This window comes from Pelecanus crispus, chromosome 9, assembly GCF_030463565.1.
Source record: "Pelecanus crispus isolate bPelCri1 chromosome 9, bPelCri1.pri, whole genome shotgun sequence".
Classification (NCBI taxonomy): Eukaryota; Metazoa; Chordata; class Aves; order Pelecaniformes; family Pelecanidae; genus Pelecanus; species Pelecanus crispus.
The window spans coordinates 18,575,008-18,714,574 of record NC_134651.1 but is presented as its reverse complement, the minus strand read 5'-3'; the positions used below and the strand labels follow the sequence as shown (position 1 = coordinate 18,714,574).

Genomic DNA, 139,567 nt, shown 5'->3' with positions numbered 1-139,567 from the left:
TTTGACCTCAGCAGTGAGAGCAATTAAGACGACAGTCCATTCAAGCGTTTTTCTCATGGACAGGCTGGCCTGGTCTAGGCACTGAGAAGGAAATCAGGCAAGCCCTGGCCAAAATCCTGTCACTCCTGAGGAATTTGCAAGAGTTGGTAGTGCTATATATGTTGTTTCCTGCTGTTGTTTAAGAACTGAAACTGCTTGACTAGAGAGGAACATTGGAACGTTTTTTTTCCTAGGCAGTCTGAAATACTCTTAAGGAAAGAATGCCACGTGCCACGAGTTGCAGAAGTGAGATTATCACACTTCAGCAAAGCATCCAAACACCACCACCTTGGAACTGTTTTATACATTTTAAAGAAGTAAAAGTTTGCTGACAATTTTCTCTATACCTTGCAATTTTACCATCTAAGAGGTAATCCACTGCTAAACTACTCGGACTTCTATTTAAACAATTTGTGTGACATTATGTGCAATCATTTATATGTTTAATGGGAATTGGTACACATACACTAGCAAGATTGCTATTTTTAAAGTACATAATTTGTATTGCGGCTTACACCCTGAAATCAAGACTTCAGATGCAGGTAAATCTTGTCTGATTTCTCACAGATATCAATGTAGTCCATTCACATAGGTCTGAGTGCACCACCAGTTCCTCCATTTTCTTTGCAAGCAATTGGTTTTACATGAAACATTATAATGAGAATGTAAAATCTTGGGTGCAGCCAAGACGGCCTTATAAAGACTTTTTTACTCTGAAGAATATTTTTGATACACAAGGAGCTGATGGGACTGTGAATTCCAAGTAGCTCAAATATATATATCTATCTTCTATCTATCTGGAAATTAGTACCTTCAATTACAGTACTAGTCACAGAAAAGGTGATTCTTTTTTTTAGTGGATGAACTGAAGTTGCCATAAGAAAACACCCTGTCAATTAAAAAAAAGGAGAGAGAAAGAAAGAAAAAATGAGTCCGTTTTTTCTCCAAATCTGTTATATTGTCTATAGATATCAAGACTGCTAGAGTATCAAATAGTCAAGTACAAATAATGTCTCTAAGTTGGGAGTATCTGCTATACAAATGACGGTTATGCATCTGATTTTCAAAACAATTTAAAATAGCCAATTTTAATTAAGATTTAGGGGAAATTCATAACCTAATCTTCCTTAAATTTGTTTCCTGTAATCTAAGAAGATGCTTGTATTTATTGTTGTTCAGTAATGCATTTCTTTCTTTTAAAGGATTACAACAGGTTTAATTTAATCCATATTATTGTATTGTTACTGAGAACGCATTTGTGACAAATACTTATAGCACTTGTGTCAGAAATCTTCATTAATACATATTAATGTGTATATGTGCACCTAAAACAATAATAAATGAACAACAGTAAATAAGCAGTAGACAAAGTCCAAGATTAAAAGTAACCTACATGTGAGTATAAAGCTTTTGCTTCTCAGTTATGTAGGTTGGAGTAAAAAAGAAGGTTGTAAAAACTTTGGGATGTACTTTGCTTTTGCAGTCAATACTGCTGTGTTCTTCAACTATTTGTTCCACCTCCCACAGCTGTTGGTAAACAGCTACTGATAAGAACAGCTCGGTTTGTCATGAGATGAAAGATGGTTATTTTTTGGTAGCAGGACTCCTAAGCTGATAGATACTCATTGCTTCAGTAGGTGCACTTATTTATAAGAATTCCAGTGATACAGAAGCAGTAATTAAGCTTTCCACAGAGATGTTCAGTATTGCTAAGATGATCTTTTAATGTGGATTGTGTAAAATAGTGAAAGAAGAGGGATGTATAGATCAGTCACTAAAACTATGAAAACTTCCTGACAAGAACAAATTTCTTTTCATATCTTTTAAAAAACCAGGAAAGTATATGATAGTTCCAAGACAGAATGCTGGAATAAAGACCTTCCTGCCTTATAATAGATTGTATATCTTAGGTTGATATTAAATAGTTTCCTCAGATGATAAACAGCATTTATTATGAAGGGGCTCTAGCAAAGTTGTAACTCCCAGGCCCATCAAGGGTGACAGTGATAAAATAGTTCGTGCTTGTGAATTTTGTTTTGTTTTGTTTAAAATGAATCATTTCCCACTATTCGGTGCTTCTAATGCATAGACTTAAGATTTGGAAACGAAGTAACTGTCCAGTAAAAGCTCACACACAATAGCTTGTAAAAGTAAACCCAGATTAGCCTTGGGCAAAATTAGTATTTTTCAAGCAAGCTTTAAGACAAAAGCACATTGCCCGTTTTTCTAACAGTGTTTTCTGTCTGTCTCAAAGACTGGTTTTTCTCTTAGCTTCATGATTCCAAGTACCTGGAAAAACAGGTTTTGCTGGCTATTTAAAGTGAGAGGCAGAGAGAGGATATATAGGAAGACTGTACCAAATATATTGGAGCATCGGGCTAAATGAAATCAAGCTGCTTCCTTCTTTATCTAGGTAAGCATTTGTTAGTGCTTATGAAGCACTAATAGTATTGTTGCACTTGTTTCCTGAGGCAGTAAATAACCTGAAGAAACCAAAATTAGAGAGTAAGACTACTGCTTAAAATAAACATCCTCATGATACTGTATGAGTTTCTGTATATGCTTAAAAAAAGATAATTAATATAATCAGATAAGGAAAATAAGGTAAATGTGACTATACTTCAGTAACCAGATGTAATTTATTTCAGATTTTTTCAGGGCAATATTTCATCTCTCCTTTTTAGTGGGAAGTTGCAGAACTTCCGCACTATACGCACGGAGCCATGTACCTCCATAAATGCTTTCTCTTCCTTCACATGAGAAGGGCTTTGAAGGAGAGTAAGGCAATCAAAATCCTCTGTTAGGTTTAAGGGGAATTCTAAATGATGTGGACAAAACTGCATTGATGACCATGGAGCGAGGGGAACGCTGCATTTCCTCATCTTCCTAAATTTACGGTCCTTGCATATAAACAACTTGGCTGATACGCTAAATATCCCAGCTGGCTGCGTTAATTAAGCACAAAGCATTTGCTGTAAAATGGACACACGAAAAATAACGTCGCAGTCAGGGAACGACGAAAGGAAGCCGGGGCGCTGGAAGCAGCCCGTGTTTCACAAGCCACAGGCAAATCTGATTACCAGGGATTATCAGAGCAAAATGGCGGCTGCGCCGTCCTGCCGCCGTCAGCGGGCCTCGCGCTGCGGCGCGGCTGGCGGGCGCCGCGGGCCACGCGCCGCCGGGAAGATGGCACCTGTCACGTCAGCCCGCGCCCGCGCACCCGGCGCGCCCTCCCGCTGAGCTCCTGCCGCTTGCGTCTGCCTCCCTGCTAGAGAAAACCCCAAAGACATGGGTTTAATCGCCAGGTAGCTCAAAAACAGTGAGTTATGCTACGTTCGAGCGTAAAATTGCGTAAGCGTTTCTGTTACTGCGAGGAGAAATCGTATTGCAGGTTAATACGCGTTGCTTCCTCGGCTAGAGATTTAATTTAGTCCGGAGTACAGTTATTACCCATAAACAGGAAGTGCCTTCAAGTTATCTGCAGCTGACGGGTTGCCAAATGTTTGATGTCTCAAGAGTCTCCGCGTTAAGACAGGCAAATACAGACTGACGTTAGCGTGCCGCATCAGGAGCTTGTATTGTGTGTAATTCGTGCAGGATTACGAGACAATCGCGTTTGAACGCCGCGGTAGCAGTTCACATTTAATGTAGTTGTAAAAGCCTTTATTTCGTATCTTGCTTTAATTAGAAAAGGGGACGGGGCTTCTACTGCGCGCGTCCAGCTCCACCGTGTGGGCGACCGGGCGAGCCGCCGCCCGCCTGCTCCTCGGGGAGGGTTAATTAAAAGTGCCCGGTTAATGAAAAGTTTCAGCAAGGACGTGGACAAAAGGATGAAACCTTTTGATATCGGAAAGAACCGGACATGCAGCGGGAGATCTATTTTTTTTGAAATTATTTTTAGAGCCAGATCAGTTACAGAGTGCCCTGTTGGAGAGACGGGGCTTGCTCTGGTTTTCCATAAGCCTGCTCTGAGCACTGATAAGGTTTTAAAGGCTTTTTTCCATGCGATGAGAAATGATCATAGAAAGTGTAAAGTAGGAAGTGAGAGAACGAGTTAGGGATGCTAATAATAGGAGAGAATTACAACTCTGAAAGAATGGTTCATCTGGTGGCTTCAGAGATCTGCTAATACTAACACAATATTCTCGTGCTAAATTCCACCCCCCCACACCCAGCTGTCTGAATTAAAAGCTAGAGGAAACAGTGCAAGGCTGGAAAAAATGATTTAAAGTCTATAATGCTTATGAGGCTCTAACAAATAGAAAAGGTAAGTATTCTATATTAATAGGGAAGGATGCAAGCAGCGAGAGTCTAAAAGAGAAAAAATATAGAAATAATGTCTAGCTATGTAGACCGGAGCACTAAGCTACATGCCACTGCAAGCTAGTAAACATAATTAGACATCATTAAAACTTCCCTGCGTGCCTGAGTTTGGAAGGAGACTGATGGGACCCTGGTCAAGGCAGCCCTGGGTAGCCATACAGCCCAGATGGGATTGGTGAAGTGATTCCATAAAAAACCGAGCTACCGTCATAAAAGTGATGGTTGGACAGTAGGTTTCCAGGTGGACAAGGATCAGGATAGTAGAGCTGGGGGGGATGTGGCGTGTCTGTACTTGGGTTTGTTTGGTTTTTGCTTTGTTTGTTCATGATGCCTAGCCCTATTTTTGCTCTAGAACAAAATAGTGCCCTTTGGGAGAGTTAGATACAGATGAATGTTCCTTCTCAGTTGGGGAAACACGCCGGAAACAAAACAGAGATAGCCTTCAAAGTATGTTAATAGAGTGGAATGGAACTGAGCATGAGTGAACATGTTTCCATAGTGTCATGTTGATAAGTACCAGAAAACACTAGCATCTTTAAAATCCCAGCAGGAATGCGTAGAATAAGAAAACAGAGAGAGAACTGTTATTACAGTTTATCAAGTATCTTGCTGGGGTTTTTTTTTATTTTGCCTGGGTACTAGCAACTGGCCCTAATGGGTTTTCTTTGTTGTTGTTGTTGATGCCACTAGCTTGTCTTTCAAATTGAGGCAACCAAAGTGGAATAAAATAATCTCTTCCCATATGTAATGGGGTACACTTGCCTGGCAGTGGATTTCAAAAGTTTAGCAAAAGTTAAAAACAATATTCCTATATTGCGGCAGTTCTTCTTTGGTAGTAAAAAATTTTGTATTCGTTATATTTTGTATTCATCAGCCAGTAAAACTTCCTGTGATCTCTTTGTTTACTTCAAAGTAATACTAAACAGTAGCTTCTTCCCTCTGCAGCGTCCATGTAGAGCTGGCTGCTCTAGTATTCATAATTAGCAGTGTCATCTGTGAGGTATAAGTAGTCAAATTTGTGTTTGGATGCATCAATCTCTGATCTTTCCATTAACTTCTAATATTTTCACTTCTCACTGTTGTCCTGGAGTGGTATTCTGTTAATGTCAGAAGAAGTAACATTATAGTTTAATCAACCTGCTGACTGTTACACTTAAGTTTCAGATTAATATTTAAATCTTATTTCTCAAAGTGATTCAACAACTTCCAATGACAGGTTAAGTCTGTTATTGTTTTCACGGAAGATCTGCAAATAGTAAGGTAACTCCCAATCAAAAATTCTCCTGTTCAGAAGCTAAAGTTATCTATAGGTGCACCAAAGACTATTAAGGTATACTACAAAGGTATCATTCAGATTCCTAAGAAACTATTTATGTCTGGATTGAGAGTAAAAAGTATCAAAATAACACACATATTTGTGTCAAAAAAAGGATGGCTTAGTAGGCTGAAGAGTTTTGTTGGCCTTTCATAGGTCAAATGATATTTACATGTGTTTTGGGCAACATTTATAAATAATACTTGAATTTCTTCCATAATTCTATAATAAAAATCATACAGAAGAATAGTAACATTCTAAATGGACTTTCCAGTGTTTTAATCGAAAATATTTAATAATAATACTACATCTGAAAAGTTTGATCTTTGTGTATCTTGGTTTCTGTGTATCTTAGAACATCCTTGGAAACTGAAGAGCAGGTTTTCCTTTTGCAGTATGAACTGCAAATGGAATGTAAAATATTTCTAAAATACTCCATTTATGTGTGTGCTAGGTAGAGCATTCAGATTTTATAGCATTTCAGAAACATTTTTCACAAATGCAAGAAGCAAGACAGGCAAAATAAAAGGCAGTAAAGAATCATTACACACATGAATACATGGGCTATTTGGGGAATGCATAGGTTGAGACAGAGAAGCAAGAAGTGTTGGCTCTGAAAATCAGTTTCCTCTGGAATTTTTCTGTGTAATTTTCCAGTGAGATATATAGCAGATAGTTTAGCACACAGCAAAAAAATTCAGTGTAGCAAACTATAGTTTCTGCTATCTACACAAGGAATCTAGTTTGGTGTTTTACTGAGCATACCAAATATCCAGGACTACAAAAACTGGCAATCTATGTACATGCAAGCAGAAATTGAAAATATTCACTTTTCTCCTTAGGAGGATAGATTTTGAAATAGCTAGTTGAATAATAAGACTTCTACTAAAACCAATTGGGTTTGTAGGCCTTGCTTATAATTGCCTCTTAGTATAGAAGTAGCAGTCTGATATATTTAGCAAACAGTATGTCAGATGATGTGTCTTTGGACTAAAACCAGCTGTTTCCAGTAAAGAAACAGAAAAAACACAGGCAAGTTCCTATGGGGCAGGTCACTGGGAGGTAGAGTTGACATAATTTATTTCCTATACTCAGGAAATAACTCTCTCAATAGCTCCTGTTGTGAAATGTTTTTGATGTCTGACAGTTGGTTTCTAATACCACATCACATGAGCAAGTCAGATGTAATCTCAGACATTGTCAATGAGAAAAAAGAATCAATTATGGGATAGTGGCTGCTTGTTTGAAGAAAAGTGTTCTTGTCAGTATTCTTTCTGTAGAAGACTCAATATGCAGTTGGCGGCCGGTCACGAGCGGTGTTCCCCAGGGCTCTGTTTTGGGGCCAGTCTTGTTTAACATCTTTATCAACGATCCAGATGAGGGGATTGAGTGCGCCCTCAGTAAGTCTGCAGATGACACCAAACTGGGTGGGAGTGTCAATCAGCTCGAGGGTAGGATGGCCCTGCAGAGGGACCTGGACAGGCTGGACCGATGGGCCAAGGCCAACTGTATGAGGTTCACCAAGGCCAAGTGCCAGGTCTTGCGCTTTGGTCACAACTCCATGCAGCACTACAAGCTTGGGGAAGAGTGGCTGGAAAGCTGCCTGGCCAAAAAGGACCTGGGGGTGTTGGTCGACAGCCAGCTGAACATGAGCCAGCAGTGTGCCCAGGTGGCCAAGAAGGCCAACAGCATCCTGGCTTGTATCAGGAATAGTGTGGCCAGCAGGAGCAGGGAGGTGATTGTCCCCCTGTACTCGGCGCTGGTGAGGCCGCACCTGGAATACTGTGTCCAGTTTTGGGCCCCTCAATACAAGAAGGACATTGAGGTGCTGGAGCGTGTTCAGAGAAGGGCAACAAAGCTGGTGAAGGGTCTGGAGCACAGGCCTTATGAGGAGCGGCTGAGGGAACTGGGGTTGTTTACCCTGGAGAAGAGGAGGCTGAGGGGAGACCTTATCGCTCTCTACAACTACCTGAAAGGAGGTTGTAGGGAGGTGGGTGTTGGTCTCTTCTCCCAAGTAGTTAGCGATAGGACAAGAGGAAATGGGCTCAAGCTGCGCCAGGGGAGGTTTAGACTGGAAATTAGGAGAAATTTCTTCATGGAAAGGGTGGTCAAGCATTGGAACAGGCTGCCCAGAGAGGTGGTGGAGTCCCCATCCCTGGAAGTGTTCAAAAAACAGGTAGACGTGGCACTTTGGGACATGGTTTAGTCTAGTCTACCCTTGATTGGTTTAGTGTGGACTTGGTAGTGTAGGTTAATGGTTGGACTGGATGATCTTAAAGGTCTTTTCCAACCTAAACGATTCTATGATTCTATGCTAGAAACTATCTACAATTATATATGGGTTTTCAGATACCAAACCAAAGCAGATAACCATACCTAACTTCTGTGAATTTCCAGTTATCATTCCAAATGAATAAATATCTCTTACTTTAAGCCAAATAAGTGTAATAAACAAACACATGATAAACTATGACTTTAAGATTTAAAGGCACAAAACAATGCATTTAGATTTACAGCTGCTGTGAGTGACCAGATAATCAAAATAATGCACATCCACATTTCTATCACAGTTATACTGATGAATCCATTTCTTGACATCCATGGCATATGTAAGCATCAGACATATTTTTTGTGAATCACAATTTTGATTTTTCTGAATTCAGTGCATTGAAAATTCTCGCCCATTAGAAGTTTTGGCCATTTGCATATACAATACCTTCCTGATAGAAACAGTGGCCATGCTGCAAAGTACAAATTTTACTTCCAAGTTGCATCCACAATGTACCAAATTATGATCTTTTTCATAGTATATTGTGTTTGTCTTCACAGTAAGGTTGTCATTGGTTTTTGTGTAATTTGATTTGCAGTGAAGTAGTTGGTGGATTTGTGATAAAGTGTCCAAAGTGTAACTAGATTAGCTAGAGCAAGGGTATGTCCCATATTACTTACTTTGTGGTAAAGACCCTGTTTTCAAGAAAGGATTACTGTCAAATAGCTTGGGTAAGAGAGCCAATGTGTTCTAAATGGCCATTGCTGTTTGCTTAGTGAATATGGGTCAAACCTTTATTTCACCATTTGGATCAAATTGGCATTTTTAATGCAAACTGTTTGAGGGTAAACGTCATCATAAAGATTTGCAAGCTTAACATTTAAGTTTCGAGCAGTAGATGGAATGTTTAGAAGGTATTCCTAACTTACTAGAGCACTACAGCATGGTACTATTTTAACCTATCTTACAAAATTTCTGTAAGTTGGTCATTTTCTTTAAGGTGCATTTTGATTCCACAGGTTGAAAGAAAAGGGTCTTAGTGATTGGTAAGTGCCAGTAGGACAACTATTTCTTCATGACTTGAAGACAGAAATGGGCAGTAGTAGTTGAAAACACTACTCCGAGATGGAAAAAAAGGAACAAACCTCATTGTATGGTACAGATCTGACTTTGAACAAAACAAAAAAATCATCTGGTTATATCAGAGATTTTCTCCAGATACATGCTGTCAAATTCATAAAATTTTTCAGTCTATTTTTCATTCATATTTTGCATCTTTTATCTCAATTAAATAAATCAGCATATTCACACAGTAACAGCCTGGCTTATCTAAACATTTTTTGTCAGCATTAAACCTCATTATTATAAACTGGCAGTTATTTAACGGTATTTACTATTGCAATTAAATCTTATTATTTGGTAGAAATTAAGAACAGACTCGAATTATAAAGTGTGAACACTGTAATTCTAAACTATAACTGAAGAAAAAAACATTCTATTACTCTCTACTTGTTTTACTCACTGAATTTATAAATTCAGTTACTTATAAATTTTCAGTCGTTTTAAAGTAAGTGTAAACTATCTAATAAAATTTAATCACTATTGGAAAAAATAATATTCTGTTTACATAAATAGTGTTACAGGTACTCCGCTGTTGTTTACAAAATTGTGTTGCTTGTGCATTCATTTGTTTATAAAGCCTTATCCTGCAACTGAAATTTTATTGCATGGGATCTCTGATCCCTGTTTTAAATATCAGCTCAATAAGGGGATCGAATGCAGTTGTGTTGTAAAGTCATTGTCTGACAAGCAGCCCCAGAAAACAAAGTCCTCAGTATCCACAGAACCACAGCAATTCAGCCTTCCCCATAACATCTACCAAATACCTCAACCACGTGCTGGGGGAATTACCTCAAGGGTTCAGTGCGTCATTCAGTGTGAACCTGAGCAGATGCACCCACTGGCACAACAGAAGGCTGGTGGCTGCGGTCCCCAGTGAAAGGCACGGGGTGGGCAACAGACCCCTGCGGGGACAGAGAAGATCCTCTGCCTCCTGCTGAGGAGCTGCTGGTGTTCCTGCATCCTTGATCTGTATGTACATGGATTACCTTCAGTATTGTTGGCGCGAGTGAACCTAAGATGACTTCAACCTGAAATGCTATGACAAAATTTTACTCTTTCTTAAAATGGAAAAGTTAATAAATAAAAAATATATAAAATAAATATAGAACTATAAACTTGATCTGTAACTGAAATGGATAAAAAATGCCTTCTAAATATATTTACATTCTTTTTTTTTTTTCTTGTAGATGACAGTCATGTCCCATTCAAAGGATCTCAAGGACGACTTCCACAGTGACACTGTACTTTCTATTTTAAATGAACAGCGCATTCGGGGTATTTTATGTGATGTCACCATAATTGTGGAAGATACCAAATTTAAAGCCCATAGTAATGTGCTGGCAGCTTCAAGCCTTTACTTTAAAAACATTTTTTGGAGTCGTACTATCTGTATTTCAGGTCATGTACTGGAGTTAGATGATCTCAAAGCTGAAGTGTTTACAGAAATACTGAATTACATCTACAGTTCCACAGTAGTTGTTAAGAGGCAGGAGACTGTAACGGACCTTGCAGCTGCAGGGAAGAAACTGGGAATATCATTTCTAGAAGATCTTACAGATGTTAATTTTTCAAGTTCTCCCTGCCCCTATGCATACTGTATTAATGAAAAAGGCACTGTCAAGGAGGAAAAACATGAAAAGAGACATGAAGACTCCGCTGTGACAAATGGACCACGAATTACAAATGCCTTCTCAATTTTTGAAACCGAGAACACTTTGTTTTCTCCACTTGATTTGAGGGCAAGCTTTAAAAAGGTATCTGAGACAATACAAGCACCCATCAGCCTCGATAGGAGCGATGTCTGCAAAGATGCTGAGCCAGCCAGTACACTGGCCGAACATTCCTATGCAGTTTCTTCTGGGGGAGATACTTTTCAAGGAACAGCTTTTCTTGAACAGGACAGCAGCCCTTCATACAAGATGGGTGAAGACCACTATGAAAATCTCCAAGCCACACCACTCATTCAGCCAGGAAAACAAGCATGTAGTACTCCTAAGACAGCCTTTAAGCCCCAGGGTCCTGGTTTGGCTATAGCAAAAGTACCGACCTCTACAGTAACCACTACAGAAGCCCAGCATGAAGCAGTTACTGATCAGACAATTATTTCCTTTCCAAAACCTCAGAATAAAGCAGGAGATTTCCATTTACCCAGAGAAGAGGAAAACAATTCTGCTAATGTCTCTGGATCCGCGGCAACTGTTGTTCCACCTGTTTACAACTGTAACTGTTGTGCAAAATCATTCAATGACAGGGTGTTACTCAGTACTCATCTTCAGCTCCATTCAGAGCATCAGGAAACTTTCATATGCAAATACTGCAGCAAACAGTTTGCAAATCTAAATATACTGGAAAGTCATGAACAAGTCTGCATGAGATCAAGTAGCTTACCAGTTCACAATGGAAATGAACAAAATTTTGCAGATAACTATACTGCTACGGATGGAAGGAATGGAAGTTCATATGCAAATGCAGAGCCTCTATTGTCTGAAAACAGCATTGCTGATTATTCTAATGCAAACTGCACTTTACCAGAAACAGATCATTTGGTTAAAGTTGTTGATGGGCAGATATTATATACGTGCATCGTTTGCAAGCGTAGTTATGTAACATTGTCTAGCCTTCGAAGACATGCAAATGTGCATTCATGGAGAAGAACATATCCTTGTCACTACTGCAATAAAGTATTCGCATTAGCTGAGTATCGCACCAGACATGAGATCTGGCACACTGGAGAAAGACGGTATCAGTGCATTTTCTGTTTGGAGACTTTTATGACTTACTACATACTAAAAAATCATCAGAAGTCTTTCCATGCAATTGACCATCGTCTCTCAGTAAATAAAAAGACAGCCAACGGAGGCTTAAAACCAAGTATGTACCCATACAAACTTTATCGACTTTTACCTATGAAATGCAGGCGACTACCTTATAAGTCCTACCGAAACTCTTCATATGAAAATGTTCAAACAAGTAGCCAAGTTAACGAAGCTGCTTCTACTAACTGTTTCATTCCAAGTTCTCTTAGCTCTGAGCTACCACCGCTGAATTTTCAAAGTAGTATAATAGCAAACAACAGAACTCTTACCTTGGATACATCTTCATGTAATGATACAGCAGCTTCCACGAATACTCAGAATTCTTCCTCTTGGGGAGTAGGTATCTTGAATTCTGACCTGCAAAGGGACTTTTTCACAGCCGAAAAAAGAGTTTCCACTGCTGCAAATGACTCTGGTTCTCAGGAATGTGATTCCTCAGTTGTGTCTTTAACTAATGTGAACGAAAATTCAACCTCTGTTATCAGTTACAGCAGTTCTGCACCCTCTGTTATAATGCACAGTAGCAGAGTTTCATCAGTAATAATGCACAGTAAAACAGTCACTTCTGTAGAAAACAGTAAGACAGAATCTTCAAATAATCTACCTAGTCAGTCTGTAAGTGATGATTGTAAATATGGGTCAGATAATTATGGGAAGTGCATTACAAAATCAAAAACTATTAAGGAGAAAAAGAAAACGCTGCTGTACAACAGAGCAGAAGCAACTGAGGATACGCAGCATGTCACAGGATCTGGAGGTTCATCTAGCAAAACAACAAATACTGTCCAAGAATCAAGTAAAACTGAAACGTATATTGCAAAGCCTGCCTTACCCGGAACATCTACTGACAGCAATGTTGCGCCTCTTTGTCAAATAACAGTAAAAATTGGTAATGAGGCTATTGTAAAAAGACATATATTAGGATCTAAGCTGTTTTGTAAAAGGGGCCGAAAATCTAAACACGAGTCCAAACAGGACAATCTAACTGAGGAATCAGAAATAGAGATAAAAGAAAGAAGCCCATCTAGGCTCTATAGCACAGAATGCCTGGAGCTCACAGAAATGTGTGATGATGTAAGTGACCAGGACTCCAGTGATAAACCCTGGAGACCCTATTATAATTATAAACCAAAAAAGAAATCCAAACAGCTAAGAAAAATGAAAAAGACCAAATGGAGGAAAAAGCACGGAAGCAAGAACACCATTATGGAAAGCCATAACACATGCAGTCGAGAGTATGCGCTCAGGAATGCTCCTGAGGAAAAGGCTGTCAGTCAAGAAGAGAACGCAGAAATGCCTAATCTTCATTGTGAGCTCTGTGAAAGAGATCAATCTTCCACTGCAGAAATTCAAGAACACGTACACTGGCATGTAGCTACTTCAAAGCCTTATATTTGTGAATTATGCCAAAAACAGTTTCAAAGTCCATCCACTTTAAAAATGCATATGAGGTGTCACACTGGGGAAAAGCCCTACACTTGCAAAACCTGTGGTAAATGTTTCTCAATTCCTGGAAATCTACAGAAACACGAACGTATTCACCTGGGTGTCAAAGACTTTGTCTGCCAATACTGTAATAAGGCATTCACTTTAAATGAAACACTCAAAATACATGAAAGAATTCATACTGGAGAAAAACGCTATCACTGTCAATTCTGCTTTCAGAGCTTCTTATATCTTTCTACTAAAAGGAACCATGAGCAAAGACATGTACGTGAGCATAATGGAAAAGGATATGCATGCTTTCAGTGCCCCAAAATTTGCAAGACAGCAGCTGCTCTGGGTATGCACCAGAAGAAACATCTATTCAAAAGCCCAGGTCCACAAGATAGAAAAGAACAGTTTTGCAATGAAAGCACTAAACTTCTGGAAAATCCACATTTCCTTGGCTCAGAAGGAAGTGAAGTAAAAAATATACAAAATGTAACTCCAGAAGTTATACTCTGAGTGACAGTTGTGCGAGAGAGAGGAAAAATGCAAAACTATGTATTGGAGAAAATACAGATGCATTGAATGGGGAAACGTCTCTACTCAAATGAGTATCATTTACTAAGATCAAATTTCTTCATCTAAACGTGTCAATATATGCAAAAGAGGGAAAAATAACTCAGAAAAGAAAAACTAGTATTTGCAATAATACAAACTTAATGTGAAAGACCCAAAATACTTTTGCCACAATAGACTTCTAACATATAGAGAGAGAGAATGAAAAAAAAGAAAAAAATATGACCAACCAAAACCCTTCTACTTAGCATTACAGGAAACTAGTCACCGAACTATTTTACAGTGCTGTTTTTAAGTCAGAAGCATTCTAGGCAAAATAAATAGGTAGGTTCACAGTGTACTCTGTAGAAGGAATTTTTGCTGCAGAAATGATATATTGCATTTTTTAACAGTAATGTGTTTATAAACAAAATAATTGTAATTTAGTGTATTCTAAAGTGAAGGTGGGAAATGTTTCATGAACTTGGGTATTGCTGAAGTACAGTTGAGTTCTGGCGTGCTTTTCTGTAACAACATTTACAAACATACTCAGTAGTTTAAACCTCTTTTCATGTTCAGTTTTGTAGTTACCATAATAACCGTTAAGTCTGAGTGCTTGTGTGGAAAGTATTCCAGATTTATGATGTCTCTGAGACACTTAATAAAGATTCAGTGGAACTCACGATAGCTAGTCTTCCAAACTGCATAAATCCCGATGTCAGTGGCCTGGTAGAGCTATTCAGGTGCATTTGTCTAAAGAAAATTGTCCTCTTGAAACAGCCTAGCTTGAAGAAATCCTGTATATAAACGTCCACCTCCTGGTGGGTGTGCAACTCCCGTCTTTCAGAAAGAACTGTTCTTCTCAGCAGAAGAAGAGGAGATTTAGACAGAGTCTTCCTCCTCATCCTGGAATAATGCCTGGACAACAAACAACAGAGCAGCTCCCCATAAATACTTTGATTTTGGGAGGAGTAGGTAAATACTGAGATTCTTGCTGCCATATATATCCCTGAGGCAGTCCCTACAGTATGAACAGGGATAGGGCCTGTTTGTGGGGTTCCCTGTCATCCCCATGCCTTAAATACAATATCTAACCTTTGTACATCCCGTCTCAGTGATCCCCCTAACCAAGCCAGCATCTCGCCCCAGGCACGCTTCGTCGCAGTGTCCCTTGGCCCGTCGCGGTGGGCCCAGAGCAGAGAGGTGGCTGGAGCGGGTTGCTGGAGGAAGAAGTGTTGGCCTTTCTGCCTCCCTCATCCTGCCACACTGAAAGGTTATGGTGAGCCTTACGGCTTCACAGGTTGCTCAGAATTGGGAGAATAGGCTTCTGAAAGACATCACCAAAATATTACAATTAGTATTATTTTGTGAAAATGTGATTAATTTTAACTGAGATTAATAGATTTTTAAAAAGTCAAAGAGGGTGTATGTGTACAAGTTGCAGTTTATATGATAGGGCTCTGTTGTATCTGCATTTTCAATCAGTCATGTACATTCATCTCTATGAAGTGTTAAAAAATTAAGTCAGGACAAAGGTTAGTGAACCTCAGCTTCATTCTACGTGCAAATATGGTACATGGTTTTTTTACTTACTTCGTCTTCTTGAATATTTTAAAAGAAACTATAGCTTGGGTACAATAAAACTACAATTGAAATGATAATACAGTATTGATTGAAGTAATAATATAGTCCACTTATTTATTCTATCATTGGTGAATGCTATGAACCCCTTGGGTACAATAAAACTACAAATGAAATGATAATACAGTATTGATTGAAGTAATAATATAGTCCACTTATTTATTCTATCATTGGTGAATGCTATGAACTCCTTGAGAAATTTTGGGTTCATGGCAGCTTTGGTTCCATTTAAATAAGGATAACAGAAGAGTAAATGCAGGAAAGTACGATGATGTTTCAAAGAAAGTACACAAAGATAACTTCTAAGTGGACTTGTATGATGATGATTATAGACCAAAGCAAATAAGGTAGAATATTTATAAATATAAAGATAATTTTACAAATATTTTATATAACTGTATAGTTCATAAGAAAAATATTGATAGCTTGTGTTAGGTTTGGGGGGGTTTGTATATTTTGATAAAAACACAATGACTTTGTAACTCTGTATATTCTCTACAGTTTATAGCAAAGCAGTTTTAAGATGGCAATGTCATGTTTATAGTTCAATTGTGGCACTTTTACTACAAATAACAAGTTGCAGTAATGAGTCAAGTATTAATGACCAAATTAGAATTAAAGCAAGCATAAGAGAAGGTAAATACTATACATTGTCAAAGACTGTAATTTGCTACATAATCGCATCTGTATTTTTGTTTAGAAGAAAATATTAAATGCAGATGTTAAGGATTGATAAAGAGTCTAATTTTATTTTTAGAAAGAGTGATTATAACTCTGTTTTTGCTTAATTAAAATAACATCTTCCTATTTTTTCTGTAAGTCTCTCAATTTTTTAAGTTATGTTAGTACTTACATAATCCGTAAGATCCAGAGATATGTATCTTCTAATAGTTACTTTGTTAGACGATTAAGCAACACAGTTACCAAACGTTCCCTTCGTTAAGGTCAGAGCAGTGAATCGAGAACACGCCAGAGCTCAAGAGAAGTGATCGTATCTCCTGGCATTGTACCATTAAGGGTGAATGCAATGCTGAGGTGAACAGAATCTACCTGCTCAGTATCTTAAAGGACTTGGAAGACAGGTGTGTTTAATACTTTGCAACATCTTAAGCATGGTTTCATGAGGAGCCGAAACTTTAAAAATTCTTTTCAATTCTGATAGTCACCTTGCAGTATAGATTGTGTATTTTACACACTGCATTTCAAATCTTTTGGGACTCCTGTCAAGAAACATAGTTCAGAATGCAAATACGTAACTGCATAAGGAAATATGAAGATACATACAAAACAGAAGATTATGCATATTCAAAGTACTTCCCCCCTCAGCTAGGTGTCACTAGTCTGTAACTTGCATTAAAAATTAAATTTAAGCTAAATTATGCAGGTCATTTTGGCATGGTCCTCAGGAGAGATCATAGAATCATAGAATCATCTAGGTTGGAAAAGACCTTTAAGATCATCCAGTCCAACCATTAACCTACACTACCAAGCCCACTCTAGACTAATCAAGGGTAGACCAGACTAAACCATATCCCGAAGTGCCACATCTACCCGTTTTTTAAACGCCTCCAGGGATGGTGACTCCACCACCTCTCTGGGCAGCCTGTTCCAATGCCTGACCACCCTTTCCGTAAAGAAATTTTTCCTAATTTCCAGTCTAAACCTCCCCTGGCGCAGCTTAAGCCCATTTCCTCTTGTCCTATCGCTAGCTACTTGGGAGAAGAGACCCACACCCACCTCCCTACAACCTCCTTTCAGGTAGTTGTAGAGAGCGATAAGGTCTCCCCTCAGCCTCCTCTTCTCCAGGCTAAACAACCCCAGTTCCCTCAGCCGCTCCTCATAAGGCCTGTGCTCCAGACCCTTCACCAGCCTTGTTGCCCTTCTCTGGACACGCTCCAGCACCTCAATGTCTTTCTTGTAGTGAGGGGCCCAAAACTGGACACAGTATTCCAGGTGCAGCCTCACCAGCGCCGAGTACAGGGGGACAATCACCTCCCTGCTCCTGCTGGCCACACTATTCCTGATACAAGCCAGGATGCTGTTGGCCTTCTTGGCCACCTGGGCACACTGCTGGCTCATGTTCAGCCGGCTATCTACTAACACCCCCAGGTCCTTTTCGGCCAGGCAGCTTTGATGTGACAGATGTGTAACTAAACAAAAAAATTTAGACGTTTGCTACATGTAACAAATATATTTTTCTCTATTTCAAATGCTAATTAAAAAGACAAGTGGATCATCCCAAACTTTGTGCATCTAAACAAAATGTTAGTCAATCCTCATTTATGATATACCCCAAATTAGAACAAATATACTGAATGATACGCTGTCTTCTGTGAAATGAGATAACATGACACAGCTAAACTACAGGGAGAAGTATATCAAGTAAGCCGGTTAAGTGTCATCATCACTTTTATTCGCTCTAAACTTCCTTAGTATAGCAGTTATCACTGACAATTCAACACCTTGGCTGACATAAGAGGTTATCTCACAAGAGCAAAGATACCCCTACTTGCATCGTCATTGTTAAATGAAGAAATCTCTTCCTTAAGTTTGCAATTGAGCTCATTACTGTTTGTCTTAACTATGTCCTTAGCTGAACAGACCTACCTGTCATATAGATGCTCCTAAAATGTAACTTAAAGAGAGGCCAAAAATGAACGTTATGCAATTGAAGCAATATTCCAAATATAGTATGTTAGATTAAAACCACTTTTAAAAAAAAATGGAGTGTCAGGACTTAGACAATGGCAAAACTAAAAGTTGCATTGATAATGTCAGCAGGAGGTCTGTGCTTCGAAGGAAGCTGATGCTAAGTTGAACAGTAAACTCCAACTGTAATCATAACTTTTGAGAGAGCATGGAAGAACTAGTGTCACTCAATCTAACTTTTAAAGTGTTGCAACCCACAGTTTAAGCACGTATCTTCATTCTGAGAGTGCTACCCGGCTACGTTTCTCAGATCAAAGCTCCAGCTCTGCCCAGGTTAGCCTCAGTTCACCAGCCACTGCTCAGACAGGGCAGCCAACCTAGATAGCCAACTGTAGATAACCAAAGCCTCGATTTGTACTATAGAGGAACCTCTCATTTCTAACAGGTTAAAATTCAGCTTATGCAAACTCGTGTCTTTGTGCAGATTTGGGTTTTGCATGCATACAAATACACCGGTTACTGGTGTGATCAAGCAGCTGATTCCCCACCGAGCCCCTGCCCGCTATCTTTAGACACGTACCTGTCCTCCCCCAACCACGACGTGGAGCGTGGGGATGAGGAAGGAACCTCGCCGCTGCCGAAGGTGCAGCAGGGGAGATGTTGGGTGCAGGAAAAGCTACCAAAGAATGAGGTGCAGCAGTGCCCGACTCATGATACGGCTCGGTGCCGCATCGTAATAATCACGGCAAGATTTGTGCGGGAGAAATAAAAAATGGTGAGAGCACTGTGGCAGAGGATTTCACTTAGAGACAAATGACAGATGCTAGCCTGAAACTTTCCAAAGTTCCCTTTGCTTTAACAGAAGGACAGACTGAAGAAGGCTTTCTAGGTGTGAAGTGAAGAATCCCAGTCCTCTACTGCTTTCTAGAACAGCTTTAGCCCACTGAACTACCTCTGGTTTAGGGTATGTCAGTCACTATAGGCTTTCAGCAGACTCTGCGCCTACAGGGCCCGGGGGCCGATGTACCCTCAGCCCGCACCCCACCAAACCGGACACGCCACCTGCAGCTGCCGGCTGGGTGGATTACGCAGACCTAAGAAAGGCGCCCGCCACCAGCGTGGGACTGGGGCTGACTCCAGACGTGAGCAAGATCACAGTTTCACATTAGGATCTGTATCTTCAAGAAACGTTGGCATAAAATGTGATGCAAAGGCCCTTTAGTTCTTGATGAAGGCGGGCTGCTGCTGCGCTTTATCTGTAGTCTACGAAGACCTTCGGGCGCCTTAGGGCTCCAGTGAGTGCAGCATCGCTCGCTGCAGCGCGCAGGCAGCGCTACACCTGCTTTCTCCGGCGGCCCTGGCAGCCGAACCATTTCCCACTTGGCTTATGGCACTCCTTACGTGGCCCAGCAGGCAAACGTAAACAAGTGACAGCAGAGGAAGGTTCAACAGAAGCCATCGCGTGCTTTTCACGGAGGCAGGCACTCGGCACACCAGAAATCAAAGCAACCAGCTCCGTCGCTCGTTTCAGCCGTTTAACGCCGCGGCTATGAATACGGTAAACGCAAGCGTTCAACGCGCCTCGCAGCCAGAGCCCCTCTGCCCCCGGAAGAGGCACACAAAGGAACAGGCCAGCCAGGGCCGGCTGCGGGAGCGGCCGAGGCCACCGGGCGCCGAGCGAAGCGGAGCCGGGACGGCGAGGCCCCCTCGGCAGCGGGGCCGCCGGGCGCTGCCCGTGCCGGGCCTGGGCGCGGGGCGCCGCCGCCGGCGCAGCAAGGGCGGAGCCGCCGCGCAAGGGCCTGCCGGGAGACGGGCGCCAGCGCGCCTGCGCCCCGCCGCCCCCCGCCCCGCGTGGGTCTCTGGTGCCCCCCGAGGGCGGCGGCCGCGGGGGCGGAGCGGCGGCGGCGGCGCGGGGCGGCTCGCGGGCGTGTGGCGGGGCCGGGCCGGGCCGGGCCGCTCCCTTCCCCCTGCGGCGCACTGCACTGCGCAGGCGGCGGCGATGGCGGCCGGGGACGGCGGCGACGAGGTGCGGGTGCTGCAGAACCTCCGGGGGAAGATCTGTAAGTGGGGCGCTGCGGCCGGGGCGGGCGGCGGTGCGGCTGGGCTGGGCTGGGCGGGCGCCCGGGGCCGCCGCGCTCAGGTGCCGGCTCCTGCCCGGGCTCCGCCGCGGGGCGGGCGGGCGGGCGCTCGCGCGGCGGCCGTTGAGGCCGCGGGAGCCGGGGGGCAGCGCCGCGCCGAGCCGAGCCGCGCCGAGCCTCGCGGGCAGCAGCGCCTCAGGCCGTGCCCCGCGGGGCGGGCGGCGAGGAGAGCCCCGCGGGGGCCCGGGCCGCGCCGCGGCGGGAGGGGGCTTTGTGGCGGGCGCCGGCGGCACGTGCTGGCGGGGGCGGGCGGGGCCGGGCCGGGCCGGGCCGGGCCGGGGTCTGCGCGGCGCCGGGGCCGGGGGGGATGCGACGGGGCCGTCGGAGCCCGCGGCGGCGGCGGGGAAGCATCCGCTGCCCCGAGGGTTTCCTCGAGTCGGCGGGCGAGCAGAAATGCCCCCGCCCGTCCAGACCTCGGGCATCGGAGTCTGTTTGTCAGGCAGAAATTGCGAAATTATTGATGTGCAGGAAGTTGGTGGTAGAGGGCCGTTCTGGAAACGGTCATTAATGCTTCTGTTTCTTTGTGTAGCGTGTGTGCGAGTGAGAGGGAGGCAGAGGGGGAGGCTGGTGACTTTATTTTGCTGGTTTAGGAAGTGCTGACTAAAAATACCTATACATTCAGTAACGTGGGAAACCAAAGGATGAGCTGGGGAGGAGGGGCCGGGGAGGAAAACAGATCGTGTGGTGCGGCTCGGGAGGACTTCAAAGCAAGTTGGAGAAACAGGATGTGCAGCGGCTTCCTGAAGGGGTATCAAAATACATTCATACAATTCAGATGCAACCCATTTATTTCCTTTCTCACACAGTCGATCGGCTTTTTTGAGAATGAAGCGAAACAAGTTGAATCGGGCATGGCGCTGGGATTGAGAAGCGGTTGTGAAAATCTTTTGAAGGATTAGGTTTGGTGGAGGAATGGAGCCGTGTTTACTTAAATAGCGTCATGCAGTATAGGCTTGAATACGTCTTCAGTAAATAAGACGACTAGGTCATGAAAATAGGAGACAACATGAAGTACAGCTGGAGGTACCCTCGCTCCGGTGTTACCGGTAGCGAGTGATCGCCTGTTGAGTAGACAAGGCTGAACGCATGCTTACTGAGATCTTATGTTGTTAGCGGTTATTGCAGAAATAATACATGTCAGCTTGCCTTTAAAAAAGAACGCTGTTAGTTTTTGGGGCTAAGGCATTAATTACTGAAGCTGACCGACTTACTGACACCATTCTGCTTCCTAACTTTTACCATAAGGTTTTTGTCAACATTGGACAACACAACGTTCAAGGATTTCTACATTTTCTGATACTTGAACCTGATAAAAGTTTGCCATTAAGCCTTAAAAGACAAAACCCAAAATATCTCAAGACTTATGTTGAAACTAGTTTTATTGTCCCATTTATGTGTTCTGGACTGAGCCTGCAGTTGTACCGTAACTTTGAACGTTCAGTTACCTGGTAAAAGTAATGGTAAAGCGAGGACTATGACCTGCTTCCTAGGGAACACATAAAAAGTTGGTTGCCAAAGATGGACCTGTAAGAACTGTACAAGCCCATTTGGAAAATGAGTGGAAGTAATAGCTGCAGTACAAGATGTGTCTTGAAACAGTGTGAAAATCACTTTGAAACCTACTTGTTTCTTCTAACAAAACAAAAACACTCTTTAAAAAAAAGAAGATATGAGCTAAATATGCTGTGGAAGCTTGCAAACCCTCAAATCCCTAGATGCTCTTTCGGCTTCTCTGCGCAGCTCATACTGGTTTATTTTCACTTCTTGCTAGTATTTTACTGATGTGTTTTTTAGGGGAAAACCCTCTGAATAAATAATAATAAACAAATGTTATAATGTAATCCCCCTTGGTCTGGAGGGATTAGCAGGAGCAGGCCTCACTTTGGAAAGTTGATGTTCATAGTCTATAAGAATTCCTGGTAACATCTTTCTTAGAGGTGGAATACATTTCAATGCCTAAGCTTTGTTGGCATTTAAACTACTACAAGACATGAGACTGCCTCATTAAAACTACCACGCTCTCTCAAATGAGTCGATGTCAGTTCTGTGTAATTCTGTATGTATAGAAAATGCCATCTGCAGTAAGTTCTTATTTATACTGTTGTTTTACAATACACAAATAGATGGTAAAATCTAACGTTAGTGATGGTATACAAGTCATCACAACAGATTTAGAATTGAGGCATATGCTTAAAGGTGGCTTAAGTAGCTATTGCATACCCAGCAGTGAAAAAACAGAGTAGGAACGCATTTGCAGTCCCTGGTACTCTCTCTGTTTTGTGGGATACCAGTGTTAGCAGCCAGTCTGCTGCCTCCAGTTTTCAAGTAAGAGGCAAGAGGAACTGGTCTTACCAGTTGAAGACCCCATAATATTTTTTGAAAATGTGATACTACACTTTAGCAGGTTTCCATCAGAAATCCACCGAAGGTCTGTCTTTTCTTTATGACAACTCTTTTGTATCAGTGCCTCTATTTTATGTACCATAGTAATGGCAAAAGTGCTTTACAAAGGTGCATATCAGGTAGTTTTAGGCATATATCATAGTGTGTTAAGCTTTAAAACTAGCTTCTGTTTTCATTTTATGGCACACAGTAGTACATTTTTAGGTGGTAAGTGATTTTAGTTGCTTTGATTTTCGGTGTGTTTACTGAAACCTGTCTTTGTGGAGCACTTCGAAAATGTCTCTATCGGCTCCCAGGGCTCATCTGACAAAATTCAGGACGCTTTTTTTTTTTTTTTTTTTTTAAGACTTCTTGCACTGAGTTGTTAACACTGCATGGTTATTTTGGATTATACTGCACTCCTGGAGTAGATTTAATTGTTGCTATATAATATGTTTAGTCCTGTGAAGTGAATACTTTGGAGTTTGTGTGCATAAACACCTTCTAAATTTCTTTGTTCCGGGTCCCTGTCGGAGGATGTGCAGTAATTGCGCACTTTCACTTGACAGGGGATATTGTGAATAGCGTTTATCTATCCCACCTCCTGCTTTTCCTTAGTTTCTGATGCACTGTTAACAATGAACAAGCTTTAACTTGATGTTTTCGTGTCATGTCTACATTTAACAAATGATGTGCGGGCAAGGGAGTTAGACAGAACTGTTGAATTTGGTAGGTTGCTCCATTGCTGTTATTGCGAACTCATAACATTAATGTGGAGAGTTTGAATTTATTAAATGTTGTACACCTGAATTCGTATTGTGCTAACACTTGAGGTTTTACTAGCATTGCAGCTTTTCCCTTTTGTTTAGGTTTGATCTAATCTTATTTTGAAGTGAGGTTTTTACTAGGTATTTATATAGAGAAACTAAACAGTATTTTCTAAATATTTTAAAATCCAACCCAATATGCATAATTGGCCAAAGTGTGGTGGTTGGTGTTTTGTTGGGTTTTTTGGTTTTTTTTTTTTTAAGTACCTTTATTATTTTTTGCTGTTTCCCAAAGTAGCTGAGTGGCAATGAAGAAAGTTAGTTTAAAAGTCAGGTAACTAATAGTAATTGTGAACTTCTACCTTTTCAAAATAAAAAGGTTGATGTTTATTATTTTAGTGATGCATTTCTTGGTTTCCTGATTGAATTAGGCTACTAAATGTATCATGTGAAAATAATTTCTGGTTTCAGTTAGTCCAGTGACTGAAACTGGTGAATTGATAACGGTCAATACAAAATAAGTAAGTCTGTTATTGCTGCTGTTTCAACACTTGCACGTTTTACCATTTGAACTGCAAGTTTAAATATCATGCTATATAGTTTTAAATGACAGCCTCTGTGAAGAGGCTTGAAATACAGTTCCACAATCTAAAATTGGTTTAATTTTTCCTCCCCAAAACAATTTTATTTGGTGTTTCTGACTAACCATTCATACTACCTACACTTTCTAAACAAACCTTTGGAAAACACTGGTGTACGTTTCCTCAATATACTTCTCTCACTTCTTACCTTTTGTCCTTTGCATGCTTTGAACAGTGAAACATATGCAGTCTTCAGAATTCAGAATTGCATATTTGATGAATGCACTGAAAATCTAAACATTCAAGCAGATATCCGGTGGTGGTGTTCATACTTGATTTTTTTTTTTTAATGCAACCATTATAGCCTTAGGTTTTTGAGGAAAAAGTAAGATTTAGTGTAATCAATCAAAGACTTGAAGTCTCCCACAATCACAGATAATAAGAGGTGTTTGGAAAGATGTGAAATCTCATGCTCTGTACTTCACCTGACAAGTGCTCTGAGGTTATTTTTAACCAGAACTGAGAATCAGCCCCTCTGCCTCCCAAAACTTCAATAAACTTGTCTGTGCCTTAAATCTAAACACTTGGGCTACCAAAGAAATTTTTTTCTCTCATTAGAAAATCAAAACTTCTATTTCTTCTATTCCCTTGGGTAGAAAGTTTATTTTAATACTGAAAGACTGCAGTATAGTACACATAAAAATTGTGAATTATATAGAAATATTCTATTTTTACTCCTTTAAGAAAACATGAAACTATAATAATTGCAATTTCCTTTCAAAGTCCACTGTACAGTGCCTTTACAGTGCCAATTAAGTAATGTTCTATCTTAAATATTTTATGTAAAAATAGGATGGTGAAGCTACAGAGTATTAACTAAAAGATAAAGATTGTTATCAGGCACAACTGACATACAGTTCATGCTTATTCTACAAACTACAATATTGGAAGTTCTCTGGGGATTACTAGCCTCTTTCATGAACTTATTTTCGTATTTTCTTTCATATGTTTTATTAAAATAGTTGGGTTTTTTTTTAAGGCAATGTTAATTCATTGATGCTTTTCTTGGTTCTTCTGCAATATCTCAGCTAAGGGTAATTTTGAGTTTAGTCTCTTTTTGGAGTCTAATGGCGTTAAAAACCGGTTCTGTTCACATCTCTCAATCTGTCAACATGAAGTGTGGTGTTTAAAAATAATATGTATACTTCCTCCTCTCCCACACCCGAGTTGATGAAAAGCTCATTGATGCTTATGAGAGCACAAGTTTTAACTGTGGAAGTTACTTAAGTGTCTGTTCATGCTTTCCATCAGTGTACATACCCCTGACTTGGAAAACATCATGTGTCAATCTGTTCCTGTTAAACTGTCATGTTCTCTGCTCAGATACAGTTGTGGTAGGCTTTCTAATGCCAGGCATTACTTAACTTTCAAGACTGTAATAATCTATTTAACAAAAAAAAGGCGGGGGGGGGGGGGGAAGAGGACAATTCTGATTTTGCATCCTGTCGGCATAGACAGTAAACCTTACTCCAGATACGCACTTCGTATCTGCAGTTTTTTAAAAAGAAATGTATGTATGGCACTTCAAATCTAGCTTAAAGCTATGGTCTTTGAAAGTGGAGGTTATATGTTATTCAGACGTGATAAGTAATTAAAACTCAATACTTTGATGTAGTTTTCATCCTATTACCTTTTAATACCTTATAGAAATGTGGAATCAATATTATCTGAACTTTAATTGGGAGAGGTATTTCCAGTAGCAGGTAAGGATGAATGCTGCTGTAGAATGTCCTGGTTAAGACCTAATGCAGAATACTATTCTGGTTGCCTGTGTTAAAGATAACAAAGTGGAACAGAGACAGAGGTTGGTACTCACTGATTAGGGGGGAGAGAAAAGCTTGTCTTGTTTCTTTTAGCAGAATAAAAGGTGAAAAGGGTCTGTTTGCTTCTTCAAAGACATTCAGAGGGGAAGGAAACATCCGGGGGGGAAATAACTGTTTAAGCTAAAGGACGGTGTTGCCTTAAATAAATATAGATGTCTGCAGCATTCTGATTTTCGAAGAGCTTTCCTATTTGAGCATTGGGAACTGGTTTTAGCTGTAACTACTTAGAAGTAACCATTTCTGAAAAGGGCCGCCTGATGCCCAGCGTGTGATATTGCAGTGGCCTAGACTCAACATGCAGCAAATCTTTGTATTCCTGTGTTGACAACTTCCTTTTCTGCTTGTTCTTATCCATGTTGCATTTAGTTAGTAGGTGATTTTCTGCCCTCTACTAGACCAGACAGTTAGGAAAAAATAAACAGTACTCATAGCTGAACCTTTGAAAATATATCGGTCAACTTAAAATCAGCTGTTCATTGTGGAAAATGAAATCAGGATTTGATGGGTAAGTTCTTATTAATCAGCTTCCTTTAGCCAAAATATTTGCAGAGAAAATACCAAGTGAACAATAGCTCACCAGATCATGTCTTGGTCTTGTGACCTAATGCCATATCACCTCAGGCTGCAAGCTTCTCAGATTTAGCAAGCTACGCAGGGTCAAGCCCGAGATGAGACCTCTCAAGGGAAAGTGCAGGTGCTGCAGGAAGCGGCGTTCTGAGTCAGCGTGCTGGCCTCTTCCTGTCGGCTCTCATTCCACGTGAAGCTGGATGCGGCAATTTCTGTACGCTGTTGGATCTTACAAATTGAAAATGAATATGGAAATGCACGCTAACTGAATGGAAAAGTAAATTCTGGACACACATTAAAACTGTAAAATTCTCGTGCCTAATATTTTGTGGGGTGTTCCCCCTCAATATTTACAGTCATTTTTTTATTTACAGATGACGCCAAACACTTAGTACCCAACAAAATGAGAGACTTTTTCTGTACCATAAACTTGGACCAAGAAGAAGTTTTTCGTACACAGGTAGTTGAAAAATCTTTAAGGTAAGCTTAATTTTTAAATGGAGATGATAACCAAGACTGCCTCAGTTCGGACTAAAACCACAATATGTGTCAATGTGTGTGTGCTTTTGCTTGTACCGCTTTAAAATGAGAGCTGACTTGTGGCAACTACTCAGAAAGGTTACAGCGATGTGTAAATCATGAGAGTAGTTGAAAGAAGACAGAATTGAGGCTTGTGAGTAGTACAGTCCTTTTAAAATGAAGCATGCTAAAACGTATCTCACTATTACTTTATTCTGTTCCATTGGGCAGCATAACATTCTTTTTCTTGCCAGGTTGTTTTCAAGGGAAAGAAATCTGCTTGATACTTGCTCTTCATGTCATTTCCTACTTCTGACATGCAGTTGGTCTGTATTGGTGGAATTCTGCTTTTAGCGTCTGTCTTGTAAAACCTGTTTCCAGAATGAAGGAACCGGAACTTTTCCATGTATAAGGGTTTTGTGTGCTGTGGGATGTCCCCCTGAATAGGCCTCATTCTCTCCTGAAATTCTTGTTTTGGGAACTATAAGCTGTACTCACACAGAATGGCTTGCTTTGCCTCCCTGAGCAGCGCTTAGCTGTAGATTCTGCTACTTAGAGCCTTAAAAACAGTGAAACAAAAAAGTGGTGATAGCCTAGCTGCAGTAGTGTAGGTGCCTTTATGTCTCAAAACTCTTTAAGTTCACTGATGATCCATACTGAAGCATCGTTGCAGCTGCATTGTTCAGAATATCTGGGTGACAGTTTCAGTTATCTGGGGGAGACATTAAACCTTCCTCTTAAAACCCAGAAAGCCTGTTCAAACTCTTGAAAGTTTTCCTAATTCTTGTTGTTTCCAGTAGTTTCATTGTTAGTGTTTGTTCTTTGAGCTCTCTCTCTAGATGTTTCCAGGTGAGGAACAGCATACTGCTCATATGGCAAATGTAAATAGGAAATTTTACTTTTTCAAAACATGGTTTTAAAGCCTCCTTATGCTTCTGTATGAGAAGCAAACACCACATACATGCAATCAGGAACAAATGTTTTGCTCATACTCCTGATCTGTAACTACTGTAGTCAGATCCAGAAAACTTACAGAATTTAACTGGCTGTAATTGAGATTGATTATCAAAGCAAACCCAACTGAGTAATCCTTCAGAGAAAAATGTTAGAGACTATATGAAGCAGAAACTTAAAATTTCCCCTTCAAATAGACAGTAGTTTGAGTAAAAGGGAACCCAACATATCTTATAAAAAGAAAGACTTTGCTGACCCATTTTTGCCATATTAATAATTGAAACCCCAGAAGTTACTACTATGCTTAGAAACAAGACCCGTTACGTTTAATGTTTATGCAGACATATTTATTATGTTCTGTTTAAGAATTATTATCTTTATATACTTTAATCACCTGATAATAAAAGTATTAATTGCATAGTAAAACATTTAATAAAATACATCACCTTAGAGCCATCGACATTTTTTAAAATAATACTGAAGTTTTAACTGAAACTTGATTAAATGAAAACAATGCCATTAGTACTTTACAGAGGAAAGGAAGAAAAATCTCACTGTAACAAAACAACAAGGGGGGTGTGTGTGTCTCAAGTGACACCCCCCCTCCTCCCCCTCAAATGGAGAATTTTTCAGGTGATATGAAATTAATATTTCTAAGTTGAGAACGCTTTGTTAGGAGTTAGCAGTCAGTGTTCTGAATCACTCTTTGCCCATAGGTGCCTTTCTGTCTCCACTGACTATGTAAGGAACTCCTTCATCCTCTGTATTATGGCTGCATTGTTAGATTCACAGCATGAGTAGGGTTCCATACAAACTGATGAAATGTAATAAAATAAGTCGTCCTCTACTAGCGGCAGCCAGAGTTGGATGCTTACACTTGATTAGTAGCATGTATGCAGTTATGAAGGCTGACACTTGTTCCAGAAACTTAATTATACCATTTTGTCGCTTATTACTGTGTTAAACTAGAATACCTTGCTAACCTAAAGGTACTGGAAGGGAAGATGAAAGCTCTGATCTCTTACTAGTCTGAAAACTTTATAAATTGCTTTTCAGTGAGGTGTAGTACAGTATAATTTTAGTCATAAATACAACTTTGAATTTAATTGTTTTGTCTCATATTATTTGCTTGCTTTTTCTTACACATGTAATTCACAGGCTGTTTTTGTCACCGTATTCAGGGTTGTAAATTTATACTATAGCTATAATCTAAATTGTATTCTATGAATACCCGCTAGTTAAACATCTGTGGAAGTAATTGTCGCTAGAATTAAAATTATCTTTGACTACAGTGACTGAAAACTAATGAAGAAATGTATTTTTAAAATGTTCAAATAGGTTTGGGCTTCCACCAGCACTGGGACTATTGTTAGAGTGCAGATGTGAAGCAAATGACTTTTCAAAGTTAGAAAAACGTGAATTAATACTGAAGTGAAAGAAGGATATTTTGACTAATGACTCAAGAAATATTTCCTGACACGGTATGGGATTTCTGCGGGTTGTGAAGAAAGAAATTTTTTTTCCCTTGGAAAGTTTACAGAACATCCATAAGCCGCCTCAAATATCTGTGGTCAAATATGAGGAATTGGGGAGGGGCTGCAGTATGTGTGTGTTGCATTTATTTTTTTATTATTATTATTATTTAATCTAAATTTGGTTTCTTTTTTTAAAACTGAACTTTGTGTGCATGCAAGGTTATAGAAAAAATTAATTCTCTTGTTGATATAACTGTTGCTTTTATCAAATGACAGATCTAGGGGCATTAGTCAGTTTCCGTCACAGAACTACCAGTTTAATGTAACAAGGAAGGGAAGAGCAAAGGAGTATGTCACACATTTAAATTTAATCTCCTGTATTACTGTAATGCAGTTCTTCCTGTATGACAGTCTGGTCTTCCTTTGAATTAGCACTATCTTCTAATCCGTCACAGTCTTTAAAGTTCTTGCATCAAAGTCACAAATGAAAGTACTAAATTGACTGAATCCCTGAGGAACAGGTTGAGTAAGTTCTCCATTTTAATTATTCCTTATTGGTATAACCTATTGTACTCCTTCAGCCAGCTCTGTATCCACCTAAGAATTTCTTTACTAATCCTTTGTATTCTCCATCTTAAATTTTTCCTCTGTGCCTCATATGTTGCTAAAGAATAATCCACAACTGATTCATAAGGCAGTGGTGTGAATCTAGGTAAGGAAAAATGTATCAACATGAATAAAACGATGCATTACCTTCTATTTATGTTCATACTATTGACCTGCTCTTTCTTGCCAAATCTGAGACTTGAACGTAACGTTGAGGTAAAAATAATGATTGTTAGTGGCTGATCGTTCGTGGGCGGGGGGGCGGAGTATAGTTGTGAAGTGTGCTCTCTTTTGCCGTAGGATATGGCTGCTAAATAGGCTTGTGGAAGTCTCTGCTAATAGTCTCCATCCCAGACTAATTATCTGATTATAATTGGATGCATAGAGTTATATAGACCCAGCAAGAATAGGGACTTAACACTCAGTGATACGCAGTTGTTGATGTACATTGTAGTCTAGTGTTCCTCTTAGGATATCTGACTGAAGGTGAGTTAGTAGCAGAGTTTCCCTTGATACCAGTGCTGGCTAGTTCACCCACTGTTCACTCTTTCTGCCGTACCATCTCTTTCTTTGTACTGGTGCAACTATTATTTGTGTAACTATTAGGGGAGCACTGTCACACAATTGACCTAAGTTTAAAATAAGCCTTTGTTTAACCTTTTTTGGTCTGAGTTATTGTGTCAATACAATTAAAATGAGCAGTGAAGGAAATTGAGGCTGCTTAGGGCTGCACTGCTGCTAAAGGTAATGCTCATGAATTTATACCTTTAGTAGTGGTGCTGACAAAAAGAACCCAGCCCTCAAAATCAAAGTTGAATTTGTTTGCTTTGAAATTTAAGAAAGAAAAAAAAAAAAGCAGGGAGCTGAAAAACCACAAACACATTTTTCAACTGAGAATTCTTAAATTATTTCTCAGTATAGCGCAAAGGCTAATACTGATTTGTCTGCTTTGAAGCCTATGGGAAAAGGTCTGTGTGTGAACAAAAAGGAACATTTTTCACTCGTGAAATTCCTCATAATGAATTCCTGCAGTTAAAGCTCTTGTTTCTAAAAATCAGTTCTAGAAGTTTGCAATACTGATTTTTCACCTGTGTTCTTTCCCACTTTTTAAGTTAGTTATCAGCTCTTCTCTTATTTTTAACTTACTTAATGAACCATTGGTCCTTAAGCATTTGGTGTTTCTTCTGTAATTATTTTGGAGGGAAGAGAGTAGGGATGATATCCTATTCTTCCTAGTATCCTTTTGGGTAGGTAATAATACAAACTGATTGTTCCAAACATAAGCATATTTGTATTAGTTTAATAAAATATTGTAACAATACAGTGTCAGAAAGGTACTGGGAAACAAAAAAAACCCCTTTGTTTCTGGGTTTGGTATAACTGGCATCACAGTACTTTTCTATAGAGAGAAAGCAGAGGCTAAAATTAGTTTCATGAAGATGAAAAACTTTCCCTGGTGATGTTAATATATTGTAGTTGAAAGTATTTTAAGTCTTTAAGAATCCAGTAGTTCCAAAATAGCAGGGTTTGTTTGTGGATACACGTGATTTTCAGAATTCACAACTTGCAGTGACACAAGTAACATTGTAGTTTTGTTCAGTCTTTTCAAAATACAGTGTTCTGACTACTGGCTATGATTGCATCAATAAGTACTCCTTAAATTTAATGGAAGTATAAATTCCTTGAGTGAAGATAGCAACACGTTGTGTGAAATATGTCTAACATAGAGGAACCCAGAGTCTTTTTATGTAGAGGGCTGTGCAAATGGCAGTTAAGTTGGACAAACTGTAAACGTTACATTGGACTACATTAGATGTAGAAATGTGACCATTTCAGCTTGTGGGAGAACATGTGTATTTGAGATTAACATTTCTCTCTTTCACTGGTCTGTTTTAGGGATGCTAATGTTTATGGTTTCTTGTTCCAGATCTGAATCTTTGAGCATCAAATCTGACGCGGAAGTTAGAGCTAAACAAATGTCAGTTAGTGCAGTAATTAATAAATTCTGGTTTAATGTAATTTAATTGCGTACTGAATGAAAAAAGAGAAACAAAACTTGTGAGTTTCTCGGGAAGTCGTTTGGGGTGGGTAGAGAACCAACTAGAATAATTTCAAGACAGAAAAATAGAATAGAAATTGCAGAGGAGACAACACTTTCTGTGTGTGCACTCTAATTTTTTTGCAGTGTTATTGTATGTTCTTGTAATGAAATGGTTGTGGATGCTTTGATAGATAAGTATAGTGCTAAAGGCCCAAGGTCTGGGACTGCAGTAAAAATGTAACGTTTTAATGTTTGTCTTCCTGTATAAATTACATAAAGTGTTTTTCTATTTTAACTTTCAGTCTTTCTTTTCAGCCCTTATTTTGGGGAAGAGTTTTACTTTGAGATTCCAAGAACATTCCAGTGGTTGTCTTTCTACATTTACGATAAAAGTGTTTTACAAAAAGACCTGCGTATAGGTAGGTTCTGGCATACTGTCTACATCCTGCATAACATTTGGTTATTTTCACTATCACTATCTGTAGTATTAAGGATATAATTATTGAAGTGATGCATTTTTCAAAACACAATGTATAGTGCACTTAAACTAAATCTTCCTTTAAAGTTTGAAAAGCAGGATTTTGTTTCCTTGCTTTATTCTATTATACTAAAATATGGGGTTTTTTTTAAGCTAATAGGACATTTTATAGTCTTATAATTATAGTCTCAATAAATTTTTTTAAAGTCTTTGTTTTTTCTCCTCTTCCATTTCATTGGAATGTTTGAATAACTGTCACTACCTGTAGATCTTTAAAGAATGAATTCTGGAATAATTCCACAGTAATTGCAATTGTGAAATAGTTCTTAAAACTATTTATAGATAATGTTTTTTGTCTGTCAGTGCAACCTGTAACTTAGTGACTTATAAAGCATTTTGCAGCAACTTACCTAGCTTAGCTGAAAAATTATAGGAGGTGGATCCCACTCCCCCTCCCGCATAATGGCTCTATTGCAGCTGCTATTTGGATATAGTTGCTATAAAGCTCTAACAGTCTGCTGTGAAAAAAGCCTTCATATTACTTGAATTGAGGAAGGAAATAGTTTGCACCAGGATGCCAGATAATTTGGTATAATAACAACTTTCCAAATAGCAATCAGAGGAGTAAAAAGCATCTACCTTCAGTTTCCTATTTAAACATTCTTCAACACCGTTACTGTTCTCTCAAATCTTTATTACGTTATTTCCAGCCACAAGTGTGTTCTTTATTTTACCTAACCTTGTTAGTAGTGATATCCAAGATAACACATTGTAATTAACTTAATTTGGCTTTATATAACCTATTTTTCTGCTTTACTTATGCTTCATGTTCCTTGTTTCCATAAGCTTTTCATACACCATCATAAGCTTAAAAAAAGTAAGAGAGAGTTTAAACAAAAATCAAACTTCAAATCTATTTAAATATTAGTCCTATTCAGATGAAAGTGATATTTATCCTTATGTCCCCCTGTTCCCCTCCCCCAGGAAAGGTGTCAATCAAAAAAGAAGATTTATGCAACTACACAGGAAAAGAGAACTGGTTTATGCTTCAACCTGTTGATTCTAATTCAGAGGTTCAGGTAACTTATTAAATTGCACACTTATATTTTTAAAATTAAATATAGGTAAGTGTATGTCATAGTAGAAGTTTATATTGAGCTGTAGCAGACAGTAGCAGACAGAGGTTAGCATCTGTCTAATTCTTGTGAGACAGTTGTGTCTTTCAGCTTGATTAGAGAATAATGCATATTCTACACTTCTAAACTGGCTGTATTGTTCCTCATGATACTTAAAACTGGCAGAAGACTTATAATCAGAATTGTTTAGGTTGGAAAAGACCTTTAAGATCATCCAGTCCAACCATTAACCTAACATTACCAAGTCCACCACTAAACCAATTCAGGGTAGAGTAGCAATTTTGTGTTTCCTGGCTTGGTGGCTGGACTATTTATACTGAAAGTAAAAACTAGGAATCATTAAGGTTGGAAAGGATCTCTAAGATCTTCAGTCCAACATCAACCCAACACCACCATGCCCACTAAACCATGTCCCAGGGTGCCATGTCTACCCGTTTTGTGAACACTTCCAGGGATGGTGACTCCACCACCTCTCTGGGCAGCCTGTTCCAATGCTTGACTACCCTTTCCGTGAAGAAATTTTTCCTAATATCCAATCTAAACCTCCCCTGGCGCAGCTTGAGCCCATTTCCTCTTGCCCCATCACTAGTTACGTGGGAGAAGAGACCAACGCCCACCTCCCTACAACCTCCTTTCAGGTAGTTGTAGAGAGCGATAAGGTCACCCCTCAGCCTCCTCTTCTCCAGGCTAAACAACCCCAGTTCCCTCAGCCGCTCCTCATAAGGCCTGTGCTCCAGACCCTTCACCAGCTTTGTTGCCCTTCTCCGGACACGCTCCAGCAGCTCAGTGTCTTTCTTGTAGTGAGGGGCCCAAAACTGGACACAGTATTCCAGGTGCGGCCTCACCAGCGCCGAGTACAGGGGGACAATCACCTCCCTGCTCCTGCTGGCCACACTATTCCTGATCCAAGCCAGGATGCTGTTGGCCTTCTTGGCCACCTGGGCACACTGCTGGCTCATGTTCAGCTGGCTGTTGACCAACACCCCCAGGTCCTTTTTGGCCAGGCAGCTTTCCAGCCACTCTTCCCCAAGCTTGTAGTGCTGCATGGAGTTGTGACCAAAGTGCAAGACCTGGCACTTGGCCTTGGTGAACCTCATACAGTTGGCCTTGGCCCATCGGTCCAGCCTGTCCAGGTCCCTCTGCAGGGCCATCCTACCCTCGAGCTGATTGACACTCCCACCCAGTTTGGTGTCATCTGCAGACTTACTGAGGGCGCACTCAATCCCCTCATCTGGATCGTTGATAAAGATGTTAAACAAGACTGGCCCCAAAACAGAGCCCTGGGGAACACCACTCGTGACTGGTCGCCAGCTGGATTTAGCTCCATTCACCACAACTCTCGGGGCTCGGCCACCCGCCAGTTTTTTACCCAGCGAAGAGTACGCCCGTCCAAGCCATGAGCTGCCAGCTTCCTTAGGAGCATGCTGTGGGAGATGGTGTCAAAGGCTTTACTTAAAGCAACTGTTTGGGAAATGTCTTAACAGTATTTTCATGTCTAAAATCTTTGCGAGAGGAGCTATGTACTTGAGACAGGTGAATGATTTAGAAAACTACTGAATCTTTTTTTTTTAGTCAGTTTTGGTGTTATCTGAAATGATGACTGATTATGTGACATGAAATGGTTAAAAGTCTCCAAAACTGGAGGTACCTGTGCTGTGCTCATTTATTTTGAAATACTTTCTGCATTCAGTATCAAATAACTTGCACTTCACAGTTGTATTTTGGTCTGTGGTTCAAGTTCTTCCAACAGGATTGTTCTAGTAATATGTAAAAATGAGATGGCTCTAGAAGTTGTAGCAACTCTCTTCCTGGTTTGAGGAAGAAAGAACAGTATTCTTGAAAAATCTCTTAACCTTGTTGCTGTGATAAACAACTCTAGTATATTTTAATAGTTTTTTCAGATTTGCCTGAGGGAAAAAGTCTTGGACTTGGCAGTGTTTGTATTTTGCTAGTAACTTGAAAGTCCCTCTGTGTAGGGAGAATCCTGTCTACTTTTACAAGAGGTGAATGTGCACAGAATTCTCAAAAAATAAAGACATGTTATTTTCCAGGATTAATCATTTATGAGCCATAAGTTTAGCATGCAGCTGTTGGGTATATAGGAGGGCATGTGATTGCTTTACCTGAAGGTGCATTTTCAAAATACCTGAATACCATTTTCTCTTATCTGCTGAAAATCAGTCCTCATTCAGTTAGGATAGAATATAATAGAAGAGTTCAGTTGGAAGGCACCTACAGGTCATCTAGATCATTCTTTTTCCAATTCTTCCATCTAATCACTCTGAATATTCTAGAAAGTCCTTTCCAGATATAAACTGAAATGCAATTTCTGCCTTGACTTAAATATTGTCATGCTTGCTATGTTTTTTTTTCTCAGTCATAAAAATGTAGTGAATGAAAGATTACTTTTTGTCATAATACTACATGACTAACTATGAAAATTCAATTATAATATTCCATTAATAGAACTTAGCAATTTCTTACATATAGGGAAAAAAAGTTTTTAATTTTCCATGTCTTTGTAGCTTACAGTGGGCTGGAAGCTCTTATTGATACTTTTCTATGGCTGGGACATGTGTAAAGCACTCTCCTGCATGACGCTTCCATTAAAGAATAGCCTTTTTGTCTAAGGTGTGCTCCTCCTCATGTTAATCTTACCTTGAGTTAGGGCATTTGGGTAGGTTTCTCCTCTGTCCTGCTTCCTTTTTCCATGAAACTTGTAAGAGCAGAGCTGAGACCAGTTCCCATCTGCCAGATTTGGCTGAAATCTCATTGGTTTGGATGTGCCATACGGTACTGAAATGTATTCCTAGGAGATTCCTAAGATTATTGGTGCGACATGGCTGAAAATTGCAGGCTTTCACATAGTGTATGTGCAGAAAAAGTGCACGGATGTTTATAAAGCTAGGTAACAGTCTGGGGAAAAAATTGTTTTCAGATGTGCTCTTCTCCTTATGGCACCATATGTGTAGGTGACATTTTTTCCTCTAGTTCCCTCCAGGTGAGTATTTTCCAGAATTCATGATGGGTGCAAGGCAATAGGATGGCTTAGAACTACTTCATGTTCCTTGGCTATATGCAGGACACGTTGAAGTTTGCTTGGTTGGGGTTTTTGGTTTTGGGGTTTTTTTTCCCCTTAAATCTTCATTTGTTTCAAGAAAACTGTGCTTTCTGTGTGCCAGTGATCTATTTTTCATACAGGCTAACTTTGGTATAACGAGCAGCCTGTATATCAGGTACATTAGTGGTGGAGGTGCATACTGAATATTGTGGTATACAGCTCGTAGATATACAAAATCCATACCAAGTCATAAGTGCTTTGGCACTGGCTGTTGTCTTCTTTACTAATAAGCATGTCTTGGATCTTTTTTTTCTTCACAGTTCGTCAGTTCTTATAGTCTGTATGGGAAATGGTCAGCTCCACCTTGGTAGGACAAATAAAAGTATCGCTGGAAGACATTCGAGTTCGTTAATAACTCTAACAGTTTCTAGAAAGGCTTAGGAGTATATTAAATGTAACATTTTGTCTTTTGTGGAATTACCAAGAATTAAACTTGCTGATTCCTACAAAATAAAACTGAATTGGGGAAGTGGGGAAATAAACAGACTAGTCATTTTCTAAAACCACCTTACTTGTAATAAATTTAGGACTTCTCTAGGGTCACAATCCACTACTAATGCGGAAGCTATTTTCTGTTCTGGTTCCACAGCTCTGTACGTACAGGTAATCTGAAGTGGAGGTGATTGAAAGTTCAGCAGAGCAAAAGCACTATGTGCTTGAGTTAATTTAAGTTTTTGGTGAAAGAAAGGTGATAGGTATTTCCTTTCAGGTGCTTATGGGAGAAGAGTGGCCTCTCCCCAGCCGCTGAAAGTGTGTAAAAATTACTTTGATTTTTTAGAAAGCATCTGCTCTGTGTTTTGATCTTAGCTGTTTTTTTTGTTTTGCTGCTGGTTACAATAATGAATGGATATTCATCTTGTTTTCTTAAAACTTTTTTCTTTGTCCACTAGTTCTTGAAAAGTAGACATGGATGTGGGAATACTGAGCAAATAAAGTAGCATTTGAAAAGTGAGTGGAATACACCATATTTAACTGCAGCTAGCGCAAACTTGTTTATACACACACATATATATATTTAAAAAAAAATCCTGACATTTTCTAAAATGCAGATAGCCTCAGCATGCTAATAAAATTCTTAGGATTGCTTGCCTTCCCGCCCCACCCCCCTATTTTTATCTTAAATATTCATTTAGCTGGTTTGAAATGAGCTCATATTGTTAAACGTGCCCTTGATCTTTGTTATTCATAGCAAGAAACATTATTTGTAGAGATTTGATCTATGCTGGCAAAATACATTGAGGTCAAAATCTTTCATGCACTTCTAAGGTTTTTGAAGGTAACTTTAACATTCGCTGTTCCCTTTCTTAAAATTGATAGGATTTATAATTATTGAAGTAATGTACTCCTAACAGATTCCCCTGGTGTTCGTGTAGAATGTGTAAATTTGGAAAAAATGGAGCTGGAGCCTCAAGCCAGCTTGTACATTCCTAGTAGCTCAAATCTCTAACCCTAGGAAAGAAGAAAGGTCTGGATAAAGTAAAACTCATGGGGTTATCAGAGTTGAACGGATATTCCTGGTACTGTGGAACTGTTGGCCATTACACAGCGCTAGGAGCTCAGTGTGGTAGACAGTAAGATGTAGTACGTTTCAGAAATGTGGTATATGTTTGCGCTATTTTAGAATGGGAAAGCTGGAAAAAAGCCGATGGAAGCTGATAGAACCTGTATCTGCTATGTAGAGATGTTTTTGTAGTAAGCACGCAGAATTAACAATTTGGGCGGTACTAAATGTGGGAATACTATGTAGTTTGTGGAGTATTCTAGAGCCCCGGTTTTACGTTCCATATGCCACAAGGACTTCAGTTTACCAAAGATGCTTCTGAGTGAATAATCTGGGTTATTTTACGTTCTTTTTTTTTTAAAGTTCTTTAACTTTTGGATTAGAATCTTTTTTCTTCTACTTAGGTGTTGACATAGTGTGTATGGCATAAAGATGATCTTTCTTGTTCTTACAAACTCAATGGTTCAGTTGTGATACTGAACAACCTGATCTGAGCAACCTGATCTGGTTAAAGCTGTCCCTGCTCACTGCAGGGGGGTTGGGCTAGATGATCTCTAAGGGTCCCTTCCAACCCAAAGCATTCTATGATACTTCTTCCATTGAAGTGGGGGAAGCGGAAGGAGGAGGACAGAGAGTTCAAGAGAAATACTGTAATCTAGAGTTTCTGACGTTGAGGGAGGAACTGGAAAATAAGTTAGCATTTCTAACTCTGTTTAAGCCCCACCACCCCCCTCAATAACTTTCCCAAGTCCAGACTACACTTCAGACGAAAGAGTATGCATCTCTTCCTCTTGCATTCAAAGGAGAGAAAGTTTTATGAAGGAAACTAACACTCTGAAAAGTTACTTTGTGGTACACTTGGAACAGTAATGTGATACTGTGTATGGAATGTGGGCATGGTATATGAGTGCCTGTTGGCATAAATATTTAAAATACAGTTTCCACTTAAGAGTTTTAGAAAACTTGAAATCATGTATTTATTATAGATACTTGTAATATTTCATAATCTGGAAATGACCAAAATATCAAAACTGTGGGGAGAAAAAAACCTTAAAATACAGTGTTAAAATGCAGTAGCAATGCTAAAAACAAAACTGTATAACTAAATAGTTTTTGTAGTTCTGTTCTGAAGTTTAGATTGGTGATTTGGACACTCTGGTTTTGGCTCCTTTGTTACTATGTGAATCTTGCCATATAATCAACAGCTCCATTGTCCTCTAGTCAGTGTCTGAAAATTGATTGTTAATCCATTCGTAAAGTTAAAATGGTACCTACCTGCCTTTGCAAAACCATGAGATCTACAGATATAAAGTGCGTTCACATGAAGTGTGCCGCTCATTTATTGTATAAGAATGGCTGATTTCTCTTTATGTTTTGAACTAAAACTAGTCTGTACAACCGTGTTTAAAACAGAGTTGCATATCATGTCAAAAGTTCTGATATAGATCTGCACATCAGCCACTGTAGGAAACCATCGCACTGCTCTCAACAAAGAAAACAACAAAAATGTACCCGAAACTCTCCATACATGTCAGAGAAACATTTACTTAGAGCCATGTTACTGTAGCCATCATGGTGCTGAGTTTTGAACAAACTACATCTACAGATAGATCTCAGGAGCAGTAAATTTTCTATTTTACTCCTACTGATCAGTGTAGAACACAATTGGTGGTGGGTTTTTTGGTTTTTTAAAAGCAAAAAGATGATGTTCAGGCCATTCACAAGGTCTGCCTACTAAAACTAGTTAAATCAGCTATTACAATAAATACTACTAATGTTGTCTTTTCATTTGTCATTCAAAAACTTTGCCTTGTAAGGCTGTTGGTATGCTTCTCATTATCCTGGTTTTATCCTGTGAATCTATTTTTGTAATTGAGTTTCTCTGCTTGACAAATACTTTCTTAATGTACCTGTGTTCCAATCCACGTAGTAACAGTTTGCAAAACACTTGGCAAGCATCCCAAAATAGTTACCTTTAAAACTTCCTTATAAAGGAAACTTCACTTCTCCTCCCATGTGACGTACAGAGAGAGGAACACAGCCCTTGCCCCAGGGGATTTACAATAAAAACATTTCAGTGCTATGTCAAAACATAAGCGCTATAGAAATGTGTTCAAGGTCAGCTAAGGGTTTTGATTCCATTTTAGTGTTGCACAAGAAAACTGTAGTTCAAATTATAGCTTGCTTCCTTTGCCACACTTTAAAATTGCCTTCCAGGTCCCTTCCCTAAGAATCATAATTGTGGACAGACCAGTGTCGTCTGATGTTCCATTTAGCAAATAGACAAATTCCAAGAATACTAAGGAGAACATGGTTTGGAGGAAAGACTGTGTCAGTGTCTGGTTATCTCAGATGTGAAAGCCAGCACAAATAGCCAGGCACTGAAAGGAGTTGCAGTATTCTTCAGGCGGTAGGTGTTTGGAGCAAGGTTATAGCACCAAATTTTGGTCATCCCAAGAAAGTTGCATATCATCGTTTGTGGTTTTTGGAGCCTTTTGTTGAGATGGTAGAGTATAGGCTGGCCCTTGTTGAGTTCTGAAGTTAATCCATGCTGTGCCATTGCTTACAGGTTCTTTTTCTTAATACATCCTACCATATCAGAAAAAGAAAAGGAGGAAGCCAGGTTTAGCAATTATTGCCACCTTTTCCTCTCCTTTGTTGTGTTTAGTGTTCAATGAGTACATCAGCAGACTTCATGAGATAGTTGAAAGCTGCACTGGGATGCATAATAAATTTCTAAATTATCATCAGTCTGGTGGGATGGACAGGATTTCACAGCTGGATATTAAATGTTGCTGGTTATGGCTACTGCATACTATTCTACTTTTCTAAATATACCTAACTGCCTTCAGAGTCCCAAGGTCATTTTAGAACTTTCTCCTGAAATGCTTATAAATTCACTGTTTGTTCAAGGGTTCATCCCATGCTTAGGACAAAAAAGCTGAAAGGGACTTTTGCTCTTGGTAATTCCTCATGCTGGAAGAAATATTTTTTTATGTATCTTAAATATGTGGAGACTTGACCAATTCATGTGCTGTCTGCAGCTGAGGATAATGTTTCTCTTTATCATTGTCTCTCAAAGTTCAAATACATACATCATAATTCCACTTGCAGGATATGTGCTTTAGAATAGATATTTGCTTGAAGTGGGTATATTGTATATATTGCTTCTAACTGTAAACTATATTGTTGTTCTAATTACTACTTTGAAAACAAAGGCTTCTAAAACTATTTGTGTTTCTCTCTTGTTTTTTCAGGGAAAAGTTCACCTTGAATTAAAACTGAACGAACTGATAACAGATAATGGATCTGTGTGCCAGCAACTAGTAGTACAGTAAGAAAATTTGTTAATCCTTGATTATTTAGTTGTTTGTTAGAACATTATGGGATTTGTCTCTCTTAATACTGAATGTCTGCACATCCTGGTACCAATAACATTTTTCTTTTTATTTGACTTACTTGGAGCCTACCTCGTTTAGGGAATTCCTGCAGGAGTTCTTCACAACTGCTTGTCTCTGTTGCTCCCATAGCACTCACTTTTATTAGGACTCAGCATGGCTATCTGGTAGCATTAGTTCAGTGTCTTCTAATCCCAATTGAATTGGGTCTAGGAATGCCAACTGCAGCTGACAGCCAGAACTTGCAGTACTGCTGTTACTGACAGAATTGAGGTGCTAGTGGTCGTGTTGGGAACAGTGTGAAACTTTTTCAGTAGTAATATTTTGGTTTGGTATGTGAAAATTGACTTTTAGTTTTGCTGCAGAATTACTTTCTCATGGTTAAGCATCACAAGGAATGTTTACTTTTTTAAAAAAACAAACCAAACAAAAAAAACCCCAGGAGTTGCTGTTTTGGAGCAGCATAACGTTGCCATGTTTCAGTAAAATTTCTTAGCAACAACTTAAGGGGTTTTCACTACCAAACTTAATTTTGACTCCAAAGTGTAAAGACATTACAGCATGTCAAATAGCCTAATAGAAACAATAAATTTTTGGTATATGTTACTTCAAAAAAGGCAAATTTCACCAATATTAAAGAAAAAGCACAGAATGAAACGTATTGGAAGATATCAACTAGTCTGTACTCTTATATTGTTACTCTTAGAGATGTGTTTGATAATGATCCTATGTGATGGCTTTGGGAGTCTGAATATACAGGTTACAGATGTTAGTCACAGAAGACCAAAATTCCACATGTACTAGTCATTCTGTTTCTTTTTATTCATTATTAAGCAATACATTTAAGGCCAGAAAATTGGTAAGAAGCTAATGCAAATACAGCTGTAGAAAATGTTTTGGCATTTTCAAAAAATGTTTGTCTGATAAGGGCATACTACAAGATACTGGTCTCTCTAGAAACTAATCCTGTCCTTTATTTTGGAAGAAATCTGACAGCCTTCTGTTACTTGCCTCTGGGAGACTGTTTCTTTTCATAGAAAAGACCAGTGGAAACCAATGGCTTCAAGAGACTCAGTGAGATTGACAGCGTTCTCTTGTGACTCTTCTTAACATTCTCAGCATGAGTAAGGCTCAGGAGAACAAGCTGGTCTTACTGCAGTTTTTTTTTATTTTTAGTGCTTCAGAAAGCAATAAAGGCTTTTCTGCTCTTGTCTCCTAACCGGTTGTGGGATAGGCCATGTGAAGAAAAGGGTATAGACAAGGGGATTATAAAGACTAAGGGAAAATTAAGATTAAAAACTCAAAATGCACTAAGATTCCTTAATTTTGCTTTCCAACATTGTTCATTAACTTATAATTTATTATATGTTTATTATATTAATTTATTCAGAGAGTGACAGGCTTTGAGTTTTTTAAAATATTCTCTTAAGAATTTAGTATGAAAGAATGGGTTGTATTGCGAAACTGAGGGGAGGAAATGGTGTGTGGTCTTCCATTTGTCTCAGTGACTTCATGTTCAGATCAGCTTCAGGGAACAGGGGGAGACCGTTACACTGTCAATTTTGCTAATGTAATTTTCATTAGGAAGTTTAAATTATGTTCTTTCTGTCTTAGTCAACTATCTAAACCAAGATGAGTAGTTTCATTGGAGCAAGACCTAGCAAAAAAAAGTCTTTGCTTTTCTGTTACTTGGTATGAAAAGGGAAGCTAGTTCTGTGATAGAACTAAGCTAGCGAAACTGGTAATGCTTTAGTGTCTATTGTAGGCTGATAATTCAGGTAAGATACGGAAACTTGCTGTACATCGATGTATATTTATAACTTAAAGATAATTCTGAATGTGCTTCTACTTGTATGGTGGGTGGCAGCTTGGTTGATTGGGAGTCCTGTTGCTCTTATTTTTGTATGCCACTTGCAGCACAAGGCAGAATTAGAACAGCTTTTCCGCCATGGACTATTCACCACCAAAAGCTCTCTAGAGCTTTATGACTTTGTGTTTTATTCCCAGCTTAACTTTCTGATAGATACAATTTTTTTAATTTAATTTTTTATATATTGATGCACTTTGGTCTTATTTTTTTAATTTTTATTTTTAAAATGTGTTTGGATTTTTACTATGATGAAGAAGAGTTGCTTTAGAAAGTTACTGTTGCAGATTGCAGTTTTGAGTGGGAAGTGGGTTACTCACTGTGCCCTCTCTTAGGATCTCTTTATGACGGAGATAAATGATCAAAAGGAAGCCAGGGTTCTCTCGTGGTTGCTGTACTCACCCACTCACTGACATGTGGGAGAGGACTGTGCGTTAAACACTGCAGTATTACATCAGGACTTTTGTCTTCGTCTGCGATTATGAAATGCATTAGAGTTCCTTAAACTAAAAATGTTTAGTAGTATTTTATCATATATGCTGATAGACTTGAAATAATAGGCTGTATAAGTAATATATTGTACATAAATGTATTTTTGGATGTACATGTGAGAGTGTGAGAAATAAGAAGTCTCTCACTGGATATAGTATTATAGAAATGGATGTGAGGGCATTTTTGAGACTCTTTTGATGTTAAAGCATGAGGAACTTAATTTCACATGTATTTTCTGTAATAGAAAATTTCAACTCTTTAAAAGTCTGCTTATTTTGTAAATTTCTGAGGATAATTAGTCAGTGATGCGCTTATTGCTATGTTTTGTTAGTCACCAGTCCCTGAGAAGTCCTTGTATTAGTAACTCCTTTAGAAAAGCTGCAAGATAGGAAGTAGCAGAGTGTGGTTGAGTAAAAAAAAGACAAAGAGTGGGCATATACGTGGATTTCTGCCCCTGCCTCTTCTCAATCTGTCCAAAACTGGAAGAGCATTGGCCAAAGAAAAAAAAAAACATGGAAAAAATAATTCTTAAAATACAGGCTATAATACTTGCCTTTCAGAGCCATGTTTTACTTCATGTCCAAATTAATGGTCTCTCAATGTAATGAGGCAGGGAAGCTGTTAGACCTTCACCAGTTACATTTTTTGGAGGATAAGAGAATCCTAGATAGTTGTGCTGGCTTCTGTGCATAGGTAAGTTTGTAATGGATTTCCACCATGTGTTCCCTGAGAGTCTAGAAGTTCTATGAAGATGAAAAATAGTAGCTAGAACTTTCACAACATAAGATTAAAGATGTGTTAAGAGCACAGACAATAGCAAGTAATTCAAGGGTGGTGATTGTGAGCATTATCTGGAGTCTCCCATCACCTTTTTGTTTGTGGATGAACCAAAGTGATAGGATTAGACTTCACTAGGAGATGGATTCATATTATTTTGGTTCTGTAGACATGGTTGTAGAACCTTTTTTTGCTTGTCTTCTAGATGGGTTTTATGATGAGGATTTATTTAAAAACTGAAGGTAATTCCTGTAGGAAGCAGTTTTTGAAAGTTAAGGATTTGGACAACGGAGAGCTGCTGCTGCTCTTAGCCTCTTACAGCTAATGTGGGAGGGAGGAAGGCAGGCTTCATTTCTTATGCTAGTATGTATACGAAACCCATCTTTTCCAAACAAGTAGTTGGGAAAAGAACGTGATTTTAGAAAGGTAAATGTTGCTGTGTATGATGAAGAGATGGTCAGTTGTCATATAATGAAACCAGGACTGCAATTCCTCATGTTTCTTTCTTTTTGTGCTCTATCCCCCTGCGTGCCCCATTCTGTTTCAGTTTTTAATTTAGATTGTCTATTCCCCAACTTTATCCTTCTCCAAGCTTACTTCCCTTACATAAATATTAATATGTTGCAAACTATGTTTGTATCAGCAAAGCTGTGGATAACAGTCAAAAAAACCCCTCAGTTCTTAAAAACTGGAAGTTTCCTTCTTTTGCTCAAGTTGTCAAAAAGTGGTCACGTACAAGATATACCACAACTGACTGATCTGGTCTTACTTGATGCTGGGGGGCACAGGAGGAAATGGTGGCCAGCTTTCTTAAGGTGGGACTTTCTGAAGGCAGCTAGGGCTTTCAGGTTGTATAAGGATTCTAAAAACATGATATTGAAATGCACTTTTCCTTGGAGAAAGTAAAAGAAAGACTTGTAATTGCTTATCTTATATCAATGAAGCACACTTTTTTTTTAAATAAAAGCATAACGTTAATCTTCCTTTGGTGAAGGGCTATCTTAGAAACTACTTAGTGAGCTAAGCCCTGATTTTACACATAACTTTTGTATTAATTGGAAACTTGCTGTTAAATTTCATACAGATACACCCACAGACCGTTTCTGAATTAAAATTTTGTTTTGTCTACAATTCTAGTTGTTTCCTTTTCTAATGTGTGAATGAGGAGGGGAAAAAGATAATGCAATAGATTAACTGCTGACTCAGTGTGGGCTCTTTTTCAAAACCACAATAGCATGTATAGTAGCACATCTCAAAAATATATGCTTGCAGCTCTCCTTTCTGGGAGTCTGTAAAAACAAGTTTGCGTGACCATTGTTTGCATATTTGCTGCTGCTGAAGCGGATGATACTTGAACGGTTTCTTGCCAAATTAGGCTATTGGATGGTAGTACTTGCCTTCTCTGTGTTTGACATGACTTCAAACTGAAGGAAACAGTTTTATGTATTTACAGTGCAAATACTTGAAAGCCCAGAAATGGCTTATTACAGCTAGATTTTGTCGTCTTTTGCACTTTTCTGAATAAATTACATGCTATACCATCTTAAATTGACGTGTCAGTTTGTTACTGTCCTGTTTATCTGCTCACATGAAGTTGCTCTAGGGAACAGAACAGTTTTTAAGAAGTGTACAAATCGTAATGGCTGCAGTTATTTAGTTTTTGCACTTGGGAGGACTTCAGCTGATTTCAGTGGTGGAGGTAGAGTCCGTCAGTCATTGAGGGGGGTTTATTGTGGGCTGTGTCTTTTTAAGGACTTATTTCCATCTTAGAGCTGAACATATGCCAGTTGTATCTGAAAGGCTCATATTTCCTGTGTGAAACCCCTCTTGCAGAACAAACTACTGAGATGTGAAGCAAGAATTAATGTAAACTGAAAGATCTCTTACACTGTACTGTAACTGATCAGTAGTCTGAGAAAAGAACAAAAGTCCGTCTGTTAACTATTGCTTAGACTTTACATAAAGATGTAGTTTAAAGTATAAAAGGCTTTTAAGATTCTGTCTACTTCTTCAAACTCTATGCATTTAGCCTTTTGAATGAAAATTGCTTGTGCCAGCATAGACAGATGAAGCCATTTGTCAAAGCTGAAATGTTTACCATATGGTGCAAGTATATTTATTAGGGTTGTCAGAATAGGAATGTATATTTAGTGTTATTTACTTTCTTGATCGGCCAATGTGTTTGGGGTTTTTTTGTTGGTTTTGGTGTTTTGTTTGGGGGTTTTGGGGTTTTTTTTTTTTTGTTTGGTTGGTTTTTTCCCTCTGTTGTAGAAGATTGCAATTCTAGTGCTTTGCCTGATTCTTTGGGGAAGGGCAGTATTCCTGTGAGATTTGCTAGCTGGTAAACTTGTTGAGGTTGCTTTCCATTTCTGTTAAGTCTACTCTAATTGAGCCACTTGAAACATCTTCAAAAATTTTTAAACATGTTTACTGGAGGCTGTTTGTTTAGTAGCTTAAAACTATCTGCAATAATTCAGTCTTGTGTATTCAGTCCCTAGGGAGTGACAATCCAGTTTGATAGTGCTGAGTTGATTTAATGGCTTCCTACCCTTAATGGCTACTTGCTTTGCACTGCCTTTGGAGCTTGTGAGATCTTCTTCATGACTAGGTGAATTAAGGTTGCCTGACTGACTGAAAACCGGCTCGAAACCTAAATAGCTTTCTGGAAGGTTAGTAATCAGAATCACCATAGGTGATAGGTTCAAAGTAGGAGTATAAAAAGAAGGAGGAGGAGGCACCATTTCAGTGCAGTTCAGTTCATTTTGCTGTGCTGTCAGATAACGTGTCTAAAAGCAGACTCCAGGCAGTAACTGGGGAGTTAAGGGATGGTTATGACTGGCTAGCTTAGAGGGAGAGATGGAAGGGGAGGAGGTAAGATAAATTTGGAACAAATTCTTGAGCCTGTCGGGTCTGAAAAGGAAAGATTTGGGAATATTAGGAGTAGGTGGTCAGGGGGACTAGGATATTGTTTGTTTTTTGAGATGTTGGAACAGGGCAGGCTGGCTAAGCTGGGTAGACCTTACTTGCTGGCAACAGAACTGGGACTTGGGCAGGAGATGAAAAGGAAATTCTAGTGCTGCCTACACAGGGAGACTGACTGGAGCATGAAATCAGCTTGAAGTGACAGATCTATATGATGAATCCAGAGATTCTAGTTCTGCTGCAATGCTGTGTAGTTGTCAGTAAAATGTTTTTCAACTTGCAAGAAATCACAAACAAGCCTTCCTTTAGTTTGTGTATGTTGTGGTCAAGCTGTAAGAAGACAGGGGAGGCCTGAACAAGCTGTTTCTGTAACCCATGTAGGGCATTGTGATCGGTTTTGTTGATATGATAATATACAAGTTTTCCCACAGGATCATTATGTCAAGTATGCAGGCCATCCATACAGTGATCAGGGAAGGAGTGAGAAACTTTGTACATAGGGAAAGAAACTGCTTTCTGTAGGACTTACATCTGTTTGCCAGAGAAATCCAGGAGCTTGGTGAACATGACACAGGCTGTAGGAAGAGAAATTGTGGTGGTGGTGGTAAAATAGTTGAATTCTACCCAGAGAACTTTGACTTGATCCATCTGCTGTGTATTTCCTATGAGATTGAAATTGAGGTTAACTTATAGGTACATTCAGGACTCACGCCTGGAACCAAAAATCTCTGGGAGCTGCAGAGACAGTATGTTTAGTGCTACAAAATGCATAGTAGTCTGAAAGAATCAAGCCCTAGCTGCCTCCAATCAGATACCCCAAATGGCTGAAAAGTCTAGACAGCTTAATTTTGTCGCCACTCTGTCACGTATTTGTTGGAGGAGGAATCAATTAATGCTTATGAAACAACTGGATGTTTCAAGAACCCATTTAAATGGTGGGTTTGAAATCACTGTAGGGTTCATTGTGATTCAAAAATTATTGAAATGCTGAAGGCCATGTGCTTGAAAACTGGAAGAAAAATAACAAATGATTGTGCGGTGGTTCAGCACTAAATGTTCCCTGAACTGGCTAAGACAAAGGGACTTTTTGGGGGGGAAAAATACCATCTGGTTTATAATCGTGTATACTCCAAAGAGGGTGGAGTTTTGAGGCAGCACAGGAGTGTTAGTGTCTGTTGTTTCCTCACTTGTGAGTGTTTGAGTTTGCAATGCTTGTTACTCTTTTAACACTGTTTTTCTACAATACAGAAAGCATTTACTTAACAACAGTGTGTAGCTACTGTTGCTGCTATGTAACTTTAACTTGATCTGTACAACTTGCTATTCCACATTACAGTATTAGAACATTTACTTGATTATTTATATGAACTTAGAGCAGAAAAGTATTTTCTCCTTAAGTTACATAGGTTTTGGATTTTATTCAAACTGGCTAATTATGGCAACCAAAACTTACTTGCATTAATTTAGTTAAATTTCTGCAGTACATTATTTAAAAACAGATGATTTCAAAAAGAGAGAGCAGGAATATAACATTCAGATCTCATTTATGTCTGTCTTGTTTATGAAATTCTGTAATCTGCTGAACGTTTCTGGACTTAATAAATACTGTAGTGTGCATGGCTACATTAGAGCATCATTTTGCTAGGAAGTCTGGTTTCTGCTGCAAATTTACAAACTGTTTTGCTTTATTTTTGTTGTTCCAGCTGGTTTTAGTCAATACTCATATGTAGGCAGCATCTGAAGGTCAGTCAGCTTGCTGACCCAGCTCTGTTTCTAGTCGTGTTGCTGCTGTGGTGATTCAGAAAGATTGCAAGGCTTCAGAAGAGGTCCAGCAAATGTGTCTCTGTGCCCATGAGCATTACTTTCTAACCTTCCCATCCCTCTTGCATCAGGACTGGTGAACAGTGTGCCTATGTACCTGGTAAACACCAGCTTACAACTTACTGTATGATTTATGGAAGAAAACAGTATTTTTAAAAGGGTCATTTAATCCTGATCATGCACTATTGTGAAAAGGGTTTGCAAATAAACTTTAAACACTATTTCAAAGGTAGACTGATTTTTTCTGTGGCTGAATAGTATAGATGGAACCTAGACGTGCTAGGACTATATACTAATAGTTTTGGATGCTCAATTTTAAATAACATTTCAGGATATGACTTTGCATTTCTCAGCTTAGTCAACTCGGAATGTAGTTTAGCCAAAACAAAATATTTAAATCCATTTGAATGCCTTCCAAATGTAGTTGCTGCCATGTGGATGAGGCCAAATAGCTTTTTGTGGGCCTTGAGAAATCAAATTTAAAAGTTAATGAAGTCTGCAGTTTACCCTAACATAGCAGTTCATTTTACTTAGGATTTTGCCATGCATGTGTGATACTGGAATGTCTTTTATTGAAGCAATTCCAAGAATTCTGTTCTCACAGAGCCCCCCTCTAAGTTTGACTGTACACTTGAGTGTTACCTTGTATTACCATCCAGAAATCTGTAGTTACAATCTACTTCATGTACATACGTTATGTTGGATCAACAGACTTTAAAAAATCTTTTAGAAAAGAACGGACTGTTTGGGTTTTATTTTTTTTAAGTCAAAGACATTGCTTCACTGTGATCTGTTGACTGTCTTTTCCTTGTAGCATAAAGGAGTGCCATGGGTTGCCTCTTATAAATGGACAGAATTGTGATCCTTATGCAACAGTCTCTCTTGTGGGGCCTTCCAGGTAACATTTTAGTATGAAATTAATGAATTTAAAATGCTGCGATCTTAAACTGGAAAAGAAAGTCATAGGTTTTAAGCAAAATCTTTAAAATATAGAAATATCTCTAAAATGCTTTCTGCGTACATCACATCTTCCATTGTTACTGTACCGTCCCCTTCCCTACCATACTCTCAAGGTTGTGAAGGTGCTTGGTCTGTCTGAATGGCCTGCACTAGTGAAGAACCGCTTGTCACTCAGTTTGTTCATTCTTCTCAGGTTTTGTACTGGACTCTTGATATCTGCACTGTACTTCCTATTAATTTTTTTTGTCAAATCCTTGTAAGGGATGATACAGTCAATTGCTCACCCACCTTCCTCTGTTCCCTGATTTTCTTAATGCGTGAGTTTCTTGGCAGCAAATTTTTAGCAACTGGGAGGAAGCAAGAGAGTAGAGAGACCTTTCTAATGCCAGCACCTTCAGGATGCTAGTAAAAGTCCCCCCAGTTTCAATGCTTCCTTTTTTTTTGGATCAGTAATCCTGAATAACAGTTGGGGTTTTTCATTTAAGAAAAATCCCATATCACACACATTCGCTATCTGCAAGTCCCTGCTCAGTAACATCTAAAGTTAGCTAGGTTTCAGTTGTTTCTTTTTTGCAACATCAAGCTGAAGTCCATCTACTTTCTCTGGTACTGAAGAATTGCCACTGTGAGCATAGTACCAGAACATCTTCTAACAACCTTGCATGTTTTAAAGACTTTGGAATGATTGTCCCCAAGTAAGCTCTGAGTGAATGGGGCACTTTTTCCTCCTTTGTAATACATGATCACATTTTTTTAGGTTGGTTGGGGGTTTTTTGGTGGGTGGTTTTTTTTGTTTTGGTTTGGGTGGTTGTTTTTTCTTTTTTTTAAGAGGACTAGGGAGATTCGACCATCATACCTAGGAAGCATGGTCTTAATTGTCAAAGAAGGTAAACTGACATATATTTCCTATTTGAGCCCTGAGATACAGATGGAACTGGGTGAATGTTGGTTCCACACAGTATTTACCCTGTTGATATGGGAATATATGTGCAAATCTGACAGAACTTCCTGGTTAAGATTTTCCAATCTCATGCATGTGTGACTCATGTACCATGACTGGAATATTTATATGGCCAGCTCCTGAAAACAGTTAGTTGATGTCTAGGACAATTCTTCTCCCTTGTCTGTTTTTCCCCCACATTTTATATTTCTTTTAGAAATCATTTTTATACTATCATAGCCCTTTACTAACTAAATAAGACTGTATTCCTTTATAAAACATATAAAATTTTAAAAAAAAAAATCTATGTAAGACACAAGGAAGTGGGGAGCAATTGTTTTGTTTGACCCTATGATATTTAGCATCTAGCATTAGCAGTGATTCCTGCCAAAGGAGACATTCAGTGGCTTGGTGTAAGCCTCTGTCTGTGAAGAAGTAGTGGGTATTTCCCCAACAAAAGAGGGTGGGAGAAACAGAAATGGGCAGCTGAACAAGACGAGGAAAGTTGTGCTTGTAACCTGCAAGCAGTGGGAAGGAAATTGTCTGCAGACTTAAGTTTGAAGTGCTTTAGAAATTGTTGATACATTTTACTTTATATGTGTAAGTTATACTTGTTTGTGAAATGAAATAGAAACTTTGGGCTGGACAGATGCATGATTAACTAGCTACAGCACTTGAAATGTCAACTTTCCAAACCATATTGTGAAGATGAACTCATTTTATGTTAAGATTTTCTTCAATGATCAAAGTGATCTCTAAAATGACAAAAAAATGTTTTAACTTAAATGCATGGGTCCTTCTTGACAATAGAATGTCTTTAAAATTGTGTGTTTAAGTTGTCTATGGTAAAAATTTTACCACATTGGAACAGGAATGACCAAAAGAAGACCAAAGTAAAGAAGAAAACAAGCAATCCGCAGTTTAACGAAACATTTTATTTTGAGGTAACTTTTTTGTGTGATATTGTGCCTGTTTATCTACCTTATGCAACCCTTCAAATATTTTTAAGAAAGCTGCATAGCAGCATCTAACGCAGAAAGCTCTCTTCAAGCAAATTGAAGAGTTTTTACTAGCCTGTCAAATGTAAGTGAATGACAAATTTCTGGGGGCTGCCAGACAATAGTATTCCCCTTCAATTGCTGTGTGAAAAATTACTTCCTCACAAGCACATACGTGAAGGTAGTTCATTATCTTGCATCACTTTATGTAGCATCTGTTGCCATCAGGAGTTCTGAGAGAACTTTACCGTGTCCTGTGGAATTTAATTTAAATATTTTCAAGACCATTGAGCTAAAAAAAACCCCAGCTTATTTCTTTAATAAAACAATGTAGCAATTATACCCAATAAAGGCTAATTTTATTAATTTATTTTTAAAAGTGAACTTTTTTGTTACTTAAGATTTTATTTCAATTCTACATCAGTTACCCTACAATAACCAAATTATGAATTTGAATTTTCATCTGATTTGTCTCTGTAATAAAAACTACATTTGCATGTAAGCATACTATACTGTTCAGCTGAGAGTTGGAAGTAGTACAGCTATTATATGTACCTCAAATATGTTATAATTTACAGTGTTTATATAGATGGTCCTGCTGTGGGACTTCAGTGAGAAATTGTTCCATATTTACGTATAGGGTATCAATGTATGGCATGTGTTTCAGTTGACCTGCTCAAGATACTGAGTGTAATTTCTTAGGAAGTAAGATATTAGGATAAAAGTGTGATCCAAACCACTCCAATAACTTTGTGACTTAGATTTATCAGAGTTAAACTGAGAATGCAATCAGTCAAGAAATGAGGAAAATTAAAATAAGAGGTTACAATTGTGGTATAACTAAGGCAAGAAGAGTGGACTTCTTATTAGTTGTTTCCTTAAACATCTCAGAGCTAACTTTAATGCTTTCTTGAGGCTCATGCTGAAACCAAAGAAATTCTTGTCAGGTTCATGTCATACTTCCTTGTTTTTTCTAATAGTTCTATACTATAATTCCCGTAGATATCAGCTACCCCTCATCAGGCTCCACCATGAACCCTTCTTGACCCATTTTTCACCTGCTTTCTGTCAAAAGGCAGTTTGTCTGGTGAACTGAACTTTTTCCTTTTTAAGAGGAACAATAACTATTTACCAGTGTTAAAGAGGCAGGGTTTTCTTTGGTTCTTGACATCCATAATACAACAGTAAAAAGTGTGTTAATAGGAGGAATTTATTTGCAGGTAACCAGGTCCAGCAGTTACACCAAAAAGTCTCAGTTTCAGGTGGAAGAAGAAGATATTGAGAAGCTAGAAGTCAGGTAAGTTATGTAGATTAGAAAGTGATTTATTTTGTCATTAGTAAATCATAATATTTTATCATCAAGACAATAAAGAAAGATTTTATTTTAGTGTAACTCCAGAGAATTAGTGATCAGACTTGTAGAAAAGATCCTGCTAACATATAAAACCACTCAGATTTTTTAGTGTGTTTCTTACTGAAGATGAGGGGGTTTGTTTTTAAGTAAATGGTAGTATAGTGTATCTAGGAGCCTGAACTTGTTTCCTGTGCCTGTGAGTAAAGAAGTGTGAGGACCTCCTATCAATATATATTAGTCTGGGCAGAATATTGATAATAGAACTTGTACCAAAGGATAACAGCATACCTGATGCTAGTCTATGGTTTCAAATGTAGTTGACTGTTTTAATAAAAACAGAGGGAAAAGCCTCTTTTATGAGATTCTTACGGTCTCACATTGCTTCTTAGAGGAACATTCATGTTGTATTCTTTGCATTGGCAAGGAAAAGATGCTTCCAAGTATATTCCCCTTTTCTGCTCCTTTACCCTTACAGCAGCAGGTCTGTCTGTGTTTGTGCTAAGTAGTTAGAACAGTTGAGAGCCCCTGTACTCAGTTTTCTTTATTGTGCTCATGCACATGCATGCACCAAATCTGCTGAATGACAGAAAGGCTTCAAGGCTAGCATATGTTTCCTAATAGGCATCAGAAGAAGAATTTAGTAGTTTTAATAGCCATTATATAATTAACTTGGTACATGTATTTTTAACTGTCAGCTTCATGAATCTCTTAATTAGAATTCTGTATTTCATTATAGATGCAAATATATTTAGAAAAATAGTCATGCCCCAACAAATCTAGTATTAATTTTTTTTGTTCTTCTTAACAACTGCTGTCTGTCAGAAATGTCAGAGAGGTAAGAAGTAATAGAAAAAACCCAAGGTGCATGTCCAGAGTCTGTGATTCCTTTTGAGGTTGTAAGCATACGAGCTGCTGTTTGGAAAACAAGCGCATGTGTTGGTGTGGCATTGCAGTGTGCCAAATTTTAGCAATTAGATAGGGCTGTGTAAATATATTGGTTAAAAAGTTCACTTGAATTACCTGAGAAGAAATGTGCACAGTTTTGGGAGTGGAGACTGCTCAGAATATTTATATGTTGCCATTATCACTTTTATTTACTGATGCAAGGTCTGCGAGTCTAACTGTCACTGTTTGTTTCTTTACCTGTTCTTTATGGGTTAATAAGCCACTCGTTTGATTCTTCTTGATTTAATTAGAATGGAGTGAGATTTCTAACATTTCCTGCCTGCATGCATGTGGATTAGTGCTGTAAGGCAGTTACTGTTAACTTGAAGATTTTTGTTTCTCTCTGGGAGAGAAAAAAAATTAAGCAATGTTCTTATTTTCAGGGTTGACCTATGGAATAATGGAAATTTGGTACAAGACATCTTTCTAGGAGAAATTAAAGTTCCTGTGAAGGTGTTAAGAAATGATTCCTTTCAAGCATGGTGAGAAATGGTGGCTCAGAAGTGAATTTGCTTCTATCTTGCAGATCTTCCCTTGCAAAGGATATGTTTTATTCTAACTATCCATTAAAATATGTCTTCCTGTTCTAGTCTAGGTAAAACATCTTTCTAGAGAGTTTCCCTGCTCAGGAAATTAACCTTGCCAGAGGGTACATTTAGCTCTTCTCTTCCCCCAATCTGCTCACTCCCACAGAATAGTTCATGTGTTTGAGGGGAAAGTGCGGAGAGTGAAAAGGGAAGACTGAGCGTAACTATCTTGCAGTCAACTTGCTGTATTTTAGTGATCGGTGTATGCTTTTCAGCCTAACCAGCAAACCTGGAACTTCTCAGAATTGCATCACTTGTAATTAAATTCCTAACTCAGGCTTCCAGAATGACTGATGAAGAATTTATTTAAAAATAATCAGTAAGTATGGTGCCCCTGCCCTTGGGGAGGTTCAGAAAGCATCTTCTGGAACCAAACCAATGTAATTTCAGGGGAGCAGGCACAGAAGTTTAAAAGCTGGAAGTGTAAGGTATGAAGGGAATTCAGGAAAGACAGACCTCTGCTTATAACATGGCAGCAGCCTTTCTTCTGAAGTTCTTGCAAGCAGGAGCCAATCTCTAGCCTCTTTACTGTCCCAAATGCTTAGTGGCACAAGTGATGAGTACAATGGATTCGAATGCCTCAAAGTGTGTAGAATATTCTGCTTTTAATGCACCTTTCAGTACAGAGAAAAGAGTGGAGGAAGCCCTCGCATATCCACGTAGAAAACACATAGGAAGGAAGTGGGTAAATAGGAACAGGTCTTGGCCAGGAGCCATTATGGCTCTGCTCCACATACCTACCTCAGGCTCCAAGTGTCTTGGATGTGTCAGAGTTGAACTCTGATTTTTAGTCTTAGTGTTTGAATGTGATCCTAAACATAATCAATGTCTGTGCCAGTATTTTCAATTTTTTAGACAGTGTATTGCAGACACAGGCTTGTTCTGCCAGTGCTCTGAACTGATCAAAAGCTGCATGACCATATTAACATAATGACATGTCCCCGTTAACAGCTTGATAAGAGAAAGGTTATATTAGCATGGACTCATTACCAGTGTATTGTGTTCATATAGCTTTTTGAATTGGCCTCACTTATGTTCAGTTCACTTGAACCGTCGATAGAGAAGTTTGTGTCTGCTAATATACTTTGTAGGCACACCTTGTATTGAACATCCTCATACCCAATTATGATCTGCTTATCAAAAACAGTTCTGTGATTAGAAATAACTGATTTTTTTTATACTATTACTGATTTACATAAAATGTTTTTGAATACAGCTGAAGTACAGCAGCTAAAACAATGTCACTAGTACTAAATATTGGGAAAATAAGCCTGAGTCATGCTGTCAAGTAGAGGTTTTCCTTGTAAATCGGTTTTACTTTACATTAGCATGCCTTCATGGGCAATGCATCTGATTATTAAAAAAAAATCTGATCTCCTCATTGTAGAAGTACAAATATAAATTATTATAAAAGAATATTTGAAGATATGATTTCAGTTTGTCAGGCTGAATGTTGAAACTATACTGTGACAGTACTTAAAAGCTGTGAAAAGTTTTGTAGGGCTGCACCTCCTGTTGGAATACAGTTGAACTACAGCAAAAGCCACTGAAGATTTGCTCAGTATTTTTGTATTGAGAGTAGGAAAAAAGCAAAAAGATTTTTCCTTTAATCTTACTTGTTTCACAGGAATGCAGCCTGTTAATATTATATATTTTTACTGGTTTCAGACTAGACCATTTAAATTCTTGACACTAGCTGTTCCATCTGCAATGTCCAACACCCTAAATATAACCTAGATGTAAAATGAGCAGGTCCAACATAATTTCTAAATATTCCTGCTATCCCAGTTGAGCTACAAGAAGTATATCCTATTTAACTGTTTGGAAAGATATGAGAGAATAAACACGTTTCATTATGTGCTAAAGGTGCATCAAATGCTGCTTTTTTTTTTTTTTTTAATTGTGTCTCAAGGGTTTTTTTAATGTGAATTTTATTGCCAGTTTTCAGACTTAGTTTATGTATACTGAAATAATTAAATGTGATACTTTGCTTTATTGTAGAATTAGTCAAATTAATGAAATATGAATCTAATATTTTAGAATTGCACTGTTGCTTTCAGGTACTTACTTCAGCCAAGAGAAAATGGAAACAAGTCGTCTAAAACTGATGATTTGGGATCACTTAGATTAAATATCTGTTATACTGAAGACTGTGTACTTCCATCTGAATACTACACTTCTCTAAGAAACTTGCTGCTAAAGTCATCAGATGTTCAGGTAATTTTGTTGAAAACTTCTTTTAAGATGAAAATTTAAAATTAAAATTAAATTTTAAAATGAATTTTTAAATGAAAACTTAAAATTAATTAGGCAGTCCTGTATGGGACAAGGTGAATTATGCATATCTAGAGAACTTTTTTGTTCCTTTGCATGAATAACTTCTGTCACAACCAGATGAGCGGCTTGTAGAGCATTTACTTCTGCTCCAAACTACCAAGAGTTTCTTCTTATTTCAGAAGAACCAGCAGAGACAGTGAAATAACCTGTGCTGTTTGACTAGAAGAAATAAAAAACTTCCTTCCATTTGGTTGCTCTTTTCAACATTGTCTTTTCCCACTGGCTGCTATTGGCCCCCTGGATTTAGCGGTTTTCCGGGGCATTATTGGTGCTGAAGGGGCAGATAATCACCTTTATGAAAAATGGTCTGCTTCAGAATTGATTGCTAATTCCACTTCTTCTGAATTGCTTCTGTCTTCCCCAGTATGTTAATCAGCATGACTGGATTTCTCATGTGGAAAGAGGGAAGTGTGGTAGATGGTTAGCATGGCATTGAGACAGGAATCAAATTACAGTAACCAGGCTTTATATTCCTAGGTCTTTTATAGCCTTTCTTCACTTCAGTGCTGGTGAAGTACTGGCAGAGGAGAAGAAAGGTAAAGAGGAGGCAGATTGTGACTAAAATTTTTGCTAGCCCATATTCAAATACTACTTCACTGGAATTTAGGAAGAGCTGAGTATGTAGCTGGCAGCAGTCAGCAGCTGTCTTTTTTACTTAAATGCAATAACTTGATCAGCTTTTGTATTGAAATTCCCAACTGTAGAATGGTGACAGGCACTTTAGAAGTGTGAGAACTGTATTTTAATGATTATAGTTTTAAAAGTCCTGTAAAGATATATGACATTATAGTAAAGCAGTTGCTAACTGCCTCTTAACTTGGATTTGTGACAAAGCTGTACTCTAACACTTCAGGGAGAATGAGAAGGGTGAGTAGATGCTGAATTTCATTCTTAAATGTCAAATATAGAGTAGGTAATACCAATTTTCAATTTAAGTATTTCTGTAGAGTGGAAACTTGTAATTGCTATGTTATACAGCAAGTGCTGAAAGTTTCTTTTAAGAAGCTATGTCTATAGTCTTGTTAGATTTGATCTGTACTTTGCCAAACGCATGAAGAACATTTAACTACTTCACTCATGACTTCATATTTGCTTTCTCACAGCCAATTTCTGCATCTGCTGCCTACATACTGAGTGAAGTTTGTCGAGACAAGTATGATGCTGTTCTGCCTCTTGTACGATTATTGCTACACCACCATAAGCTAGTCCCATTTGTTGCTGCAGTGGCAGAACTAGATCTGAAGGACACCCAGTATGTATTTCACATTTAGCAATGTCATGCCTTTTGAAATTATTCTTAGAGTTTCAAAGGGCTTCATGATACAACATTGATAAGGAAGCATGTCGAATTTCTTTCTCTCATTATGTAAAACTGACTAAATACGTTCATCTTTTAATGCTAGTTTATGAATATTCATTAAAATCACATTGAAGCTGGGAGTCAAAATTAACGATTGTGTGCTATGTGGTAAAATTTTCTTGGAGCTAGTATACAGCTAAACATAGCAAGTTAGCAGTCTAGAGTTGTGTCTAAGAGCACATAGTTTTTATTTTAAAATGTCATCAGTTGGCCACTCTTCAGATTTTACTGGTCATTAGATTGGTACTTAACATTTTTAAAATTGCTGAGAACCTTATCCTGTTTCCTTTAGTATGCGGCTTAAATGAGGGGTACTCTTTTTCTGCCTTGTAAGTAAGTACGTGTCCTCCTGCATGCCTTGACAGTAGCAAGCACAGGAGTTTTTCCAAGTAGCAGTGTATGGCCTGTGAATTTGCAGCTCTGTGGTTAGGAGAGAAATGCAATAGACCTGAGTAGTGGCCACTGAGGTGCCGAGTCATGTCCTGTGGAGATGTGGAAGGGATTTTGTCACCACAGGATGGTTCAATTCAAAGCTGACTTATTCCAGATTTAAGTAAGGTGAGACAATTTAACTGTGTAGAAAGAGGTGACTCATGGAAAATAATTTCCTAAACTGCATTTTAGTACACACATTCCTTTCTGTTATAATTGAACTGTAACAAAGAAAGATTAAACTAAATCTCTCGGATTAGAAAGATTTACTTTGCACAGCTGGCTCTCAATTTTCTTCAACAGCTGTAATGAATAAAAAGCATAACCCTAGATTAAATATGTTTTGGTTAAAGTGTCTGAGTTTATCAGCGTAGTGTAGCAGTATGCTATTTTTGTAGCTGTAAGACTTTTTTCACCAGGACTGCTGGAGGAAGAATTGTGTATCAGTGAGGTACAAGTCTTCATTATTTTGGAGTTTTCTCCAATTGTTCTTTCTCACATTCAGCCCTGGATTATAACTTCCTTTGTCTAAAATTTCTTAGGCTTTTCCTTATGGTTTTATTTATGTTCCTGGTTTTGGTAATAGCTGTAATAATATTCTTGTTTATTTTCTTTCTGTTCCTGGGTGTCATTGCAAGCTGCATATCTAGGTTCTGGAATTCCTGACTTAAATATATGAAAAAGTGTTTTCAAAATATTAATTATTTAATAGCAAGATAAAGTATTAATTGGATTTTTGTAACTGAGCTTCTTATTTTTTTCCTGTTCAAATAAATACTTTTCTTACAGAGAAGCAAACACAGTCTTCAGAGGCAACTCATTAGCAACTCGCTGTGTAGATGAAATGATGAAGATAGTGGGGAAGCACTACCTAAAGGTTACTTTGAAACCTGTTATTGATGAGGTAGGTTATCCTACTGAAACTGTTTTCAGGACACTTAGCCCCCTGGGGTATCCTGTCTCTGATAAGCATTCTCCTTGCAGCTCCCTGTGTGGTAGTAATCTCTCAGTTGGGGGAATTTTAGAGGAAAGTCAAACTGAGCAGTAATTGGTTAAGTTTAGTGGGAAGAGCTGCTTTCTGGTTTTTATGTTCCAGATGCTTGAAAATAAAGTCAATGACAGTTGCTCCAGCCTCTAACACATTGCAGAGTTTACCCACATCATGCTTTATGTAATTGATCCATGTAAAAAGACCTACACAAAAGTGAGGGTGATTATTGCATGCTGTTATGGATCGTTAGAACCTATTTAGAGTTTTACCCCTAAATCTAGGACAGAATCTGGTTTTAAATAGGTGCATTTCCATGCTTTCGCTCTGAAAAATCAAACTCCTATTGTTTTGTTTTGTTTGTTTCAGATATGTGAGTCTCCTAAACCCTGTGAAATAGATCCCATCAAATTAAGAGAAGGGGATAATGTAGAAATTAATATGGTGAGTTTCCTAATGTTTTTCCTAATTTAAACTTTCTCAAAATCTGATAGAAAACCATTTTAAAAAGCAGCTATCTGCAATGGAAAATGAGTAACTTATGGTAGCAGTATAGTTCTCTGACAGTAAACAAAGGGAAAGTTGTATTTTCTTATCCCTGTTTATGAAAACAGCAAAGGAGAAGTCCAATGGAAAATGGAATGGTGAGGAGAAACTAAACAGAGGATTACAGTCTTCCTCACTGATTTATTGGGTGTTGTGGTTCCTGATGTTCTGTAGTCGGCATCTAGATGATGAAGTAGCGAATTAGGACTGCTTTAACACTTTTCATTGAAGTTTTGCTTGCTGCTTGCCTGTTACCAGAGGATGACATCTAAAACAATAGTAGCTGCAACAAACTAAATTAACATTCAGTAGGTATCCATGGGAAGTGCTCCTTCTTCATAACACAGTGTTACCAAATTACAAAAACAGGTTTTGATAGATAGTTGTATGTTGTTGGACACTGCTTATGTACTTTAATGTAAGTGAATATCATTAAACTATCTTTTTACTCTAGTAATCCCATATAAATATTATGAGGCTTTTAAAATATGTGCTGTACTAAAACACATACTTGAATAGTCAGGCAGTGTTTGGAAAAAAGAAATTGTAGTGCTATGTTTGTGTTTAGGAAAAAAACATAGAAATGCAATGGTTAATGGTCTGAAAAAATACCTGTTTTCATCATTGCAGGAAAATCTACGCTATTATGTAGACAAAGTATTCCGTGAAATTGTGCGGTCAAGTATAAGTTGTCCTACCCTAATGTGTGATGTATTTTATTCTTTGAGGCATCTGGCTGCCAAAAGATTTCCAAGTAAGTGTTCTCTAAAAACTTTTGAAAATGGTGTTCAGAGTAAAATACTTAACTTCTGCAGTTACCTTATGGGGGTTGTTAAAATTCTTGCCTTGTCCAAAGCTGTGCCTTGAACTTCTTACTTTGACAATCAGGCATTTGTTTTTCTGTCAGTCTGTAAGTTATAGTAAAGCCTTGTGGTCAATCAACAAGAATTTTGTATTTTCTGGTACAGAAATGTAGCAGGTCAGAAACACTGAAGACGGCAGCAAATAAGAAGCCACCAACAAAAATACGAGATACTAAAAGAAAAGCACAAGTAATACAGGAAGTGATTTAGTTGAAAGATAGGTAAAATTTGGAAGAGCTGATCTGTTTATTGCTTCTAAAGAAGCGAGATGTAAACTCAAAAATAAATTCCGTATTTACATCTTAACTATATGAACTGCAACTATGTTAACTATGACTAGCACATTCGTAACTTAAGTGTCCAGCTTTACTACTTACGGGTAGTTTTGGGGAAGGGGGATAATGTAAAATATTTAATGTGTTTGTAATGTGACCAGTATTAGAACAGTTTTATTCTTTCAGAGTGGTTTTAATATAGGAATAATGTGGTGGGTCTGAAATACTCTCATACTTCAGTCAATTAAAATCAATTAAAATTTGAAATGTATGTCATATAATAAGCTACAAAGGAGGAATGTACATCTCACAATCTGGAGCCTTTCTCTGATTCATGTTTGTCACTGGAACTGATGCCACAAATTCCTCTGGCTAAGACAATCCTTTCAGAATAGCTAACGTCCCAGACAGGTCAGATTGAAGTGGTCATTAGAGTAAGGATGTGATCCCACTATATTGCCGAGTATAAAGGTGTACATATGCCCAAAACATTAAATGAGAAAATCCTCATTTACGGCATCAAAATTATATAACACCATGGTTTTATGATACAACTCAGAATTGGAGTTGAAGTTGTTCATATGTGTTGAGTGCATTTGTTGTGCAGCACTAATGTATTTGAGCTGATCGGTGATTAGCTTCACAGGTGAGTAAACCTGATTAACCCTAGTGTTTAAAGACAAGGCAACTGCTACAGTATTTTCTCTCTTGGTTCAATGTGCATACAGCCGTACCTAATCAATGCTGTGTGTGTAAATGCTTGCAATAATCTCATCGTTCCTAGTAGTGGAGCTGATGAGCCAGTTTTATGAGAACAGAACTTCTTTTCAGAGAAATAAACCCTCCATTATAAGTACAACACTTCTTACCATGATCACCTTTCTCATTTCATGCACTTCATTGATTTTTCTATTCTGTTTTAAAATATAAATGTCTCCTGTGATGTTATCTTCTTAAGGATTTTTATGTTGACTGTCTTCATTATTTCCTATTAAGTTTAGTGCATGTTACATTTCATGGTTTTTCTCTGCAGATGACCCTCATGTACAGTATTCTGCAGTGAGCAGCTTTGTGTTTCTTCGTTTCTTTGCTGTAGCCGTAGTCTCACCTCATACTTTTCATTTACGACCTCACCATCCAGTAAGTTTCGTGAAGCTTTGTTCTGTTTTATTCATAACCATCAGATCAGTTTATCTGGGAAGGCGTAAGTTACTTTCAGTGGGTCTGTAACTGGGAAATTAGATTACTAAATGTCTCTAGGTTGAGTTTTCAATTTTATACCTCACCAGAGGAACTAAGACATTTACAGTTCTTTAAGCATCAAATTTCTCGGTCTTTGAGGTGTTCTGAAATGATGTAGAAGAGCTATTGATATTAAAGACGCTGTGCCTTTTTTGGGAATGTGCTGCTTTGTTAGAATAGCAACATGACTGAGAGTTCTTTAAGGCATGTGCCTAAACTGCATTGGTTCATTCTACCGCGGAAGTTAAATATCCAGATGTCACTTTTACTTTTAAAAAAACATTTCCATTTGTGTGTCAAAGAAAGATTGTGGAGTTATCCAATAGTTGCTCTGCGTATTTATTCTGGACTCCACTAGTTGCAGTGGGATGCCAAATTTTCCATTTTCAGTTTTCAAATTGTCAAGTAGATAAGCATTTAAAAAAAGAGAAAAGAAAAAAGTACTGTATTATTTTCACATAAAATACAGAGTATGTATGAAATCTTCTGCTCCAGAGGTTATCTTTATTAGCTTAAGTGTGTTGTGCTTTCAAAAGAAAAAAATCTTACTCAAATTCATTCCTTTGACATTATCCAGTTCTTTGAGTAAAAAGATGACAGGATTTTGTCACTTGAGTGTTAAACACTTTAAAGGGAATAGCAAGGCCCCTTTCTGTGGCTGTGTTTAGAATCCTGTACTAAAATGCAAGCAGTGAAGTAGCAAACAAATGAGGCAAAAACCTTAAAGACAAAGTTTTAAGTTCACTTTGTACTATGAAAATTTCTACCATAGTTCATTACGTTTAGTGTTAAGTTTTGAATAGAGAATCATAGAATGCTTTGGGTTGGAAGGGACGTTTAGAGATCATCTAGCCCAACCCCCCTGCAGTGAGCAGGGACAGCTTTAACTGGATCAGGGTGCTCAGAGCCCCGTCCAGCCTGACCTGGAATGTGTCTAGGGATGGGGCCTCCACTACCTCTCTGGGCAACCTGTTCCAGTGCTTCACCACCCTCACTGTAAAAAATTTCCTCTTTATATCCAGTCTAAATCTACCCTCCTTTGCTTCAAACCCATTACTCCTTGTCCTGTCGCAACAGGCCTTGCTAAAAAGACTCTCCCCATCCTTCCTGTAGGCCCCCTTTAAGTACTGGAAGGCCGCAATAAGGTCTCCTCGCAGCCTTCTCTTCTCCAGGCTGAACAACCCCAACTCTCTCAGCCTGGCCTTGTAGGAGAGGAAGCATTAGGTGTGTAGTAACAATTACAGGATTTGAGGGGTTTGAGATGTTTTATAGGTAAAAATATTTTTCCAGGTACTAATACTAAATTCTAGTGGTAGTGAGTATAATATTAAACACTGTGCAGTAGCTATAAAATATATGTATATTCACAAAGCACAAGTGCTAATGGAGGACAATGCTGCGTACGCATTTCTTCTTTTTGGGTGAAGAAGAGAAGGAATGAAGATGTGTCAGATTTACTACATTGTGTAATATAATAATTTTTGTGACATTTTCATTTTAAAATGAAAGTTTTACCTGGAATTGTGAAAAAATGTGACTTCTGAATTTTGTTTCTCTGTTTTAGGATGCACAGACTTCTAGAACATTAACTCTTATATCAAAAGCCATCCAGACTTTGGGGAGTTGGGGAAGTTTGACCAAAAGCAAACTTGTAAGGCTACTAAAATTCTTTCTCATTTCATAGACAACATTCTCTGAAAGTTTATTTATGTCAGTATACCTTTTCTTTTAGTCAAGTTTCAAGGAGACCTTTATGTGTGAGTTCTTCAAAACATTTCAAGAAGAAAAGTTTACTGAATCTGTTAAAAAGGTACCTTTCAACTAGATTTTTTTTTTAATGGTTGATGTATCTGATAGGTCTTAATTATTAGAAGGTTGTGTTATTGGTCAGTTTTCTACTAAAGAGAAAAAGAAAAATTGTGGTCCATTTCAGACATTTTAAAAAAACCAAGCATCGACACAATTGAATACACAAGAATTATACATAGTGGACTAAGCTAATCTGGTTTAAAAAAAAAAAAAAGTAGTATAAATTTTTTGAAACAGACTTCATTAGATCTGCTATTTAGGAGAATTAAAGAAATCTTTTGTGGCTTATGGGCATCGCTTGTTACATTGTTCCAAGTCCCCGCGATATATTTTCATCTGTTGCATAAAGTAATTGTTCTGTTCTGGGAGAAACTGTACATGTATATTTCTAAAATAGCTTTTGGTTGTTCTGTGTTTCTGAATAGTATATAGTACCTGTGTATTTTTCCTTAAGTTCCTAGATGATGTTTCCTCTACTGAAAGTAAAGAGCCCAGTGGTCTGAGTGAGCCAGTGCATCTAAAAGAAGGGTAAATACATCTCGAATATATTTCGTGCAAACCAGAATTGACTTTACTGTTTTTTCGTTAAAGCCAACATCAGATTAATGCTCATTAAAATGCTTGACGTACTGTAGAAATTACGGTATTTGTAATTTGTGATAATTCTTTGTTAGTTTGCACCATTAGTTTAAACCAACAGCTGTAAACTTTAATAACTCACCTGTTAAATACTTTGGAAAAAATAATTAAAAGCAGCTTAAAACTTATTCAAGCATGTCTGCATGTCTGTTACAATTCAGTGTGTGCTCTGTGATGGTTTATTCAGGATTGTGAAAGTATATTTTGCAAGAACTATTAATTTAATTTAGAATACTTTGCATGCTGTTTAAGCCCAGCCAGCTAAATGTTCTGCCTTTAAAGTAGGGGAAAAATTATCCTGTAACTGGAATACGTAACAGTAAATGATAGAATGCTTTTATAAAAATTGAGGTGAAAATCACTCTTTCTAAGAAATGAACTGTTTTGATGATCAAGAATAGCTGATGAATCAATTCAAACAACATTTATGGAGAAAAAATACTTGTATTTACCTGAGAAGCAGATTCATAGCAAGTAAAGATTCTTCTGTGAAACAAGCATCCAAATTTCAAACAAGGAAGAAATGTACCTCTTATCAAAATACTAAATAGAAATGAAGGAGACAATTGTAGTGGATCAACACTTAGTTATAGCAATTCGGAAGCTAATGTGTATTATAAACTGATGGCTGTTGCTCAAAAAAAATAGTTGCAAGTAAGTACACTTAAAGTGTACTGAATACAGTTTGTGTTTACCCTTGCTATTGAGTCGTGTTCAGCGTCATTTAATTTATATTCAGTTTCTGATCCAGGTAAGGCCAAGTACATTGACATATAGAAAGTGGCAGGAAGGAGAGAATCTTGTAGTTGGATACTGCTCACTCCCTTATGGGAAAATTTGGAGTTCTGGATCTGAACAAGTACATACCCACTCCAAATTTACTGCTACAAACAAGAGTCTGGACTGCCTATTTTTCAAACTCCTTTCCTGTTTATGGAACCCTGTATATGATCACCATATTGGGAGGTAATCTTGAGGATCTGTTTTGAACAACTAGTAGATTTTCTTTTTTTAATCTATAATGAAGCAGATTTTTATGTTGCTTCATGATGAACAATAACGTGTCATGTCAATAAATGGTTTTGAAAGATCTCCAGGAGACTAATGGTTGCATTTCATTTGATTCTGTCTTTACAGAGAAATGTACAAAAGAGCTCAGGGAAGGACTCGGATTGGTAAAAAGAATTTCAAGAAGCGGTGGTTCTGTCTGACAAGTAGAGAATTCACCTACCACAAACAGCAAGGTAAATTATGTTTCTTTTACAATTATTTTTATTTTCTCAGTATTTTCTAAGTACTTGCATCTGATTTGTGGCTTTTAAAATGCGTATTTTTTCTTTTCCTAAGTACATATGATATGTTTTTGTTACCTTTGCCCTGATCACCAAATGCTTCTGTCTATGATTCATGTACGGTTTCTCTATAATAAAAATGCACATTTTGAGAACTTAACCTACAGTATCAGTGCACTGAGGTGACAAAACATTTTTTTAAAAATCGCTTCACTCATCATTTTACAATTTTTTACAGATAAAGAACCAATTTTCACTATTCCAATCAAAAACATTCTTGCAGTGGAGAAGCTTGATGAGAGTTCCTTCAATAAGAAAAATGTGAGTCAAAAGACAGTTAGTTATATGTACTTCTTAGTGTGTTCTTTAAATAAAGATTATAATTAGCTTACAGAGTTACTGAAACCCTATTACTAAATGTTTCAGAAAAAAAAATAATTTTGGATCAGGATTAAAAAGCTGTGTGCAGTATTTCCAAGTACTCTGAACATGGAACTTAACCTGGAGATTTGGATCTCTGCGCCAACTTTTCTGACTGATTTTATGACTTCTGCCCCCCTTTCCAAATTTCTGGAATGAAGGTTAAAACTACTGTGACCTTATTATAAAGCACTTTTATGTAAGGTATTAGTAGTATGTATTATATTATGTTCTATTAGAAATAATATTACCAAACTTGTATTTATTCCTTTTGAGGAGGACTTCCTACAGTACCTTTATCAGCTGAGACAGTTGTCTGTGCTCACAGCCTCATTCTGGACCTGTAACACATCAGTATTTCTGTTATTACTTCAATCAAAAATTCTGAAGCAGTGATAAAAGTACAGCTGTTACTTAGGCTGAGGATGGGTAAAGGAGAGACTTCTGGGAATCTTCTGTTACTCTCAGGATATGAAGCATGAACTCTGAGGTTACATTTAAAGATATGTGAATGAAGAGGACAGAAAATGCATCATGTTCTAGTTCTTTAAGAACTCTTATTTGGATGAGGAGATGGTGTAGGTGGAACACAGGGAGCTGTTCTGGGTTTTTTCCTACTAATAGGGCTGTGTAGTAACATGAAAGAGGTGAAAAGTCGTCTTTTCTCCCTTGTCTCACTTTCTGTCTTAATTTGGCTTTGTCGAACTGCCTGAGCTTTGAAATCTATTTTGACATATTCAAAGTTGCTTAATAACTGGATTTTTTTTTACTGAGCAGAATAATATTGCATTCCTTCTACAGATGTTTCAAGTACTACATGGAGAAAAGCCACTCTATATCCAAGCAAATAACTGTGTAGAAGCTAGTGAGTGGATAGAAGCTCTTTGCCGGGTAACGAGATGCAACCAGAAGAGGCTTAGTTTTTACCATCCTTCTGCTTTTCTGAATGGGAACTGGCTTTGCTGCAAGGCTACAATAGAGAACACAGTGGGCTGTGCTCCTTGCACTGCGTAAGTTGCTTCTCAAATGAAAAAACATATGCTTTGTAGGACCAATAATGTATGATTCACTATACAACTTGAAAATCTGAAGTCAAGGCCTTCCCTGTCTACTTTAGCTAGTTACACTACTAAAAACGTGCCTTACTAAGAAGGCCTGAAGTACTGGATTTTACTAAGTCTATTACTTCGTCAGCCACCGTATGAAATGCAGGTAACCAGTTCAGCATGTAAATCAGAAATATTGAATGGTTGAACTCTTTCCACGCAGAATAATAGATTTAGTAGCTCAAGTTTATTCAGATGCCAAGCTGAATGCAGAAATACGGCATGCCTAGGTCCTCTATATGAAATAATTTAAAGACCTTGCTGCAGAGGGCTCAGCATGGAAGTTTATCTCTTTCTGTAATGACATTGTCATGTTTTATAGACTCACATTTTTATTTTAACCTCACATATTTTAAGACAGTGTACTAAGAAAATCAGGTAAATAATCTTGGATGTAGATTCTGACAAATCATTTAATTTTTGTAGGTATGTCAGGAAAATGAATAACATAATGCATTAATGCCTTTAAGCTGCTGATTTCTGAAAATGAACAAAAGCTCTGGTCTTTTTAAAAAATAAATTTATCCTTAACTGGATAGGTTGCATAAATTACAGACTAAAGATACTGAATGTTAGAAGACTGACTGAGAAGTCCTGTAAGATAACTTTCTGAAAACATATGTAATACTTTTTCCATGTAACTCAGTTCACTTCTGTATTAGGTTTCTCAACAGTTCAAAAGATTTCCATTACTAAATAACTTTGCGTTGGTTTTGTCTTTTTGCTCTTTTAACTGTTCTGGTTTAGGAATGTATCTTGTCCTGTTCTAGTTACTTTTCAAGTATAGTAGATTTTAAAATAAGTGTTTGCTTGTCATTTAATAACAAATAACCTTACTTTAATATTTTAAAAATATTTTTCTCTTGACATAATGAATAATAAATTATATTGGAAAAAATCATTTTTAGTATGGCTGTATTCATTGCCATCAAAACTGTATATGCCTGTTTCTATAGAACACTTTGCGATGAATGCTACATTTTGTGTAGCAATTGTGAAGCTGTGAGTGATAAACATATTAAAAGGCTAAGTATATTGAAACTGAATTCAGTTTTTGCTTGCTTTCAGACCTTTCAAGGATGACTTATATTGACTACCCGTCTCTTTTTTTCACCTTTTAGAGATGTCCCTGCTGATACTCAAATTGAGATTGATGGAGACAGAGAGACAGAAAGAATTTACTCACTTTTCACTATCAACATGTCTAAACTACAGAAGTTAGAAGGTACTCAAATAGTAATTCAGAAGAATTATACTGATATTATTCAGCTCTAATTCTTTAGGCCTGTAACATCAGTTTGATGTCTTAACAATTTACCTGAAAATAATAGAGAGTAGAGACACAGATTATGTTTTTGTTGTCTTAGTGCTCTGGTATCAGATGTTCTTCAGCCATTTCTTTGTAGTAGACGTCGGACGTGCACATTGTTCTAATTGAATTTGCATATATGAAATAGCTTTAATAGTGTAAACACAGAGACTGCAACTGTAGCCAGTTGCTCTTCTGTCTTTGCTCTCCTTTTCCTGACTATGGAGTGAATTCTATTGAAGACGGTTGAGTTCCGAGAAAGCATTGGTCTTCTGTTAATGTGAACAGGAGACAGCTGGATGCTCAAGATGCTGTACACAACCAGCAGAGAATAAGCCTGTACAGAACTGTAAATGCATCTAGTTGATACTGTCTCCTGCTTTTGTTTTAAACCATTTTATGTTATAAGCTAGAGTGACTTTACATTTCAGAATTTCAGAATCACTATTTACGTAAGAGTTGGATCTGTTTGTTAATTATCAAAATTCTAACTGGGATAATTGTGGTAACTTTTGTAGAGGCTTGCGGAAGTATAGCAGTCTATCAAGGTCCACGGAAAGAACCAGATGATTATTCTAACTTCACAATTGAAGATTCTGTAGCAACTTTTCATACACTTAAACAGATAATAGATATAGTAGAAAAGCTGAATGAATCGCATGAAAAATACCGAAAGAAGAGATCATCTAGTGCTAAATACGGTAGTGAGTAAGTATCTTACGTAACTTTGACATACATAAGTGTGTATTTGAAAAAAATAAATGACAGAACAAGGCCAGGCTTGTTGAGGTAGAGATAATTAAGCTAAAGGTAGATTTAGACAACGCAAAGACATGGAGAAGATAAGGTACATCATTTGTAGTAATGCAGCTTTTTCCCAGTTGTTAGAAGATACGGGAAGCTCCTCTGGTGTGGGATTCATCTGTGTTCCTGTTGAGATTCCCATAAGCGGGTGCAATGCCTCTGTCGTTTACTTGCAACTTAACATCTGAAGTGCACGCAAAGTTTATCCCTAACTGTCTGCCTGCCTTCTCATTTTTTTTAAAATTCAAATTTCAGTTAAGAAATAATTAAAATATTGTTATATAAAACTGTAAACATTGCACTGCAGAAACATACCTTTCGTGCAGTGTATTTACTATTTGTTATTTGCTTGCCATACTCAGTGATAAATACTATTTCTGGTGAAGTTAAAAAATCTGTTCTTTGGAGTACATTGTTGTTCCAGAGCAGATTATTTAAATTCTGTTCAATCCTGGATGATATCTATGGAACACCACTAGCAAGTTTTCTGATTTTTTCTTTGTATCAATAAGGCTTGTTTCACCAGAAAAAAAGAATGCTCAAACCCCAATTTGGTTTGCTTAGTTTAGTATTTGACCCAAGTTGTTTAGAAAAATTATGTGAGGTTTTCCGCAAATCATGACATTTCAGAAGTAGTGGTAGAAATTATGAAAAAAATAGGTTTGCTTAATAAATTAAAATTGTATGATGGGAACTAGAAAGCAAATGTTAACCTTAAAAATATTTACATATAGTATTTTATTTTTTCCAGAGAAAATCCAATTGTTGGAAAAGTTTCCTAACCAAAACAAACTGTGGCACACTTGGATGAAAAAAGAAACTGGAAATGTTCTTAAGTGTTTTGGTTTTTTGTTTTGGTTTTGTTTTTTTAAATTCCTTATATGCATTTTTACAAAGTATTTAAGAATGAACGTAAATGCTAGTTGTGTTGACAATCTATTTAATATTTAATAGAAAAATATCTACTTGGAAATTTGGTCTTAGGGTTTATTCTCATTTTGCTGAAGAACTTGAAGTTCCAGGTTCTTGAAGTAACAGGTGTGAATAAATCTAAATGTTGTTTTGCCATTGTTGTCTTATTGGAAAGAACTTTCTAAACAAATAAGCTTTTTGATGGAAGAAAATCCACACAGCATTTGTTGGTTGGATTACATCTCTCAATACATACACTGCAAACTTGCATGAGTTTACCATGAGTGCCTGCCCTGCTGATACGGATCTTGAAATAGAAATCCCAAGATACTATGACACGGAAAAGATCTGAAGCTTCACACTCAATTCATTTGACTTTTTTCCTTGTATTAGGTGTTGTCAGGACTTGCTTTATCTACAGCTGAAGTCTTACAAAATCATGCAGTATGCTGCAAATAATCTGGACAGCAGATACCAGTGTTAGTTATGTTTTTAAGTACTAAAGAAGAAATCAGGGAACTTATGTTGTACCTCTTGTTTACATATGGGATGAGTAATGTATGGAGTGACATTAGACCACTATCTATTTTCTTCAGGCTTTTTTAAGGTACATATTTTTCTTAATCTAAAAAGAAATGCAGGGTAGCAACATTCTTTTTGAATAAGTTTGCCTACAGATAGAAAAAATTAAATGTGAACAGATTGTGGTTAAGTACTGATCAATTTACATCATCCCATGTATGATTTTTTTTTTTTTTTATAAAAAGTAATAACTAGGTCCAGCTCACCTTTTGACTACAAATCTAATAAATAATCTCTACGATAATCACTCAAAGCACTTTAAATATCTGGACTATCCCAGATTATTTTTAGATACTTTGTAGTATCTGCTTGTTATGATCAGTTGAATGATCAACATTCTTTTGTCTTTAAGCAATGCTTCAGTGAATATTTTTGTATCTTTAGTTATGTGGATTTGTATTTGCCACTTAACACAATTTTAAACTGGCATTCTTGACTTCAGTAAGATTAATTTTTGCTCGTTTCATCTGAGAAGTTAGGTTTATGCTGAAAGAACATATATGTACATAACCAGGAAGAAGCAAAGATATTACTGTGGCAACTTTGCTTCATCAGTATTAAATACAATGGTACTCCTTGGAATATTATTTTTAATACTAACTATATGTGGTACTTTCATTCTTGGAGCATTTGCTGTGGGGTGTTTTGTTGGGTGTTTTGTGGTTTTTGGGGTTTTTTACAATCATGATTTGGCCAAATGAATTAGGAATGTAACTTACAAATAGAATAGAAATCCACAATGCTTGAAACCGTGAACTGTTTAAATTACTATACATTTATTATACTGTTGTAGGGAGGCTTTCTGTAATAGAAGCAAGTTGGCAAGACAGTATTGAAATCTCTTTTGGAATGAATGTAACTTGTTAGAATAACTATTTGGTTTAATGCCAGACAAACTATTTTAGAATATCCAGGATTCAGTACTAGTGTCTGCAAGTCACAATCATTTAATCAACTCAGCTGGTTTTGCCTTTTCCTTTTTTTACACATTTGATGTATCCTAAGGGACTTCTATTTGCTAACAGTTGAAATTGGGGGGCGGGAGGAAATATAGTAATGCCAAGAAATGTGTTTTGCCAAGGTCAAGTGGGTCTCATTAATTGCCATTGATAAAAAGCTGCCATTAAACAAAGTTGAATGCGGTTGAGTGTCAAAGTTAGGTTTTGCTGTATATGGATTAACCCTGTGGCAAAGTGTCTGTTCCTTGGAGACATTTTCTGTTTGTTTTCAAAGTCAAATTTATGAAAAACTAAATTGTATACTCTTGCAATTTTTTTTTTTTTTAATATGCACTTTTTTTGCTTTGGTACTGGAATATCTAGCAAAAAAACAAAGGCCATTGAATATTTGTGACCATTAAGATTTGATTTCTCATTTTACAATGTTTTAAAATGCAGTAGATGTTCTAGAATGTAATTAGGTACAAGTAGGATGATTAATAATAAAAGTTGCCTTCGTTTTGATTAGTCTAGAAAGTTGATGTTATTCAGTAATTAGTTCTGTTAGGATTGTAAATTATCATTAGTTTTAATTTGTGTTATGATGATGTATTGTTGAATGTATTTTTATTTAAATTTTATTTTCTTATCAAGACATTAAAATGTTTTGTAACATTGCTTGAGAATAACTCACAAATAAATTACAACAAACTCGAGATACGCTGTGTGTTTATTATGAGGCCTGGCTTTTAAAAATACTAGCATTTATCTGAAGACTGAATTAATAGGGGTTTACATACAGAGGTTGGGTATAAAGAGATAAATCTAGTTGACAGGAAAAAAATGCAAAATTAAGTTGAGGGTTCTTGCATGGTCATCTACGGCATTGTCACATTCTAACTAAGAATGATGGTTGGAGAGAAAAGTGATAATTAATCATTTAGCTTAATAGTGTGCATAGAAGCCTTAGTAATTTGACAGTTTTTAAAATGTTTGCAATGTCTAGTCTGATGTGTTGAAGGGTATCTAGTACTATGTTATTAGTGTTATATAACTCTTTTTTTTTTTTTTCTTCCTTACTGATTTGTCTTTCATTACCTGTCCTGTGTACCAGTATCAGCTATATAATTTCAGACCTATCTTAAATATATTGCGTATGGAAAAAATAGTCTTAACAATCTTCTTTCTTTATGTAATCTGGGCACTTTTTTTGCCACCTGCTCTCCCCTCCTATGCTTACGGGCATTTTTTTGTAAGGTAATTTTTTACAAGCCTGTTTCAGTGTCTTGAGATGTTTTGTTTCCTTGTACAGAGAGCTGAACTTTGTCTTTTATTGCTCGTATGGAAGCTCCTATTAGGAGTTACAGTGCAAACCTTCCTGCCGTTTCGGAATTAATTTTGATTAATTCTGAGGTAAGCTGTATTAAGGCCCAGTCTGAGTGGTCGCTACATTCATTTGCAGAAATCAGAAAGGAGAGGAAGTTAAAGATTGAATTGGAAGTACAGGAGGAATTTTTTTTCTGTGGACATTAAGTTGTTTTTTTTTTTTTTTTACAAGGATTCTGTGGTGGTTATAGCAGAGCGATCTACTCTTTTCACTGCTAATATGCTACCTTCTCTAACCATTCCATTAAGCTGAGTTTTCTCTAAACCATGACATGAAAAGGGCATTCCCATTTAAGATCTGTAGCTTCTATGCTGATCATAAGTTCAAGTTCTGGGCTAGGCTAGCAATCACAGGTGCGTAAGGCCTCTAGCTATAAAGTTTTTCCTAGGACTCTGGATTCCCTGAGAATCAGTGCGCTAGTTTCCCACACACTTCTATACGTCTTTGTCGCCCATCATATATGCAGATGACTTCCGTGAGAAATGCACACTTAGACCCTATATATAGGTGAGCATATATATTTATCTTCATATAGTCTACCTATAGACTATATATGTAGTAAACAATAATACATGGAAAATTAAGTGTTTACAAGACATCAACTTCTGCTCACTTGTATGTATTTTAAAGTACAAAGTTTGCAACATTTACTCACATGTGATAAGGACTGATTCAGTATTGTTTTTAAAAGAGCATGCCTATGGCATGAAAATTAGCCAATAAGCAACAGCTCCCAGTAACAAATAAGAGCAGCTTCCAGGAGAATGGAGAAATGCATACAATTTACTTAAGGTTCTTACAAATAGTTACATAAATCATATAAAACTTAGTTAAATATGCTTATGCAGATTAAATAAACCAGAAATCTTTTAATGGCAGTAAGGCAACTGTATCAGTGTTGTGTTCTTCTGTGATAACACTGCTGCGGAATACTTTGTCTATTCCTGAGGTTCAGCAATATAGGCAGCTGTTTAAAAAAAAAAAGAATTCAAAGTTTGAGAGTAGAGCTTAAGAACTGGGAATATAGACTGTAATTTAGCTAAATTACTTAGTTTAAAAATGTAAGTTTTTAAAAGTCACTTTTTGTTCCTAAATCAGGGACGGAAATTTGATAATCAGCTGCTGTACAATCAGAATAAGGTTTAAAAAGATGCATTGTCTGCAGTGTTCAGGAAATGAATATGCTTTGTAAGAATTTTTGGGGGTTTTTTTATAAAATTTAAAAAACAAACAAAACCCCAATCAGACAACCTTGCTGAATTACTTTTAGAATATTCTTTATATTAATAACTGTTTATGGAAAATAACAAAATTCTTCCATATATAAATCTTTCTTAATACGATGTTCCATAAAATTGTATGGCCAAGCTTTTTAGCTGTTTGAGGTCATAACTGGTTTAGCATAATTATTATTGCAAATGCTGTGGCAGTTTTATATGAAAGTCTAGTTAAGACTTTCACCAAAAAGAGGATAGAAATCTTTATTCTCATTTTAGAAGCATTAATTATATGGTTTTTTAAATCCAGTCAGACAATTCAGTTTGCTTTAAGGGGTTGTGATTTTGTTCCCCACTTTCTTCCTCTATTTTTGGTCATTCTTCCTACACAGGGAAAAAAAGCTGAGAGAATCATAGAACAGCCAAAGTAAATCTACTGGGTGACTTGAATTCAAGACTTAAAGGTAAAAATCTCTTACCTGGTCCCTCTGAAATAGTAGTGCAGAAGATTCTGGCTCTGGTTTCTCAAAAAATGCAAGATATCCCCTGCTTTATACCAGGTTGGTGTTTCAGTGACACACTCCGCGGTGTTGGGGAGCAGAGAGAGGAGATGATGGGTGGGTGGGGGGGGGTAAGAGAAGGCTTCTAAGCCAGCCAGACTTGTGTTCACGCAGTGCTTTCCTCCTAGAGCAGCGTGCAGACACTGTACTACTGAAGTAGCCTGCTAAGAAGCTTCGGGGTGGGAGCTCCGCAGGGTTTAACACTGCCTGCTCAGCCTTCGCTTTTCCTGGACACCATGACATCGCTGCTAGGTGATACGGAAACAAGCCTTCATCAGATGGCAAAAAGCAGGCGACAGAGATAAAATTAGGAAGAGGGAAACTCCCCTATAAAAATCAAGTGATCTACAATAATGCTCAGACCTGACATTTATTTTGCATCTTTCATCCATAGACCTCTAAAGTACTTGATGAAAGAAGCGTAAGTATATACAATTCAGTCTCTTTTTTCCATGCTGGGGGATGGCAAGCTGCTATGTGTTGTATAGCAATGCAAATTTAAAAAGTCCAAGAGGAAGGAATACTCTCCCATAGTTTCTGTAACTAAAAAGTATTTAAATGGTGCCAGATGCAGGCAAAATGCTTTGTCAAATACTTGGTCATTTTAATAATCTCAAGTCATGAACTGACACCCCAGAGGGTGACAGTGTAAGCTGAGAGGTTTGTACAAGCATTTTCTCCATATGATAGTGATGCAGTATAGCTTAGCATTTACCTTGCAAGTTGTGTTTAGTCCTGTACCTTTCCCTCTCTCACTTTTTCTCCTTATCTTGCTGATTTACCCTACTATAAATTAGACCAAACATGTTACAGATTACCTGATTGATTTTACAAGTATCTTAAAATTGAAACAGGTATAATCCTAGTCCTAGATATGTGATCTTAAATAAAGCATCAAGCTGTACAAATGGAAAAATACAAGGACAAGTTCCAGTACCACTGAAAAAAATCTGTGAAAGAACTAACTTTTTTAAACACAAAACATACAATGATTTCTGTAACAACCAAAATAATTCACCTAGCTTCCTCCTGAGTAGTTGATTTGGATTCCTGTCAAGTCTTCCCTGTCACACTATTCTGTCATGGTGTGATATTTACATGGTTTTGGGTTTGTGGGGTGTTTTTGTTTGGGTTGGTTTTTTTTTTTTTTAATTATATATGTATATACTTAAATTGTATATGCATATATTTTTGGCCAAGGTAGTGCCAGATCTAGAAGTAGAAAGTTGTGTCAAAGTAAAAAAAAAAATGTGTTGAGTGACATGGTACACAGGACATAATGTCTGCAAGTGTGAATGATGAGAAGATAAACTTGACCTATGCAATGCCTTCCAGCAATTTAAACATGTGAGTAAGGGGAGTTTCCATAAGGCAAGTTTCTATACGGCTTCCCTTGCTGGTGTTTTGGTTTGGGTTTTTTTGGGGGGGAGGTTGGATTGGAGGGCAGGATTTGCTAACAGTGGCTTATGGAGTCTATCCTGATACTGGGCAGGTTCCAAATATCAGTGGGATGTTAAAAATACTAAGACAAATGGCATCACCTCACAAATTTATAGCAAGTGTCATATTTCAAAATAGGTGGGGGATGTGTCCCCTCATAACAACAAAACGACATAACTTGGTTTTCAGCTTTCAATTCAGAATGCAGTTCCATTCTCAAACAGCTAACCTCAGTTAAAATATGCATAATTTTGTCTTCACAGTTAATTTTTTAAAAAATTAATGAATGGAATGTGAGACAAGTTTCTGACTTGAAAATCCACACTGTCCAGGGGGAATAGTAATAGCTGAGTTTTACTCCGGAGAGTAAAACAATTAGCAAACGAGAACCTAGTGTAGAATTCTATAAAGTAGTCTGGGGTCTTTGTGTCATTGGCTTTAAATCTCTGCTTCAGAAGGAGAGAGGGAGGAGCCTGGGTGTTGTAGGAAGAATGGAGACGTTTCAAGGGTTTAGACTTAATTAAAGCAGCTCAGCAAAGTCAGGAGCTATTTAGTCTCTTGTAGACAGGGTTTTCCCATTAAAGCAGAAAGGTTCCCATGCAGAAGTCATTAACCTTTTTTGTAAAACTTCTTTAAGGATTTCCCTTCTATATATTAGGTGTCATGATGTCCATTTGTTTCACTTAATGATTAATGCACAATGCATTTAAGAATCTGAATTACTGGTATTTCTCTGTCTTTGAACTCATTCTATAAAGTTTATGCCAAATCACATACATATGCGGCAATATAGGCAAAATGGTGGGGATATACTTTTTTTAACTCCATTTGCTGCTCTGGGTAGCAATACATTTCTGTGATTTCTTCACTCCGGTCTCCCTTCCAGTGAGATCCTCCTGGTGTAAAAGTGGTATGCAATTTATTCCACAAATGCAGTATGTTTCCCTAATTCCTGTGTTGGTTTCTTTTTATTTCTGGATGTCTGCTTCATGCTTCTTTTTCATAGAAACTGTACATACTAACATTGAAGTCTATTTTCCATGTTCGCAATTGCATCAGGTAACTTCGGTAAAACCTTAAGAACTATTACAGGTGGTTTTGTCACAGGTGATAGCTAGTGTGCAGATACAGTAGTATTTCCTGTGCTGTCTTCCTCTATTGCAGCCCTGCTGTCTGCCCATACCGAGGTCTCAGCTCTAACCACAACAGTATTACTAGTACTGGCCATTAATAGCCCTGTTTAGCATATTTCTATTGATCAAACAGCACAGAGAGGCATGGATGATCTAGTGTTCAAGAAATAGTTTTGGCACAACACAACTGTGCTTAAATTGTTTTCTTTGGCAGATAAATTGACACGGTACTTAAGTGTTCTGATATATGTTACCCTATTGACAGAACAAACAGTTAAGTGTAATAATACAATCCAGCACGTGCATTAGTTGGCCAAGATACACACATACTTACATAACTGTTCTTTGCATTATCATAAACCTGACATTTCCATAACAGTTTTGTTATTAGTAAAAATAATCTTCGATTCTATGTTTCAGAGTAAGCAAGCTGTGGAAAAAACAACAAAAATCTCAAAAAGTTGTAAGAGGAAAGAAGAAAGAAAAAAAGAACAAAGGTCATTTCCACACAAATTCATTCTCAAAAGATTCTTGAAAATATATGAAAGGCATTGTACATGCTTCCAAACCACTGCCTGTGCAATATTCAGAGTTTAAAAAGGTGCATAGAGAATGAAAATACTCTTACAAGGTGAAGATGCATCTGTATATTCATTTTAAATGGCATTAGGAGTATGAAAAGAAAACTATTAAGGCAAGTTGGGTGTCAAGCACTTGGAGCTTTGAATGAGTATTATTTGACATGGAGACAATCAGAATCCAGAATCAATCTTTGATGATTTACACTGCATCTTTACTGTAAAATTATTGCAGAAATTGAATTGATTATAACTTGTATAATAGAAAACAATATTCCAAATTTGGATACCTACATATTTGGATACCTACCTATGTATGTCCCCATTCACAGCTGCCAAGCAAGTTGGGTTTTTTTTTTCCATTCAGTAGCACACAATTGGTTGAGCAGCTATAATTCTAGCTGAACAATCACTTGATGGGCTGAAAGGACCTTAGTTCAAATTCCTATATTTAGATACTCCATTTAGAACATTTTCAGTAAAGTCTGAATGAGATAAGCAAATGCAGTCTTCCCCTTCCCAATTTGAAAGAATGAATTTTTACTTACAGTTAAAAACAGTGACAAAGTACATAGTGAAAACTCACTGAAAGAGCTATCGTATTTTGTGCCACTCTCCCATGTGGGACCTCCTTAATGTCATATGTGCCTGTAGGGAGCAAGTGAATTCTAGAATGCCAGGACAGTATTTCTCCAAAATGGCTTGAAAATTTTTATACAGCTCTTTTAGGTGATAAAACAGCCAAGGAAATAATGTTTAGTTGGCAAGCTATTATTTCATTTCTATAAAGTAATATGGACAGAGTTAAAGGTACCAGTGACGTATTTGCTCTACAGCTTTCACTGCTAATGTAAGTTCTAGCACTGCACAGTAAAAATGCATGTTTTATTTTTAAGAGTAGACCAGACAAAGCAAGGAAGAGTATACCGAATCAAAAGTTACCTCCTTCCTATTTTGAAAAAAATAGTTTTCGAAGCATCTCTTTCTTCCTAATACTGAAAACAGCATTTCACATTGGCAATCTCTCTTCCATCAAAGGATATTCCAGTCTTTTGGAATAAATCCAGAGCTGCATCTCATTTGAACTGACATGCTTGGCAAAGAAGCTGGTTACGCCTGATGGCTTCTTACATGAGGAGGAAAGACTGAAGGAAGGGATAGTAATTGTTTTAATGACTATGTTTGACATATTACTGACTTTTTTTCTACCCATAGGCTTCCAGAGCATTTCCTATATACTTGAGCCACTTGTTTTGCTGCCCACCTCCCAGTTGTGCAGGAAAAATTGCTTTATAGCATCACGAAGCGATTAAGTTCAGGGAATGGTTACAGGTTAAAACTAGAGTTGCCAAATTATTGAAATAGGTGCGGTTTATATTTGCACTTGCAAAGTGTACAGCAAATGTGTGACATTTTGACAGCACCCAAACATAATCTGTGTCATAGTTTGCTCTTATGGGCTCTTAGACCTGAAGAGGAGAATTGCATCCAGTTTCCATCTAATCCCTGCTAAGAAAAATTAGAGATGACAAGGTAAACTGTGTAAATTGGGGGGGTGGGGTGGGGGAGGAAGTGACTACAACAGGCTTTTTTTTAATCTCTGTTTTAGAGGCAGTTGACATTTTACATAGCAGAAATTAAATGTACTTAAATTTCAGATTTTTTTTTTTTACTTGAGGAACAGACACATTCAAAATCTAAATATCCATGCAAAGGTATAAAAACAATATATAAAAAATATAAAAGGTATAAAAAATACAATGTATTATCAAAGGAAAATTATGTATGCATTTTCTTTTCAAGTTTTACAAAAAGCTGTTTTAATTTTAAACTTTTCTGGATTATGCCTAGTCCCAGTAATTCAGATTCAAACATGCCACGATGGTTTAAAAAAAAAAAAAAAAGGAGAAAAAAGAATATGATGAGTTACAAAGAACTGAATTGTCAAAGTTAATGACAAGTCTATGACTAGAAAGTAGTTACTTCAACTTTGTATCATTGATCTTTTCAAATCTTCTCTGATAGCTGTTGAGAACCTATTAAGAGAGGCCTATTGGTAAGATACATCCACAGTGAGGAAAAACAGAAGCCATTTTGCATCTAAGTATTTTCATTGTAGTTTAATTATAGCATTTCTTTCTGATTGGGAAATAGAGTAAGCATGGGGTTTTTAGTACATATGCTATAGTCTGTTATCATCAGACACTACTGTATTAGCATAACGATAGTAGTAGCTTGAGCGTCACACCATGGTGGGTCCCCGGAGTTTCTAGATCTCTCAACTCTGGCCAAACTAGAGAGACTCGGTGACATCAAGACAGCAGTTGTTCCTTCCATGGCTGGCTTCTGTGAGTTTGGGAATTGGACAGTGTGGGTTGAGAGAAGTGCAAATCAGCTGAGGTAAGAGCAAAAAATCTTATTCACATGTTGTTTAATAGTGTTTTCAAGGAAAAATTCAGGTCATTCTGAATTGCTAGCTGACTAATTGATAGCTGATCTTTAAGATCAATATAACTGAAGTGATTAAACTATTTTTATTTTTTTACTTTATTACCAAAGGCCGGATTTTTGTGGCCAAGGTGCGCAACATGCAAGCCACTGCCGAAGTGTATGGTTTACTCTGTTAGCAGCCTTAGGAAACATGTCGAGATTTGGAATTCCAGGAGGATTTGGTCACCCTCTCCACTTAGTGAAGGCAGTCCAGTCCATTCAAGTGAAGCTGTGATTCACAGCTGGAGAAACTTGCACTACAACTGCTTGTAATACTCTCTGTACGTAGAGAACAATCTCCATGAGGAATGTCAATTTGGCACCTGCTAGGTGTCCTGTTTAAACATAAAAAATGTTTAAAAAAAGCCCAACCATAAATGCACTTAAAAATCTTGCACAAAGTTTTCCTTGGCTTTGAAAATGTGTGATTACATATGAAAAGTTTTTATTTCTAGTCACACTTTGTATTACTCTACTGCACTTGCAAAGCTGGATGGATGCACCATGTACTCCTTTTCTACGCTAGCAGTAATTCATTCTGAGATTGATACATGGTCCACAGAATGACTTGGAGCTGCTTTCCTTCTCAGTAACTTGAAGGCTGTTGTTGTCTGCTATAGCAGGCAAGCAGAAAATAAGTTTGTTTAGAGCATCAAACCAGTGTGAATTTTAACATTGATTATATTCAACGTAACTGAAGGTAGGAACCATTCCAATGTAAAGTATTAAAAGTTCTACAAATAGATTCTCTAGTTCCTCAACGTAAGGAAGATCTAGGCTTGATTAGGGATCACAACATTAAAGTCATCCAAAATTGCTTTTTCTCAAATGAATTTTAAAATTCACATGAATTTTGTACATATTACTTCATTGTTGTTACCATCTAAAAGCTGAATTACTCAGAGATAAATTATAGTTATTACTGTTACAAGGAAAACTACGTTTCTGGAGGGAATGGTATTTTGAATGGTAAAAGGGGATTAAGAAATGCAATTTCTGTCTCTGCCCTTCCCTTCCTTTAAAATATCTCATTTTTGTCTCTGTACTCTTATTTATACCGTATTCTTACATATCATTATTCCTGCACCTTTATAATCATATGTAATCCAGCTGTGACAATCAGCAGCAATTGTTACTGAAGGGAAGTTGGCAAAACCAAAAAGTTAGTGTTTTGAAACCTCAACTCAGCAGCATTTCTGTTGAGCGCAGATACTTTTTTCAAAGTGGGAGAGAGAGAAACAATTTCTCAAGTTAGTAAGCAGTAACCCAGCCTAGTTTTTGAAGTTTAGCACCACAATCTGATGTAGATGAAGAACTGGACCAGTGCTAGTACAGAATAGTGAAGATAAGTACTCCGGTTGGCACGACTCTTCTCATAGGGTGTTAGTGAACAGAGACTGAACTGATTTTTCTACAGTACAAGCGGGAACTGACTCACATTTAGGATCTTGCCTCAACCAGCAATGTAAGTGTGATTGTCTGGAGTCACTTGGCTTTGCAAACTGATGCTCAAAGCGCAGCCCAACCACCAAAGCCAATGTGGGCATACTGAGATTTCCGCAGTGTGGTCAGAGACTTGATAAATTGCAATGAAGTAATCAGAAATTATAGGGTGGGAGAGGGGCGCGTGAGTGTGTGCGCACACGCAAGGGTCAGACCCTGGGCTGGAGAAGACTTTTGCCTTTGGTTTTTCACTTGGTGGATAAGCTATGGTGAACCAGTGTGGTCCATGCGCATCTGTAATGTCTTGTGGATCCTCCCTGTTCAAGGTGTATGATGGGGTACGTCACTGTTTTAGGGTATACCTCCAGAGAAACCTCCTAGACTACATACGAAAATAAGTGCTGTGTACGTATCTAAAGCTGCCAAGAAAATTATTTGTGTTGGGCACTGTCAGGTGCTCTGAATGTAGTTGATCTATTTGGCAATGTGGCAGGAGAATTCTTGTGCAGATGAAAATACTGGTTAAGTCTTGAGAAAAGAAAAAGAAAGGTGGACTATTTCTAATTTTAGCTCTTACAACTTCCATTAATTTGTCCTAACTGTAGATAGAACATTGTATCTTTTAAAGTTTAAGTTGTACATGCATACCAACGTTATTTAACAAACTTATCTTAAAGTAGGCTTAAAGAGACAGCGCACTATATTGGAAAAGTCAGGGGGTTTTATACTTTTATTTGGGTAAATTAGAAAAGAAATCCAAGTTCTGTACTATTTCTTTTAAAATGATGATGTATGTTGTTTAGCTTTGTTTTTATCCACGCTTTGAAGCTCCACTTTTTAAGATGTATATGTAAATATTTTTTAATGTAATCGGCCACTTTAAAATTCCCTTTTAGCTTTTTAGTTCCCTAGTGCTTCACAACCCTTACGTATGTTCTGCTGATTTTTTTTTTTTTTTTTAATCCTCTCACAAATTCAAGCTGATAAATTAGCAAGTAAATTCAGACTAGCCTACTCTGACGTTACAAAGTAGCCATATTTAATTGACATTTCCAGGAAGGATTACTGCTGTCTGGCAAGGCTTAGCTTTCAGTCACTGGAGACTGCAGACTCTGAGAACTTTAAAGGCAAGGTATTTGTGGTATTTTCATACGAGGAATTCGAGAGGCATTTTCACAGTGTGTGCATAATGAAATATAGGAACAATGAAAAATAGAGATAATACAGGAATTTAATATCGAGGACTGTTGCAATTCCGTGTCAGGGAATAATGCTGCGGGCTGATGGGGCTGGGAGGTGTTCGCAGTTTCGGGAGCTGTTCGGGCGGGGGGTGCAGGGCCCCTGGCTGCCATCCTCAGGGCCCCCCTAACGTCACGTGCGGGTCATGAAAGGGGGCCCCCGCGACCCCGGCGAGGAGCGGGGGCTGGCTCGCCCCCCCCTTGGCCCCTGCTCTCCGCCCCGTGCTGGCGGACACGCCGCGTCCCCGTCACGGATTTTGAACGGCAGCGCTGCGCTCGAAGCACGGGGCGCAGATGGTGCCGCGGGGAGCCGAGACTGCGCGGCCGCCGCCGCCCTCCTGGGTGCGCCCCCCCCGCAGCTGTCCCGTGGGAGCGCGGGTCTCACCCACCGCAAACGGAGGAAAGTACCACTCGGGGCCGGGGGGGGGGGGGGGGGGAGCCGATTTAACTTTTTAATTTCTATTAAAATTTTTCAGTTTCCTTCTTGCTGAGCGCGGCTGGCCGGCTCCAAGAGGCCGCCGCGGCCTCTTGCGGAGCTCCCGCGCCCCGCGGGGCGGCGGCCGCAGCCCCCGCCCTGCCCGAGCGCCGCCAGCGCGGCCCCCGCGGAGCCCGGGGCCGGGCCGGGCCTGCCGCGCCCGCTGCCGCCGCGGGGTGGCGCTGCGGCCCCGCGCTGCCGCCCGCCAGGCGCCGCCGCGGCCGCCGGCGCCGCGTCCCCGCCCCTCCGCCATGGCCGATGTGGAGGACGGGGACGAGCCGGGCGCCCCCCACTCGCACCCGGGCTCTGCGGGCTCCAAGGCGGGCGCCCCCGACAAGATGTTCTCGCTGAAGAAGTGGAACGCGGTGGCCATGTGGAGCTGGGATGTGGAGTGCGACACCTGCGCCATTTGCCGGGTGCAGGTCATGGGTAAGCGCCGGCCGGCAGGCCCCGGCCGCCATGGCCGCCGCCCCCGCTGCGAGGCAGGGGGCGCCGGCGCTTCAGCGGCGCGCGGGCCAGAGGGCCGCCCCGCCGCCCTGCCCTCCCGGCGCTCGGAGGAGAGAGACGCGGTTTCCGGCCGAGGGGGGGCTGCCCCTCCGCGCCTCCGCTTCCTCCTCCGCGCCTTCTCGGAACGAAGAGCAGGGCCCTGCGGCCCTCGGCGCCCCTGTGCCCCGAGGGGGGGCACCTGCGGGGGAGCCTCTCCCCCTGCCCCGCCGGGCCCCGCTGCCCCGGCCGGCCGCGGGCAGCCCCCCCTGCGCCGCCCTCCTGCCGGGGAGGCCGGAGCGGCTGCTGGGCTCCGCCCCGCGCCCGTCGCCGTGGGGAGCGGCGCTCGCCGGGCGGGCCGGGGCCGGGGCCGGGGCCGGTGCCGGCGGGGGGCTGCTGGCCTGCCGGGCCCCGGGCCTGCACAGGCGCCTTCGCGGAGGCCGTCTCGTCCAGCGGCAAGCCCCGCAAGCGCTACAGTCGAGCTCACCAAAGTGCTGGATGTGTGGCGCTGCTCTTTGCGGTGTGCTTTGGTTTTGAAGAAGCAGCAGCAGTTGTGGGTGTGGATATAAATCCATCTTCCAAATCTGTTAATCCAGAGTCTCTAACACTTCTGCCTGAGCCTCCTCGCTGCTAGTGCAGTTTAACACATGTGAACATACTGAAAAATCTGTGGAAAGTAAGGCGTTAGTTTACCTGGTTTTGAAACCTGGAGAATCTCTTTGAAAGCAGCTTCCTTACTGACTGGCATTACTGTTTTCTGACATCTGTTAAAAATATGATGCTTCTCTTGGATCTTTGGCAATTCTTTAAATTCTTCCTCTGCTGTATACCAATTTTTACTGTTGTGCTGAGTCATCCTAGGCAAAACTGTCCTCTCAGTTGGGCTTGGTACAGTCTGGCAGGACAAATGACCCAAGATTCCCTCCAGAGCACCCTGCTTTTGTAGGTCCGGGAACCGTGATACTGCAAAACCATTCAGGTTTTGGCTTAACAGAAGTGAGACAAAATATGCCATGCTGTCATTTCTCATACATGTGTTTACTGAGAACGTTCTGTGGAACAGAAAAGGCAAAAGGGTGTACTAGGAGAAAAAAGATGCAGCCCAGACTGAGGTGGTGGGAGATTCACCTTTTGCATAAGCATGTTTTGAAGATTGTCTGCTTTTATATGGTGAATGGAGACCACCCTGGAAATATGAAATTGGCTTAATTTGCCATGTAAGCCATAATTTTAAGAATGTACTTCCCTGTCCTACCTAGCCTGTTACGGGGCATTATAAAAAAAATCTTAAATGAACAAAATCTTACCCGGTGCTTTTATAAAAGTTTAAAAACCAACAAAGAAAAAGCTGATTTAAATTTTTCATAACCAGACCAAGGGAGTACTTTTCCTCTGAAACTAGCAGGAAAATCTGGTAACCATTTTTTGAGAACAAACCACATTGTTAGAACGTGAAACTTGATCATTACTGACTTCAGTTTAGCAATTTCATGTTGACCCTGCCAGACCCGGTCTGGCTCCTGTAGAGCCACTGCGTCTGCATAACCTTAGGTCGGAGGCAGTGCCAGACTTGAGCTGGCACTTGTTGAAAGTTAGTTTGATTGATTTTTGCAAGGGAGGGAAGTGTTAGCTGGCTTAATTTTCTACTGGTTTAACTCCTTGAACCAACGAGGTCTTCAAGGGGCACAGAAGCACAAGGGAAGGAAGCAAAAATGCAGGTGTTAGCTGGGAAAGGCAGGATTGCAGCAGTACTGACTTAGATTTGCCTAACCTTTCAGACTGACACCCTTAGGGTTCTGGTGCAGGAGTGGGGACAGCTTACCTTGGTGTGGCTGCAGTGATTTCTGTCCTCAGCTTTCCGTGCTGCTTCTCTGAAACTGCAAATCTAGGGCTAGGACAGGAAAGCTGCTTTTATAGTGACTATTAGTCTGCCACAGCTTACTGCCCTGCATATTGAGGTGACCCCAGATCAGTTTGCTTCGATGCACCAGGGTACAAGTTGAAGCAGTTTGGCTGAATCGTCCCTGCAGCTTGGCCCTTAAATGCTGTGGAAATACAAATTATAGGAACAGACAACAGGAAACTTTATTTACTGCCTTAGTTTTATCTCAGTGAGGGAAGGGCAACTGTTTCAGAGTTTCTGTCCTCTTTGTTTTTATTACCTGAGAAAATGAGGAATGTCTGGGTGGATGAATCTAAAATAGAAGTACCAGCCATATCTGGCAGAGAAAACAAAAATACTCAAATCTAAATTCCTGTAGCACGTATATGTTTGTGTCTTCTAGGAAAATATGGTCCAACTAGTGACATGTAGGCCAGATCCAATCCGTGGGACACCTCTGTTTATTACCTTTTCTTTGGAGGGGATGCAGATGTTTCCTCCCATAATAGCTGAACACTTGCTATTGCGCGTGGTATGTGCGCATATGTCTATGGCAGCCCGTGTGGAAGTTGTTGCTTCTGTATCTTACTGAGTCCTGAACCTGTCATCCAGTCCTATAGCCACAGACTGGAGTGCATAAAGATGATAAATATTTTTAATTATGTATTGTTCCATGTTTATCTATTCATTTATATTACCAAATTGACCCATACATTTGCATGTGTATGTGACTCTGGTGGAAATTACATGCAGGTACTTATTAAGGAAAACTACCATACAAAAAGGAGGAGGAGGTGGGAGTTGTGGTGAAAGATGTACAGCCTAAAAAAAAAAATCAAAATTGTGAATGATTTCCTTAAAAGGAGATGCTGACATCTGAAAAAACAAAGTCCTGTAATTAGGGTTTGGCTTTGTGCTTGCTCTGGTCTTAATATGCCTGAGTGCCTTGGCACAAATCTGCTGGTTGTTATATCTACAAAATGGAGAAGGCTTTTTTTCAGCAGAAGTTATGAAAATAACAAAGCAATGGAAAATAAACAAAACTTGTTGGACAGTTTATAGCCCTTGTGATCTCTTTCAGATACCTATTTCATTGTCACGTGCGCTGTTTTAAAACTTTGGGGGGGTTATTTAATGTTAAAGGGCTGAACTAGACATCAAAATTTGGGATTTTTACCTATGTAAATTGGTTTTAGAGTTTGTATTTTCCTCTGACAAACCTATTCTTAAGATGGAATCCTGAGAATCAAATTGAGTCTTGTTCTTGTTTACTTTTAGATGCCTGTCTTAGATGTCAAGCTGAAAACAAACAAGAAGATTGTGTTGGTATGTAGTGATTTCATTCGCTTGTTTTTCAATTGAAGCTTCTCTCAATAGGGTGCATTTTAAAGTTTGAAGGGAATACTGATTTTATTAGTGCTCAAAAGTAAACTGGTGTTTCGTTCTACGTTGTGTCATCTTTTTACATTAGTAATACTTTATGCTTTATTTTTGAGCACTAATAAAATTAGTTTTCACTTCAGACATCCTGTAGGACAAAACAGCTTCAGAATTGCAGTCGACACATGCAACGGAGAGGTTTAAGTTTCTCTCACCTTGAGCGTGATTGAGGAGACAATAACGTACACTTCTGCAGTGGGTAGGAAAAGACTACTTTTTTTTCCTTCTGAGCTGCCTGCCAGAAGACACAATGGTAATACCAATAAAAATCCTCTGTTGTGAAATAAATGTGTGTCTGGGTTAGAAAGCGGTATTTTTCCCAGTCTTAATTCACATATAGTGGAGGCAATTGCTTCTTTGTTTACTTTTCAAAGTAAAAAGTGGAATCTTTTGAGTTTGCTATAATGCTGTTTAAACATAAACATACTTTCAGTTGCATACCAATGTATACAAAAGCAAATCTGAACTTAATTCTGATACCTTTAAATCTGAAATAGTGAAAATTGTCTCAAAAGAGTTTGCATTAAACCTCTTAAGTCAACTTTTAAACCAGTGGTAAACCTTTCCATGCCCTTGTTCTTTCTGGTTTGAAGCATATTGTCTCAAACTTAATCCGCTGTTGTTTTTGATGATTGTTTTAATCGGAACAGGAATTTCCTGTTCTAGGTATCTTAATTGGATTGCGAAGTGTCCTGTTTAAGATAGAGAGAGGAAAAAAAAGCATAATTTGCAACATTCCTTTGATTGGTACCCTTGCATTCCAGTAAGGAAAATATGAACTAATAAGGGAAAAAAGCAAAGTAACTAATACTGTTCATGAGTAGATGGACAATAGATAACCCTTTTTGTTGTGTTGAAACAGTTGTAGCCTGTGAATAACTTCTGGTCTAAGATCCCATTTTGAGGCTATATACTGTGTCAAATGTGCCTCCTTGGTATCATACATTTAAGTTTAAACACTGCATTTCAGATGAGAATTTGGTGAGATGCTCTTGTGTTATAGTCAGTCAGTAGTGTGTTGGCTGTATTTTGGTACTGGGGAAGATAAAGTGAAGAACTTAGTTGCACTTACTTCCTGGACAGAATTGATGAATGTGTTCATACATTCACAAAACTGCATCACTTTATACAAGAAGGTGAGAATATATGCATTTCTTCTTTCCTACTTGGAAATAAGTGCAAGGATTGATGGTAGAGAACTGAGTATCATCAGAAATGACCATAATAATCCAATCTCAGTGGATAAATCAGTGATGACCCATTTTGTCTCTAAAGTTTGCAGTGGTTATAAACGTCTGAGAATGATAGTTTGGACCTTGCTGTAGGTGTTGATTGGACAGCTGAGTGTGACTGGAACATGTTCTTTCTTCTCTTTCAGTGGTTTGGGGAGAATGCAACCATTCCTTCCACAATTGCTGCATGTCCTTGTGGGTGAAACAGAATAATCGCTGTCCCCTCTGCCAGCAGGACTGGGTAGTCCAGAGAATAGGCAAATAAAAACACTGGAAGGTTTTTTTTTCCTGTTGAACTTGTTGGAATAGTGTATGTCTTATGCCACGTGCTCATACAGAAGAATAGAACATGTCAATCATGGCATCATTTATTTCGTTTATCTGCTACGAGATCAGTGTGGTTTTGTTGTATGCTCTTTGCTGTACGAGGAGGCAATGGTCAGTCTTACTGCAGATATTTCCACAACTGAAAAAAGAGAGACACTACATTAATAAATGTATCTGTTACAATTCATGTGTTAACTGTATCAGAGCATAGAAATGTAGTGGTGCAGATTGTACCCTAAATACAGTTTATTTAATGTTTTTGCATAGGCAAATGAATTAATTTGAAAGGGCGACCTTACCTCTAAGTCTGATATGCTGCATAGTTTACTGTCAGGATAAAGAAATTGTTTTCTAAGTAATACCATATACAAAAACAGTTGGTGAGTTTTTTAGAAAGTATTCTGGTTTTTAATCTAAAATGAACAGTGTGTAAAGCAGTTGCTATGTGTTTTTGCCATCACACTAAACATTTCTAATTTAGGTGTTTTCTTTATGACTTTAGAAAATTTTGTTTTGTTGTATCTCTAAGTCTGTTGCTGTATTATATTCTATACATGATTTCTACAACCATAGTATTAAAATTTAACCGCCTCAATAATTGTTTTATTTATATTTCTGTTAAAGACCATGGAGACATGTATTTTTAATCCAGAGACACGTATCTGGTACAAAGACACATATTTGATATCAGTTAACTAGGGGCATAAACAGTCTTGCTGGTTAGCTGACTAATACAGAAAGCAAACAAAACAGATAATTTAAATATCCCAAGGAAAGCAGGTACTAATTAACTCTAGGGAAAAATGTTAAATTGTGGTTTCATGAAAATTTAGTTAATAGAACTTTCTTTATCATCATTTTATTGGTTACAATGTTTTGGAAGTGGGAGAAAGCATTGTTTAATTTTTGTGGAAATCCGCAATATATCATCTTTTTTATATGAATCGTGATTTTGTTCTTACAAATATTTAAGTGCTTGCCTCTGACTTTGTCATTTCCCTAAATATCCAAAGTAATTACTATTAATCTGAACATATGCTGGGAGGGGGGGTTTAATATATGTAATAGAGAGGTTGAGTTACTGCTTTAAGTCTGTAACAAATTCAGGCTTGATAAAATGGTTAATAAACCTGGGCAAAATTGAAGCAATATTGGATGCATATCATTGTTTACTTCAAAATTATTGTCTTAAACACTTAAGATTAATGGCATTTCTCAGCAGATGTATTTCTATCTAGTTCTGTTTAAGTATATTTAAAGAGGTTTATCTTCACTGTGCAAAGTAGTTCTAATGGCAGTCTTTGTGTCATCAAGCGTACATGCAGAGTTTACTGTGTTTTTGTTTAATACTTGTAATCTTATTTTTAAAATGTTCCGAATTTTTTAAATATAGCTTTTGTCTCATTACGTACAGAGATCAAAAAAATCCTCTGTGTCACTGTTACAGTAGTCCCAGGCTTCACCCTCTAAGCTCTATTATGTACATCTAGTCCCATCAGAGGACTTCTTTCTTCATTTTGCTTTGGTTTATAGGTGAATATGGAAAGTACTGAAGTAATTTTCACCCTGCTTTCAGGTCATGTCACGTGCATGACGAGTAGCTGAGAAGTTTAATTGTAGAGGTTTTCCAAAGTGTTGGCTCAAACAGATGTTTACACAAATGAGGTATTAGGAAAGTTAATGCTAAAATCAAAGCAGCTGATATTTGTGTGTATCTGCTTGTGTATTGTAATTAGAGGGTCACCTAGAATATGAGGTAATGAATTTCAAGTCCTGCGTATTTTCTCTGTGATTTAGAGAAGATTAGCTTAAGTCCCAGTCTTTCCATGAACTTTGCACCAGAGAAATTTTCTTCCATTCCAAATCATACCCTGATATTCCATTACCATCGTTCTTAATAAGTACCCATTTTTAGTCCCGAGTTTGTTGACTTCTTGTACATGCAAAATAAATCAGTTTTGCTTCTCACCCAAACATACTATGTTATGAGTAGGTAACACTAACTTAAATAGCCTTTATCAACTAATAGATTAATGCTGAACTACTTTTCTCCACTGTTCAACAAATGCTGGGCAGATTAGGATAATTCAGCACATCTAGCTAGAGTCTTCTCTCAAAAGCGACTGGAGTCCACAGATCATATTGTTTCACTTTGCTTTTTATGAAGTCGCGTTTTTTTAGAGGAAGTTTATGTTCCATAGAAATAAGGAAAGATTCTAATTAACAGAGCAGAATAATTTTTTTGGAGCTGTGAATGTGTCTGTCTTATGCAGATACCATAAACATCAGGTATTTTCTTGATTTACTTAAACATGAATACATCAATAGCTGGTGTAAACTTGAGTTCACACTTAGGTCCCCAGCTACCAGCCATTCGTACCGCTACTGTTTGAGCTGTGGTGGTGTTTTTGCTAAATGTAAAAAGGACCCTGCTGAACTTTAGGACCTGAAATTAAAGCTTTTATTACCTCCTTTCTTGCCTTTCTGTACCCAGGATATTATAGGACTATGTTGCTGTGGGCACCATTTTCAGGAAAGCCACCAGCAGAATTCCGCATTTCTTCTTTTTGACTTTTTTCAGTTTTGCTTACTCTGCTGGCTGCATTATTTAGCCCTTTACGTAACCTTCTCCTGTTGCATGCTTGCATTCACCTGGCAGAATTAGCGATTGCTGTACAAGCAAGACTTTCAAATACTCTGCTTTGGAGTACACTGCCTTCTCGTGCACACACAGCAGTTTGCAACGGATGGCCCTCTCAATCACAGCTAGAAAAACACACCTCTAATCTAATTTTGTAGCGTAGAAGCATGAGTTATATGTCAAATGGATTCAATCCAGACAGGATTAAGCATGTAAAAACAAAATACTGCATAGTAGCAGAGTGACAAAAAGCAGCCAAGAAGGGCTTAGCACTTACTGTAGGGAGTCTGAGAGGTGCCTGGTTTTACTCCTAATGTTTAGCATTTGTGATTCAGCTCTTCAACTTGCTCTGAGTGAAAAAAGAGAAAAGGAAACTTGACCTTGACCTCAAGAGTACAGCTTGACCCCATTGCTACTGGAAGAATCATGGAACTGCTTTTCTTGTTCCCATAATACCTTCCGTATATTTAAATAAAGTTTTAGCAGCCAAATCACATGACCCCACAGCAGAAGTGGGGCTTAGCCTAGTAAGTGCCACACATGATTTTTATTCTTTGGGGAAAAAAATGGGGCACAGACTTCCTGGTATGGAGCCAGTGAGTGAAGTCAGGTGGAATTTGCCTTCACTTGGTTATAATCAGCTTTGTCCCTTTGTTGATGCCACCTCAGCCATACACCGTTGCCACCTTCTCATCCTGCCACTTACTGTCACAAAGCTCAGCAGGGAAAATAAACTGAGACCACAATAACATATGGAAGTGTCTTGGCAAGATTTGGCTGGTCATTTGAAGTGGTTTTCCTTTTTCTGTGGGTGTGAGATGAAGTCAGAACTATCCATTATTTCGTATATAGGGATCATTATTTTTAGACCAGCAGCAGGTCTTAGCCTCTGCATGTAATCCGCTCAGACACAGCCACATGAGGCATCAAGGTTTGCACAAAGTGGAGCTGAGCGTCATTGATGCTGACTAGAACTTGAGTTTTGGAAGTGTGGGTGCTCAAAGCGCTTAATTGTGTGATAATTTAAAGCTCAGTGACTCGTGTTTGTCTGTGTCAACCTCTGTTTCAGACATGGCAGATTTGTGATAAAAGCTTTTTATAAAACCATATCCCAGCTTACGTAATTCTTAGTACATTGGTGTTCTCTGTGTCGAGAGAGGGAGATACGAGGCTGTCCTGCTAACTGTGGCCGGAGTGCCACCGAGTTTGGTGTCTGCATGTATTGCAGACAGGAATCTCTGCATGTTCTCAGCAGCCAGTGACAGTGCATGTAGAGGGGATCTTGATACATTTAAAGGTTATCAGAGCCCATTCTGACAACCACCAGCTGAACTGCGTGCGTCTGGTGCCACCAGTGAGAAGGTTTGCCCAGGATGTCGTCCCTCAGCTATACATAGCAAACTCAAAGCTCCTTACAGAGAAACCTCTTACCAATCACTTTCCACAAATGGTGCGTATACCTAAAGGTACTTAGTGAAAATCCTTGAGAGGTATTTAATGCAAAAGCAGTTAGTCTCTCTGGTGTTTTTCAGAAGCCCCCACACACCACTAGCAGGGAGAAGTGCAGGGCAGCTGCAGCACAGCACTTGGGCCAGTTACTCATTTTGTCTCAACCAGGCTCTGCCACCCCAAGAGCTTGCCAAGATGTGTGACATGGGGGGGCTTGACAACCTGATTGCCAACACAGCCTATCTGCAGGCAAGGAAAAGTGGAGATGGAGACACCAAGGAGATGCAAAAGAGACGTAAGAGCCTTTCACTGCCCAAGATTGATCAATGCGGAGAGGTTAGACAGTCCATTGCTGCTGATTATGACAGCATCTGTGAGCAGCAGCCCATTGGCAAGAAATTCTTCAGAGACTTCTTGGAGACAGTGCCAGAATACTTGGTAGCTAGGGACTTCCTGGATGAGGTGTCAAACTGGGAGTTGGCAGAGGAAAATGTCAAGAGCAGTACCATGGAGAATATGATCACCAATTTTCTTAAGGCAGGCTCCAAAAACTATCTGGCTTTCATGAGCTCTGACTTGGCCAGCAAATGCCAGGCAGCTACTGCAAAAGACTATGAGAATGTCATGCACCTGGCCAAGGAGGAAACCAAACTCTTCCTTAAAGGCAAGCCCTTCCAGGACTTCCAGACCAGCCCCTTCTATGACAAATTTCTCCAATGGAAAGTTTTTGAGAAGCAGCCAGTAACTGAGAAGTATTTCTATGAGTTCCGAGTGCTGGGCAAAGGTGGCTTTGGAGAGGTAAGAGTTGTCCTTTTAAGGATATGGGTCATCAGCTTTCAAGACCGGCAGGTGGGTTTGCAAAGAGGAACTTGGCAATGGATTAAGAAATTGTCTACGGTTTTGCAAAACTTGCTCCTTCAGATTGTCCGTTTCCCAGAAATTAGGCTGGGTTTTGTTTCTATACTCTTGGTGAAGAGCTACTGTAAAATTTTTATATTCTGTATCTATGCTAGTAAAAAAGCAGGCTTTTTTAGAAAAGCTTGCATGATTGTTCATATAGTTAATTATTAGTCTGCTCCTTGGCACTGTTTTAGCCTGTGTTAGCTCACAGGCTCCCCGATAATTCCTAGGTGCAGTTTAGGGAAAAGCACAGATCGGGATCTGTTCCCAAAACACAATATGAATAAGGCTACCTTTTTTTGAGATGGAAGAGAGTTTAGCTATACAGATGCAAGCTGTATATGCCGCTTATACAGTGGTCAGAGAATGGGTCTTTGTTCTCTTTATTTGCTAATACATGTCTACTAATGGTGTTATCAAGAACTTTGCATAACTCCACCATATATTGGTCCAGAACAGAACAGATTGAACACTTGTTTTTTCTTTATTTTCTCTTCTAACATACTCTGCCACAGAAGTTAGCATCAGCAGCTACTAATAGGCATCCGTGATTCCCCAGTTCCTGCCTGTTACTGCCCTTGATATTCCAGTCTGTATGTGTAAAATTCCTTCGTTACCTTTCCGTGTGCATCTTGCTTCTCTAGGTTTGTGCCATCCAAGTGAAAAACACTGGCAAGATGTATGCCTGCAAGAAACTGGATAAGAAAAGGTTGAAAAAGAAAGGTGGAGAGAAGATGGCACTACTGGAGAAAGAGATCCTGGAGAAGGTCAACAGCCCTTTCATAGTCACACTAGCTTATGCCTACGAGAGCAAAAGCCATCTGTGTCTTGTCATGAGCCTCATGAATGGAGGGGATCTGAAGTATCACATCTACAATGTGGGAGAAAGGGGTTTGGAAATGAACAGGGTCATCTATTACTCAGCTCAGATCACCTGTGGGATTCTGCATCTCCATTCCATCAAGATTGTGTACCGGGACATGAAACCAGAAAATGTCCTCCTGGATGATAACGGTAATTGCAGACTGTCTGATCTTGGATTGGCAGTGCAAGTCAAAGAGGGAAAAAGCATCACCCAGAGGGTGAGTACAGGTTCATTGAATATGGGCGGTGGGAAGGGAAGCTGTTCTATTTCTAATGCATTATGAGTCCAAGACTTAATTCCCTGGGATTTGTTCTTTGCTAAAGACCTTACGTGGTCATTTGATTCTAAGAGACAGGTGGTAAGAAGATTTGGTTAATTAACTCTATTAGATGCTATATGTAGTAAAATAACTTCTCTTACACAGAAACAGTAGAATCAACTTGACCTGTTGTTTCTCTTAAGAAAAACTCTTGAACCAATCATTTTAGAGAGGCTAACACAGATGCCTTGAGCCTTGAGCAATAGTGCATTGTCGGGGATTTAACCAATTACTTGTCTGTTTAATGAGCAGCAGTCAAAGCTATGACTCCTTCTGTGTTCAGTTTTTGCTCCTAGAAGAGTACAGTTTCTTCCAGATTACTCTTAAGTGATGCTACTGATTGTATTGCAGGTATTCATGGTGCTGCACTATAAACCATTGCCAACCTTCCTCCCCCGACAAAGTAATTCCTGAAAAAGTTAGCAGACTTGATGCCAGTTTGCAAGTGTATATGCCTGTGCGCACGTGTAGGAAGGAAGAGATGGATGACCAGCTGGGTTTTGCTGTGTGAATTAGACTGTGCAGCACTTCAGCTGTGCCTGTGGTCATCCCAAACTAACCGCGGTTTGTAATAATGTCATGAGGTTTACACAAGAAAAATGTATTCATGTAGCTTAACTATGAAACAAAGCACGTTTCTCCCAAGATGGTGGGAGCTAAATGATGTATATAATGGGTGAACGTGTCTGAAATACATAAGAATATGAAGAAACGGAAACAACTGACTGTCTTATGTTAAAATCCCCAAGTCTTTCAAGTTTCAAATTCAGTAGAAGAGAGAGGACCTGCTAGTAACCTTTTGCATCATGCTTGAAGTACACATCTTTTGACTTTGTTACTTAATACAGTAATTTGTAGTTTGAAGGATATATTTTTTTCCTAGCAGTTTAAAAAGTTTGTATTATGAGTGGTTTTAGTTCTCAGTGAAAGAAAATATGGAAACTGATGTATTTTTAGATAGGAAATAATTTAAAAATGAGACTGCATTGTGTTTTAGATATGAAAATACAGTTTCAGTGAAAGCCGAGGCAGGTTTTTAGATCGAACTTATGTGAAATGGGAATGTTGTTTTGTTTGTGAAGCTGGCATTTTGATCAGTGAACCCAAAGCTATAAACCTTACTCTGCTTTGCAAGTTATACATGTATGCAGTTACCATGATCAGAAAAAATCATTTTGTCCAAGGGCAGTTTTTTCTCCTTGTAAATATGTGGAGTTTGGCAGAAGAAAAAAACAAAACAAAACAAAAGAGTATATTTAGAAATGTCTAACCACTTCTGTTGTAGAATCTTAAAGCAGTAGTGGACGAGGCGGTTGTTCCTCCTCGCTTTCTATTGACAGTCATCAAGTTGTTACAATGATTTTTCCTCTGTTGTTGTTCACTGTTTTTAGAAGCACTAGTCACCATTATATGGGTGCTTTTATTAGAGCAAAAATGGCAATGAATAATATACTACGCAATTGTAGTGTGTTATAAGGCATTTCTGTTTAAAGGCAGTTTTATTCATACAGGAAACTGAAATAGAAGGAAGAAAAAAATAAGATTTTTTTTTTTAATTTTCTGTATCATAACTATGAGGGAGTTAAATGAATAGTAATTCCCAGTATTACTTTGAATTTCTATAAACTAACCCTATTTGAGTAATTTGAAAGCTACTATTAGAAAACATTATATAAGCACTAGATATTACTGTTATTTATAGTAATGTCATACACAGGAAGACTTAAAAACACCTTTACAAAATTTGTTGCATTAAGCCTCACCATGTACCCCCGTAATAAAATAAAAATGGTGCTGTTTGTTTAACTCTTCTTTACTAATCACAGTTACATGGTGAGTTAAAATTGGCAGAAAGTTTATATCGTAGTGTGCTTTTTGAGTATGACTACCAGATTGTTATCACTTTAAAAGAATCTTGAGAGAAGGTATTTGTATAGGTTTGGGGGTTTTTTCACCCAAAAAGATATATGGCTTCAAGACAGATTTATTAAATTAAATCTAATCAGTTGCACCATTTTGTGCAACCTTTTCATTTCAGTTTATTTATCCATTTGCAAAGAATCCTCCTGTTTTGATAGATGTTGTAATACATTGAACTTCATTCATCTCTCCAGCAGTTCTGACTTTAAAGCCTTGCAACCTTGTAACCCTCTTTTATGAGCTGGTTCTTCAATATCATACTTAAAATACTGTTCTATTGCACTATGGGAATAATGCCTGACTTTGCTTTAATCATATTCATAAGTCATTCTACTGCCTGAAAGTGATTAACTAATACCCCTAGTAGCAACTGAAACCATGGTTTAGCTGTCTGGTACAGTTAATGGTCATTTATTTAATCTGTTAAGATAAATTTATTTAGCCAGTCTTACACATATTACGAAGAATTAAGATAGATTATTTGTTAAATGTAAGGTAGGAATAATTTAAAAAATTGCACCTATTGTGGTCTTTCTGTAAGGTGATATATTAAAAAAAAAAGTTGGACTTTTTTTTCTTTTTTCTGCTGTCTAATGAAAGCTTGTGAGCTTGAGTTGTTTGATCTTTCATTTTATTTCTTCTTTTTAGTCTTAGAAATTCAGTAGCAGCAACTGTTGCATTCCTTGTGCTGAAGTACCATTTCAGAGGGGAAAAAAGTAATATGCTTTTCTGGGTTGTATTTTAACAGTTTACTCACACTGAACAGATTTCTACAATGTGAGCTACCCTTGTATTCAGTAAAGCTACTTTTATTATGAGATTGTATTCATTCTGAGTATTGAGATCCTGTTTTAGTCTCATATTCTTAAATGAAGAAGCAGAATGGTGCCTTTCTTAAAAATAGAGTGCTTTCCTCCACATTGTTTTCTGCAGGTGTGAACTAAATAGATGCTAAAGATAAAGTAAAATAATAAAAGATTCTTCAACAACTGTAAAAATATCTCTCAGTGATTTTGGTTTTTCTTCCTGAGTGCTAATATTTTCATTATCTCTCTAGTTCTTCAGGTGTTAAGTGGATCTTCCGTGTGAATAAGCAAAATAAAATAGAAAACTCTTCCATAGCTTTTATATATCAGGAGGAGCCAAGTAAACAAATGTGGAGTAGACATCTGATCTTAGGCACCTGCTTAAAAAATGTTCATCTCCATGTGTTTGACTGTAACTATGCTGGTATGAAAATGTCTCTTAATACATCATAGTGAAACAAAGCAGCAGTTTTCCACCTTTTTTTTCTGTGTCTCTTTCTTTGCTATATATTATGAAGTAGAAACATCATGTGATGACTTTCATCGTTCTTTATACATGGTGGATTAGTATATAATATATGGATTTCTCTGTGTATTTATTTCATTAGATATTGCAAAAAATACAGTATTTCAATGCATTTTGAAAGTTTTGTACACCTCTCGAGTGTACAAGCCGTTAAAGATAAATTTGTTCTTCTCTCAAAGCATCAAAAAATTTTTAGCTTCTCATGTACGAATCAATGCACATCTCCCGTACATCAGCTGGAGGATCCATAAATCCCTTTTGTAAATCTTGTTAGGTGATTCTCTTTGTCTTACATAACTGAAATAGGCAACAAGGAGAAACTGAGAGCCTGCAAAGATGGCTTTTGCATAGGCAGAATGTTTTGTCTAGTTATGTACTCACTTGTTTGATTCTGGAATTAGTTCTTTTTGCATTTCTGTACATGCAGAAATGAGGAGCCTCCATCCCAAGTTTCTCCACTTGAGCAGTTTGACCTGGCATCCTTTTTCTTGAAGTCTCTGCAACTTTCTCTCGTGTAACTCAAAATTCACTTGTATGTGAGTCAAATGCTCCTGCCGTTATCCAAAAGAGTAATGCTACTTAATTTCCTGAGAATGGTTGTGAGAAAAGTGAGCATGTTCTTCTGTTTAGTACTGTCATATCCTCCACATATCGAAATATAGAGGACTTAATTCCATTTTTCAGAGGTCAGTGTGTATTTGCTGTTTATTTTGGGAAGAACTTTCTGCCCTTACAGGATATGGGTTTTGTGCAAAGCAACTGTTACATGTAAATTATGATGTACTTTTGTGCAGATGCATGTAAGTCAGAGAGCTTAAATATTAACATAATAACTGTGAAAAATAAGACAAATGTATTTTTGTAGTATTTATAAATGTGCATTCATATATTCAGAGGTTTCAGGCTTCTTCACAGTTTTCCTGTGCTATGAAGGACATCATAATATTTTTATAGGAAAAACATGTTTTGGTTAAAATCTTACTCAAAATGTCCTTTTGCCCTCCTGTATGTTTGTTTATTATAAGATTCTATTTCTTAGGAAAACAGAAGGAAATCTATTTAGATGTTCCTGAAACTTGCAGTTTAATTTCAAGGCAGTTGAGAAGTGGGAGGAGGGTTTAGACTTGTGAAATAAAAAATAACTCAGCAAGCTATTCTACAGTTGACCTTTGGTCACTATCACATGGCATTCTTACTGGATAAGATTCTGTAAAAATTTATTCTTCCTTTGCACTTTGAGAAATTATATCCCTTCACTTGTTCGGGCTTAGAGTGACTTACTGCTGTTTTACAGTTTCAAACCCACCATTCTTCTTATGCATTTTTAAGTATGACATGTAAAATTGATTATGTTTTACTAGCAGAACTTTGTTCTTAACGATTTTGACAAATCACTGTTGTTATGAAGTGTGTCATCATGACAGGTATTTCAGATGTTTTTAATCTCTGAAACATGTATTTGACAGAATGCAACCTTATCCACTATGAATGCCATGATCATGAGAGTGAAGGGAGCAAAAATGATTTTGTGGGATCATTCTGCCTCCTGCAGTTTTGGACAAGGCAGAAAGGATACTGTAGTCATCTAAAATTATGAGAATGCAATGTGTCCCATGAAATGCTTTTCCTACACAGGCTGTGCCACCCATGAGACATGTTTTTCTGCCTGGGAAAAGGCATTGGAGTCCTTTAAGACGCAGCATCAGGTCTCTGCATGACTTTTAACCTTGCTCTTCATTCAGTTTAATCTGACAGTTAATAAATGCTATAGCATGTTCTATAAAAAAGGGAGAGATAAGATTCCTTATCAAGTTCCTAGAGCTGGAATTAAGCTCTTGGAACATGAAAAATGCTATTTAAGTGCTAAATACTACTGTTTAGTTCCTTTGTATCTTGAGGCTCATTATTTATTATAAAAAATAATACACATTTGGAATGGTCTCTTTGGTAAATCATCTAGCGGGCCACTTGTTGGTTCAACATTGTCAAAGATGTTTTTATTTTATTGGGTAAGAAATGCAACATTTGGCTGACAATATAATTCTTTGTTGATTTGACAGCTTTGACGAGAAGCAGTATTGCAGGAACTGTAAGCTATGAGGTGGGTGAGGAGTGTAGTACTTGTTGGACCACGTGTGACATTCCACTTACTGTGATGAGTAGTTTCAGTTAACAAACATATAATGGCTTTTTTATGAAGACAGATTAAAATCCTGAAATTACAGACACAAGCAAGTGAAAACTGTGGGCTTGGTTTTGCTCATTGTTCAAGTGTAAAATCCACTAGTGAAAGGTGGCAGGTTCAAAATACGTGGACGTGGTTCTTCACACAATGTGTAGGTAAGCTGCAGGACTCTTTTGCAAAAGATCTTGTAGGGTCTAAGAGTTTATCTAGGTTCAGGGGGAGAGTGGACAATTGATGGAAGACAGCTTTGTTGAGAGAAGTCATTTCTATCTCTGGAAGCCCTTGAAGTGCGAACAGTTGGAGTCTAGGAAAGTATTAGAGAAGTATCAATGTACACGTCAGGTTCTTATAGTCTTCCCTATGCATCTGTTTTTTTGGCCAATTCACAGACAGTAAAATGGCCATGTGGGCCTTTGGTCTGATGCAGCCAGTACCCACCTTCCTGGATTTATGCGTAAAAGAATTGTACCTCCAACATTAGTCATAATCCTGAAAGATAAGGTGGATGAAATCCTGTGGATTTCGGTGATAGACGGTAACCATCCAGGCATCATTGTCATTCACGCTGCTTAACCTGCAGGGGTTATGTACCTGCATTAGAGGGCCAGTGCCCTTCTTGGGGCACCTTAGAGTCCTGTTCCCTCAGTCACACTGGCACTGAACACAGAATTTCTCTTTGATGTCCCCTTTTTGAGAAAGCCACCTACACATTGTGCTATGATACTGTATTTGCATTCATTATAAAGAGCTTCATAAAATATATACAGAGCTAAGTAGATGCGGAATTGTCTCCCTTGTTAATATTGTTTATGGAATGTTCTGTGGTCATTAAATAATAAAACCATAAACATCTCTGAAAGGAAGTATTATTATTCCCACATTATAGATGGGGAATGGTCAGGAGAAATTTAAAGGGAAATTAAAGGGGAAATCATGTTACAGGAAGACTAGAGAACCCTGATAATTCTTGAATTCTAATTGTGTGGTTATGGGTCTGTACCAGTTGTTCTGCTTGTCCAATATGCTCCATCCCTATAATGTCTGATTACTGTCTATGAATGCATATTTCTTCTGATGACACTCCACCAAGGTGGCGATGTTAGCAGGTTCCATCTCCAGTAGGGATCTGAAGCAAAGATACTGATTTACACGTGATCACACAGGAAGAAAGCAGGCAGATGCTCTAGAGTCCAAAGTTAAAATTGGTGCCCAGTTACTGGACCGTCCTTCAAGCCATTTATCCCTTTGATTTTCATATAGCGTGAATCTAAACTGAAAAACATGCTGTAACCGTGTCTATTTCTCTTCCCAAGTATGAGCACAGAGGCAGCCTGCCCTTACTGTCACAAAGTGGCTTTCTCTTTCATTTGCGCAACTTCCTTGATTTCAATGACTACAGATGTCCGAGCTTAAAAGAGTAAAAACTGATGGTGGATTTTTTTTTTTACTACTCCAGTTAGTGACTTTGAACCCAGAGGCAATTTTGTTTCCTTTTTTCCTAGTATAGCAGAAAGATGTTTTGACCCTTTTGTGCTTTTATCTGTGTGGGTTTAAAGCAGACAGCTTTCCCTGCTAAAATTATGTCTCTATGTGAAAATGAAAAAAACATTGATCTTGAATTTTGTTTAAGCATGTAGGATTCAGTAGCTCCTAAGCTCCAATACAGTCTTTCTCATTATCTTTTCCTGGTACTCTGAACAGTTCCCCTTGTGTTCTTCGGAACCAGTAGCCCATCAATTTGTGATGGGCCATCCCATCGTAAGGTCCTTCCCTTTGCTAAGCATTAACAATATGCCAAAGTCTTTGTTCTGTGAGACTTTTCAAGGGTGCCTTTTGTCCTAATTAGATTTGATTTGATCTTCTTTTTTAAAAGATAGTTGCCTGTTCATTTGATCAGCTGGCTTCCTGTGACTGGATGAACACGTGGTGAGAAAGCGTGGAGGAAGTGCAATTCTGCGCGACTCATTTAAATTACGCTCCTTTCCTCCTCACAGTGGCTCTTGGGAGAAAAATGAAGATTGCAAAGTGAGTGACAGAGGCAGATCAGTTGTTCTTCTCTACATCTAGGGCCTATTAGCTCATGTGCAGAGAAGAGTTTTCTGCGGTCTGTTCCTGCATTCCTGCAGGGTCTGTTAAGGCCATTGCTGAAGGAGTGGAGGAACAGCTGGACAAGAGAACAAAGCAGGCAGTGGCACCCCTTGGAGGAAGGAAGGACTGAGCCCCAGGAAACAGCTGATAGAGCTAAACTCAGCTTGTTTTTTTTCCTCTGTTCAACAGTTCTTGTGCCATGGCAAACAAAAGATAGACATTCTGATTTGCTTTACTGTTTGGTTTGTGATATCAATTGAGTTTGTTTTGCAGAGATCTGTGGGAAAAGGTAGAGCGATCTAAATCCCATTTCTCCTCATTTGCCTGTTTCTGTGCTGTTGAAAGCTCCAGAGAGTTCTGTTTCTTTCTCCCTTGCATCTGCAAGAAGCTGGGATAATGGCGGTGTTCAAGGGACTTTCCCTTCTCGGGACAGCAATCTGAATAGGATGTATGCGCATACTTACACTGCAGCCCTCGTTCTGCTCAGAGTTCTGACGTGCCAAGTACTCGTTGACTGTACTGGGAACTGAGTGCACTTAATGCTTCTCAGGATCACATCTTGTCTTATTAAAAGATTATAATTATGTGACCTTTTAAAAATGTATGCAGGTTCACATTGCACAAAAGAAACATTTGTATACTTTCAGATGAGTCATTTCTACTATGCCTTGTCAAACCACACTCAAAGCAACAATTCCACTTAACAGAACTTCTTCACTAATGTATCCAAGGACAACATTTGGTCATTACATTTTAGAAGATTATTGAAAAATTGTATTTTGGGTTGTTCTCAAGATAGAGAAATAAAGGGACAAGCAGATCTGTTGCCCCTTTTCAAAAGCAAGACAATTAAAATTTAATTGACTGGTATTTAATGACTCTGTATTTCAAACAGCATATGTAAATAAGGCGTCCTTCTCATCATCACAAAAGACAGTATTAGATGGAGAGCAAGCAAAAAATAGCTAGGGTCGCACTGACGACACTTCAAAAAGTTGTATGCCTCTGCAATGGCATATGATTTCTGCCTTCTGTAAAAAAGTTGGGATAATATAACATTCTTTGGCTCCTTTGTGATACTTTTTTTTTTTTTTTTAATTGTGTCCCATTAGATGCTTCCAGGTGAGTTAAGGGGTAATTCCATGTGTTTATGTGTCTCAGTAAGATCACTTGAGCAGTTAACACATATGTTCAAATGGTTCCTGGTCTTACCAGGTATCCTACAGGGAAGAAGAAAATCATGTGCTTGGTCTTAATCTCAGTCAAAACACAATGCATGTCCTAGTAGCGTAGAGCTGACAACAAAGGAATTCAGCTTTCTGAGTGTAGGGTTTTTATTTTCCCTGTTTCCATTAAAAGAGTGAAATTTATCCATGTAAAATAAGATCTAGTAAGAAAAAGAGTTTTTCAGTTAATACACAACTTCTGAATTTACTTATAAATTGTATTGAGTGTAGACAACTACAAAGTCATACAAACCTAATGATTTTTTGTGTGATAGACATTCCAGTAACCCATACTTAGTGGTATCCATTCTGAGGCATGGGCAGATAATTCTGACTGAATTAAATATTCAATCCCAGCCCATGGAAAATAGACCCCTTCTCAAAAATAATGCATTTATCTTTTTTGCAATATCTTTTAATTCCTTTGCTTTCTGTCCTTTTTTCCTTTCCTTTTTACATTTGAGTATAATTTACAGTGTATTTATTTACTCCTTGGCCTGCTGAGAATAACTTAACGCATTACTCTGATTCGCTTTTGCTTTGGGAATCAGTGGATACATTTTGCACCTAATACACTTTTTTTGCTGCTCAGATCCCACTACTGCTAGTGAGAGTTGTACAGTTTAAAAACTCCCTTCACTAAGCTTCTGGTTTACCTGCTTAAGTAAACCTCTCCAGAGTCAATGAAGCTGCCTTTCATGTTGCCACAGGATCTCTTTTCCTTGAAAGATGGATCTGATTTTTGACATCTTGTTCTCCATAATGATTAGTGGAGGGATGTTAGGTTTTAGCTTCCCTCTAATGCTATCTACTCCCCAAAGATAGAATTAAATCTTCGTTTGAAAGATGTATGTTCTTCCATTTCCAGGGGTTGAATAATTACTTTTTTTGTGTTCCCTAATACAGCAAATGCTTGTGCCTTTATCATCTTTCTTCCCAAATGATCATCTTTCTTCCCAAATGATTTTTGGCAAAGCTCCGTATGTGTAGAAATAGGTGAAAAAGACTAAAATTTAAGCTCTTTTCTTCCTTTCTTCAAATTCCTGTTTTGATAAAGATTGCAGAGATTTATGTATTTCTTTCCCCTTAAACATCACGGCTGACCACTTGTGAAATGTGCTACAAAATGGTAACATTTAAGTGGGTTTTGAGTCTCGGGGGTTATGAGATTAGGTTTAGATTCCTGCTTCTCAGCTTGTTCCTTCATTATGAATTGTAGGAAAGCTTCAGGATTGGGAGAGATTCAGTTTAAGATTAGGTTCAAGTTGTGATGAAATTCTATGAGAAAAACAGCTGTCAAACTTCTGAATTTGAATGGCTTGACATATCAGAAGAACCATATATTTTTCTAGACTTTGTTCAGATTGAGCTGGATCAGCTCAATAACAGCTCAAAAGATTTCAGTGCTACTAATTTAGAATTTTGAAGTTTAATTCTTGTTCACAGTAACCCCATCCACAGCCTTTCACTTCAGTCTGTAGGGAAGCTGTTGTTGGTCTATCTCTATTTTCTATTAAATTGTGGTCATGCAGACTTTTTGGTCTGCAGTATTATAGCCTTGCTTTCTCTGTTCTTGAGAGACATCCACGTCAAAGCGCGATATTCTTCTGTATGGTATGACTTACTGAAGATGATGTGGAAAATGCACATGGAAGAGCCTGAAGTTCATTGGCAACTATTTCTTTTGAAAAAACAACTATGGAGGAGAGGACACAAGTGGAAGGAAAGAGAGGCGGTCTGATGAGACACATTTAAGATTGCAGAATTCTGACTTTTCCGTGTCAGATTTATCCAGTTCACGTATGATGATGCAAGTTGCAGCAATGTAGTGTCTTATCAGAAAGACCATACTGTGCTGTCAGGGTACATTTTGATGATGATATGACTCATCAGTTCCTCAAGGCATTAGTATCCCAGCTTCATCTCAGTAAAAATAAGAATGTTTATTGCTTCCCAGAAGGAGGGCGGGGGGGGGGGGAAGACAAAAAATATTCCAGAAGCCTGTGTAGTGTCTGTGTTCACTAACCCGCAGTGAGCTCTCTGTGCATCCTTTTGTACCAAACTTTCTCTACTGCTTTCAACCCCTCCTCTCTCCTCCATCTTTCATGATCTTCTGACGCCAGATGGATCTGGGTTCTGTGGTCCGTATTTGAGCACTTGTCCCCCTTTCTGAATGGAGCAGTAATCGTGCATAATGTAATAGTGTCAGGGTATCTCTCAATATTAACTTTTACTTAGAGAAATTCAATGCAAATGGCACAAATTACCTGTGGAGTGATGTCAGCTGCTGCAGCGCCCAGACGGCTCCTCTGTACTTTTATGGTTTTAGTGAGAGAGGCAACAGTTCGCTTTTAACCTTTTCTTTTGCTTTCAACCTGGCTGATATTTTTGTTCTTCTCATCTCATTTCTGGTTTTCCACCAAATGGAGGATTTTCCTTTGTACCCCTAAAAGTAAAAAAAAAACCCAACCAACCAAAACAAACAAACAAACAAACCTAAGAGGGAAAACAAACTGGATTTAATTTTCTGTCCATTAGGCTTATGTTGTAATTGATGCCAAGATAGTCTCTCTTGCACGCATTGCTTACAGTAGAGTATATGCCATAATGTGTAGTGGCATGAGCTGAAGTTTATAGAGAGACCTGACTCAGAAATACTGTGCCTAAAGTTGCAAAAATTAGAGGAGTTACACAAACCCCATAAAATAAAATTCATCTGTTGAGCTGTGCTTTTTACAAATATAATTTGCCCAAAGGAGCTCTAGTTTTAGTTACCTTTTTCTAACTATTTTGCTTTGGAGTCAATCTCTGTCACTACTTGTGTTCTGGCAGCAGTAGTGATGACCATCTTGAATAACCTTTAGTGGGATTTTGCACAAACATGATTTTTCATTTTAAATGGTAATACTACTAATTCATCAGTTCCAGTATTTTGGAAAGTTATAAAGAGATCCAAGCAACTTCTGACATAGTTATCACTGTTAGCTGAATCTGGTAACTCTATAAAATAAGATATAGCATCAGTTGTGGCAGAAAATGTTGGGTCAGCTGAGGGAATGCCGTTTTGATTGAAATCTCACATCCTCAGTCATGCACCAGTGCAGCAGAAAGCATATAGAGAGGTTGACCTCCTCTCCTCCGTCTGAGGTGAATCGGCTCCCTAGAGAGGGGCAGCAGGAGCTATTTTGAACACTGTGCAGTCTGTCCCCCGGGGGGAACGGGCCCGGCCTGGTCTCGAAGGAAGCAGGCAGATTCCCCTCTCAAAGAGCTGTCACTTCTTCTCTTGGAGAGGGGTCCGTTAGTGCTGTGTATAGTAGTAGTCTTTATTCAGAGAGCTTTTTTCAGTTAGGAAATATGAACTTGTTCTTTCACCTGAATGCATGTAAATTTCTAATTATAATTTTCATACGTTTACTTTCTTACAATGGCTTTAAGAGTTTTTCTTGGCCCTTGATGGTAGTACTTCCTTCCAGAAGCCAACAGGGAGTGCGGGTGAGAAGTTCCTCACGCAGCTCAGCTACCAGCTTGATGAGAATTTTCTCTTTGGCAGCAGACCCCTGCATTGGACCAGTTATAACCACTGAACAGAGTGGGATTCAGTGATTGTCTGATTTTTGTCTTTTTTTAATCTTTTGAAATTGTTTGCCAGTTGTGTTTACATGACAAAGCTAACAACACTATCTTCAACAAGAAAAAATTAACATGGAAGAAGAAAGCAAGCTAAACATAAATTTAAAAAGAAACTACTTTTAGGTAGACATTGCACAGACATTCCACCTTTAAAGAGTGTATTTAAGACGGTTTTTCCATATGCTAAGATGTTTGAAGACAGAGATAGTCCATATGTGAAAACAGAGTTTTACCTCAGAGTTTCTAGATTAAAAAAATATATCAATTGTACAGAGTTTCTAGATACAAAATATATCAATTGTATTACTAATATTTTGGAAAAATTATAGACTAGTCTGTTTAATTGTATGCATTTCATTACTAACATTGTATAGTAAATCTATCTGTTTGTTTGCAATAGGCTGGGACTAATGGTTATATGGCTCCGGAAATCCTGAAGGAAGAAGATTACAGCTATCCTGTGGATTGGTTTGCTATGGGGTGTAGTATTTACGAGATGGTTGCTGGGCGAACACCATTCAAGGATTTCAAAGAAAAGGTCGGTAAGGATGAGGTTAAAAGAAGAACTCTGGAAGATGAGGTGAAATTTGAGCATGCCAACTTTACAGAGGAAGCGAAAGATATTTGCCGACTGTTTTTGGCTAAGAAAACAGAGAATCGTTTAGGAAGCAGGTATGCCTTACTTCTCAAACTCAGTAAAAGCCAGATTAAAGCTGCAAACAATATTATTATTTTACATATTACACAAAATGGGGTTAGATCACAGAGTACCAAATTTTCCCTTTCACTTTTAGGAAGAGAGAGGTGGAAAGTTTTGAAGATAATATGGAAATAAGGAGTTCTGTTGCAATAGTGTGACTGTCCATCCTCACCCCAGACTACACGTAGGAGTTCCCTTCTTGGTATTTTGTGGGGTTAGACTATATATAGTTTTGGGAGAAGGGAGCAGACCATTTCTCCTGCATTTTCTTTTCTAAAGGTAAAGGATATTCAAGTAGACACTTCCATCTATGCTAATGCAGACTGAATGCAGAATCTCTAGACGGTATCACTTACTGGAATGAGGTGGGCAAAAATCCAAAACTGCAGTGTGGATTCTTTTCCCTGCAGATACCTAATTCGCAAAGCTGCATCATTGACTTCTTACTGAAGAGACCTTAACTCCTCTGCTTTACTCAAGTGCTTTAAAAAAATCTTGTAGAGGTTCTGATCTTCCTGACTCATCCCAGGGAGAAAAGGGAGGAAAAGAATATTGAGCACGAATTCTTATACAGCAAAACATTTTTTTGGGACTTCAGAGGTGGCTTTGCGTTGATGAAGACTGATGGATGTGTCCCTGACTTAGCAATTTCAAGTAACTGTTCAATAAGAAGAAAATTGGAAAGCTAAACATTGTAATATTTAACTTGTAATATCTATGATCCCTCTGATATGTGCATGTGTATGTATATATATAAATCATTTAGTGCATTTCTAATGAGACAGATTGGGGATCTGCACTTGCAATGTAGACAAAATAAAACAAATATAATAAAAATGTAAAAAATGAATAGGAAACTGATAGTACCTGTCTTTAGGTACACCATGATTTGAATCACCTATGAATACAAATATATGTAACAGGTGCTTTTCCAATCTAAAGGTGGAATAGACACAGGGACTTAATGAAAATGCACAGATAGTATTCTAAATTTATATTTCATAACAACGTGGAACAATTTTGCAAGATGTTAGTCACACGTCTGCCTGAAAGACTTAACTTTCATGAATGGTAATATATCATTAATATACATATTCTTATTATTCCAGTGCTAAATGAAGACAACTACTCTTTGTGCCTGATGAGTTTTCCCAATAGCTCTGCAAGGCTGCAGAAAAAAAAAAGCATTTTCAACAGCACATAGAGTATGTTTGATACAAAATCTGTATTGTTTTTAATATGTTTAAAAAGAAATTTAATACAAAAACATTTAGAGCATTCTACCTTACAAGTCAGCATGCTTTGCAGACAGTCTTACAGCATTTTGTGAAGTAAACAAATTTCAGAGTAGGAGAAAATGGAATTTAGACATTCTGAGTGACTTGGTCAAGTTCGTTCTGCAAGTCTGAAGCAAAACCAGCAACAGACTGTTCACTTACTGTAACCACATTCCCTTTGCCAAGGGAATCATTTACAATCATTCTGTCTGCTTACTGTTACATTGTTTCTCAGCAATGGGAGAAATGTACACAGAAAGGTGATTGCACAGATTATTTTTAACCTTCTGCTATTTAAGATATTCTTACTCTTATGTGCTGTACTTAGAGAAGGAAGATGATAGGATGTATACCATGCCTGGGCATGATACAGAATAAAAGCCTGCACCTACCTCTTAAACAGGGTGATACTATTCAGGATAGCTCATCCTTATGCAAAGATTAGCACTGTAATTCTGCTAAGGACAACAAGACCTTGGGTTATCTACATAAGTGCCTGTTGCATAAGTTAAAGCTGCTCAAGGACAGCTTTACTTTCTACACCTGACCTTTTGAAACACTCCACTCTTTTATTGAAGACTTGATGTCACTGGCTGACTCAGGAAAGATGTAACCCTTTTTTTCTCCACTCAAGATTTTTGGGATTGACATGTCAAATCCCAAATCTGTAAAGTGATTTTTTTTTTTTTCCTTTTTGTTTTTATGGAGGATTACAAAATTGACAGAGTTTAGAGTTCATTTGCTCTTTCTGTTTAAGTTATGTAAACGTGCAGGTCACATGGGAAGAGCTCAAGTTCATCTCTGGCTAGTTGGAAGATGCCTCAGTTGGTTCCAGTAGATGGCTTTCCTGTAGCTTTATGTTTGTAAACTTTTCATGGTTTTGGTGGTGCCAGAAAATACATCAGGAGGAGAAACACTGCAGCAATCCATTCTGGAGCCTTCACCAGCTTCTAGTGCTTTTTGGTTTATATTACAGAAAGGAAACGTAAAATAAAGTGAAATTTTTGTGAGTGCATCTGCCCAGTAGGATTGTTGGCACTACTAGCCCACTGCTGTCCCAGGACACTAGTTAATTTGAACAGCAAGTCTAATGCACTTCAGGCTAACAGTGAATGTAAATAAATCACATCAGGCTCGAGGGCTGCTCAAGTACTTGGTTATCACTAGCTAGTTAAATTAGGAGATGATTTTGCAGAGATAATGATCCCTGTTGGCTTAATCTACACATTCGTAATTGTGTTCATATGGCTCTTTTGGGTTGAAAACATCATTTTTTCATTGGCCAGGGTGCCCAGATGGCAGCATCTGTTGTTCTTCAGGCTGTGATTTAGCATCTTGGTCGTGGTGGTGTACAGTGGTTAGTGGCTGGTGGTGACCTGCTCAGAGTAACCAGGCAGCAGAGGCACAAAATGACAATTTTCTAACAGGGGATCTGAAAAGGCCAGCTGGTAGTTTGATCCAGCTGTGCCTGGATAGCACCAAGGCAGGCGAGAAGCATGGCAGGACAGCATATGAGGAACTGGCAGCGGTGGCAAGCTGGTGGAGCTGTTCTGTATACATGGTATAAGGTCTTAAAAAAGGAAGATTTTGTATAGTCACACAAATCTACTACTTCTATATGGTGTTTCTACGCATTTGCAAAGACAAAGAAGGCTTGCCAAAGGTTTGCTTTATATTTTGTTCATAGAACATTGTCTAGAAATACATGAGTGCTTACACTTTGCTAAGTATATGATTTTGTAAGGAAGTGGAAAAGAAAACAGCAACATGTTAGCAACTACCATTTTCTGAGGCCAAAAACCAGACAAATTTGTTTTTCTTACGTTACCATTTTCAAGACCAGTGCACCCATAAATACATTAAACAAAGAAGGCATAGCTGTAAAAAATACAGTGGTCCTTCCTGCTCCTCCTTTCACTAGAATTGAAAACTCAAACTTTGCATGCCTTCAGACTAGATGTGTAGTTCAAAAGCTGTGGTCCTTGGTCATGCTTTAACGAGCACACATTTGAGGCTCAGATTATTTTTATTACCAGAATATCCTACAAGTCTCTCTGTGGGTCTACAATGAAACAATTCACTGTTTCTTTTACAGCAAAAGTTCTCCCTGAGGTCTGCAGTTGTTTTTCTTAAGATGTATTTAAAATATGTATTTACAATTATTTCAGTCCTTTGTGGATTTTATTATTGGGTTTTAACTATATTAATAAAGGATTGTGTTTGTGACAGTGGCACACATACTTTTGCTAATGTCATAATTTGTGAATCTCTTGCTTTAAATCTTTGTGCATTTATAAGAGTAGTTAAGTTGAATGAACAGACTCACTAAAACTGGGAGTATATTTGAGCAACATAACTGAATTTTATCATGTAAATGCATAGCTGCTTTGAATTAAAATAAAACCAGAAATGTGATTTGTCACCAGTTTCCTGTTCAGGCTGTTGTTCCTCAGAGTCAATCCCTAGATGTATTACCCCGATGTACCCCAGTCTAGAGTTTAATAGATATTGTTATTCTAGTTAATATAGAGCCGACCGCTGGACTTTGATTCTTGACAGTAAATCCAATACTCCCCCTCCCCATCCTGCTAAATCTTCAGTTCTGGTTAAAGCGTATCTTTGGATATGGGTATCTCAGTGCCCTGCCAGAAGCAGCACTGCAACTCTTCCATGGCACCTTGCCCAGACTAATTTACCCTGAGGGGTAGAGTAATGAATAATGGGGTCAGGATGTTTTCTGCTTCTCAGCTTTGCTTATATTGTGCAATGCAGCATTCTTTGGTTATGAAAAAAAGGAATTGCATTGCATTGTGTGTATCTCTTCCCCCCCCCTATAAAATACTCTCATGTATACAACAAAGACACACCTGCGAGCAAAACATCATACTGATTAACAAACTTTTGCTTTATTGCAGAAATGAAGATGATGACCCAAGAAAACATAGTTTCTTCAAAACAGTAAATTTCCACAGGCTAGAGGCAAACCTTATTGACCCTCCATTTGTGCCAGATCCATCAGTTGTCTATGCCAAAGATGTTGCAGACATTGCTGACTTCTCTGAAATACGAGGAATTGAGTTTGATGACAAAGATAAGAAGTTCTTCAAAAAGTTTGCGACAGGTGCTGTCCCTATAGCCTGGCAGGAAGAAATTATTGAAACGGGACTGTTTGAAGAACTGAACGATCCTAACAGAGTAGATACTGGGGGATATGCAAATGGAGGTGAAGCTAAGTCAGGAGTTTGTTTACTGTTGTAAATATCACATCAGTAACAAAAAGAGTAGAAACCACCTCAGAATTTTCCATATTCTGACACTGTTTCAGAAATTCAGTGCATCTGTATAAGAACCACCAATCAGTGTAATGACATTGACAGGCTATGTAGGACCACCAGCTGTGTAGACTATATTACTTTCCTTTGCTCTAGCAAAGGAGATAATATTTTTGTTTTATTGGAGATTTATCACGATAAAGAACCATATTTCTCTAAGAAAATTAGAATGACAGAAATTCTGAAATACAAAAAGCAATAATAGAGTGAAGAGGCAATACCGTTTGAAAATGACTGATCATTTTTACTACAATCATTTGTTGGTTTTCTTTCTATTTTCTTGTTATTTCTACTAACATTTCCTCTTTGTTCTACAGTTTTCAGGAAAGATTTTTTAATTTTCAAGTAATGTTCTCAGTTAGACAATGGAGCTCGTATGTCAAACTTGGAATCTTATTGATTAGTCAGTCTGTTGTTTTCTTAATTCCTGGTAGTTTTTGAATGGTTTGATTGTAATATGTTCAAATTGTCATAAAATGTAAAAGAAGGCTTTCCATATCACTAGGAAATAGGACTGACAGGATCAAACTCTTTTCAAAGTTGATTTTAACAGAGTGAAGATAAGATTGCACCAAAGTAATTGAATAAAGCATTTATTTATTATTATTAAGCGTATTCTTTTAAGTGATAGTACCATATACAAAGAAAATGTATTTTTAAGTTCTTTTTGATAATCAATTTTAAAATTTTATCCCCTTTCCTGATCATTTTTCTGTACTTTGGTGATAAATTAAGTTACAAGTAGACAAAAGCAATTTATAACTGGCTTTTTGCAAGACATACTTCAGTGCAATATAAATTTTAATTCAGTGGTTGCAAAATACACTCTTCCCCAAGCCTGTAGCGTTGCATTGGGTTGTTGCGACCCAAGTGCAGGACCCGGCACTTGGCCTTGGTGAACCTCATACAGTTGGCCTTGGCCCATCGGTCCAGCCTGTCCAGGTTCCTCTGCAGGGCCATCTTACCCTCCAGCAGATTGACATTCCCACCCAATTTGGTGTCGTCTGCAAACTTACTGAGGGCGCACTCAATCCCCTCATCCAGATCATTGATAAAGATATTAAACAAGACTGGCCCCAAAACAGAGCCCTGGGGAACACCGCTCGTGACCAGCCGCCAACTGGACTTAACTCCATTCACCACTGCTCTCTGGGCTCGGCCACCCAGCCAGTTTGTTGGTGTTTTTTAGTGTTCATTTATAATCTAATAGGTCATCCCAAGTATTGCAGTAATCAAAAACTCTTTAGTTTTAAATACTTTAAGTGATTTAGTCACAGCTGTGTAATACATTGGTAATACATTGTGTTGTTCTAAGTAGAAAAATACTTGTTCCTTTTTTTCCTTTTAAATTTGCTTTTCCAGTGCTTTATATACTTAATTTTCAAGTTAAAATCATGAAGAACAGTGCTGCTTAGGATTAGTGGATAATTCTGTTCACGAATTATGAGCATATAATTGTCTGCCTTTATAGGGGAGACTTTCTGTCAAAGGGTTTAAAACAATATAAACTGAATTCTGACTTGGACTTTTAATTGAGAAGGATGATCTTGAAAGATTGTGAAAAGCAGAAGAGGTTCAGAGGGAAGAGAGTAATGTGGTTCTGTCACAGATTTAGGAGAGTGCTTCCACTGCTGACATTCAGTGATTTTATTTCTCATTGCTCCCATCTGTAGAAAACTCTCACAGAGTGAGTAGGCTAATATATTTCTAATATATTTAAGAAACCCAGACAGAAAGCTTTATTATATATACATAAAAAAAAAAAACCCCACGCAAAATCCACAACACCCCCCACACACACACCTTATTACAGCTAGGAGAGACCTATTAGTGCTAGTGGCATCAAACTTTTGTCCTGACTTGGTACCCCTCAAATCCATAGAAATGCCATTTCTCAAATCTCCAGAGCCATAAAACAGTACTCTGAAATGGCTGTAGGTTTTCTAGTGCATAAGTAACTTTTCAGTATATACATGTGCCCATATGGAAAGAGGTTATGTATAGACAGAACGAGAATTTAATGTCATGTTAGAATCTTATATCCCCTGTGATACCAGGTGTTGTAAGTCTGGGTTTTTCAAAATGTATTGCAATACTGAGATCTGTGAATTCAGGACATCATATGCACATAACATTAGGCTATTTCATTTTAGAAATGTTATAGTGTTAATAAATCCCAGCAGGATGTATATCAGTGAGATATTGTAACATTAAGTGTTCCATGAATCATTCAAAGCAGCACATCAGTAGTCTGATAATGCACAGTTTGGCACAGTGTATGACAGAGAAAAATGCGTTAGTTTGAAATAATTCATTTTAATTTTCTAAAATTCTCTATTTCAGAACGTGGACAACTTGTGTTTGCACTATGAAGAGGGCAGAACAAGGATTATTTCTGTTAGAATTTTCAGTGCATCTTTTAAAAATTAATTTCAACTTCTTTTAAGGAATCTGTGAATTGCTTGGTTCTTTTCTTCTTCCTGCCACTGTGAAGTTCCTTCTTAAACTTTCAGGAACAAAGTTATTTTAACATCCTGCTTCGCCTTAACAAAACAAAGCCAGTGATCCTAAAAGGTTTATGCATTTGATGAGTTGTCTTACTGCAGCCAATGATGCTACTCATGTGAGTAAACTGAAATGTATATGCAAGCGTGCAAGATCAGGGCCCAAGTCAAGAGTATTGACTAAGTCATTGGATGTTTATGATAGAAAATGAGGGATGAAGTTGTGGGAGGAAAATAACCTTGTGGTTGTGGGATACTTAAGTTCTTGTGGCAAAAGAAAATGACGTAATTTGAAACTGCTATTTTTTTCTTCTAGCTGTCTCTCTTTCCTCCTTTGCCAGCTTTGTGGTGTCTCACTCGCCTGCCTTTTTTTCAGGCAGATAAGATGCATTCAAGTGTTAATCTAATCTAAAAACCTAAATTGTGAACTCTATTGCATTAAATGACATCTGTGAAAGGTTACTGAGTGCCTGTCCACTCTGCAGTGATTGTACTAACAGTCCTGTCTTTCCTGCCCTGTTTTACTTAGTACTGCTATTAGAACTACTTGATAATTTTAACTGAAGAAGGCTGAAATGTGAGATTTGTAATGGCTTGAAATCTGTTCTTATAAGAACATCATTTAAAGTACCCTGGACAACACTGAAGAAAGGCTGCTGGCACTGAGATGGTATAAAAGGAAAAGCTTTCTATTGTATCCCAAGTCTAAATTTTCTTTGATGCCATCCCTGTTACCTTTACCATTACCCACCCCCAGTTTCACTGAGCACAGAGCCAAAATGAGGTTTAGTATTAACCTAATGATTTCATTGTTCACAGAGATTATTTATCAGTGGCAATAAAGCTCTAGCTCTGTACCTTCAGTTGTATCATGGCAAAGGCTCATTTAATCGATAAATGCCTTGTGTTGCAGCAAGTAGTTCACTTTCCTATTCCAGTATGAAAGAGATTCAGTAATTGGAACCTGTGTGCTATTTCCAGGCTATCGAGTGGCATCCATATCAAGGAAGGCAACTTTACATTAAGTTAAGAGCCTCTTAGCAAACATAATACTTGAGATAGTTATTTCTTCAACCATAAACTAATGTCAATACAGAAAGCAAAGTGGAACTAAGACGAGATCTCTAGTTACAGCAGATGCCTGTAATTGTGCAGTGTAGCTATGAAGTGGTACGTGGTTTTATATACTTTGAATATCACCATTGGTTTTTAGAAATAAAATGCTTGTAATACTGTATTTAAAATACTGTTGCTTTTACGGCTTTTAATGATACATATGTAACATTTTTCTGATCTAAATATCCACATCTATGATTAAGATAAGTAAATACGCTCATGTCATTTACCTTAAAAAGTATAAATTTCTTGTTTTATGCTATGATAATAATTTGTATCTTTTTATCGTTAGATTTTTAATACCAAAAGATTTAAATTCCTTTATTTATGCAGCAAAGAATTGTAAAAAAATTTTTAATTATGCACAGTGTTTTTTCCTCTATAACAGGATTTAAATTAAGAATAAGATCTTAGCAACAATGGCTCATAGCACCACAGAAGCACTGAAAATCCTACCAGTTCTGGGACTTCTGCTAAAAGCAAAGCATACATTTTTCCCAAGTGACAAACACATCAATTTTTAAATCCATGGATAGCAGAAATTACTGGCTTTTTATAGGATGAGACCTATCACTTACAATGTTATGGTAAAGGTCACCTATGATTGTTTTGGCTGAGGGAGTGCATTTGAAACATTGCGTTATGATAGCCTTAGGGAACTTCATAGACACGTTAAGGAATGCATGGACAGAAACTGAAAACAAACTCAATTAAGCATATGACTTTTTATAATTAGGCATTGCATTATTACAGCAAGTAACTCTAAATCTAGTATTTCATTTAAAAAATAGACCAAAGATTAATGTTTCTTAGGATATGGTTTGGTATTTCTTTGACTTTCATTTATGTAACTATCTGAACCTGAGCAGAGCTAGTACAAAATTCTTACCGGTTAGCCCTCTGCATTTGCAAAAGTGTGAATAAAAACTTAGTATTCATACGGGAATGCAAATCTTTTGGGCACCTCTTGCCTGGAAAAGAGGAAGAGCAAGAACATAGGGGGGTGTCACTGTCTTTTACCATGCAAGTACCTACATCCATGGGAAAATATAGCTGGTGACATCTGTAGGTAGCACCATTCACACCATTCTCTTGAGTTCATTTCCTTTATATGACGTGGTATATTCTTCTTACATTTATCCCCCATCTGTACCCTCTCCTGTCACTTCCAGAAGGCTGGCACAATTCTGAACAAAGTCACTTAAACTTTCAGGGAAACTTAATGTTAGTTCTGTAGCTTGGACAGACAAAAGGTGCCATAAAGAATAGCTGTCAACACCATTTCAGTCAAGCATTACTCCTAGTGGTGAAAGGCTTTGGGAGGGGGAAACACGAGAAAAAAACATGAGTATCTCTGAAAGGGCTTCTGGGTATGTTAGTTCTATTCCTTTTCCTCTGACAACTTTGGGGCAGCTGCAGTGGTTAATTCCTCCCTTTCCTGTTGACCAAGTGCAAGCACAATCTGGTTTAGTAGTTACTTTATCCTGTTTGTGCTCTTTATCTGTGCTTTTCAATGTCTGAGCTTTGTTAGTAGGCCAATTTCTTCCAAGCGTTTTGTTTTCTGATCAGTGTACATCAACATGGTGCTGTTGCAATGTTTGGTAGAATGACTTTAGGAAGAAAGAAAGTTGTCTTTTTTCTTTTGCACACAAGCATTACTTGAAACTAAACATAACTAATTAATTTTGACATGTGTTTTGTCAGAGTTCTTCTTTACCAAACCTACGTGTTGGCCTATATGATTCATTCAAGTTGTTCTGACAGTTACATTTCACAGAGTGGACAGATACAGCGCGGCTGAATGACATACTGTATACATGTCCTTATGATGGGAGTTCCTCATGATGAATGTTTCTGTGATTCATGTTTTTATAAAGAATGCCAAAGGGATGACTGTGGATATATCAGTTGTCATAACTTGTAGTTCAGTTAATAATCGTGGAGTAACTGTTTAAAAAAACAGCTATTGTACAGGAATGTTCAGTTCTGTTTGCTTTGCAAGACTTCATGCAAGCATGACATGGGATGTGCTAGACATGTCTCAGGACTTTTGAATCGCTGGGGTAAAAGGTCTACTGCAAGTTAAGAACAGATTTGTTGTTAAACAATCCTGTCTGCAAGCACTCCTACAGACATATAAACTCTTCTGACTGAACACCTTTTGAACAGCGGTGAAAGCTTTCTTTTAACGACATTGCTAGCCTGCAGTGCTTAGTTACATGTCAATCTACGGAAATACATTGGTGGAACTATAAAGAGATAAATTGTTCCGATATCCTGGACTTCTCAGGAGGGCGTAGAGCAGAACATATCACTGTAGTTGGTTCCTTTTGAGGGCTTGAGCTTGCTTCTGACATCATCAGCATGTAAGTCAGAAGTGGCTTTAGTAATATGGAAGTGGAGAAAAAGAAGTCATGTTGCATGATGCATTGAGTCAGTTCACTTGAACTGTTAGGAACTGCTTCTTTAGATCAAATGACAGTGGAGCTATTTCTTGATAGAAAGGGATGATCAGAGTGGAACCAGCAAGATGATGTCTGCAACAATACCAAACAGGGAGGCCCCTAAAGCATTCCTGTTTGTGCACTTCCTTGTATAAAGGAATTAAATTCATAGTAAGAAGTATGGATCATTTTTGTCATTATCGGTAATAATAACTTCAAGATCAGAAAGAATAACCACTAGTACCAGTTACCAATCTAGCCTGTTCCTCTGTAATAAACTGGAGAGAGATGCCCAACTTACAAGGCAAAAAGAATTTTGCTTCTATTCCCAAAGCATAATACCAACAGGATGTCATGAACAACAGGAGGAAACTCTCTGTTGAACTCTTACAGGACAGTTGACAGAATAGTAATCTCAAATATGGTATCTGGCTTGTAAATCTGTTTTATTCTATCCTAATTATGCAGGAACTATGAAGCTGGTTTGAAAACAGTCGTTAGGCAAAGAAGTTTATTCTGATGAATACAGGAAATTTTTCTTTTTGTTCTTTTCAAGGTATCTGTTTCCTCCCTTCCTCCAGACTGACTTCTATACTATCCACTATTAGGACTTGATATATTAATGCATTTCTGCGAACAGATAAGAGACTATTTTTGACCACAAAACCATGATGAAGTTGGTAAAAACAAAGCTACCTTGAAAATGTAATGAGATCAGCAATTAACCAGTAGGACTGGTGTCCAAAAAGCTGATAAATATGAAATCAACATATATTGAAAATTAGGCTATAGTTTAAGGAATATTTTCTTAAGCAGAGGGGCTGATTTTAACTCACATCAGTTCCTTAGTACAATTACATGTCTGTAAATAAACTCTCACTGGTGCAGGCTATTTTAATCAGCATCCACATAGAAATAAATATTAATCCAAATATTATGTAAGGTTTGAGGAGACCAATTTAAATATCTTGCTGCCCAGAGTGAAGGCAAAGACTTAATTCTGGATATTTGATTAAGACAGCTAAGCTGTGCTGCCAACACTATGTATGAGCATGTAAACTTTTGGTTTCTCACGCTAACATACTGAAAGTGAGAAATGATAGTGCTGAAATCTGGAACCTAGCATCAAGCTAATGAGCTGTCAGGGCACACTTGCATAAAAAAAATAAAGTTTAAGGTATCGCATTAAAAAGGATGAACTCTCTGAGAGGCTGTGAAAAGGTTGTGTAATGATTAGATATTTATGCATCTGTTGATACTCAGATCTGGTTTTATTTACCAGTAAAAGCAGCAATATTCTCAGCACTTTTTTAAGAAACGTGGGCAGCTATTTTCTATAGCTGTATTGCACAACTGCATCTTTTCATCCTATATAGAGGAAGAAATTAGAACATGGTAAGGATATTTTGTATGCTGCTTAAAATAATCTCATAATGATACATTGTCTGATACAACCTAAGAATCAGTAGTTTCTCATGCTTTCATCTTAGTATAAGACATCCCGTAACAAGAATTCTTCTGTTAAATCCAGCAATGAATAAATATTCAAATACTGGTTTTCCTGAATTCCCCCCAAGGTGATTTTTCTCATTTCTGCAGTTCTGTGGTGAACGCATTTTTGCTTCTCTCCCCATCTTTCTATGTCAATACTGAATCCAAATGTTACGTTCTTTTTGATGTGACTGAAAATGTGGTGACAGATGCTGGATGAAAAGTCCTGTAATTCATGAATTCATAATCCTAATCCAGGTTCTATTGCCCATGAGAACTAAAACCAAATACGTACTCTTACCTTCAGTCCTTCTAAAGACTCTTACGTTACACTGATTCCAGGCAGGGAAAGGAATAAAGAAATGGATAATGTCTTCAGAGTTTTCCGTATGCCTTCTATAGAGAATAGTGGATCAAGTGTTTTAAACAAAGGAAGGAAGGAAACTTTGATTTCTTGCCAAGAGATTGAAACCTCCTGATCTCTTTACCAAGCTAGTTTACTTTGCTGCCAACAGTTTCCTCACCTCAAACAGCTCCTTTTCATCTGCAAAACTAACAGCAGTGAGGGAAATGGGCTCTGCAGAATGGTAACGCTGTAAGAATCTGCTCTAGTTAACGTAGGGACTGATTCACGTTCCAATTTAAATATGGACCAGAAAACACACACAGTTCCAGGTGTGGGGTGTCCTCAGATGGTTCTTAACCAAATTTTACTTTTTTCCTCTAAGTTGTTGGCTTTGTGAATGTTGATCTCCTACTGCACTAAAATGATTTAACTGCCTTTGCTATTGAATAAAATAGGACCCTGATTTTCAGGATTCCATATATTCTGGTTTTTTTAAAATTGTTGAGATTTACCAAATTTTACTGAACTCCTTTGAAGTGAACTCAATGTGTCAGTTCTGAAACTCGGCCTTCCTCAAAACTGGTGAGTTAGTTATGATGCAGTTTACACTGCATCCTTAGTGTTTATACTAGAGATTTCAGAGCAGTCTCTAAGCAGATGTGGAGCCCAAGTTCTTAAATATTTGCATATCTTTTTTCAGTGAGAAGGAGAAGATGAAGATGTTTGGTAAAGGCTGAAGTCAAAGGCTGACCATGGATACCATACAACAAGGTTTTTAGTTTTATTATGCTAATAAATCCAAGAGCAGACATGTGTGATGAAATTATCTTCTGTGTAGCAATAGAGCGTAAATCCTGTGCACCCCTTCAGCTTTTTGTCCCAATTATATTTATGCAAGGCTAAGTAATTGAGGGATTAATCAGCTACATGTATCTGTTTAGTCCTTAACTTAGAACTAGAATAGAGGGAAAGTTTCTCATTTGAGAATTTTAAATTAAAACAATAATGGAAATCATTACTTTTGAGGGGAGGAAGTTGTAATTAGTGAGCTGAATTAGCCAACATCTTCCAGTTGTTGTCTGGATGGACACAGGGATAATTTGTAATTCTGAGATCCATGGAACAGCCGCTGCTCCAGACTATAAACTGTTGTTCTGAAATTACCATGATCTTGACATTATGTGAAACATAAACATTTTAAAATCAGTTTAAGACAGGATATACAGGGCTTTAAATCTTCATTTTAATCAGGAATGGCAGCAAATGCATTAATTGTGTTTTGTTCCTGCAATCTTCCGGTAAGGAAAAAAAATAGACTCATTCTGTAAAAGCTATTATTTTAAATGAACAATGATTTATTTTTTTTACAATAGCAAGAGAGGAAATGCTGTTTGAATCTTTTTTTCTTTTTCCTTTGCAAATACATTCTAATTTATAGTAAACCAAGTGAACAATCCTCTATTAATTTGTTTTTTCCTTTATATAGCTGGCAGACTGCAATTAATGCTTCTACCAGCAGAACTGATAAATAAGAGAATGAAGAAATAATGTTTCAGACTTTGACATATATATTGGGGTCACCTAGATGCTATGAAAATATTTGGACTGTCTACAAGAAATTATTTTCTTTTCCAGCAATAAGTGAAAAACACTTACATAGCCTACAACCATAAAGCTAGAACTACGCCATTGAACTTAACCATGCATACTAAGCTAACTGCAGTGAAGTTTTGTGTATTCGTCTCTAGAGGGATCATTTACTTACCAATTTCTCAGTTGCTCGATGTACGATGTAAAGATTATTGCATAGCGCTTTGTATAGTTTTCTGTTTCTAGTGAAAACATAAATGCGTTTGTCAACTTAAAGAGCTTTTATTTCATTAAAGAAGCAAAGCAATGGGAGGGAGACACAGAAGGAGACACTTGAACAACTTGAGAGCACAGTATATGTGCTTAGTAGAACTCAATCAAAAAATCTTTTTTTTTACAAGAGTCTTTGTGGTCACAGATGCTTATCTGGTAATTCTAAGTGATACCCTAAGGATTTTTTTAAGGCCATTCTGCTGCTTCAAGTTCAGACAGCAGCGTTTTTATTTACTTTGTGCTTAATGTCAACCCTTTTTAGAGCAGGAAAAAGTCTTATGAAACAGAAAGTTAGAAAAAATATTTTTAACTGTACAGTAGGAAATGTCTTTAGGACTGCACATACCCTTATGAAAAAACATAGTCCCTCTTTTCTTATTTGAGCAACAGCCATGAGCCCTAGTGAAGGAATACTTCATATTTCCCCATGCCAAAAGGATTTATTCTGAAATAAGTTGTTTAAAAACAAAACAAGATGTGTACTGAACACAACACTACTTGACTCAAGCTGCACACAAACTTAGAAAAGTGAGTAATATGAAAGAAGGAATTTTTTTAATTAATAGGAATCTTAAATCAGCTTAAATCAGTCTCTAGAAACTGATTTATTATGTACGATTTGACTCAAAAGAAGTGGAGATCATATGTCTAGGAAACAGCAGAGTATGTATGTCACAATGGGATTTTATCTTTTTTGGTATTATAGAAACCAGGTTGGAAAATAAGATATTCTAATTTTTTTTCAGAGTTTATAATTCCAGCATTAAAACCAGGGAAAGTTTCTGTATGATTACCAATGGAGATCATACTTGACTATTCAAGACATCCATTACAGGATGCCTTACAGGATGAATCCCTCTACTCAATTTTGCCTTCCCTTTGGACAACTTTCAGCAGCCTCCTAATCTGTACATAATTTACACAGCTCCCCCTTAGGTTCCTGTAGAAACACCCTTATTTCTAGGTCTGGTTCTGAGCCTTTTCCATGCCGCAAGCAAACCCTTTTGTTGGTTTCAGCTTTCCTGCCTGGAATTCCCTGCTTGCTGCGCCCCTGCCAGCCCTCCCCACCCTCTGCTCCAGAGCTGCTTCTCCAGAAAGGTCAGTGCTTCTGCAGGCAGCTCCCCTCTCAGGAGGGTGCAACCACAGTAAGGGCAAAGGTAGTCTACCACTCTGCTCTCTGTACCATTTAGATAATATACACACATAGAATTTATGCATAAGCCAGAAGCAAATTAGTAAAAGAAATACAATCTTTGTCCCATCATTAACTCTTCAGTGTTATTTTTCCACCTGCATGTTATTCACAGGATAAGAAATCTGCCCCAATTGTTATTAAAACGGAAAGACGATGGTGACAAAAATAGAATACTCACGGCTTTGTAAATAAACGCAATGTGGGAAATTCAAATTAAATTATCATCTGTGCACAAAGATACAAACTTTTTCAAAGTTAACGGCTGAGGATTGCAAATGAGGTTTTGTGTCTTTTCACTATAGAAATGGCACTAATGGCAAAACCTGAATCCCCACTGGCTTCCCCTAAATCCAGAATTTCTTAGGTCTGTGTACAAGAACACTGTTTAACAATAATCACTAACAGTTCCTTATGCAGCATAAACAATTCTTCCTCCCATCTAAATACAGAGTTTCCAACTTGTGGCTTATTTGTCTCCCAGTTTACTTGAGGGTGTGTATATCTAGATCAGCGTATGTAGGTAAGATGAACTGGGTTTGTATCTTGGTAATTTGAACTCTTAACGGTTAAGTGAAGAGGCCTAATTTAATAGAAAAGTACGAAATTAAGCCTCCTTCTAAGACAGTTTTAAAATACAGGATGCATATTTATAGCTGCCCTACCTAGACTTCACGGTGGGTATTGAAGTAATGACTTAGGATATTAACAAAAAAATCTGCTCTCATTGAGATCATCTCGACCGCTTGACAACTACCAAAGGGGATGGAACAGATATAATTGTATTTCATGGTCAAACTTAAGGCAGATGTTTAGTATTTCCTGGTGTAGTATTTATTTGACCACTGTTTTGGGCAATATATAATGGATTTGAGAAATCTGCAGTATAGCATACATTGTGTTAAGAATATGAATTCATTGCCTACTGTCCTCCGAAACAGCTTATGCAAATAACCATTTCCTCTTCAGTGACTTCAGTGTTTTAAATGTGATTAACTCTGTATTTTTCTGCTGTAGTTACATGGGGCAACAGCAGTCATTACTCTCAAGTATTGGTTAGTAACATTTAATGACCTTGTTAATAACCTCTTTCTATGTGCCAAATTTCAGTGGTCCAACCTGACATGAAGTGCAAGGATCGTAGCTTTACAGCAGCCTTGACACTATCGGGGTGTTCAATGCAGTGACCAACTATGCTTAGGATGTGTTTCAATGCTAAGAACACGGCACTAGTCTTCATAGCACATATGAAGTACAGTTCCGTCATCGGCTTCATAAATCATCTTCCACACAGGGAAACTGCACTGTGATTTCTGCCAGAAATCACAACCAGATTTGCTCTTTAGGATGACTGTGAGTACTTTGTTTTATTCGTAGTATGGAATTATTGAAAAAAAATCCATTTCTGTGGCCCCAAATTTTTTAACAAATAGATCTCTTAGATATAATGAATATGTCTTCAGACTGGGTGTTAGAATGTGCAGTTATGTTTGCACAAATCTACACAGGTGGGCATTTATTATAAATGATCTTCTCTTTCTTCTGTTAGCAAACAATTTAGCAAATAAATAAAACATGAAGATTGACAGGATTATAACAACAAAGTACCCATTACAATTACAGCAGCAGAGATCTAATAAGAAGGATGTAGAACATTTCAGTCTATTTTTTAATACTCAGGGGTTTTTTGTAGTTTAAGATTTTATTGTCTCGTAAGCTCTGTTTTCTTTCAGTTTTTCAGTGGACTAAATCCTGCTCGTCCTACTCAAGTACTTCCATTCCTGTATGGGAAGTGTCCCATTCCTGTATGAGTAGTATCTCCCCCTGCACAGGGGAACAGCACGGGGAGAAGACACAGCAGTTTTACTTATTATGTGAGCACTTGAGTGGTTTTATCTGCAGTATGAATCTGAAAAATACTTTCCACAAGCTGCTATGTATTTAAAAATTCATATTTTACTATCATCTGGTAGTAACCACTGTTGCCCTTAAAGTATATACAGATGAGGTAAACATACTGGTTTAAGTATAGTTTTCTTTCAAAGGATTGCATCTGGCAATAGAAGGTAGAATGAACATTTTAAATTTGATTATGATTACGGAGCAATGGAAAGGGAGGCCTGTTGTATGTGCTTGTTCAAATGTGAGAGATACTGGAAAATACAATTTTAAAGTAATTTAAAACCTTTATTGGTGGCACTTTTGGGAAAATCCAGTCGCATTTACTGGGAATGAAACCTGCAGGAGCCTGCAGAATCAAAAGAAATGGGCATATGCGTTCTACATAGCTCTGATGCTCTTTAATATTATTCTTACAGTGTTTGTTTATAAAACTATATTATAGACTACAAAGTGTATCTACTGCTCTTTCAAAACCAGTTAAAAATCAACAAAAATCAGTTGCAAAGCGGTTACAATTTTGTTTAAAGTTGTTTAATAGTTTGCTGTAAGGGTAGTATAACCTTACAAAAATTGCTGTAAAAAAGTCAGACCAAAAATAGAGTAATGTGGAATTCCCACACATTCAGACTAGAAAAAAAATGCTGACTGTCATTTTCCATTTTCAAAGGTTCTCTTTTTTTCCAACTTCCTCTTCCAGAATCATATAAATGAACAGATTGACTGTGTAACATAAAAAGTTGATATTACCTCAATTTGTAAGCCTTGTGACTTCATGTGGGCCTTCCACAATTGTAATTACTATAGGGATACTCCCTACAAATTAATCTATCAAGAACAGGCAGATGTAGGACTTCACTGAAAAAACGCTGAGCATCTTCAGTATCATTTGTGGTTAATGAGAGAGGAAGGTGGTTGGCCTTTTAACAAATCTAGCTCTCATGGAGTGGCAGAAATATTTACAAAGACTTAGTAAATAACCTCAGATGAATAGATGACAGCTCAGTCAAGAGCTGTTCCTATACACCAGCTGGTTAAGTGTTTTTATAAGTTCAGTTTGATGCCACCATCACAAAGGTGTATGTATGTAACACACACTATTTGGAATAGGAAGTAAAATGAAACATACCCAAAACAAGTAGGTAACAACATTTTTTATAACAGTTAAAGGAGAACTAAATGGCAATGGCTTATATAATACAGTGAACTTTCTGCTAAAGAGTACATAAAAGCTAGCTTGCTGTATTTTTTTTTTTTAGCCAATGTATGTGGAGAAGGCCTAATAATAGGCCTTATGAGTCACAAGCATTCATTAAGTAAGCCACCAGAGTTTTAAAAACATAACAGTTGAGATCTAGTCTGTTTGAAGTGAAGAAGTAAATTAATATGTTTTAAAAAATAGTGACTCTCTTAAAAACACTATGATAATATGCTTCTAAACATTTAAGATCCTTTATTCTATGCAAAACCAGCATGTTAATTACTGGATTAGCAAAAATGTCTTTCAAGACCAAACTTGAACCCGTCTTCTAGGTTTTCAAACGTATTCGGAATGCTTGACTCCTTCACGATGGTCCCAAGGGAAAATGTGTTAGTCTTACCCGTGTTTGTTTACTCAAGAAGGCACAGTTTAGGCATAGCATTTGGTTTTCAATGAAGAGCTGTTTTTTACTTTAGTTATCCAGCTGGCTTGATAGGGGTACAATTAAATCAAATGATTTGTTCAAGATCACTAAGGGAATCAGTGACTCGACTGGGAGAAGAAAGTTGGACTGGGAAAACTGAAAATACTAGTTCCCATCACAGAACAATTTCTCAGTAGCATTTAAGTAAATTAGAGGGGCAACCTATTGTATTTCACAGTCATCTGCACAAACTACCACCATTGTATAGACTAAATTTACAGCAGTAGGGCAATGTAGATGCAGAAGGAAAACTGAATGGAAAAAAAAAATTAACACTTTCATGTGATAGATATCTAAACAGACATACCAGATAAGCAACAGGAATATTTAAATGAAAATCTGTCTTCCAAAGCTTTTTGGTTTTGTAGGTATCACTTCTAGGGGAGAAGTTTGGCTGTATAATGAGTCTTTCTTGCTTGTCTTTAGTAATTTTTTAACCAACCTATATGAACTGTAATTCTAGGATTTTTCTAATTTACAGGTGTTCAGAGTTCCTTTTTTTCTTTGCTCAATTATCTTTTCCTTTTCCCATTTTTTAACAACCTAGCGACATAACAGTACTGTCATGAGACCATCACGTTGGTATGATACCACTGCTTTTATCAATAAGATTAGATTGTGCAAAAGACTTTTGCATGCATTGATTACTGATAAGAGTGATAAGTTGTCATCTTCTATGATAACAGAAGGCAATGACATACGCACAATTGGCTCATAATTGGCATCACAAAATGTGGTGGTAAAGGAATAGTGAAATTTAACATTTTCTAATGTAGTTTCAGGGGCAGGACAATTGGCTCATAATTGGCATCACAAAATTTGGTGGTAAAGGAATAGTGAAATTTAACATTTTCTAATGTAGTTTCAGGGGCAGGACATGGTGCTCCAGCAAGGACAGAGACTGCTGCAATTGCCTTCTACCCTCTCCTTCCTTCCAAACCCTACCTCACTTTTCCAGGCCTTTCATTCCCTCCAACATCAATTTTTCAACAGTCTTCTGTCTTCATAGACTCTTCATTTCAGCCTCAGTCTCCTGGCTTAGCCAGTGCTGGCTTTCTCCTTGGCTTGCTGCCCGAGTCCCCTGCTGAACTCAGGATGTGGTTCTGCCAATCTAATTGTGGGCTGCTACTGAAAGGGGTAGTCCCATTTCTCCTACTGTCTGCCCTGGTCTCCCCTGTGAGCCGAGTCAGGGAACGAAACTTGTATGGTTCATTTTCTTTTGGTTCAGCTCTCCGAATCAGGTCATCATGGGGTAAAATGAACACCAAATGCTAAAAATCACAACCAGGGTTGGAAGGGACAGTGGAATAGGGAGAGGAGGGACCATCTCTTTCAGCAGCACTTCACAATTAACGTGAGTTTCATCATTAAACTTCATTTTTGGCCCCGAACTCCTCACCCTGCCTTTCCTGTTCTTCATCTTCCCTCTTTAGCCTCTCTTCCTAATGGCTTCCCATTTGCCCCTGCCCCTTCTGCTTCCATCCCAGAGTTACCCATCAGCTAATGCCAGCTGTCTTGCCCAGCTGCTTTTTCTGCCTCATTCCTTGTACTCCACTGGTCTCTCGTAGACAGACCTTGTCAGTAACAGTGCCGGTGGTCCCTCACTCAATTGTTGTTTACAAAGTATTAGCTCAAAATGGGAGAAAAATGCTTCAGCAATTAAGACATACCTTATTTTTATGAACTCTTCTCAAACCAGCTCTTTTACTCGTCCATGAAAAAATTCTGAAACTTAACTCTGACTGCGTCTGTTATAAAATGGATAAAACCCCTAATAGTTACAAAGTAAAATTCCTACAAATTGAGCTTTCCTCACTTCAAGCCCTTTGTATTAAAAATAAGCAGTGAAATAGTTTTCAATGGTAGTTAAAGGCTCTTTTTCCTACTGTAAACAAATGCTGAATATCTGGGCAAAAGTCTCCTCCGTGTAATGCAAGTCAACTCCCATTGACTTCACAGGAGTTGTCATGTTATATATGAGAGCAGAATCTTGTCTCTGTGAATAAAGGAGTTTTTTCAAGAGTGAGGGGGCTCTGCACAATGAATGCATTTTTACCAGCCCTTTCTGATTCATTGGCAAACTACCAAACACAAGAACTGTTTCTGTAGTCTTTCTACTCTCACAATGACAGACATTTTCTTTTTCATTTTTAGTGGGAAGTCTTTTGTATTTTTTTTCCTCATGAAAATGTGTGTCTTATGTTTCTTGATATTTTGTACAATGAAGTAGAAAGTGTTTCTCAGTCATAATGTTTTTGAAGTTGGTCCTTCCTGAGTTTATCATATATCTTCTAATTCCAGTTTAAAACTATCCTGCTGAGGATAAAAAAGCAGGTTTGGGTCTAACTTACACATACATCTCTTGCAATTCAAAAGCTGCTTTGAAGCTAGACTGGGCAGGCCCCTGTGGCAGTTACAGCAGCCCCAGGGAGCTATCCAAGTAGTGCCAAAATTGTGTCTTGCTGTGGTCCACCCTAGACCCAAACTAGAAAAGAAGGGGGTGGCTTTCTAGTCTTCAGGAATCCTACAATGGGCCAAAGTGAAATTCCCTTTAGCAACACAAAAGAAATTTACTTTGTGCTAAAGAACTGCCCTCTGTAGAGGTTCTGTACTGTAAGCTACAGCAATCTTCCTTCCTATCATATTTTATTTTTTTCCAGAGTTCTGTGTGACAATTTTTAAAAAGAACTTAGCAGGCATCTTTAAACAATTAATATTTCAAAAGTTTGGAATATTTTGTGTTGTATGGTTTACATTTTTATCATCATCATCATACAGTATTTTCTTGATAGTGAGTCAAGGTGGTTTTCTTCCTGCTGTGCTTTGGAAAACACATATTACCAATTACACCATTACAAAGACAAGCTGTGCAGATAAAATTGCCTTTCCAGAGAAACAGAAAATCGTAAACCAAGGAACCAACTCAAATATTTCAATGACCATCTGACCAAACATGGGCAAAATCCCTGTGGAGAGCAGAGACAATTGGTCTTGCTTTCTGGACAGTGTCTGCAAGCAGAGAATAGTGCTTCTGACCTAGAACATCACATTGCAATGTTTTTTGACGGTAAGCAAAGTCTTGCTGCCTACCTGCACACAACTGGATTTCTTCCAAAGCTGAATTAAAACCTGTCTTTAAAAAGTATATCTAATCTCATGTTTAAAACCCAAGCAAAGGTGTACCTGCTATCTCTCCTGAGATAAACTATTTAAATATTTAATTGCCCTCATGGTCAGGAAATGTCAACATTAGGCTTGTCTAGCTACAGTTTCCAGCAAATGGATACCATTGCCTTTGTCAGCAAGGTTGAAAAGGTCATACTATCAAGATCTCTATATTTAAGTCCCTATTCAAAGTAATCTAGTCTCATCAGTTTTTTTCTTTCAGAAAGTGAATAAGCTCAAATGTGGAAGCTTTGTATTGTAAGTTAGCTTGTTTTCTGCTCCCTAGATCATTTTTCAGTACTCTTTGAACGAATACTTCCATTTTCCTGCTAGTGTAAATATCAGAAGTGGGTACAGGCTTTTTTTGTCGCATTTCTTCACCAATGTGAGCACAGAGATCTTCCTTCCAGAAGACAAGTTTTTATGGACGCCAGATTGCATTAGTTCTTTTTGCCGCAGCATTGCCTGTGCTTTGCTGAACAAATGAACACCCTGATCTTTCTATCCTTTCTAAAGATCATCACCCAAGACTTTATACAACCACCTAGACTGCCAACACAAAACACCTTCATCTTAGGAATCAGCATCCTGAAGGATGCCACTAGAAACACATCAGCTCACTGCTATCTTGCCACTGACATTCTGAAATGTCACTGAGCCAGTCTTTAGTCCAGTTATTTCTATGTAAATTGGGTGTTTTGAATCAAAATGTCTTGTGGCACTAAACCAACAGCTTGGAGAAATCGAGGTTTAAAATGGAATCGCAATTAGTTTCATCAGCAGAACATTTAATTATTTAAAAAAATGAAGATGTTTGTTCGTACTCATCAGGGCCCCGAGTGCACTAATAGGCCTTAATTGCCCTGACGGGTCTGACTTGACCCTCGCCCCCCATGGCCTGGGCCCTGCCGATCTGGACCCTGACTCCAGGGCTGATGTCCCCGGCCTGGGCTCTTGGCTGCCCCCCTGCTGCCCCCCATGCCTGCCCCATTCCCTGGCTGGGGGCAGCAGGACGGGCCCCGGCTGCGCCCTGAGGCTGACTTGTGTAAAAGAGATTGTAGGTCGGGAAGGGATGTGGGCTGTCAAACACTGCACTGCGATTGCAGCTAATTGTATAGCAGATCATGCTGTCGCCATTCATTACTTTTTATTAACAAAGACCGGAATATGGGTGGACCTTTCCATTATGTTACCTGGGATCGGTGTCTAGCTAATGGGTTTCTATGTCCACGAGTCAAAATATTTATCCTTTTGCATCTTGGAAACAGTTTGATTTTCAGTGGGGATGAGGATCCACCCCTCCATCCAAGTCAGGCTGGGCTGCATGGGACCGCTGGTTTTGAAAACGAGTGTAAGTTACTATAGTCAAACTGAGCCTCTGTACTCACTGGAGCAGAGCACAAAAAGATTCCTATGTTTTATGATGAGCAGACTGAAGAGTTTCAGTGGTTGCTGGATAACGCTAGTTCCTCTGATACTTTGGCTTACATTTCCTTTAATGGATTTTAAATATGAATATATTGAAACGTTGAAATTTCATTGCATAATGTAGGGCATGGTTGTTCCTTAGAGGCAATCAGATTTCTTTACCTGTATTAACTCCCCCAGTCTTTGCATCTAGTAACTTTAATTTGAATCATTATGGTGCCCCATCCAAAAAGGTGGCTATAGGCACATTTTGCTGACATATTATTCCTCAAGAGTGCGTGATACCTATTTGAATAAACTGGGAAAAATAATTTAGCAAAGCAGTTGTTAGAATGGAATGACATTCAGTCTTTTGCTTGGTGACATTTAGAAGAAAAAAGAAAAATGGAAATGGCTTATTTTTGGCCTGAAATGGAATATATTAGCTAATCGGTGTGACACACAGTAAGTAGTGAGCAATACGTTATTTTCTGCTGTTGTTTTAGAGCAAATAGAATGATTTAGATGGTGTACTGTAACAGAAGAAAAGAGGCTACTGGAATCAGACATTCAGGAGGCAAATAGGTTTATTCTATTTTATGCTTCACATTTACTGCTTTCTGGCATCAATAATACTGCAACCATCATAAAGATTTAAACTAACCATGCTGATAAATACTTAATTCCTCTTGTTTAAGACATCTCTTATATTGTTGTTTTTACATTTTTAAGAGGTAGTCTGTCTTAGCTTTTTCACTCGGGTTTGATCTCTGGCTTATTGACTGACTATTTTAAGAACTGCTTTGATGTAGTAGCTCTCCTGTTCACACTTGAGTTTTGCAAAGTCCCTAATTAATGGTCCATTATTTACTTGGCTGAGCAATATATGAGGGAGAACACATTAGAGCTGACCCACAAGCTGTGACGGGGCTGGTGGTGTGCAGTGGCTGGCACTGCTCCCTTTAGTAATGGGGAAAGGGGGAATTTCAGGGGTAAGCTCTTGATCCACATCAGAGTAAATGGACTCTGTTCCTCTGCTGCCAGCTGAGAGATGGAGAACGATTTCTGTGCTATTCTTTGACCTTTAGGAGTGTGACAGCAAATGAGTTTCTGAGGTCTTACGCTCAAAGAAGCCCTATTATCGATACCCCTTCTATAGCATTTTTACACATACACGTTCTTTTACCAAGCGTTTCAGGATGGTGGCACAATTAAAGGAAGTTCTGACATAAGAATTACACTTGTTAACCTTTCTGTCTTCTGATATTTTCCTAATATAGCTGTGCTTCAGTAACAGCTCCTGCGGCGCAGCATCTCCCACCCTACGCCGGCACTGCCGTACGCTCAGGTAAATCCGTTCAATGCTGTAAAAACACAACGGTGTCACAAACTAATGGGTTACGGGGTGAGGAGGGAAAAAAGCGGGCCCGCGTCAGGGTTTAAAGGCTGCCCAGAGGAAGCACGGGGCTCTGCCCACGCGTGGTCGGGGCGGCTGAGGCGAGACCCCCGGGCGGAGCTGTCCGCTGGCCGGGCCGGGGGAAGGCGGCGGGGCGGGGGGGCCGCAGGTGCCATTTAGGGCGCGATCTGCGCCGCAGCGCAGCTCTCTCTCCAGAGATGGCGATGTCTCGCCGCCGCCGGCCGTAGCCGCACGCTGCCGCCCGCAGCATCTCAGAAACGCCGCCGAGGCGCCAGAGCCGCCGCCCCCCCGCGCCCGTGTCGTCGTCGTGTCCCCCCCCCCCCCCGCGGCGGGGAGTGGGACCGGCGGGGGCCCGCACCCCCCCCCCCCGGGCCCTGACCGCCGCCGCGCGCGGAGCCGGAGCGAGGCAGGGCCTCGTGCCAGCGCCCCCCCGCGGCCCCGCGTTGCAGGCGCGCGGCCGCTGGCCGCCAGGGGGCAGGCGCGCGGCGGGCGGGGATTGGCTGCCGCGGGCGGAATGGTGTCGCGGCGAGCCCCGCCCCGCCCCGCCTCGCCCCGCCCCACCGCGGAGGTGGGGAGGGACGGTCCCTGCGTGACTGGGCCCCCGCCCGCTCTCCCGCCGGGCGCCGCGGCGGCAGTTACTTAGCGGTTGGGAGCGGGCGCTCGCTGCGGCTTTCTCTGCCGGGGAGGCTCTGCCGCCGGGGTGCGCGACGCGGCCGCTTCTCGCCTCGCCATGTCCAAGGAAACGAAGAAGCCCTTCCGCCAGAGCATGGCCGAGTGGCGGCAGTTCGTCTACAACCCCAACAGCGGCGAGTTCCTGGGGCGCACGGCTAAGAGCTGGGGTAAGGGCTGCCGCGGGCGGCGCGGGGGGGGCGAGCCGGCCCGGGCCGCCGGCGTTGGCGAGGGGCGGCGGGGGACGAGGCCGAGCGCGGGGGCGGCGGCAGCGGGGGGGCCCCCGCGGCGCTGCGGGGGCGCGGAGCGGGATGCGGGGGCCGCGGCGCTCAGGTGAGGCGGCCCGCGAGGCCGCGGCGCACGCGCCCCGGTAACCGTTACAACCACCGCCCGCCGGCCTAAAAATAGCTCCGGCGTGACAGCGGGGGCGGGGGGGGGGCGGGGGGAGGGGGCGCCTCCCGGAGCAGGTGGGGGTCGGGGGAGGAAGAGGAGTTTCTGGGAGCGCGTCCCGAGCTGACTCACCCTCCCGCCTCAGTACGCAAATGCAGCAAATGGGGCCCGGAGGCTCCTCCTCCGCCCGCTCCGCGGAGGGACGGGGGGGGGGGAGTGGGGGGCTCCGCGGCCGCCTCGGTGCGGCTGTGACGGGCTTCCGCCGTGGAGGTGTGGGGCCGGCTCCCGCCCCGCGCTCCTCTCTCCCTGTTGATGGCAGCCTGCGTGCACATCGAGGCAGCCGCTCTTCTCCAGCCGTTCCTTACCGCCCCCCGCTCGCCAGCATCGCGGGAAATGGGGAATGAATGAGCGCGAATTGCCTTTGTACTTCTAGGCGTTAGCTGCGGATCGGGGGGGGGGGGGGGAACCCAAACCCCCAAAAGTTTACGAGCCCCGATTCCATATAGTCTACAAAAGAATGATCGTTGCGTGTTACTGTGCCTCGTTGTGCTAAATTCTTTCCAGTGTAGGGCTTCTGGGCTTTTTATGTTTCTTAAATGAAGGTTCTCCAGTAGAGCTGGTGCAGGCAGTGTTTGTTTTCCTACTTTCAGGTAGGAAATGTCTTCCCATTGCTTTCCACTGAGCTAGAGAGCGTGTTACCATAATCTTGTTGCATCCAAGAAAAATATTTGGATTTTCTGAGAATGTTTTCTCATATTAAGCAGTTGTATAAATGCTTAATATTAGGATGTTTCTTCAGTCCTCATGGGACATATTTGCTGACTTCAGAAAATGCTGCGTCTCCTCCCAAAACTTGGATGTAGTTGGGATACTTAATAGTTGTGCTTACAAAACCAACAAGAATCTCAGCGTGGCGTAAAGGAACAGGCCAGTACATCCTTGGCCTTGACACAATCTCAATGAATACTAATGTTGAAATAGTGAGGAGGAGCCTCAAGCAGACCATGCATGGGGTGTGCTTTCTTTGCCGTGCCAATGTCTCCTGTCTATCAAGAGAGGGCCCTAGCTCTGACATGAGTTCTCCTCCATTCAGATGGAAATAAGAGCTTGCGAGCTACTCTGCCAGTTGAATAGCAAAGGAGAGGAAATTTCCACTATGCTGTTGTCTAGTGATCTTTCTGTACAGGCAGGTTTCCTGAAGTGCGTGGGCTGGATGAATGGGTGTATGGATTGCAGAAGTCTGTCTATGTCATGAATCTGATGAGCGCAAATACTGTGGGCACGTTAGAAATAGCTTGTAACTTTTTCAAAAAAAGTGAAGTTGAAACAGCCTTCTCTGTTTGAACCTGTCTAGTAGGATAAGTCACAACACTTCTAGTCTGTGCTAGTCCAAGGCCAATAGATAACACTTGAAATTGATACTACTTAGTTGGTAATTGAGTTTCTACAGCCAGCTCCCTTGATAAAAGGTGTTTTTCCATGTTGAGAAAGTAGATATAGGCTTAGATAGCAATTTGAATAATTTTACTTCATTAATAAGTTTTCTTAAGTGGTTTAGGTGATTGGTATGTGGTTAGTGCTATATAACTTTTCCTTAGCCTGGACATTAAAAGGTGACTGCTCAGCAGCACTACAAGTTGTCAGGGTATTTTTTTTGTCAATATTTATTTGTCCTGGTGTTTTGTGATTAACATGTTGTGCTTATTTAATTTAATTGTACATATTAAGTAAATTATAGTCTTTGACTGTTTTGGAGGGTGCTGTGTGGCTTTCTGTTTGGTTTTTAATTGCAGAACGCTAATTGAATGGCTCTGTTGGCACAGAATAATATGCAGGATTTGCTGTCGCTTCTGCCCTTGCGGTACTGATGTGAGCTTAGAGCAGTCTCACTGACTATTGTTCCTTTTCTGTTGCCAGTCTCCCCTCTGAAAGGTGGGGAGGTAGGAGCAGAGAGCTCTGGTTGCCAGTCCGCTTGGCTGTGGTGTCTCCAGGGGCAGCATGATAAGAATTCAGTTGGCTCTGATTCTTCTGTGCATATTTCTCTTGTCTCAAGACAGTTTCCTCACAGAAATAAGACAGAAGCAGTAGAGAAACTGTTAAATAATTGTTCACAGTATGTGCATGTTTTGCCCTAGTCTGAGGCAGTCCTGGGGGCTTACATAAATCGTAACTGCAAGGCAATGATTCTCTGTGAATCTGAGTGCTGTGGCATTGGGGTGCTCATCTTTATCTGCTATTTGTACACCAGGATTTGTAAAAAGATCAAACACAAGCGGCTCCTATACTCGTTTGTCTTGTAACAGAGGTATGTTGCCTGTTAGTCTTCGGTAAAGGTTGCTTTTTACGGTTTGGTAAAAACCCTGTACTAAGTCTCCTCTTGCTGTAAAAAATGAGAGATTTTTACTTTTTGCAGACTTAGGGGATAATTCAATTTGAATCTTTCAAAAATCAGTATCCAAATCTAACACCACCACCACCACCCCAAGCCCTTACATTTTTGAATATCTGGCATAATAATTTATTGTATTACAGGGACAGAAAGTACTGGAAAAAACTGTTGATGAGTTGGTGGTGTTCTCAGCAACAAGGGATAGGGGCTGCTAATAGTCCTCGCAGAGGTAATGGGAAGGCGGGTTGGTCCTGGGGTTCCACACAGGATGTAATCAGGTAGGGCGAAGAAAGGAGAATTTGGAATACTGCCATGTGGGGCCTTCCTGTAAGTAAAAAGAAGATCAGGACCTGGCTCTGCCTGTAACGTAAGGTGCTGTGCCTGCCTAGAATTAGAGCAAGAACAGAGTGAGATCGTCATGACGGTATTGTCATGGGATGCTCACTACACACTCAGATGTGGGCATAGTCTTACAATGTAGGCAGTAAACTCCTTTTACACAAGGTTACAGAAAAATAATTTCTGCAAAAAAAAAAAGGCAATATGGAGTCTAGTACTACTTCATTTATGGTCACACTAGACGTCATGTCAAGCCTATTTAAGCCTTTCTGTAAAGCTAGTTGTGTCAAGATGTTTGAGGTAGAGGTGGCATGTCTTGAAATACATAGAAATTTAGACCTACTGAATATTGTTTTGAATGCTTAGCTGTATCCTTCAGTGCACAAATATGTGCTTGAAATTCAAAAAAACCCAAACGCAACACCACCACCCCCCAACAAAATCCAACATCTTGTTTTTAGGAAAGCTTTCCACCATGTCAATGGATATACAATCTTGTCAGTCACCGTAACAAAGGATCCAGTTTTGCTTCTGTTTAGTCTTCACTGAGTTCTTGCCAGGACATACAGTGCTGTCAAAGTTTTAACTGCTTTTCTGATTTGATTCTTCTGTGTTCTTTATCAGTGTTTTCAGCAGGGTTTTGTGGTGATTTAGCTTTCTTCACAGGTAGTGTAATATTAAACATTCTGGCATAACTGTCTGCCATTGCAGTAAAAGCACTTACACATTCAAGTTGTGAATTGGAGAGAGACACAGGGCTCTTCTTTTCTTTTTTTTTTTTTTTTTTTTTTTTTTAATTGCAGCAGATGGATTGTTCATGTAAAAATTCCTGCACAGCCAG

At 38.6% G+C, this 139,567-nt stretch overlaps 5 protein-coding genes across 11 annotated transcripts in view; all 5 read left to right on the top strand.

The window, feature by feature from the left end:
* The first annotated feature begins 3,291 nt into the window (after positions 1-3,291).
* On the top strand, positions 3,292-15,031 carry ZBTB38 (zinc finger and BTB domain containing 38). Of its 2 annotated transcripts, none has more exons than XM_075716880.1 (2): positions 3,292-3,344; positions 10,256-15,031. In XM_075716880.1, exon 2 carries the CDS (start codon positions 10,256-10,258, stop codon positions 13,829-13,831), a length of 3,576 nt encoding a protein of 1,191 aa, XP_075572995.1. In that variant the 5' UTR covers positions 3,292-3,344; the 3' UTR covers positions 13,832-15,031. The 2 variants fall into 2 exon arrangements, with proteins under 2 accessions (XP_075572995.1, XP_075572994.1); XM_075716879.1 differs by having other exon boundaries at positions 3,296-3,358.
* Positions 15,032-20,156: 5,125 nt separating this feature from the next.
* Positions 20,157-71,706, top strand: RASA2 (RAS p21 protein activator 2). 2 transcript variants are annotated; one of them, XM_075716165.1, is made up of 25 exons: positions 20,157-20,217; positions 26,850-26,955; positions 32,386-32,489; positions 33,533-33,627; positions 40,002-40,082; positions 41,564-41,640; positions 50,398-50,481; positions 52,355-52,427; positions 53,702-53,778; positions 55,164-55,262; positions 57,428-57,584; positions 58,808-58,956; positions 60,286-60,400; positions 60,854-60,928; positions 61,661-61,784; positions 63,202-63,308; positions 64,975-65,061; positions 65,143-65,220; positions 65,674-65,747; positions 66,996-67,102; positions 67,389-67,471; positions 68,372-68,580; positions 69,798-69,901; positions 70,504-70,693; positions 71,541-71,706. In XM_075716165.1, the coding sequence occupies exons 1-25, from the start codon at positions 20,157-20,159 to the stop codon at positions 71,569-71,571; spliced, it is 2,547 nt and encodes an 848-aa protein (XP_075572280.1). In that variant the 3' UTR covers positions 71,572-71,706. The 2 variants fall into 2 exon arrangements, with proteins under 2 accessions (XP_075572280.1, XP_075572281.1); XM_075716166.1 differs by lacking the exon at positions 40,002-40,082.
* Positions 71,707-85,433: 13,727 nt separating this feature from the next.
* RNF7 (ring finger protein 7) lies at positions 85,434-91,987 on the top strand. Of its 3 annotated transcripts, none has more exons than XM_075716618.1 (3): positions 85,434-85,611; positions 88,826-88,873; positions 90,366-91,987. In XM_075716618.1, exons 1-3 carry the CDS (start codon positions 85,434-85,436, stop codon positions 90,482-90,484), a joined length of 345 nt encoding a protein of 114 aa, XP_075572733.1. In that variant the 3' UTR covers positions 90,485-91,987. The 3 variants fall into 3 exon arrangements, with proteins under 3 accessions (XP_075572733.1, XP_075572735.1, XP_075572734.1); XM_075716620.1 differs by having other exon boundaries at positions 85,434-85,604; positions 90,366-90,458; XM_075716619.1 differs by lacking the exon at positions 88,826-88,873.
* A 2,697-nt stretch (positions 91,988-94,684) lies between these two features.
* Positions 94,685-114,336, top strand: GRK7 (G protein-coupled receptor kinase 7). Its single transcript, XM_009491556.1, has 4 exons — positions 94,685-95,434; positions 96,181-96,618; positions 109,502-109,773; positions 113,994-114,336. Exons 1-4 carry the CDS (start codon positions 94,685-94,687, stop codon positions 114,334-114,336), a joined length of 1,803 nt encoding a protein of 600 aa, XP_009489831.1.
* Positions 114,337-135,666: 21,330 nt separating this feature from the next.
* ATP1B3 (ATPase Na+/K+ transporting subunit beta 3) overlaps positions 135,667-139,567 on the top strand; it is a 26,871-nt gene continuing 22,970 nt past the window's right edge. For all 3 annotated transcript variants that reach the window (XM_075716531.1, XM_075716532.1, XM_075716533.1), the window contains exon 1: positions 135,667-135,778. In XM_075716531.1, the coding sequence (XP_075572646.1) occupies positions 135,670-135,778 (109 nt within the window). In that variant the 5' untranslated portion in view covers positions 135,667-135,669. The remainder of the gene's footprint in view (positions 135,779-139,567) is intronic.

Excerpts from the sequence above, each read along its gene's own strand:
- ZBTB38 (XM_075716880.1), top strand. The coding sequence starts at position 10,256 with ATGACAGTCATGTCCCATTCAAAGGATCTCAAGGACGACTTCCACAGT.
- RASA2 (XM_075716165.1), top strand. The coding sequence starts at position 20,157 with ATGGCGGCCGGGGACGGCGGCGACGAGGTGCGGGTGCTGCAGAACCTC. Across the intron at positions 58,957-60,285 it reads CTAGATCTGAAGGACACCCA|AGAAGCAAACACAGTCTTCA; the intron begins GTATGTATTTCA and ends CTTTTCTTACAG. Across the intron at positions 63,309-64,974 it reads ATTTACGACCTCACCATCCA|GATGCACAGACTTCTAGAAC; the intron begins GTAAGTTTCGTG and ends TCTCTGTTTTAG.
- RNF7 (XM_075716618.1), top strand. The coding sequence starts at position 85,434 with ATGGCCGATGTGGAGGACGGGGACGAGCCGGGCGCCCCCCACTCGCAC. Across the intron at positions 85,612-88,825 it reads TTGCCGGGTGCAGGTCATGG|ATGCCTGTCTTAGATGTCAA; the intron begins GTAAGCGCCGGC and ends GTTTACTTTTAG. Across the intron at positions 88,874-90,365 it reads CAAACAAGAAGATTGTGTTG|TGGTTTGGGGAGAATGCAAC; the intron begins GTATGTAGTGAT and ends CTTCTCTTTCAG.
- GRK7 (XM_009491556.1), top strand. The coding sequence starts at position 94,685 with ATGCAAAAGCAGTTAGTCTCTCTGGTGTTTTTCAGAAGCCCCCACACA. Across the intron at positions 96,619-109,501 it reads GAAAAAGCATCACCCAGAGG|GCTGGGACTAATGGTTATAT; the intron begins GTGAGTACAGGT and ends TGTTTGCAATAG. Across the intron at positions 109,774-113,993 it reads GAGAATCGTTTAGGAAGCAG|AAATGAAGATGATGACCCAA; the intron begins GTATGCCTTACT and ends GCTTTATTGCAG.